This window comes from Bufo bufo, chromosome 1, assembly GCF_905171765.1.
Source record: "Bufo bufo chromosome 1, aBufBuf1.1, whole genome shotgun sequence".
Lineage (NCBI taxonomy): Eukaryota > Metazoa > Chordata > Amphibia > Anura > Bufonidae > Bufo > Bufo bufo.
Window position 1 is genome coordinate 31,931,527 of NC_053389.1, and position 144,179 is coordinate 32,075,705.

Sequence of the window (144,179 nt, forward strand, 5' to 3'; positions counted from 1 at the left end):
ATAATACAGCCAATGAAGGTTTGAGGGGAATCAGGAAATTTGATACTGTTGAGAGAAGGTTTTCAAAATGGAAGAATAACAGGGCATGACCACCACATATGGGATAAACTTCCCTTTTCCCCACAGGTCCTACAACTGTTTGAGCTATAGTTAGGATCCATGTGGACTATACGGGCTGGAGTTAAATACCATCTAAGCTATATTTTCCTATTTTGTTCTATGTGGTTAATGCACTTGGCGTTAACTATCGTCCGAAGGAAAGCATCCTTTCCACTCCTCAACCGTCCAAGAGCTCCCCAACACGTCTTCCCACTTCTCCATATAGCTTAGGTTTGTTTCTAAAGTAGGGCCAATTGCTTGGTATGCAGTCGAGAGTCCTTTCCCTTGACCTTCCTTACTGATAAAATACCTACTAAAAGGAGTACTCCTAGACAACCGACCAAGGGAAGGTCTCGCCCTGTGCAGCATATGTCTAACTTGGAGGTATTGATAAAAACAAGAGTTAGGGATACCGTAAGTTTGATGTAAGGTCTCAAATGGTTTTATGTTAGAACCCTCGTTCAACTGTTCCAGACATAGAATACCCGCTTTCTCCCATTTATCCAACGAGAGACCAAGAACTCCATACGTGAGTGCAACCAGTGGGATCTCGGATCTCGTAGGAGAAAAAAGCTTCCCTTTCTCTATACAGTGGCGCCAGGTCCAAGCGGCTGGGAGGGTGAAAGTTTAGGCACCTCTAAAGAATGGGCAGCAAGAAAGCCTGGGAGAGATCCCTGTTTTGTATAAGTGGATTCTAGCTCGTGCCATCTCTGCTGCGAGGAAGGCGCCCACCACTCTTTTGTTTGTTCAATAAGGTTCGCTTTGTAATAACGAGCAAGGTCTGGAACACCCAATCCTCCCTCCTTTAGCTTTGGGTATAAAGCACGTCGGTCCACTCTAGGCGGTTTGTTACCCCATATAAATCTTAGAAGGTCCGATTGCAATGACCTTATTGTTTTATGCGGTATTATAAGAGGTATACATCTAAGTTTATAGAGAATTTTAGGTAATATCATCATTTTGACCACATTAATTCTGGCCACCCATGACATAAAAAGCTTAGACTATTCGGCATAGTCCGCCAGTAGTTCTGTTCTCAGGGAGTTGAAGTTACTTCTCACTAAATTTAGTATTTGAGATGTTAGTGTAATGCCCAAGTTTGTTATGCCATCCTCTGCCCATTGAAATAGAGCTTTCTCTAGGAGCTCCCTTTTGAGATGGTCTTGGATCGCAAACAGAAGAACATGCGATTTCATAACATTAAGTTTATATAAAGAGGCTTGTGCATACTCCTTTAAAACTGCTATGACATTTGGAAGAGATCCTTCTGGGCAAGTGAGTGATAGCATAACATCATCTGCATATAGCCCAATTTTGTGTGATGTGTTCCCCACTTGTATACCTAAAATACCTGGGTCTGTGCAGATTCTTTCTGCCAGGGGCTCCATCACCAGCGCAAACACCAATGGTGATAAAGGGCAACCTTGTCTGGTACCGTTCGTTATATCAAAACTTTTGGAGTAAAAGCCGGATGCCAATACCCGAGCAGATGGAAGGGAGTATAGGTTTAAAATAGCTGACAGAATAGGTCCTTGGAACCCAAAATGACTCAGCACCTCTGTCAGAAACCCCCAGTGCACCCTATCAAAGGCTTTTTCTGCATCTAGAGAAACAAAGATCGTGGGTGCACCGGAGGCATTCGCCAGCTGAAGGAGGTCAATGATTCTACGGGTTCCATCTCTGCATTGACGATCTGGGATGAAACCAACCTGATCTGGGGACACCAATTTAGGAAGGAGGGGTTGTATCCTCAAGGCTAGAAATCTGGAGAATAACTTCAGGTCATTATTTAATAAAGAGATGGGGCGGAAATTTCTTTAGGTATACTGCCCGGGAGCAAAAATGCATTAAAGAGCCAAGTGAGTTATGGTAGTAGGTTTACTTTAAAGGTTTTATAATAATCTCCAGAAAATCCATCTGGGCTTGGGGCTTTATGTAGTTTCAGTGATTTTATAGCAGCATCTATTTCCAGTTCCGAGAAGGGAATATTAAGCGACCTCAAATCTTGAGGGGTGATACTCGGGAGAGATACTGATTTTAAAAAGTTCAGTATGGTATGTGAGGTGGGTTGTGGGGTGTCATTGTCATCTTTTAAATTGTAGAGGGAACTATAGTAATCCGCAAAGGCATCCGCAATATCAACCGGATGTGTAGCCATCTCTCCATTATTTTGCTTCATTGATTCTATGTGAGAGGCTACTTCCCTTTTTTTCAATCTACGAGCCAGCATAGCTCCGGCTCTATGATGATGATGATACAGCTTTGCCTTTGAGCGGGTTAGGGCCTTTTCATATTTGCAGAGCAGGAAAGAGCGAAGTTGGAAGCGGAACTCTGTAAGTTGAGCTGATAATGTATCAGTAGGGGCTGCCTTAAATTGCGTTTCCACCTCTGCTATTTGAGCTAAGATTTCTTGCATTTGTTTATCTCTTTGTTTCTTAATCTTAGACGCAGTTTGAATGAAAAGTCCTCTCATAAAGCTTTTATGAGCGCACCACAGTGTGGAGATACTGACATCTGAAGTGTCATTGAGTTCAAAGTATTAATCTAAAGCTTTAGAGAATAATTGGTATCGGTTTTCATCTCTCAGCAAATATGAGTTAAGGCGCCAAAGTGGCGGGTTAGGATTAGGGTGATTATCTGAGAGATGTAGATAGATTGGAGCGTGATCAGACCATGCAATATAGCCTATTGCAGTGTGAGTAGTTTTATGAAGGAGGTCTTTGGAGATGAGGAAGTAATCTATTCTAGACAGGGAGATATGAACCTGGGACACAAAGGTGAAATCCCTTTCCGTCGTATGCTGGTATCTCCATACATCATGTAGGGGAGTAGTTTTGAGTAGCTTACCCAGTGCAGGCCGATGACCCACCATTTTCTTGGAGCAGTCCAGAGAGGTGTCAATGGGCAAATTAAAATCTCTGCCTAAAATGATGGAACCCCTGGCAGAATTCAACAGTTTCTTGAAGAACCGTGTAAGAAAAGAGAGTTGGTGAGAGTTAGGCACATAAACATTAGCTATAGTATATTCAGCATGATTTATGGAGCAAAGGAGAATAATATATCGTCCCGCTTGATCAATAATGGTTTGATGTACTTTAAATTGGACCGAACGCCTAATCCCTATAAGAACCCCAGCTTTTTTAACCTCTGAAGATACAAAGTATAGGTGTGGATAATGCCTATTAGAACATCTACTGGTATCTTTGGCCAGTAAGTGAGTTTCTTGAGCTAGCAGTATATCACATTTACTCTTATTGGCATCATTCCATAGCGCAGAGCGCTTGTAGGGGGAGTTTAAACCCCTCACATTTATAGACATTAGGTGTAATACCATTGTGAGTCTATGGGAGTTAACAGATACTTAGCGTTATTCAGGAGAGAACGGTGGATTACAGGTGACACGTTAGACTCAATAGATTCAGGATCACATTGAAGCTGGAAAAAATAACAGTAGTTAACAAGATCACAAAGTGAAACTAGGCAAACACGCCTATATTGGTATAATAACCAATGGTGAGCGCCCATGCCATGAGTTTTCAGGAGCGCAAAGGTTTCCAAATTAGACAGTAGGACCCTGAAAGGATCACCTTAACTTATAAAAGCAATAAGATATTTGAGGATAAAGTAAGTGGATAGAAAATGGGCATAGTGAGCACATCTATGAGGGTGTTACCCTCTCTACCTCACTCTATAGACAGAAGAGCAAAGATGTTAATTAATCTAGAGAGGGATTAGTGATAGAGTAAGTACAGAGTAGAAGAACAGTGATTTCTCAACATAGAGTATATGAACTGTCCCCCAACACAAGACAGATTTTATATTGGTACAACATTCAGGTTATCTCCTCATCGGTGTGTTTGGGGGACATCCGACCATTCTTTCTTTTATTGCTTTTCCAGTGTCTACCAGCTTGTGCAGTGGACCATGAGATCGGGGCTGGTAGTACTGGAAAAGCCTGCAGATTTTGGACATTGCACCAATCTTCAATGGAGATCATGGGGTCACCCAGCGCCGATAAGAGTTCCGTAAGGTCCTCATGCCGCGGAATAATACATTTTTTCCCTGCCACCGTAGTGGTGAGTCCAAACGGGAACATCCATTGATACATTATCTTCCTACCCTGTAGCAGATCTGTAAGAGGCTTCAGTTGCTTCCTTTTGTGCAGAGTCATAGGAGCTAGGTCCTGGAATAGTATAAGCTGATGATCCTCGAAGGACCAAGTGGGATTTCCTCTGGCTTTCCCCAGCATATCTTCCTTAACTCTGAAGTCCAGGAATTTGCAGATGATGTCCCTGGGAGGATCATTAGGGTTAGGTCTCGGTCTTAGCACTCTATGTGCTCTCTCAATATCGATGGAAAGAGGATATTGATCCCCCAATAACACAATGGCAATCTGTTTTACTGTAGAGAGCAGAGATTCTGCAGCATACATTTCAGGAAGACCACAAATTCTTAAATTGTTGCGTCTGTTGCGATTGTCTTGCTCTTCTATGTGGGTGTAAAGCTGGTTCAAATGGTCTTGACAGGTTTCAAAATGAGTGACAACTTCTCTGGAATGATTACAGAGTTCTGCTGTGGTATCCTCTAAGCCATCAACACGATGACCAATATGGTGTAGATCTTGTTTAATTTCCAGCAAATTCTGTGCTAGAGGTGACAGAGCGTTGGTAAGGGTTTGTTGAAAAAAGTCCCTTGATAAAGGAAGATCCATCTACGCTGCAGCTTGTGGTTCGTCTTGCATTGTATCATTCAGAGTTAGAGGCATATTCACATGAATGGAGGGGTCTGCACATGCAGGCGTTTTTGTGACAAACTTCTCCATATAGCCTCTGACATGAGGATTTTTTTGAGGTATATTAGGATCTCTCGCTGCAGGTTGACGTATCTAACCATTGCAAGGTAGGTGATTTATGTTCCCCAAATTAAGAGTATATCACAATTCAAGAGTGCTATGCCCTTGTGAGCCGCATATCCTCATAGAGGTTAGTAAGGTGCCCAGTCAGGTTAGATCATATTTAAAGATCTGGAAACATTGAGCCTGTGGCTCTAATAAGTGGAGTAGATGGACCCCCTTTTAGAGGTAAAAGGAGGAACGTTTAAAACATTAGGACTTAGTCCTCTATATAGGTCAGGGCCACGTAGAATGCCCAACTGTGTTGTAAAATGTTAGTGCTTCTTCCTTCTGATTTGAGAATTGAGCTGGGGGGAACAGAGCACCTTATAATGGCGCCAATTAATTAAGAGGGGATGAAGGTTCACAGTACCTCAACTTGAAGAGCGGGGTTATGGAGTGGCAGGACTCCGTATGCAGCAGGGAAGCTCCACTACCGTCCGGTCCAGAGGACACAGGGATCCGACAGCTGAACGGAGGCCTCCAGACGCAGATCCTGTAGTCTGCAGTTTCCTAAGATGGCGCCCTCACTTCAGATGATTCGGGAGTGCGATCGAAGTACCGGACTACTTTACCCTTCCTTTCCTTACACCATAATTATATCACCCCCATGTGAATGGCCCTTCCCGTGACTTCTTCCCCCTCTCTGGCATCTTACTTATGGTTTTGCCCACATCCTTGCCCACACCGCACCTATAGGCAGAATGCGCATGCGCGCGCACGCTCGACGTCATGACGCACGCACCTCCTCCCGGATCACCCGGACATAGCATACACTCGCTCCCTGATGCAGTGACGTGACTACGTCATCACTGAGCGCCCCGCCAGATCACTTACTCCCGGCTCGTGCGTTCACTCAACATAGACACCAGATGCCAATGCGTCATCCCCGAGCGCCGCCCCACACGACCAGCCACTTTAAAAAGGGCGCCAGATCCATATGCAGCCCACATCCAGCGCACGCCTATGCACCCTGCCTACAGGTATGTAAGGACTCCCATCTACCTTATCCTCCATATCCAGTAAAGGAATGATTATACTATTGATGATACAGATCTATACTGAATAGCTAATTGACGTCTCTGGAATCATTCTTACCATGGTACCAAATAGATTGCATCCCCCACTCCAGTGGAAGCTGGGGTTTTCGCTTTTTAACTCTCACCCTGTGTCTTTTCACACTCTGTCTTTTTTAGAACCACTATTAGGATAAAAAAACCTCTGTAAAACGCTCTCTCATTTTTTCTTACTCTCAACAAATATGTCTGTTATGCTCAAAAACTTGTGTGATTACATTATATGCATGTTATATATCTCTTTAGAACCCGCTGAAGAAGGTCGCGCAGACCGAAACGTTCGGGAATTATCTCTCTGATATGGCATAATACTTACTATATGTAAATGAATTGCACTGGATGTACATTAATAACATTCTGTTTGTTAAGAATTAAATGCGATAAATTATCTTTCAAAAACTTTTGGAATGTCGTGGATTTAACTTATACTATCTAAACCACTCTCACAGGCACCCACACTGGATCCTAGATGTGCAGAGTACACATTTATCCAACTAGCTGGGAGTCGTCGGACTTCAGATGGGCAATTCTACTTGCCGCATTTTAGCGTTTCCCCCTTCTAGCAAGTAGGGATCCCGCTTTGTCACCTATATTATAATAAGTGGCCTTTAGGTGCCTAAGCGAGCGTTCATGATCCTATAACAGGATGGTCCTAAGATTAGCTCAAATAGTCGTTTTTGAAGTGAAGGACTAGGGTGCAGTTTATATTCTGAATCAATTTTGGAAAGCGACTCAAGCGCCTCTGAGAGGAGTTTAAGCCGTTGTTTTTTCAACTGAGAGGCAAGTTGAAGTAAAATTCCTCTCATATATGCTTTGTGCTTATTCCAGAGGGTAGATGCTGAAACTTCCGGGCCATCATTCATGTCAAAGAATTCACAAATAGATTTATCTATGTACGGTACTCAACCCTTTCCAACCGCTTCAGCAAGTAAGCATTCAGTCTCCACTGCGGAGGGGAAGAACTCGGCAAACCTGTTTGAATCTCTAGAGTTATAGGAGCATGGTCAGACCAAGTCGTGAGGCCTATACTGGAGCTAGAGGCCTTCCATAACAAATCTATAGAGATAAGAAAATAGTCTATTCTGGATTGTGATAAATGAGCTCGTGAGAAGAAAGTATAGTCACGTTCCCCTCCATAAAGATATCTCCAGATGTCATGGAACTGATAGTCAGCTATAAGGGATTTGAGATCCCGTCTATGTGTTAGGGTGCGGTTACTACAATCTATGTCCGCGTTTGCCGGTATATTAAAGTCACCTCCAACCACAATGGAGCCTGAAGCAACTGCTTTAAGTTTGCAGAAAAAACGTCGGAAGAAAGATATTTGCCTGCTATTAGGCGCATAGACGGTGGCTATCGTCACCGGTAGATTGTCCTATAGGCCCGTTGTTATTATAATATATCGACCCTTGTTGACCATCGTTAAAGAGGACAAAGTAAACGCAACATTTCTCTTTATCGCCACTAAAACTCCCGCCTTCTTTTCTTGAACGCAGGAGAGTAGAAGATATGCAGGAAATCGGGATGTGTACATCTATGGGAATCATTCGGCAATAGGTGGGTTTCTTGAGCCATTAATACATTGCACTGTGAAGTCATAGCATCAGCCCATAATAATCTCCTCTTAAATGGGGAGTTCAATCCCCTGACAGTCAGTGAGTACATCTTAAACCCCATCGGGATAATAAAACATACCAGCATTGCTCTGCTCCGTTCGGACAGAGGTATGGGAATGCATATGGGAGGGAAGTATCATCACACACCTGAACCTGAGGTAGAACCTCTGAAAACATTAGAACAGAAAGAACAAAAAAAACATAAAACGCAGATGTTAACGGAAAAGAATTAGAAGCAATACGACGATGCTTCACAGTGGTACAGTGGAAGAAAGGGCTTTCACCCCATAGAGTAGGGGGTGCAGGGGAGCAAGTCATTCTTGTACCTCAGAGCACCAAATATTATTGGGCAGTCCTGCTCAGGCTGGGTTCCAGTCCACAGGAATCTTTGCTTGTCCACGATGAGGATCACCCACTGGTGGAGTGCCAGCAGTCAGGAAGCCCCAGGCCAACAGCTTCTGCTCTGCCCCGCCCGTCGCGTCGTGCACACATGGAGTATGCCATTTTGCGCAATGATAAGTTAAACTAGAAAACCCCACCGGTAGCGAACTTGTTTCTCCCGCAGGGTTTTAGTGAAGGGGGCAAATTCCTTTCTTTTGGCCAGGGTCACCACAGATAAATCCGGGAATACCGAGATGCCATCAAAGGAGCTAATGGGTTCCGGGTCTTTTCGGAGTGCTTTCAAAAAGTCTTCCTTGACACGATAAAAATGAATCCTCGCCAAGACATCGCGAGGGACCGCAGGAGCAAGATTTGCCGGCCTGGGGATCCTGTGTATGCGGTCAATGGTAAGGTCTATCTCTCAGAGACTCGGTAGGGCCTCTTTGAGTAAAGATTGCAATAATGAGAGTAACTGTTCAGGGCCCACTGTCTCAGGCACACACCGGAGTCTGACATTGTTCCGTCATCTCCGGTTCTCCATATCTGCAATTTTACATGTTAACTTGCCTACCTCCTCCTCCAGGGCAGTGTTAGCGTCAACCAGCAGATTATGTGAGATGGTAAATTCCGTCATCTTGCCTTCTAGATGCGAGGTGCGCTCTCCCAGTTGTGTTACTTCAGCTTGCACTTGTCGGAGCATGGTGTGGAAGTCTTCTTTCAAAGAAAAACGCAGGGAGTCTAGCATGCTCCGAAGCAGCTCCTCTGTGAGCGGTGGGGAGCTGTGTGATAGCTGTCGGGAGGTGGCGCGAACCTCGCTCGGGGATCAAGCAGGGGAGCCATCACAAGATAGCGAGGAGGACGGCTTCGGGCTCCCACACAGTGGCGGAGTTTCGCCTGGCGCTTCTTAACTCGCCCCATGGGTGGACAGGATGAAGGAGGAGAGATCCTCATAGATTTAATAGCAGGGTAGGCTGAAATTAAGCCGAGTTGTAGTGCTGGAAGCGGAGGTCCTCAACTAAGTATCCAGCGCCATCAGCGTCCAGGCCACACCCCCCTATTTTAATTTTTTTTATTTTTTTGATAGTTATGGATTATCGGCCGTGAATGAAATATATCCTAGTGAATTTATGAATTTTTTATCTAAAAATTCTAAGACTACAAGGTATCAAAACAGACAAATACAGGACGCCATAACTTCGGTCTACGGGCATTACTGCATCTATATCTTACAATGTATCGCTAAAGGCGTGTCTGTTGATAATGTATTAAAAATATTAACGAGTGATTTTAGAAAAAATGACCGTGTTGTACATTCCTTTGTAACAAAGCGCATGAAACAATTATGTATACGTTGCTGTAATAACGAACAAACGTGCCTACCCTACCGCATTATTGATGAGTCGTGAATAAATACATTTTTACTTAAATCAGGTACAACGTCGATTTTAGTTATTTCCATAACACGACAAAATGTAACGTCTTAGGACATGTCTGAACATGGCTTCAACATGCTCGGACATACCCCCGACGCGCTTCGCAAAATGGACGCCGGATTTCACAAATTGGACGCTGCCGGCAAAAAATAAGGGCTTGTTTTGGATTCAGAAATGTCATGTCGACAGGGGAAAATGATTTACAGAATAAGGGGTGTTGAATGGGTGGTAATTAGGCGTGGTTTGGGGCGTGCGATAGGTGGTGCTTTGGGAGGGGTTGTGGGAGGAGTGGGTGGGGTTATGGGTGGGGAAATGGGCGTGTCAACCTGTCACTTTGAGTTTGATGAGGAATGGAGCTTCTTACTACTTGTATCAATTAAATGGCACTTGCAGGCACCTATAAATGTACAGGTGTCCACTGAGTAATAAAAGCCTAGAGCTAGACTGGCTTTGATGTTATTTAGGTGATGAGTATCAGAACTGTATTTCCCTCACCTGCAGCAGGGTCTGTTGAGCTGTGGCTTGCGGATCACTCAGCTGATTTTGTAAGCTGAAGCTTTATGGAAGGCAGTATTCTTGAATTGGACAATCTCCCTTGAGTAGAAGTCTCACAAGAGAATGGGATAAAGGTCCTTGAAGTAGGAGCTCTAGAATGTGATACCTCACTCTAGACTTGAGCTCGCCCTCCTGGCAGAAACTAGAACCAGCCTACTCCCATCAAAATGGGAGGAACAGGGTGGTGAACACTGTTCCTTTCAACCATTGCCAACCATATACCTCCCGCTGGTGTACCAATACAATATCACATTACAATGCATTACTTCACATAAACAATTGCAGATATCCTTAGGTCTGGGGTACTACAGACACAGTAAAATGCGTTGAATTACACTGGTACATTGATGCAGTACAATGTGTTGATTTAAACTCTACTGTATATTAACCCCCTAGGACCCAGACATTTTCATCTTAAGAACAAATTTGACAAATCTGACAGAGGTCACTTTATGTTTTAATAACTTTGGAATCCTTTGTTTGCCCAAGCCATTCTAAAAATGTTGTGTCAGAAGCGAAGGAACGTCATATGGTTTTTGGAGAGCATATTTTGTTGTATTGGTTTTTGATGCCAGGTCACATTTGAAGAGACCCTGAGGTACCCATAAAATGGAATCCCATCAAAAAGTGACTTAATTTTGTAAACGACACCCCCTTCCCCCAAATAATTTTCCTAGAGTTGTAGTGAATTTTATTACCCAACAGGATTTTCATAGAATTTAGAAACGCTTGACTATGAAAATGAAAATTAACATTTTTTACAACAAAATCCTGTTTTATCCCCAAATTTTTCATTTTTAGATGGAGAAAAAACACAATGTGCTACCCCTTTTCTCCTGAATATAGTAACACCCCATATGGGCTTGCAAATGGTTGCATTGGCACATCACAGGACAAGGAACGCTATATAGTTTTTGGGGGGCAGATTTTGCTGAAATGGTTTTCAGGTGCCATGTTACAATCGAAGAGACCCTGAAGTACTCCTACAGTGGAAATCCCCAAAAAATAACTGAATTTTGCAAACTACACTGCCCAAGGATTTTTTTCAAGTGATGAACTGAGCATTTTGAAAAAAAGAATATGTTGTGCCCATTATGTGTCAGTGTTAAAAGGCAGCCCTGTTATTATTATTATGCTGTGCTTCCTGGTTTAAGAAACACCATGTGTCCCTATTCTTCCCCCCGAATGTACAAGAGGGCTCAGGAGCACATTTTGAGGCCCAGTTTGGTGATTTACACCACTTGGGCTGATGACTATAAAGTCTCTTGGGTGAATAATAAATTGAACTCCTGAGAAGTTGCTCCATTTTATAAACTACACCCCACAATGTATTTAATAAGGGGTAGAGCGAGCATTTCGATGTGATTGTATTTTGCAGAAATGAATGCATAGCATACTGTGTGAAAATTGCAAGTTTTTCTGTGCATTTCAGTGCCCGATATGCTGAGTCCAGCTGGTGCCACCTGAGACATACCATTAGACATACCATATCCCTTATATTATTGGGTGGGTTATAGTGGGTATGGAAAAGCCGTAACTGTGACTGTAAACTGCTGTTTGGGTTTGCTACAAGGTTCAGAAGGGAAAGACCACCTTTTGGCTTTTGCAGAGCAGATTTTGATGGATATTACTTTTGAACATCCTATGTGGTCTAGTGCAGCCATATTTATTTTAATTTTACTCTCAGTAGAGCTGTGTGAGGGCTTATTTTTTGCAGGATGAGTGGCCATTATCATAAGGACTATTTTGCGATACTTGCGACTTTTTGATTATTATATCATGATTTTTTTTGTAGATGAGGTGACCAAACATGGCCGTTCTGGCAAAGTTTTTACTTATTTAATTATTTTTATGGCATTCACCTGGCAAATAGGTCATATGATATTTTTGTAGAACAGTTTATTATGGACGTAGCGATACCAAATATGTAAATTAGTTTCATTTTCAGTTTTACACAATAAAAAAAAAAAATATAATATATATATATATATATATATATATATATATATATATATTTAAAAAAAATGTTTTTGATGTTGCCATTTCCTGAGACCCAATGTTTTTATTTTTGTAGTGATGGTCTTTTGGGGGGAGGGGGGGGGGGGGGTGTAGGGTGGAAGGGCTCACTTTTTGCATGATGAGGTGCAGTTTTTATTGGTACCATTTTTAGGGTACATACAACTTTTTGATAGATCGATAATGTGCTTATTGTGAGGTGAGGTAACAAAAAAATGGCTGTTCTAGCACCTTTTTTATTAACTTTATTTAAAGTGTTCACCTGATGGGATGGGATGGATCAGGTCACATTTTTATAGAGCAGGTAATTATGGACGCAGTGATATCTAATATGTCTATTTTTTTTTTTTTTCAGTTTTACACAATAAAATAATTTTTGAAACAAAAGCAATCTTTTTGTTCACAGAGCTCTTTTGTATTTGTAGGACATGTTGGCCCCATTTTGTTTTGCATGTGTTTGGCTGTGGGAGGGGGGCACTTGCTCACTGGGAGCTCTGTGTTCCCTGTAAACAACTGCTCAGATGCCATGGTCACAGTTTATCTAAAGTTTTAAAAGTCTGTGATCAGAGTTGTCTCCGATCACTAAGGACGGGTTCAGATCTGTGTTCTGGATTCCGTTATAATGGAAAGTAACGGAATCCATGAGACGGATGTCAAAAACCAGGACGGATCCGTTCTGCTGCCCATAGACTTGTATTAGGACGGAAGTCAAAACGGAAGCCTTTATAAGGCCTTCCATTTTGCTTTCTGTCCTAATAGAAGTCTATGGGCAGCAGAACGGATCGTCCTAGTTTCAGTTATGCAGGACTTTGTTTTCCGTCTTGCATAACGAGAACCAGACGGATCCGTTATGTTTCCCATAGACTTCTATGGGGACGGATCAAAACGGAAAGGCTTCAGACGTCCGTCTCTTGGATTCTGTTATAACGGAAAGCGATAATGGAATCCAGAACGCAGATGTGAACCCGCCCTAACTCTGCCACTCTCTGCTGTGTAAAGGAACAGATACCTGGTAGATTTGGCACCCGCTCAGCTCCTGAGCTTGCTCTATCTTAAAAAGTCTATCTTAAAGACTGGGCATCCGTAATCCATGTATGGAAAGTGTCGGAAGGGGGTTAAACAAATAATTCTACTTTATTGCTCTACATCTAGAAATTCTTTCAGTGTTGACTATAAATAACATCCGGCTTCATTCATTAAAGGTCAACTTTATTATAACATTGTATGAGGACAGATAAGCCATAGCCGCATTTAATTGATATTGTGACCTGATAAATCCATTAATATGGAGCTTACAGAAGCCAAGCAGCAATAAACTGAACGATGAACATTTAGAAATCTAGCAGAGCTCAACATGCTAACTGCTGATGATATTGTGATGTGTTTTTTTCTATAGATTTACAGGTAAATTTGCTCCATTGGATGAAATAAACAGCATAACACGTTCAGCTCTGCTTTATCTGCTTTTCCCATTTACACATATAATTCCATTGCTTCTCATAATACTGGCTGCAGAATGGTCAGACTGAGCTCTGTGGTTAATAACATTCTGTTGGCTTTACACACGTTTCTCCAGAAAGAACATATCCCTCATCACAGACACATTTTGGAGAACACATTGTGATACAGTTTTCAGGGCCATTTGGTTCTTCACATGTCGGTGGGCAGGCGGATCCGCAGAACTCATAGTGCTGGTTGGGACCACAGGGGACTTTGCAGTCTTCTGGTTTGACGCACTGTACAGATTCCCCATAAGTCCCGGTCTGAGGCATGAGTCCTGCGTCACATTTACAGGTTAGTATTGCAATCTTAATGCAAAGTCCTTTAGGAAAATTAACTATGTTGGCGCAGTTTGTGTCACACACCCCAGTGGTTGCAGATTTGCTGTTTGGAGGACAATTCAAAGCTGCACAAGAGGGAAATAAACCTGGAGTTAGCTGGTCGCTTCATATTATGAGGTCATTGGAAAAAACAACAGATGAAAAGAAAAATGAAGGATAATACTAATAACAATTAAAATGCTTAGATTAACCAATTATAACTAATTATAAAAACAATGATAATAATAATAATAATAATAATAATAGCAAATAAAAACTAATAGCATCTATCTATCTATCTATCTATCTATTATCTATCTATCTATCTATCTATCTATCTATCTATCTTATCATCAGGCATTTTGGGGCCACATGGAGACAATCCATGGGTCCCTCGCCGGCCCTTCTTACATTCATAGCCATAGCTCCCTCCGGGCAGCCGTCTCCTGTACTTGCACAGGCTCTTCCGTCTGGGTCCCGACCAGATGTCGTTGTCTCTTTTCCTTTTCAGCTGCATTGATTTCCATGCAGCTGAAGAGGGGAAAAAAAATTTACTTTTCCTTTCCAGCTTTTCTCTTACCCTGAAGGAAAAATTGAAAAGTAAAAGTGCCTAAAAAAAAAAATACTAAATCGTATCGAGCTTCGGATCCTAGATCTGAAGTCCATTGGCTCCAAATTTCTGTTAATGCTGTACGGAAGTGGGGCTGGGGCCTGCGGTCTATGCTGCTAGAACGTAAAGGAAGAAGCAAGGTCCGCAGCACTTGCCCATACTCCATCCCTCCGTACAAGGGTAGGGATGGACTGGGACAATAAAGTGGCCCTGGACTTCAGCCAGACCGGCCCACTTTATTTTTCCCAAACACACTCAAAAAAATAATGGTATCCACAGATCCCCCCCATAAGTGTCATCCACAGACCCCCCCCCCATAAGTGTCAATGTCATCCACATGACAGACCCCCCCCCCCATAACAGTGCCATCCACGGATCCCCCTCCCTATAACAGTGCCGTCATCCATAGATCCCCCTCCCCGCCACTCACAGTAGTATACATTAATAAAATCGGTATCCTGCAGGCTGCAGACAGTAACTTTAATTTTAACACAGGCTGTGGGGATAATAAAAACTGAGCATGGTGATGGTGATCACCTTACTAGGCAAGCCACTGCCAAACAGTGCACAGTGCGTGCCATACAGAGCCCACATAGGGCACCACCTATGCATACAAAATGAAAGAAAGCAAGGGGCACATCCGTGCAGGACGTAATTTGCAGCAGCAAAATCCACAACAAAATATGTGAGTTACATGCAGATTTTACAGCAGATCTGTGCACTGCAAAGGAGGGAATCCGCAGCATAAACTGACTGCAGACTTAAAACCGCACCACAGGTCAATGTATGCTGTAAATAGTGTGGATTTAATGGATGCAAATCTACAGCATATCAGTGCACGCATCCTTGAAGGGGTTATGTCTCTTCAGCAAGTGGCATTTATCTTGTAGAGAAAGTTAATACAAGGCACTTACTAATGTATTGTGATTGTCCATATTGCTTCCTTTGCTGGCGGGAGTCATTTTTCCATCACATTATGCACTGCTCGTTTCCATGGTTTTGACCACCCTGTAATCCAGCAGCGGTGGTCATGCTTGCACACTATAGGAGTAGCCGGGATTGTGGGAGTGCACATAGTTTGGTGCTTTTTTCGACCACCAATGCTGGATTACAGGGAGGTCGTAACCATGATGACGAGCCATGTATAATGTGCTGGGAGACATTTTGTCTCTATGGCACTATCTGCCCTAATAGTGATACAGTGCCCACATAGAGCACGATAGTGCCCTCCTATTCACAGAAAAATAGCGCATTTGTACCCATATAGTACCTACCTAGGTGCATAGAAAGTGCCATACTTTGGCTCTATGTCGGCACTGTATGACTGTGGCCAAAGTACTGTAGGTTTTCACTTTAGGTAGGTACTGTATGGCACCATAAGCAAGAAATACACCATTTATCTGTGCATAACATGGCGCTATCTGAGCACTGTATGACCGTGGGAAGACCTGGGCATACTATGCTCAGATAAGTTGTGTATTTAGTGTCTACAGTGCCCACAAAGTGCCATATCATACCTACCTAGAGCTAAAACGTGGGCAGAAAGTGCCATACTTTGCCTATAATTATACTCTGTCTACACAAGTATGGCGCTTTCCGAGTATGGGTTCTATATGGCACTATGTGGGCACGACAGGCACTAAATGCGCCATTTATCTGTGGATAGTATGGCACTATCTGCCCACAATCATACAGTGCCCACATAGAACCAAATATCGCCGTACCCACACTATTATATGGCAGTGCCCAGAGCGCCATATGTTGACTATGTGGGCAGATAGTGCCCTACTATGCCCAGATAAATAGTGCCCTTAGTGACTGCAGTGCCACACTGTACCCACCTAGAGCCAATCTGTGCACAGAAAGTGCCATACTTTGTCCACAGTGACAAAGTGCCCTTTCTGTGCACAGTCTGCACTGGCTCCAGGTAGGTATTCTACTACACGTGGGGGCACAGCGCTCATCTCTTTAGTAAAGAGTCTTTACTACCTTACATTCAGCTCCCGCCTCCAGCCTCCAGTAACAAGTGCGGGCGGCAGCGCTCACTCACTGACGTCACGCGCCTGCGCCGCCTAGTGGGAGGAGCAGGCGTGTGACGTCAGTGAGTGAGTGCCGCCCCCACACTGCCTGCTGTTACTGGAGCTTTACCCCCCTGATGGCGGCCCTGGCCGGCCCATAATTCGATCGGCCCACCGGGATTCTCCCGGTACTCCCGATGGCCAGTCCATCGCTGCACAAGGGTAGAAATGGCTTCTATAATGAGGCTCCGACAAGATGGTGTGAAGACTATACAGGTTGGTGACTATACGTTTGGTTACTGTATCGAGGGGGGGAGGCTCTTTAAGTTGCTACCGCCCTATACTTTGTACAGGCAGTATCCTTGCAGCTCACTGCCAAATTGTATCCCCCCCACCCTTGTCCTAAGAGATCCTGCACTCATGGGCAGACCATAGCTGCCATAGCACTTCCTGGGGGCCCAGGAGTTTAATCAGGTGCAAGAATTTAACCTTTTTGTGGGAAATAACACTACATAAGATTTTTGCTATACTGCAGGTTTTCTATGTGGCTTTTATACATACGTTTAATTATTGCTAGGTATGCTGCTGTTTTAATTTTCTTGAACTAGGTGGTGCGGGCCTCATCTTTCTGATCCCCACCCCCTTCTCCCCTACAGAGCCCCCTCTTTCTTTGCCTCTGCCCTTCCCCGCAGAATCCTAACAAGTAATATCTCTGTAATCTTTTACACTAGACTGTGGACTGATCGGCGATATTAGTTCATTTAGCACGTGGAAGGGTTTGTCTGAGAAGAGTGGATAAAAGCAGTCTGTCTGTCTATATCATCTATCTAACTTATCTGGCAGGACGTGTCTGATCCTCACAAGGGACCAGCCAAGGTTGGGTACATAAATAGGTGGTCCAGATATAGTAGCTTAGAGGGCAGGAGTCAGGATGGGACCTAATATTCTGAGGCCTCTTGGTGCTCAGAACCAGTTTTATGTAGGCAGCCCTATTACTTAGGTGTTGTGTGACATCACAGGGAAGTCTTTAAAATCAAATTTAGTACTGCCTACTGTCCCCTAGAGGGAGTGTGGCGAAAATAACCTCACCACTGGGTTTTGGAGGGGCCTGTTTTCCAGCCCATATACTAACTTTGAAGGAGAAGACAGACCGGCCGCACAGCCTAAATCTGTGGAACTGTTTTGGGCAGGAAAGCCATGCTTGCGGTCGGCCAAATGTAACTTCCATGGAATTCGGGAACCCCTGTTCGGATCTGGGTGATTTTTGGATATGTTGTTTACCCAGATCAGAGCTTTACATTGATGTATACATTATGGGGATATGTGGGGTTTTGAGGTGTCTTCTGTGTTTTGGGGAAAAATGTGTGTTTTCTGCCTGTGAGTAAGTTAGCCCATTATGTTTGATAATTGTATCACAGGCAGAGCCCATTGTGTTTTGGTAATTGTATTTTGTTGATTGCGTCAAAGACAATGCTTATTTTGTTATTGAGTGCGTCACAGGCAATGCCATTGTGTTTGTTAATTGCGTCACAGGCAATGCCATTGTGTTTGTTAATTGCGTCACAGGCAATGCCATTGTGTTTGTGGAATGTATAGTTTTTGTGTTTAAACTGTAAAGCTGTAAATGATTAGCTGCTATGTTATCTCCTCAGTTCCCAACCAGGTCCACAGGGGGGGGGGGGGGTTCCCTTGTTGGAAAATGTGTATATAAATCATTGCGTGTGTATTCAATAAAGAGTTCCTGTTTTACCCTTCATCATGTTGAGGCTGGTGTTTGGGTAACTGATCGACACTGGGGATTGCTATACACTGAAGATTTGCTATACTCCCCTGGCTATAACTACTAGCTCTTGTAAGAGCTGTTCCTGTTCCTGGTTCCTGTGGTGGTTACGGTTTCGAGTGGAGTGCTTGGAATCCTCGGGAAGCACTAGGAGCATCCATCAACGGAGGTACCCAGTCGGGGTGCCAGGAGATCCATTACAGGGAGCTCTGGTTTGAGTTAACATGTTCTGGCCTCCATTGGGAGCTCCGGCATATACTATTACTCACTGGCCACTAGAGAGAGCTCTAGAGTTAAAAAATTCTGAAAGATGCCATATGACAAGAGAAGACAGTCTGCCCAGAAGCTATGACTAATGGACACAATAAATAGATGTTTGGCACCATTTTATTTCAATCGGTAATCACATTATTGTCATTATTTCACTCCTTTTTCCTTTTGAAGTCACATTATTAAAAATATATTTTGTTCTTCTTACGTGGTATGTCATCACCGTGGACCTTCCACTGCAAGACTATGGGAAGGAAATAATCCAAATGATTAGTCGTAATGTAACAATTTGTAAAACAGTGTACAATGTTTCTATTCAGATTGTTCTATTTGCTACATGAGGTGGAACCATATTGACAACTCATCCCCACTACCGGTGTAAGGGTTCTGGGTGACTGAGACACCGCAAAGGGAACCATTCACCATGGGAATGCAGTACAGTCTGCAGACAGCAGGTTATAGAGCAGGAGGAGCTGAGCAGATCATGTCTAATTGTGTGGAAAGAAACAGTAACTTGTTAAATTACTGCATGAGATTCCAGCTCTTTCTGTGGTCAGGAGTCCAGTCGTCAAATTGAGTGACTGACAGCCTTTCTTCTGAAAGTCATAGAAAACTAGCTGTTAATCACTGGGTAGGACCGGCCACTGGACTCCTAAGCAGAGAAAGAGCAGAGATTTCAAATAATAATGTACACATATCAATCTGCTCAGCTCCTCCTGTTCTGTAACATGTTGAGGGCAGATTGTACTGGATGTTCAGTGTCACAGGTTCTGCTCATAAACATAAACATACTTATAAGAAAGTAGTCAACCCCAAATCAAACATTTATGGCACAGCCGATCAATGGGGATGGAGCTTATTCACATGTTTACAAGTCTCATAGATCCGAATATAGTGTGAATTTGTGGACATTTCTTTGGCAGTGGAGCCACAAAGACCTATAGAGGCACCCACATTATTGGGATCGGACAGTCATGGTATATCCATCTAAATACTCATGAATGTTTTGTAAGCAGAAATTTGTTAAAAGGGATTTTCCAGTTGTTTAATATTGATGGCCTATCGTCAGGGTAGGTCATCAATATCTGATAGGTGGGGAGCCCTACTCCTGACAATCCCACTGTTCAGCTGTTTGAAGAGGCTGAGGCAATCCAGTGAGTGCTGCAGCTTCCTCACAGCTTATCAAGAAGGTCATCGTCTATATTATAGCGGATGAGCTTGGTATTAGAGCTCAGGCCGATTCACTTGAACGGGTCTCAGCTGCACCTAGGCCATGTGACTGATGATTGTGACATCACTGAGCCAGGAAGAGGCTGCAGTGATTAAAAGAGTGCCACATCTTCCTCAAACAGCTGATCTGTGGGGGTGTCAGGTTTCGGCAGTGGCGTAGCGTAGGTTGCCAGCACCCGGGGCAAGCCAAGTATTGCGCTCCCAACCTGTGACCACGCCCCTTTTTACAGATAATGTAGTAGATGTCACCTGCAGTCCTATGTAACACCACAGATAACACAGGGATAACTCTGAGTACAGATAATGTAGTAGATGGGTGTGAGGCCCCAGAATTCAGGACACGCACAGTGTGACCTGAAGTCTGGGGCCAGGCGTCAGCAGTATGGCCCAAATTCTATACCCCCCCCCCCCCCCCCAAACAGATATTTGTATGGACATAACATACATTGCTATGAAAAATAGAGGAGAAGACCGCACCATACCTGTTACATCCAGTGACCTCTCCTGTGATGTAGACTTTCCTCAGCATCTTCATTCGGAGATAGGAACGCCATGACACCTTCTTTCAGCCGCGTCTCGTCTCTGTAGAGTTTCACAGAAAATGTTTGGGATTTCTCACTTTACTATCATCCTCAGATAACAGACCTCCCCTCCCCCGTAGTTCCCATAACTATAATGCCCTCTGTATAATTATAATATATACTGGCCCCTCTGTATTATTATTATTATTATTTCCTCCTCTGTATTAATATTATTAATATTAAAATGGCCCCCTCTGTAGTATTATAGTAATAATTATGCCCCCCCTTCAGCATACAGTCCCATGTAAGATACAACCTTCCCCCTGCCTTCAGCCCCTCCAGCATACAGTCTCATGTAAAATACATCACTCCCCGCCTTCAGCCCCTCCAGCATACAGTCCCATGTAAGATACATCACACCCCTGCCTTCCAGCCCTCCTTGCACAGTCCCATGTTAGGCTACTTTCACACTAGCGTTCGGGGCTCCGCTTGTGAGTTCCGTTTGAAGGCTCTCACAAGCGGCCCCGAACTGATCCGTCCAGCCCTAATGCATTCTGAGTGGATGCGGATCCGCTCAGAATGCATCAGTTTGGCACCGTTTGTCCTCCGCTCCGCTCAGCAAGCGGGCACCTGAACGCTGCTTGCAGCGTTCGGGTGTCCGCCTGGCCGTGCGGAGTCAAATGGATCCGTCCAGACTTACAATGTAAGTCAATGGGGACGGATCCGTTTGAATTTGACACAATATGGCTCAATTTTCAAGCGGATCCGTCCCCCATTGACTTTCAATGTAAAGTCTGGAGGGATCCGTCTGAAGCTACTTTCACACTTAGAATTTTTCTACAATATAATGCAGACGGATCCGTTCTGAACGGATACAAACGTCTGCATTATAGGAGCGGATCCGTCTGGGTAGACCCCAGACGGATCCGCTCTGAACGCAAGTGTGAAAGTAGCCTAAAATGCATCACTCCCCCTGCATTCAGCCCCTCCAGCATACAGTCCCATGTAAGATACAACCCCTGTCTGCCTTCAGCCCCTCCAGCATACAGTCCCATGTAAAACACATCACTTCCCTGCCTTAGCCCCTCCAGCATACAGTCCCATGTAAAATATCACCCCCCCCCTGCCTTCAGCCTCTCCAGCATACAGTCCCATGTAAATAATCAACTACATTCTCTTACACTACGCTCGCTCTACTGCCTCATAGGCTTCAGGCCACTAGCGTGAAACCTATGAGGAAGAACGGAGGGGACGGGAGCCATAGGCTCCCATGACCCTCATTGAAGTGTTTGCCGCCTGGCGCCCCCTGCAATTTTGCGCCCGGGGCAACGGCCCCCCTGCCCCCCCCCCCACGCTACGCCCCTGGGTTTCGGACCCCCATAGATTAGATATTGATGACCTATCCTAAAGGTAGGTCATAAGTATTAAACGCCCAGAAAACCCATTTAAGGTCCAAAATATATATTAAACACAATGCAACATCCAAAAACTTAAATCAGATTTTTGGGATTTATGAATCTAGCCATGTATTTAAAATGTCCTGAAATATTTTTTTGCACTGGTCAGTAGAAGTCATACAATAGTTGAGGATTCAGCTTTGTTGTATAGACTAGGACTGAGTGAACAAAGTAATCTCATTTTCATTAGAGGGTAGTTTCAGCACAGTCATTTTATTATTATTAGAGGGCAAGGTCAGAAGAGTCATCGCATTATCACTGGAAGGTGGGGTCATCACTAGAGATGAGCGAATTTTTCAAAAAATCAATTCGCTGGTTTGCTAATGCCAAAAAAAAAACAGGAGTGGATCCAAAACAGAGATGACACGTGAATGGAATATTTGCATGTCTTCTGTGTTTTGTACCCACTCCTGCTTTTGGTTACCAAATCACAAGCCAATTCTGATGGGACCATACAGGCCTTACAGCTGCTACACAGACAATATACTTTGAGCATCTCATTTTTCCTTCCTTCTGACAGATCAGAAAAAGGGGCAAATAAATGATGATGTCAGACAGGCCAAAAGGCAAAATATTGGCCCATTCATGAAGTGGGGAGGGTGGAAACAGCATGAGAAGTCCACAGAGGGGCCCTTTGACAGTGGTGAGGTGGAAGCAGCATGAGGAGGCCACAGAGTGGCACTATGACAGTGTGGAGGTGGCAGCAGCATCAGGATGCCACAGAGTGGCACAATGACAGAGTGCAGAGGTGGCGGCAGCAGCATCATCAGAAGGAAGCCACAGAGTGGCCCAATGACAGAGTCTGGAGGTGGCAGCAGCATGAGGAGACCACAGAGTGGCACAATGACAGAGTCTAGAGGTGGCTACAGCATGAGGAGACTGCATAGTGGCCCAATGACAGAGTCTGGAGTTGGTGGCAGCATGAGGAGGCCACAGAGTGGCCCAATGACAGAGTGTGGAGGTGGCAGCAGCAGCATGAGGAGGCCACAGAGTGGCACAATGACAGTGCGGGGAGGTGCCGGCGGCATCAGGATGCCACAGAGCGGCAAGGAGACATAGAGTGGAGGTAGTAGCAGCATCAGGAGACCACAGAGTGGCAAGGTGACGTAGTGTGGAGGTGGGTGGCAATGCCAGTACCCGCTGAAGATGGTGGGTGAAAGAAGGAGCACTTGGCATCAGATGTGTGGCATCAGGCGAGTGGCAGCATCAGAATAGTAGCTGAGGCAGGTAGCCAGAAGAAACTGCTCTCTTTTCTCAAAGTGTTGGTGTGGCACCATGGATGATCTAGTCTGATGCATCGGGAATTGGTGGATGGAAATCCTAGCTGATCCATGCCCGATTCATCTTGACAAAGGTCAGTCTCTCCACATTTTGGGTGGACAGGCGAGTTCTCCTTGGGGTAACTATGGCCCCTGGCACACTAAATACTCGCTCTGATGCCACACTACTTTCCAGACAGGACAGCATTTCCAGTGCAAACTCAGCCAGTTGCTGCCACAAATCCAGTTTGGCTGCCCAGTAGTCTGGCAAATCTTCAATGACAGATGGCAGGGTGCACTCCAAGTATGCCACCACCTGCTGGTTCGGGTTCTGCTCCAGGTCTAGATGCTGCCGCTGGTGAGTGGTTACTTCACTAGGAGGGTAAAGAAAGCTGCTCATCATCGACTCTAGACTCAGGCTGCTGCTGATGGAGCCGGTACTGCTCCTGCCACCCCACTCGACCCCAGCAGTCATGGCAGTGGAACATGAGCGCAGAGGGCCCCCCTGGTCAGACCTGTGAGAGGATGGACGATGGCACAGATAGGCAGCGGCCAACCGACTACATAGGATGTCTCTATTGTAGTTCGGTTTGTCCTCCCTCTCAGTGGGTGTAAAAAAGGCCCCCATTTTGGACCAGTAGCAAGGGTTCAACAAGGTATAGAGCCAGAATCATCCCTTTCCCTAATAGTGACAATTCGGCTGTTACTACCCAAGCAAGTGGGCATGCAGCTGGCCATTTGTGCAAGTGACTGGGGAGGACTCCCTTCCTCCATCTCCACTGCATACTGCCAAATTTGGAAAAATAAAGAATAAATAAGTGCAACATTTACAAGCAGACCATACCCATTATTTCTCTTCTACAGATATCTATCGAATGAAACCAAAATTACATACAGGAGAGTTTACATTTAAACCACTTGAAATACATACGTGCAAGCAAGAAGACAGCAGATAATTTGAAGAAGCCCATGTCTCTTCTGATAAAAGCTGAAGATACCACAAGTCACTGGTAACAGAAGACAAAGACAAGACATTAAAATAATGCAGATCAATAGTAAAGTAAAGGACATAAGTCTTCTACGTTACCTGTTCGGGCTCTGGGAACAGTTCTTGTACTGACTGCTGGACAGGACCGAACTCCTGAAGCCACATTTATAAGGACCAGATTGGGTGTGTGCAACTATATTTGCTTATGTAATTTCATAGTTCATATCCTAATATTGTGAAATGTTTCCATTATGAGTTTTACTATGTAGTAATCACTGTTCTTAATAAATGTCAGGGCGTGACATTTCACCGGGGAATGGTGGTTCCTCATAAGGTTACAAGGATGTCTGGTTTATTAAAAACCTTTTCAAATATCCTTTGTTTTCTAAATCGGGGGTGTGGGGTGTTATTCTGAGGACCCTCATCTATTAGCCAGAGCAAGGAGTAGCTACAAAGAATGCCTGTTCGAGGATAGCCAACACTCTTTGATTTCAATGACAGCAGTTTAATGCTTCATTTCCCCTATGGTGGTGCTGCAGGGAAATTAAATACCTCCTTCCCTAAGATTATTGCTGATCCGTAGCGATCACAGCTGCAAGGAGTCTTGTGATTAATTTATAATTGGGAGACCTGTCTAAAAATAAGGGCTTTCACAAAGCAGACAACCCCCTTAGGGCTTAAAGTGTGTTTATCATTGTGGTCCAGGACCTTACCGTCCTGGGTCCTGCCTTGAAATCCAAGCCAGCAGAGTGTCATGTAAAGAATAAATGAAATCTTTATGATTAGTTTGTGTTGTTTGGTTCCAAGTCCATTCAGTCTTCAGATATCATGGAGAAGGTCAGGACTACCCCAAAGAGGTTAGCCCATCTACACCTATCCCTGGTGGGTTTCAGCTACAAAAAGATTACTATGGAGGTTTCATAGTGACAGAATTCCCATAATCTTCTGCAATATTTGGAATGTGGAATTCAAGATCTATCTCAGGTCCATATCTGTACTACAGTTTTTGAGGATCTAATTCCAAATAAACTGTAACAGTCTCTGCTCCTGAGGTCAGGCAAGCAGGTAGAAAAGGTTGTGTCCTGAAGAGTTTGCCTAATCTGATGCAGAAAAGCAAAAGAAAACTTGACTTCACAGCCAATCATGGAGATTAGTGTTTAGTGAAGCGAAGCATCCGAAGCGGAATTCGGTCTGAAGTTCAGAAAAGCTTCAATTCTAAATGAACCCAAATTTAATCTCGCTTTGTGGTAAGGAATCATTTTTTCTATCATGGCGGCTGCACATGTTAGAAAGTGAAAGTAAGTGTCAAGGAGGCAAGCCAAAGAATGTGAGATCACCCATAAGGCCGTGCAGCCAGCCAATCCGCAGTTAGCCATCTCCCTGTGATGTCACAGCCCTATAAAACCCTCATCCCAAGTAGTCGCCGCCATTCTCCTGTGAGCTGAGCATAGGGAGAGACGTGGCAAGATGCTAATGCGCTAGGGACAGTGTTGCTAAGTGCAAAGTGTTAACAGAGAGTCCAGGGAGAGTGCAGGGAAAATGCATCTCCATGTGCATCACTGTGAAGTGCACTGACATTTATAGCTAATCAGTTCTGTCAGAGAAACTGTTACTGTGCCTCTGTAATATATCACAGCAGGCATCACTGTCAAGTGCACCAAAATTCATAGCTAATCCGTTCTGTTAGAGAAACAGTTGTTATACACTATGGCTAACAGACAGTTGCCTGGGCCCACCAAAGCATGGGCAGTGGCAAAATAATGCTGTAGCTGGCGCAAGTAGCAGCCAAAGGAGGGGGTCTGGTAGCAGCAGCTACAGCAACAGGCCAGAGCTGCCACTGCTTTGACCAACAATCCAGCTGTACTGGAAAGGTTGACTTGCTCTTCACAATAATCTCAAGTTACAACAGATACACACAGCCAGAAATTGGTGGGTTCCTCTGACACCATGCTTAGTTGGCAAGGTCCAATGTGACGATGTGCTTTGTGAGGACAGTCAACAGTGACAGGCCAGACCAGATTTGGAGGAGAGGTCCGCTGCGAACCCCTTTAGGCATGCGACTACCCATGATGACTGTCGGCTGGGAGCACATGTTGCTAGAGGTCAGGGATGTGCACAAGAGACAGGTGAGGGTGACAAAAGTGCTGAGCAAACATATGTAGATGATGTTATAGCCGATCGCACGTGGTAGCCGGTTGAAGAGGGGCATCCTCATCATCGGGGTGAGGGTGGCAGCTAAACATAGAAGAAGTAGACAGTCTGCTACTTGGGAGACTACCTATGAGGAACACACTGGCAGTGCATACGTTAGGTTAAAAGCAACAGGTAGGCATCGCGCAGTGGTAGAGGGAAAATGCAATACTAGGCAATGTGAGAATTTTTCACAAAGTCACTGAGGGATGTTAGCGTGGAGGTATGCAGGATGTGTGGGCAGAAGATGAGGCACGGCCAGGGTGCTAATGTTGGCACGATGGCCTTGCGTCAACACATGGAGCGTCACCATAAAGTGGCATGGGAAAACTGTTCCACTCATTTTATGTTACAGCCTGATGCAGCAGTTCTGTCAGTTATCACTAACACTCTTGATGCTGCAGGTGCGACGGCGAAGGATGCTCCCTTGATGGTGGAGGAGCAGCACTCTACCACTAAATCCTTCAGGCCCGGAAGTACCCAAGGCAGTAATGGTCTCCCAGCAGAGCTGTATGTAGTGCTGTGGAACCTTATTGACCTGGACCTGTTGGAGCTGTACAAGGAGATGGGGGTGGAATTCCTCGCCAAGGTACTAGCCAACTGGCTAAAGGCCGTCATTGGATGGTCAGCCTCGACCATGAAAAGGCATTTGATCATGTTTCACACATCTTTATGGGCAAGGTCCTGCGAAAATGTTCTGCTCCTATGTTAACCTGATGTACATATTCAGCATGGTTCTGGTGAACGGCTGGAAGACTCACCCCTTCCTTGTCCTCTTTAGGGTCAAACAACGCTGACCTCTTTCTCCTCTTCTTTTTGTGTTATAGAGATCTTCGCAGAGTTAATCCGGCAAAATCCAGAAGTCAGAGGGATTACTGCACCAGGGTCAGACTGATGAATCATCAAGTGCTCGCTGTACATGGACGATGTGACCGTCTTCTGCACAGACAGGTGTTCTGTGATGGTGCTCGTCCAGACCAAAGGAATGTTGCCGGGCTTCGGAAGCAAAGGTCAACTGCAGGAAGTCTGAAGCCATGCTGTTTGAGGAGCTCCCTTTCCCTTCTCCATCCAGCAAGACTTCATCAAGATCCTGGAATTGTGGTTCGGGAAGGAAGTAGCAGCCCTGAAACCCTGATAAAATCGCTTGGCAAAGGTCAATCAAAAGATTAGACTGTGGAGCCTCAGAAAACTCACCATCGAAGGAAAGACTCTTGTACTGCAGAACTATTGGCAGACTATTACAAGGATTGGGATTCCAAAATAGACAGAGTAAAACAGACGGCCTTATCCAAAGAGTCCCGCAGCAGTGGGAAAGGAGTCCCAGACATCCTCACTCTGCTGCGGGCAGCCTTTGTGTGCGACTGTGTGCACAGGACTCTGATGTCTCAAAAGATGGCTCGGTGGGCCCATCCATGTCCCATTTCTTTCTTCTGCCTCTCAGGAGGAGGCTGGATTTGAACATGTTGAACAGCTCCTACCCCTAAAACTGGGACACCCCCTTGTACTACCATGACCTTTTCAAGTTTGTAAGTGAACACCAGCTGGAGGGAATGAAGCCCGACTTGTGGAAATGAAAGACTATCCACAAGCTAAACCGAACAAAGGACTTAATGGAGTCTACTTCTGTTTCCTTTTAGGTTGTTTGGTGCTGTGTTTCACCTGCTTATTGGTCATTCTTCTGCCTTTGCATCTCAGTACTATTTGTCTCATTTAATTTTGACTTGGCTTGTTTCTGATATTGTAGTTGATACTGTTTTGGCTTTGATGTTAGACCTCTCTGTTTCTGACCTCGGCTAGTACAGCTTATCCTGTCTGCTCTAACTGACAGCAGCTACCTGATGAACTCATGATTCCATCCATTACACCTGCAGGAAGCGCTAAGGCCTAGTCTTGCAGCGGGTGCACAGTTTGCTGGAGCGGTTACTTGTGTCTTGTGTTTTGCTGCACACTTATTATCAACAACAGAGTGCAATTATAATACAGTACATGTATATATAAACTGTGTATAACATTGCTATATTTTCCATTTTAGATAAATTGGATAAATACTAATAAAATGGATTACTCATTACTCATGGGCATCTGTCTATGTATCAATAAGGATTTAAGAGGAAGGAGTCTGACACATTTATTATCATGAAATCATTTGTTCTATAGAATGAAGGTGTTAAAAGAAATTGTGTTGTAGAAACCATAGTGTTATACAAGGAGCAGGAAGCCTCATCTTGTGCTGCTCTGCATGTGACCTAGATTGGAAATACATCAGGTAATAAGAGCTGATACAGGTACAACCTGTTCCTGCTTAGATACAACTTAAAATTTTACCTAATCACCATTGTCATTTAATAGTGTTTAACCAGAACCATCCAAAGGTTAGGCAACATGGCTCGGAGGCTTTCTCATAGAGATTGTTTTATGCTGATACATAATCATAGGTTGCAGTAAATACATGGCGGAGTACTCGCAATTAGGGTTGAGCGAACCCCAACTGTAAAGTTCGGGTTCGTACCGAACTTTAGGATTTTTGGACCTCGAACCCGAACATTTTAGTAAAAGTTCGGGTTCGGGTTCGTTGTTCGGCGATTTCTTGGCACTTTTTGAAAGGCTGCAGAGCAGCCGATCAACAAGCGTTTAACATTGTGACCTTAGAAGCCATCACACCTACTAATGGCATGGCTGTGATTGACCAGTGCATCATGTGACCCAGCCTCTCTATATAAGCTGGAGTCATGTAGCGCTGCACGTCACTCTGCTGTTCTTAGTGTAGGGAGAGGATGCTGCTGGTGTGAGGGAGAGAATAGTACAGAATCTGTGATCAGAACTGCAATTGAACTCAGCGATCTACATAGATTTAGTTGTGTGGGTGCAGTGCACTATCTTCTTACCCTGCCTTGAGCCCAGTGACAGAAAATAATAACTTTTATCTGTCTGTTAGTTAGGTGGGCGGTGGTGGCCACTTTTTGCAAGCTCAGTGCACCAGCACTGCATCTGAGCTTTTGTGACATTCAAATCCAAGCTTGAAATACTGCACTAATAATCTGGTTTTAAAAAAATACCCTTTTTGGCAATATACAAAATCTGGTGCCTTTGCAGGATTAGTCAGTGTGCAATTTAAGCTAGAAATACAGCCATAATTTTCTAGGTTTTAACAAACACCCTTTTTTGGCAAAATACACAATTTTCCAGCCCTTGCTGCATCAGCACGTGTGAAATTCAAGGGTTATATACTGCTGTCATATTCAGTTATTAAACAAACACCCATTTTGGGCAAAAAAACTTTAATTGCGGCCTATTCTGCATCTGTACGTGTGAGATACACACTTTACATACTGTGGTTCTATTCAGTTATTTGAAAAACAGCCATTTTGTGCAAGAAACCTAAATTTCGGCCTAGTCTGGATCAGTACGTGTGAGATACACACTTTAGATACTGTGGTTATATTCTTCTATTAATAAAACACCCTTTTTGGGCAAAATACACAATTTTACAGCCCTGGCTGCATCAGCACATGTGAAATTCAAGGGTTATATAATGCTGTCATATTCAAGGTTGGTCTCACACGATAAAACCAATGTAGAGAATTATTACACTAAGCTCAGGGAGACACTGGAAAAGAATGATGAAGAAATTATGATGGGTAAGAAATCCAAATTTCAACGTGACAAAACCGACTTTGAGAACAAACAGGCCTTCAAGTGGAAACATGCAGGGAACATGCGGAGTCAGGGTAGAAGTAATGTCATGAATCCATTAACAAAAAATGCTGGGGGCCACTCTGAGCATAGTGACCAAAGTTTGAGCGAGGGTGATTTTTTATCAGAGGCCAGCGACTACGGAGGTCAAGGAGGGGATTACGCAAATCCAAAAAAAGAGGACCTCAACATCGCAGGAGCAACAACTACCCACTCTTCCAGAAGAGACGACTACAACAATACTAAGTGGTATGGATGCCAACACCCTCCAAGTCATAAATCTATCTATGTATAATTTGACCCCCCATGAGAAGTCAGTATTGGAAAAGGGACTTTCCTTTTCCCCTATGCAGATTTTGGATAAGTTTGAATTTGTTAAGGACACATATTTATTTTGCAGACAACTTTGTTTCAAACTTTTATACAACCAACCATCAATATTACAAAATCTGGCTGACGATGAACGTGGTGTTTTCATGGACCTCATGGACCTTTTACGGGAAAACGAATCGGAAACAGGTAGGAGATGTTTCACCTTGAACAAACCCTCCTTACTCACCCCTTCTCTGAATCTATTCCCCAATATCCAGCTCTTTTTCCAGGCGATAGTGTATGAAATACGCAAACTTAAAACAGATTCTTTACATGGTAGAAACCTGAACAAGTTGGAATCTGACACCATACGAAAATTACAAGCAAATACCACCTTTCGTGATTAAAGAAGCAGATAAGGGTGGCAATGTGGTGCTTTGGGACATGGACCTATACATACAAGAAGCGAACCGACAGCTCAAGAATAGAACTTTTTACACACCCCTGCCCTATGACCCTACAACGGTTTTCAAGAAAAAAATTGGATCAGTTATTGAAGGCGGCCCGTGAGATGTTTGTCATCACCAAAAAGGAGCATCAATTTTTGGAGGTGAGTCAACCCATCATTCCAACTTTTTACATGCTCCCTAAGGTCCACAAGAACCTCCACAATCCCCCAGGACGCCCAATTGTGGCCGGTATTGGGGGTTTATGCGAACAGGCGTGTACTTACATCGATTTTTTTCTTCAACCCTTAGTTTTAGGGCTACCATCTTATGTACGGGACTCCCTCCATCTGATTGAGATGCTGGACCATGTGTCATTTACAGCTGACGTATTTTTGGTGACCTGTGACGTTGAGTCTTTGTACACCAGCATTGTGCATAAGGATGGCATTGGGGCCACTACCCATTTCCTGGAGAGGTCGGTTACTGCGGAGCCAGCCCACCACGCATTCCTGGTGAGCCTTCTGCATTTTATTTTACATCATAATTATTTCGTTTTTGATCGAACTTTTTACAGGCAGGAGTCTGGAACGGCGATGGGGGCGCGGTGCGCACCCTCCTACGCAAATCCATTCCTGGGTTGGTGGGAGGAGTCGTGCGTGTACCCGTCGCCGCTCTTCAATGGGTGTGTGGTGGGCTGGTTCCGTTATATCGATGACATTCCGTTTTTTTGGCAGGGTTCCAGGGAGACTTGTGTCCAATTCATCGACACATTAAATGACAATAACTTGAATATCCCCTTAACATATATCATTTCTGAGGATGCAGTCGACTTTCTGGATTTGAAATTACGCAAGGAGAATGAACGGATTGTCACTTCCCTCTTCCCAAAAAGCACTGCTACAAACAGTCTGTTACATTATCGAAGTTTTCATCCGGCACATATGAGAAATGGAATACCGAAAGGTCAATTTCTCCGATTATGACGTATTTGTACACATCTGACCGACTTCAGGGCAGCCTCAGTAGAGTTGTCATCACGGTTTCAAAACAGGGGCTACCCCAAGAAGATTGTTTCCCGTGCCTATGAGGATGCCAAGAGCTCGGATCGAACTCAGTTGTTCACTTCTAGGCCCAAGACCAGGGATGGTAAGATACATCTCATCACCCGTTACAACAACCAGTGGACAGCACTCTATAAGATCTTGGAGAATCACTGGTTACTGCTCACGTCTGATCAAAGGTTGACGCCCTATGTGGAGAACAAACCAAAGATTATTGCACGGAAGGCACCTTCTCTAAAAGATCAACTCGTACGTTGCCATTTCCAGCGCACTACACGAGGGTTGAACAGAGGTGTCAAATTAAAGGGCACACACCCGTGTGGTCAATGCAATGTTTGCCCACCTATGTTGGGCAAAGACAACTTTTTGAATGGTGAGGAATGTATACGCCTCAAACATTACGCCAATTGTCGCACTAGGAACACCGTATATGGAATCATTTGCCCATGTAAGAAGATATATGTGGGGCAAACTTCACAGGAACTGCGGAAACGGATCCAGCAACACATGTCTAACATCACTTTGGCTGCACGGGACAGGGCTGAAAAGGAGAAACCTCTCACTTCTGTGGTTACACACTTTTTGGATCATCATGGTAGTAAGTACAATGGTTTGCAGGTGGTACGCTTAGAAAAGGTCCATTAAAATATCAGGGGCACACACATGACAAATTGTTTGCTTAAAGCTGAATCCCGATGGATTTATAATTTGGACAGCTTGTCCCCAAAGGGTCTTAATGAGGAACTTTTATTCACAGGTTTTTATGCCAAATAATGGTTTATTTATACACATTTTTGTTTTCTATTTTTCTCTCTCAGATTTATATACCTTCCATTTTTTTGTTTTGCACATGTTGGGCACTGTTGGAATATCCTTTCTCCCTTCTTCAACTGGAACAGCCCGGCATGGAATATAAAGAACTTCCTGGACTGCCGTTTTGGATTCCTTATCCGGATATACAGTGAAGGACTCATTATGTTTGCTTTTTTGCATATTTTTCCTTGGTCTTTCCTTAAACTTACCGATTTAGTGCAACATGCACAATTTTTCTATATATATTTATATATTCTCTTTATGTGCAATATCCATTTCCTTTTTTCGGTTCCTATTTGGGTTCCCTGTGGGTGATGGGACAAAGCCCCCTGTTTTTCTTTTTCTTTCTTCCCTCCCTCTTCCCCCTCCCCCTCCCCCCTTTTTTTATTTTTTATATATACATATATTATTTAATGATTTAAAAATATAACAAAAAATAACAAAAGATTATTAACAATAATAATAATAATAATAAAAAAGTAAATAATGTGAAATAAAAAGATTTATACATAAAATATAAAAAATATAGAATAGAGAAAAATACAAAACATAGGATAATAAAATATAAACAATAAAAAGTAAAAAACAACAAAAAATATATATAAAAAATATAAAAAATAATAAATAAAATAATAAATATAAAAATAAAAACAAAACATAATATAAATATATATAAATATAATGGAAGAAGGGAACAAAAACATAAAATATAATAACAAAAAATATATCAAAAACATAAAATAAAAAGTAATAAACATTTGGAAAAGGATATATTAATGTAAAATGGACATATTAGTTAATCACATCAAATCACTAGTACACAATAGAAATAATTGATTAGTGCACATAAATAGGGTGACTGATTAAACCACTTGGTAAGGGGCACAACTTATGTAGCTTCATAAGCACATAATCATACATTATTTATAAATGGATTGCTATTTATATATATTTCTTGCACCCCTTATACATGTCTTTTTACTTATATATATATATCCTTCACAATTTTCTTCTTCTTATTTTTCTTCTCTTTGCTTTTTACTATATATGTAATTTGGTAGTTTTTAAGTATATTAAATCATGCAATGATATAGTGCAGGCATGGCCAACCTGCGGCTCTCCAGCTGTTGCAAAACTACAACTCCCAGCATGCTTAGACAGCCTACATCTATCAGCCTGCAGCAGGGCATGGTGGGAGTTGTAGTTTTACAACAGCTGGAGAGCCTCAGGTTGGCCATGCCTGATATAGTGTTTTGAGTCCCCTCCGGGCTCAAGGCTTTGTTCATATATGTTAGACGTCTTTATCCATTGATTGTTCCCCTTTTCTTTTCCTTGCTTTGTCCCCTCTCCACAGGGCTGGCTCTACGCGCGCACAATTGCGCTTCATTTCTGCAATATGGTTCCCGATGTGTGGCACGCAGTGTGTGCTTTCTGAGCCTGCGCGCCCTGCTGTTTCCGGTATTTGGAACGCAGGACGCGCCGGCTCAGTAATGCGCAAGCGCGGACGTCACTTCCTGTTCCAGTCTTGGCGTCATCTTACTGTTGTCATGGTGACTCTGGCCTGCGTGTCCTGTCGCTCCCGTGGGTAGGAGCCCGGGACGCGCCGGTTCTGCTAGGTGGACGTCACTTCTGGTCCCTGTCATTGGACGTTCACTGGCCGCAATATCGACCCTCTACAGAGGGTATTGAGCCTCCTTTTTCCCTCCTCCCTCTTTTCATCTCCCTCCCTCCTCCTACACTAGTGTGGGGTTGCCGCCCTCACACTCCATGGGAAAGCATTCTGACACAGGTGAAAATGATTGTTATTTAGTTACCATGTGCATATATACTAGTTTATGTGCCATTTAGGCACAGGCACCCCTGAGGAAGCCAGCAGAGCCTGGCGATACACGTTGGGCCTTTTTCCTGACCGCCACGCATACCCCCACTTTGCTACTTTGAATGATAAGTAGGGATGAGCGAACTCGAACTGTTTTGGGGTGTCCGTGACACGGACCCGAACCCGAACATTTTCGTAAAAGTCTGGGTTCGGGTTCGATGTTCGGCGCTTTCTTGGCGCTTTTTGAAAGGCTGCAAAGCAGCCAATCAACAAGCGTCATACTACTTGCCCCAAGAGGCCATCACAGCCATGCCTACTATTGGCATGGCTGTGATTGGCCAGTGCAGCATGTGACCCAGCCTCTATTTAAGCTGGAGTCACGTAGCGCCGCACGTCACTCTGCTATGATCAGTATAGGGAGAGGATGCAGCTGCTGCTGTTAGGGCGAGATTAGGCAGGGATTTATTTACTGAAGTGATCGATATACAGCTGTGTATCATACAACCTCTGCTATTTATTGGTCACTGTTTTAAGGCTGCCCAGAGCGTTTTTTTGTCACTTTTTTCTGGGGTGATCGGCGGCATTTTGTGTATTGTGGTGTGCCAGCACAAGCTGCCACCAAGTCCATTTTTAACCATCAATAGTGGCTTGGCTTGGCTGTGCTTGCTATTTTATTGAGGGGTAAAATACAATTGCCAAAATAGCAGTACCCTAAATCTGGTGTTTCAGCTGTGGCTAGCCAATTGTAATACTGTCTGCTGTCTGCCGAAGCACAGTTTTTGTTCTGGGTTGAAATACAATTCCCAACTTAGCAATTCGCTAAATTAGTGGTTTCTGCTCTATCAGGCCAAGTTTAAATCTATCCATAAAAGGGTATATTAGATTGAAGGTGCGGATAGGGTCATCCTCAATAACTTCACATGCTACCGTGCATTTCCAAGTCTAATTCTGTCCGTAAAAGGGATACCTGTCATCCAGCGCCTAAATACTAGGCCTACAATTTATATTCAGCTAAATCTGTCGTTACTGCTGTGCCTGTATTAGTGTAATACGGTACCTAAATAGATAGCCAGATAGTGTTAGGTGCCTGTAAAAAAAGGCCTGAATTTGAATTCAATACATTGGGCCAAATAATTTTTTTCTTATTGCGGTGAACGGGAACAATGAGGAAAACATCTAGTAAGGGACGCGGACGCGGACATGGTCGTGGTGGGAGAGGACGTGGCCGTTCTGCCACAGCCACACGTCCTAGTGAACCAACTACCTCAGGTCCCAGTAGCCACCAGAATTTACAGCGATATTTGGTGGGGCCCAATGCCGTTCTAAGGATGGTAAGGCCTGAGCAGGTACAGGCATTAGTCAATTGGGTGGCCGACAGTGGATACAGCACGTTCACATTATCTCCCACCCAGTCTTCTGCAGAAAGCGCACAGATGGCGCCTGAAAACCAAGCTCATCAGTCTGTCACATCACCCCCATGCATATCAGGGAAACTGTCTGAGCCTCAAGTTATGCAGCAGTCTCTTATGCTGTTTGAAGACTCTGCTGGCAGGGTTTCCCAAGGGCATCCACCTAGCCCTTCCCCAGGGGTGGAAGAGATAGAATGCACTAACGCACAACCACTTATGTTTCCTGATGAGGACATGGGAATACCACCTCAGCACGTCTCTGATGATGACGAAACACAGGTGCCAACTGCTGCGTCTTTCTGCAGTGTGCAGACTGAACAGGAGGTCAGGGATCAAGACTGGGTGGAAGACGATGCAGGGGACGATGAGGTCCTAGACCCCACATGGAATGAAGGTCGTGCCACTGACTTTCAGAATTCGGAGGAAGAGGCAGTGGTGAGACCGAGCCAACAGCGTAGCAAAAGAGGGAGCAGTGGGCAAAAGCAGAACACCTGCCGCCAAGAGAGTCCGTCTGCTACGGGCCACCGCCATCTAGGACCGAGCACCCCAAAGGCAGCTTCAAGGAGTTCCCTAGCGTGGCAGTTCTTCAAACAATGTGCTGACGACAAGACCCGAGTGGTTTGCATGCTGTGCCATCAGAGCCTGAAACGAGGCATTAACGTTCTGAACCTTAGCACAACCTGCATGACCAGGCACCTGCATGCAAAGCATGAACTGCAGTGGAGTAAACACATTAAAAACAAGGAACTCACTCAGGCTGCCCCTGCTACCTCTTCTGCTGCTGCCGCCTCGGCCTCTTCCTCCGCCTCTGGAGGAACGTTGACACCTGCCGCCCAGCAAACAGAGGATGTACCACCAACACCACCACCTCCGTCACCAAGCATCTCAACCATGTCACACGGCAGCGTTCAGCTCTCCATCTCACAAACATTTGAGAGAAAGCGTAAATTCCCACCTAGCCACCCTCGATCCCTGGCCCTGAATGCCAGCATTTCTAAACTACTGGCCTATGAAATGCTGTCATTCAGGCTGGTGGACACAGACAGCTTCAAACAGCTCATGTCACTTGCTGTCCCACAGTATGTTGTTCCCAGCCGCCACTACTTCTCCAAGAGAGCCGTGCCTTCCCTGCACAACCAAGTATCCGATAAAATCAAGTGTGCACTGCGCAAAGCCATCTGTGGCACGGTCCACCTAACCACAGATACGTGGACCAGTAAGCACGGCCAGGGACGCTATATCTCCCTAACTGCACACTGGGTAAATGTAGTGGAGGCTGGGCCCCAGGCGAATAGCTGTTTGGCGCACATCCTTCAGCCGCCAAGGATCGCAGGGCAACATTCTTTGCCTCCTGTTGCCTCCTCCTCCTACTCGGCTTCCTCCTCCTCTTCTTCCACCTGCTCTTCCAGTCAGCCACACACCTTCACCACCAACTTCAGCACAGCCCGGGGTAAACGTCAGCAGGCCATTCTGAAACTCATATGTTTGGGGGACAGGCCCCACACCGCACACTAGTTGTGGCGGGGTATAGAACAACAGACCGACGAGTGGTTGCTGCCGGTGAGCATCAAGCCCGGCCTGGTGGTGTGCGATAATGGGCGAAATCTCGTTGCAGCTCTGGGACTAGCCGGTTTGACGCACATCCCTTTCCTGGCGCATGTGCTGAATTTGGTGGTGCAGAAGTTCATTCACAACTACCCCGACATGTCAGAGCTGCTGCATAAAGTGCGGGCCGTCTTTGCACGCTTCCGGTATTCACATCCTGCCGCTGCTCGCCTGTCTGCGCTACAGCGTAACTTCGGCCTTCCCGCTCACCGCCTCATATGCGACGTGCCCACCAGGTGGAACTCCACCTTGCACATGCTGGACAGACTGTGCGAGCAGCAGCAGGCCATAGTGGAGTTTCAGCTGCAGCACGCACGGGTCAGTCGCACTTCGGAACAGCACCACTTCACCACCAATGACTGGGCCTCCATGCGAGACCTGTGTGCCCTGTTGCGCTGTTTCGAGTACTCAACCAACATGGCCAGTGGCGATGACGCCGTTATCAGCGTTACAATACCACTTCTATGTCTCCTTGAGAAAACACTTATGACGATGATGGAAGAGGAGGTGGCCCAGGAGGAGGAGGAGGAGGAGGAGGAAGAGGGGTCATTTTTAGCACTTTCAGGCCAGTCTCTTAGAAGTGACTCAGAGGGAGTTTTTTTGCAACAGCAGAGGCCAGGTACAAATGTGGCCAGACAGGGCCCACTACTGGAGGACGAGGAGGACGAGCATGAGGAGGAGGTGGAGGAGGATGAGGATGAAGCATGTTCACAGCAGGGTGGCACCCAACGCAGCTCGGGCCCATCACTGGTGCGTGGCTGGGGGGAAACACAGGACGATGACGATACGCCTCTCACAGAGGACAGCATGTCCTTACCTCTGGGCAGCCTGGCACACATGAGCGACTACATGCTGCAGTGCCTGCGCAACGACAGCAGAGTTGCCCACATTTTAACGTGTGCGGACTACTGGGTTGCCACCCTGTTGGATCCCCGGTACAAAGACAATGTGCCCACCTTACTTCCTACACTGGCGCGTGATAGGAAGATGCGCGAGTACAAGCGCACGTTGGTAGACGCGCTACTGAGAGCATTCCCAAATGTCACAGGGGAACAAGTGGAAGCCCAAGGCGAAGGCAGAGGAGGAGCAAGAGGTCGCCAACGCAGCTGTGTCACGGCCAGCTCCTCTGAGGGCAGGGTTAGCATGGCAGAGATGTGGAGAAGTTTTGTCACCACGCCACAGCTAACTGCACCACCACCTGATACGGAACGTGTTAGCAGGAGGCAACGCAACATTTCACTAACATGGTGGAACAGTACGTGTGCACACCCCTCCACGTACTGACTGATGGTTCGGCCCCATTCAACTTCTGGGTCTCCAAATTGTCCACGTGGCCAGAGCTAGCCTTTTATGCCTTGAAGGTGCTGGCCTGCCCGGCGGCCAGCGTTTTATCTGAACGTGTATTCAGCACGGCAGGGGGCGTCATTACAGACAAACGCAGCCGCCTGTCTACAGCCAATGTGGACAAGCTGACGTTCATAAAAATGAACCAAGCATGGATCCCACAGGACCTGTCCATCCCTTGTGCAGATTAGATATTAACTACCTCCCCTTAACCATATATTATTGTACTCCAGGGCACTACCTCATTCAATCCTTTTTTTATTTTTATTTTACCATTATATTGCGGGGCAACCCAAAGTTGAATGAACCTCTCCTCTGTCTGGGTGCCGGGGCCTAAAAATTTCTGACAATGGCCTGTTCCAGTGTTGGGTGACATGAAGCCTGATTCTCTGCTATGACATGAAGCCTGATTCTCTGCCGTGAGACCTCTCTCCAATTGATATTAGTTAATTTTAATTTATTTTATTTTTATTTTAATTCATTTCCCTATCCACATTTGTTTGCAGGGGATTTACCTACATTTTGCTGCCTTTTGCAGCCCTCTAGCCCTTTCCTGGGCTATTTTACAGCCTTTTTAGTGTCGAAAAGTTTGGGTCCCCATTGACTTCAATGGGGTTCGGGTTCGGGGCGAAGTTCGGGTCGAGTTCGGATCCCGAACCCGAACATTTCCGGGAAGTTCGGCCGAACTTCTCGAACCCGAACATCCAGTTGTTCGCTCAACTCTACTTATGAGATGTACTTGTCCATAGCCATTTCACTCCAGCGCCCCAACCGGGAACCTGGTTGGATAACAGACCAATTGGTAGCTTTAGATTTAGTGGCTGTATAGCCTGCACTATAGTACAGACAGGCAAAACATTCTATAACTCCAATTTAATAAGATCATGCCCTATTAGGGATTTTATCAGCTGCAGGACTGGTATCGAATATATAGGGGCATGATCTGCAAGACGAGGCGCGAAATACGAGATGACTGGGTGAGCACCTCGGAGACATTGAGAACAGAAGAGATACAGCAGTGTCCAGGCTATATCATGACTATCATAAGGGTAACCCAGGTTGTTTGAAAGCCATGGGAATTGAAAAAGTTGGAAGGCCCCTTCGTGGTGGAGATTGGGAACGTATCCTTCTCCAGCATGAAGCCCGGTGGATATTTATATTACATACTGTTTCACCAACAGGTCTTAATGAGCAGCTCAACTTTAGCTGCATTATCTGAGACTGACTGGGACCTCTTACTCCCCTTCTACCCTCCTTCTGTAATGCCTTAGATGTCAGTTCCTGCCAGAATTTGCGGTGAGCGACATCTATTAGTGTACTTATCTCTGCCCCGCCCCCTCCTCTAATGGTTAGTTTGTTTATCTAATTTGCCAAAATTCCATTTATACGATAGCGCGATCACACATCAGTGTCCACGCAGGTGATAGGGGCCGGGGAGAGGGTCCCGGTCGCCCGGCAACTAAGTCACCGTAGTCTTGTGTGATCAAACGAGACTGGACGTGGTGACGTCACTCTATTCACTCGTGTCCATCTAGCGTCTCAGCCTGTAGTCATACTATTATATTTGACTGCGCATGCGCGGACTTGACACGCTACATGACGTAGTAAGGATGGGACGTGATCCAAGCCTCGGTCTGGGGCTAGGATTTAAATGGTGGCGGGAATCGCCGCCGCGGACTACATCAGGTTCATGCGCCACTGCTGGCGCAGGAGGAACGATACCAGTATCTATAACTTCCCCCTGCTATATTGCCATCATGTCCAATTGAAGCCCTATCTTGGCTCTGGACAATTATTTGGTGTCAGGGAGGTACGGACGGCATTCATCTCTGTGCGTCCCAGTCACCAATCAGCCCGCAGCTCCCTTGCCTTTCCGCTGATGAGCTTCTTATCCATCAGAAAGCGAAAAAGTGCATGTAGGGAATAGGCAGGAGAGGGCTTATTAGGGTGCTCAATTCCAGTGTTAGGTTCCTGTAGAATCTGGCCGCTGGGATCTGTGACCAGGTGATTAAGGTTTATTGTAAGACCCAGCAGGGCATTATAAGGCAAGATAGTCAGCCATCCTAACCCTTTCCTTCCACCGTGTATAGCCTCCGATGACGTCTACCACCGTGAGGCCACTGGTGATCAAGGACCGTTTCTACTGGAGTGGTAGGACCATTGGTTTTCACTTTTTAAGTGCCGCCGAGCACTGCATTTTCTTATCATCAGTACCCTTGGCCACTAAGTGTTAAATTTACATTGGGTCTTTACCGGTACTCTATGTATGTATTTAGTCAATAGAAAATATCATATTTTGGGAGCTATTTTTCTATTATGTATTTAATAAAAGTTAAGTTTTAAACTGATCATCCCCCACATGCTGATTGAAATTGGTGGTCACGAGCATATTTTTGGTATCACAACTGTTTAATATTTAGAAAAATTTTTGGGCAATAACCTTCATCTTGTGCCTTTGCCGCATTAGTCAGTGTGCAATTTAAGCTAGAAATACAGCTATAATTTCCTGGGTTTTAAAAAACACCCTTTTTGGGCAAAATACACAATTTTACAGCCCTTGCTGCATCTGCACGTGTAAAATTCAAGCGTTATATACAGCTGTCATATTATGTTAGTAAAAAAACACCCTTTTTGGGCAAATTACTTAATATTGCAGCCTTTGCTGCATCTGTGATTGTTAAAAACAAGTTTGAAATACTTCAATAATTTTCTGGCTTTGAAAAAACACCCATTTTTGGCAATAACCTTCATCTTGGGCCTCTGCCGCATTAGTCAGTGTGCAATTTAAGCTAGAAATACAACTATAATTTGCTGGGTTTTTAAAAACACCCTTTTTGGGCAAAATATGCAATTTTACAGCCCATGCTGCATCTGCACGTGTAAAATTCAAGCGTTCTATACTGCTGTCATATTCTGTTAGTAAAAAAAACACCCTTTTTGGGCAAAATACTTAAGATTGCAGCCTTTGGTGCATATGTCATTGTGAGATACACCCTTTACATAATGTTGTTCTATTCTGCTATTTAAAAAACACCCTTTTTGGGCAAAAAACTAAATTTTGCAGCCTTTGCTGCATATGTCATTGTGAGATACACCCTGTACATACTGTGGTTCTATTCTGCTATTAAAAAAAACACCCATTTAGGGCAAGATCCTAAATTTGTGAAATATGAGGAGAGCGTCAAATAAGGGACTTGGTCGTGGTGCTGCTGGTGGAGCTCCTGTTGCAGGGAGAGGACATGGTCGAACTGTGCCAGCTACACGCACAAGTGAAACACCTTCCTCAGGTGCGATTAGGCAACAGAACCTGCAGCGGTATTTAGTCGGGCCTAATGCGGCTCTACGAATGGTGAGGCCAGAACAAGTACAGGCGATAGTAGATTAGGTTGCTGACAGTGCCTCGAGTTCCTTCACATTGTCTCCCACCCAGTCTCATGCTGAAAGATCAGAGTTGGCACCTGCAGCCGATGTCCATCAGTCTTTCACCTCACCCCCTTGCAAATCAGCCAAGCAGTCTGAGCCCCAAGTCATGAAGCAGTCTCTTCTGCTTTTTGATGACTCTGTTAGCAGGGTTTCCCAGGGCCATCCACCTACTGTAGCCCTGCCCCAGAAGTGGAAGAGATTGAGTGCACCGACCACTTATGTTTCAAGATGAGTACAAGGGAGGACCATCGCAGCAAGAATGATGGTCGAAAGTCGGATGATGACGAAAGACAGGTGCCAACTGCTGGGGCTTTCGTAAATGTGCAGACTGACAAGGAGGGCAGGGGTGAAGACTGGGTTGAAGATGATGTAGAGGATGATGAGGTCCTTAACCCCACAAGGAATCAAGGTCATGCGAGTGACCTATGTAGTTAGTTCGGAGGAAGAGACGGTGGTCGCACAGAGCCAACAGCACAGCAGAAGAGGGAGCAGGGTGCAAAAGCGGAGTGACTGTCCCCTAGACAGTACACCTGCTACCGCCCACCGCAGCAAGGGACCGAGCACACCAAAGCCAGCTCCAAGGAGTTCCCTGGTGTCGCAGTTCTTTAGACAATGTGCTGACGACAAGACACCAGTGGTTTGCACCCTGTGCAATCAGAGCCTGAAGCGAGGCATAAACGTTCTCAACCTGAGCACAACCTGCATGACCAGGCATCTAAGTGCAAAGCACGAGCTGCAGTGGAGTAGACACCTCAAAAACCAGACTTCTGCTGCAGTCTCGGCCTCTTCATCCACCTCTGGAGTGACAGTGGCACCTGCCACCCCGCAGACAGAGGATCTGCCAGCAACACCACCATCTAGGTCACCAAGCATCTCCACAATGTCCCAAGGAAGCATTCAGCTATCCATCTCCCAAACACTGGAGCGGAAGAAGAAGTAACCCCTACCCACCTGCGATCCCTGGCACTGAATGCCAGCATTTCAAATTTACTGTCCTTTGAAATGCTATCATTCCGTCTGGTGGAGACGGAGAGTTTTAAAAGCCTTATGGCGGTGGCTGTCCCACAGTACGTCGTGCCCAGCCGCCACTACTTTTCCGTGCCATCCCTTCCCTGCACAACCAAGTGAGGGACAAAATCAGGTGTGCACTGCGCAAGCCATCTGTGGAAAAGTACACCTCACTATGGATACGTGGACCAGTAAGCACGGTCAGGGACGTTATATCTCCATAACAGCACACTGGGTAAATGCAGTGGCGTCTGTGCCTGAGGCGGATAGCAGTTTGGCGCATATCCTTCCACCACCGAGGATTGCAGGGCGCTTCAGTTTGCCTCCTGTTGCTTCCTCCTCCTACTCCGCTTCCTCATCCTCTACCAGCTCCTCATCCAGTCAGAGTAACACCTTCACCACCAACTTCAGCAGAGCCAGGGGTAAACAACAGCAGGCAGTTTTAAAACGTATCTGTTTGGGGGACAAACCCCACACCGCGCAGGAGCTGTGGACGGGCTTGAACAACAGACCGATTAATGGTTGCTGCCTCAAGCCCGGCCTGGTGGTGTGCGATAATGGGCGAAATCTCGTATATGCTCTGGGCCTAGCCGGTTTGATGCACATCTCTTGCCTGGCGCATGTGCTGAATTTGGTGGTGCAGATATTCCTTAAAAATGACCCGATATGTCAGAGCTGCTGCATAAAGTGTGTGACGTCTGTGCGCACTTTCGGCGTTCTCACCCTGCTGCTGCTCGCCTGTCAGCGCTGCAGCGTTACTTCGGCCTTCCCGCTCACCGCCTCATATGCGACGTGCCCACAAGGTGGAACTCCACCTTGCACATGCTGGCCAGACTGTGCGAGCAGCAGCAGGCCATAGTGGAGTTTCAGCTGCAGCACGCACGGGTGAGTCGCTCTGCGGAACAGCACAACTTCACCACCAATGACTGGGCCTCCATGCGAGACCTGAGTTCCTTGTTGCGCTGTTTCAAGTACCCCACCAACATGGCCAGTGCCGATAATGCCATTCTCAGCGTTACAATCCCACTTCTATGGCTCCTTGAAAAAATGCTGCTGGCGATGATGGAAGAGGATGTGGCACAGGAGGAGGACCAGGAAGTGGGATCATTTCATAGGGTTTCCAGCCAGTCATTCACAAGTGGCTCCGAGGGTTGGTTCCTGCACCCACAAACGCCAGGTACACAATGGTCCAGCCAGGGCACAGTTTTGGAGGATGACGAGGTGGAGGATGAGGAGGAGGAGATTGAGGAGGAGAAACCATGTTCCCAGCAGGGTGGCACCCAGACCAGCTCATGGCAATCACTGGTGCGTGGCTGGGGGGATACAGAGGACACAGACGATACACCTCCCACAGAGGACAGCTTTTCGTTGCCTCTGGGCAGCCTGGCACACATGAGCGATTACATGCTGCAGTGTCTCTGCAACGACTGCCGAGTTGCCCACATTCTAACTTGTGCTGATTACTGGGTGGCCACGCTGCTGGATCCCTGTTACAAGGACAACATACAGTCCTTAATTCCGTCACTGGAGCGTGATCGTAAGATGCGCGAGCACAAGCGCACGCTGGTAGACGCGCTGCTGGTGGCATTCCCACCTGACAGCGGGGACACAGTGGAAGCACAAGGCGAAGGCAGAGGACGAGGAAGAGGTCGCCAACGCAGCTGGGGCACCGCCAGCACCTCAGAAGGCAGAGTTAGCATGGCCAAAATGTGGAAAAGCTTTGTCAACACGCCACAACAACCATCACCACCAGCTGATATGGAAAGTCTTTGCAGGAGGCAGCATTTCAGCAACACGGTGGAGCAGTTTTTGTGCACACGCCTACACGTACTGAATGACGGGTCTGCCCCCTTCAACTTCTGGGTCTCCAAATTGGGCACATGTCTTGTGCTTTCCCTTTACGCCTTGGAGGTGCTGGCCTGCCCTGCAGCTAATGTATTATCTGAACGTGTATTTAGCATGGCAGGGGGCGTTATCACAGACAAGCGCAGCCGCCTGTCCACAGCCAAGGTGGACAAGCTCACTTTCATTAAAATGAATCAGGCATGGATCCCTCAGGACTTATCCATACCTTGTGCAGAATAGATTATGTATACTGGCCTTAACCAGCCATTGTTATACTACAACGCAATTGCTCATTCTTGTATTTTGGATATTTCACACTCTTTTGGAGTGTACCCTAATCTAAAATAAAAAAAAAAATTTAACCAAAAATCAGTGTTGGCTACCTCGTCCTCCTCCACTGCTACGTCCACCACCTCCTCAAACTCCTACTCCATATTGACCTACACCTCAAAAATATATATTTTTTTATTTTTTATTTGTACGTATTTTATTTTATGTAATTTCACTAATTTGTCTGTTACATTTTCGGGTGAAATTCACCAATTTTTGGGTGTGATATAGCACTGCTCTACCTATTAGACAGGTAAAAAAATTCACTAATTTGTCTGTTACATTTTCGGGTGAAATTCACCAATTTTTGGGTGTTATATACCACTGCTATACCTAGTAGACAGGTAAACTAATTTGTTACATTTTCGGGTGAAATTCACCTATATTTGGTGTGATATACCACTGCTATACCTAGTAGACAGGTAAAAAAAATTCACTAATTTGTCTGTTACATTTTCAGGTGAAATTCACCAATTTTTGGGTGTGATATACCACTGCTATACATAGTAGACAAGTAAAAAAAAATTCACTAATTTGTCTGTTACATTTTTGGGTGAAATTCACCTATATTTGGGTGTGGTATACCACTGCTATACCTAGTAGACAGGTAAAGATTAATTAATAAATTTTTGGCTGTGATATATCCCTGTTTTACCCAGTTGACAGCTTAATAAATTACATTTTCAGGTGACATTCAACAATTTTTGGCTGTGATAGACCCCTGCTCTACCTAGCAGACAGATTAATAAATTTCACTAATTTTTATGTTACATTCTTGGGTTGACATTTTACAATTTTTGCCGTGAATAAACCCCTGCTCTGCATAGGTGACAGGGATCAATTTTTTTTAAAATAATCTGTTCCATTGGAGGGTGACATTAACCCATTTCTGACGATAAAAAACCCCTGCTCTGCATAGGTGACAGGGACTTAAATTTCTAAAATTCGTCTTTAATTGGCCCTTTCATTCGATCCTTCTGCTTTAATAATTTGTCTGCTTCATCCCATTGCAGCCATTCACCTCCCTTGGATGAGGTCTCCTTTTCTCACGCTCCCTCTATGACGTGGAACCCTGATTTACCGATAACCGTGATCAACATGGTAGGCTCAGAAAAGAACATAGAAAGTTTATAGAGAAGATATCCAAATGGATGGTGGACGTCACAGGGAAGTGCAATCAGGCAGAAGTTATCTAGAGTCAACAAAGTCTCTCCTGTCTAACTTTTCCAAATCCAAAATACCCCAATGACATTCCCTATAATTTTTTATTAATCATTTAAATAATAGGGCATCTTAAGAGTCCTGTATTGTTATTTATCGTCACTACCTCCCCGAGACGGGAGTGAGTAATTGCCGCGTGCCCCCTCCTTTCCTTCCATTCTTCCGTTTTAATAGCTTCTCCCATATTTCTGCTCAATCACAATTAAATTTCATCCATTGATCTCCATTGGATGTGGTCTCTTTTTCTCAGTGTCCCTCTCCGGGGTGGAACCCTGATTCGCCGCTAGCCGTGATCAACATAGTAGGCCCAGAAAAGAACATCGAAAGTTAATAGAGCAGATATCCAATTGGATCGTGAACATCACGGAGACGTGCGACATGGTGGGGCAGTATGTTTGCACACGCCTACACAAACTGACTGATGGTTCTGCCCCCTGCAACTTCTGGGTCTCCAAATTGGGCACATGGCCTGAGCTTGCCCTTTACGTCTTGGAGGTTCTGGCCTGCCCTGCAGCCAGTGTATTATCTGAACGTGTGTTTAGCATGACTGGAGGAGGTTATCACAGGTTATATTTCCCAATGTTTTGGGGTGTACCCTAATTTAAAAAAAAAAAAAAAAATTTAAAACCAAAAAGCAGTGTAGGCTACCTCCTCATCCTCCACCGCCGCTTTCACCTACACCGCCACATCCACCGCCTCCTCATCCTCCTACTCCATATGACCTCATCCTCCTAGATCAAGATTATTATTTTTTATTTTACGTATTTTATGTTATTTAAAGTCATTTCCCTATCCATATTTTTTTGCAGAGCACTTGCCATGCCTTGCCACATTTTGATGCCATTTGCAGCCCTCTAGCCCTTTCCATTAAATTTTTACAGCCATTTTAGAGCTCAAAAGTTCGGGTCCCCATTGACTTCAATGGGGTTCTGGTTCGGGGTCAAGTCCGGGTCCCGAACTCAAACTTTTTTATGAAGTTCGGCCAAACCCATCGAACCCGAACATCCAGGTGTCCGCTTAACTCTAATCTTGGTTAACGTTGTAAATTTTTCTTTGCTTGTATATAAAAATGTATTTGTATGTAATATCTCAATGTTTTACATAAAATTACTTTTTAAATAAAAAGGTAGTCCGTTTTTCTTTTTACAATAAATACACTATCTTGATTAGTTAAAATGGCATAAACCGTTAGGGTACATCGTTGATGGCAGGTACTTAAAAACGCTGCTAAAATGACCGCAAACACCGAAATATTGAGAAAACAGTACAACACCCCAAAAGCAGTCGGCTCTTACGGCGGCGTTGAACCCTTATTCAGAGAAGTACGAAAATTCTGTGTTCAATTACCTAACAAGATACAAGACCTGGTGTATAGTTATAATCGCACGTACCACAGAACCATAAGGTGTCGCGCCGTTGATGTAACAAAAGAGAACTCTTTAACCGCTTCGAAAAATATCTACGTCGATTACGCCGCTATTAAAAAAGTTAAACTGTTATTAAAATAGGTGACAATGTCAGAATTGTACGCTAAAAGGGTGCATTTGTTAAGGGTTATGAACAAACCTATACGGACAAGGTATTTACCATTTACGCCGTAAACACTAGGGGCCTCAGACCCCTTTATAAGTTGAAAAACCTGGCCGAAGAGCTCATTGAAGGATCGTTCTACGCGGAAGAAGTCCAAAAAGTACTCCTTGATAAGTGTTGCTTTTACTGGATAGAAAAAATCGTGGAAAAGAAGAAGGTTAGAGGGAAACGCTGGATTTTGTAAAGTGGGTCGCTTATCCAGAAAAGTTTAACTCTTGGGTTGCAGAAACGCAACTGAAGAGCATGTAAACTAAGGAAGATGGTTCGTTTTTATTAAGCTACCCTGCAACACCTCTGCCAAACTTTACCCCGAAAATACCATCGCTTTTTACACCACTAAATTAGCAAAAGCCGTCCATCTTCGAGGTCCTTATGAAGTGGCGTTACTGGAGATTCAGTACCCGCATACGTGGAAAACCTTTGGGCCCGGCGATGGTGTATTCTACATTGCCCGGCGTATTACTTTGGGCCCGGCGATGGTGTATTCTACATCGCCCGGCATATCACTGAGTATCATTTTGGTGCATTTTTTGCAGTGATTTGTGTATGTAAATTTTTTCATCTGCACAATGTATCATTTTGTGTAAGATGTTCTTGTTGTGCATGCGGTCCGCCCCGGCATCCTCCATTGTGCGCATTATTTTGCTGGGGATTGCCTTTGTCTGTGGACCGCATGCTGAGGAATTGCTCCCCCAGTTATAGACACGCCACAGTGTCTGGGTTTGGAGCATTTTCACCCGTTCACGTTTTTCAGTGAGTTTTTGTCTTTATGTGTATGGAATGTGCCACTTTATTTCGTTGGTAACATTCTTTTGCACCTGGTAGCTTCTGTGTCACATGGTCTGTTGTGGGTGCGGCTCACAGCTTTATCCTACCTCACAGTGCATTGGTAATACCACTATGGAGGCATGTGAGAGCCTGGCTGTGAGTTGGTTTCTAGCACTGTTCAGACCCTGTTCTCACACCACGGGCAGTTTAGTGGTAGGACCCCATGCTTGCTGAGACACCGTGACGTGGTGCATGAGGGGCTCCGATATGGTCCTGACTGGAAGATATTGGCAAAGTTCTCAGCTTTTAACATTGGCTTGAGGAATTAGCTAGTATTGTCAGTTGCATATCATTTTGGTGCATTTTTTGCAGTGATTTAAATCGGGTTATTACCCTAATATGAACGAGCTGATCAAAGCCATTAATAACTTAATAATAAACTTGATTCTATAAAAATACCTTCTGGTCAATTGCGTCTAAGATACAACGATATTGACAGAACCATTTAAATAAGGAAATCAAGCTTATACACTGCGTGCAGAATTATTAGGCAAATGAGTATTTTGACCACATCATCCTCTTTATGCATGTTGTTTTACTCCAAGCTGTATAGGCTCGAAAGCCTACTACCAATTAAGCATATTAGGTGATGTGCATCTCTGTAATGAGAAGGGGTGTGGTCTAATGACATCAACACCCTATATCAGGTGTGCATAATTATTAGGCAACTTCCTTTCCTTTGGCAAAATGGGTCAAAAGAAGGACTTGACAGGCTCAGAAAAGTCAAAAATAGTGAGATATCTTGCAGAGGGATGCAGCACTCTTAAAATTGCAAAGCTTCTGAAGCGTGATCATCGAACAATCAAGCGTTTCATTCAAAATAGTCAACAGGGTCGCAAGAAGCATGTGGAAAAACCAAGGCGCAAAATAACTGCCCATGAACTGAGAAAAGTCAAGCGTGCAGCTGCCAAGATGCCACTTGCCGCCAGTTTGGCCATATTTCAGAGCTGCAACATCACTGGAGTGCCCAAAAGCACAAGGTGTGCAATACTCAGAGACATGGCCAAGGTAAGAAAGGCTGAAAGACGACCACCACTGAACAAGACACACAAGCTGAAACGTCAAGACTGGGCCAAGAAATATCTCAAGACTGATTTTTCTAAGGTTTTATGGACTTATGAAATGAGAGTGAGTCTTGATGGGCCAGATGGATGGGCCCGTGGCTGGATTGGTAAAGGGCAGAGAGCTCCAGTCCGACTCAGACGCCAGCAAGGTGGAGGTGGAGTACTGGTTTGGGCTGGTATCATCAAAGATGAGCTTGTGGGGCCTTTTCGGGTTGAGGATGGAGTCAAGCTCAACTCCCAGTCCTACTGCCAGTTTCTGGAAGACACCTTCTTCAAGCAGTGGTACAGGAAGAAGTCTGCATCCTTCAAGAAAAACATGATTTTCATGCAGGACAATGCTCCATCACACGCGTCCAAGTACTCCACAGCGTGGCTGGCAAGAAAGGGTATAAAAGAAGAAAATCTAATGACATGGCCTCCTTGTTCACCTGATCTGAACCCCATTGAGAACCTGTGGTCCATCATCAAATGCGAGATTTACAAGGAAGGAAAACAGTACACCTCTCTGAACAGTGTCTGGGAGGCTGTGGTTGCTGCTGCATGCAATGTTGATGGTGAACAGATCAAAACACTGACAGAATCCATGGATGGCAGGCTTTTGAGTGTCCTTGCAAAGAAAGGTGGCTATATTGGTCACTGATTTGTTTTTGTTTTGTTTTTGAATGTCAGAAATGTATATTTGTGAATGTTGAGATGTTATATTGGTTTCACTTGTAAAAATAAATAATTGAAATGGGTATATATTTGTTTTTTGTTAAGTTGCCTAATAATTATGCACAGTAATAGTCACCTGCACACACAGATATCCCCCTAAAATAGCTAAAACTAAAAACAAACTAAAAACTACTTCCAAAAATATTCAGCTTTGATATTAATGAGTTTTTTGGGTTCATTGAGAACATGGTTGTTGTTCAATAATAAAATTAATCCTCAAAAATACAACTTGCCTAATAATTCTGCACTCCCTGTACAAGTTCATGCCTGGGAAAAGTTAGGCAATGTATTGGGCCTTTAGGGGTACTTGCGCGATCACTTGAAGAAGAATGTAGATCCGGGGAACATCGGTTTGTGCTACAACGAATCTGGCTTGTCTGTTTCAGAACATTTCGCGGATGAGGATTTTGTTTTAACAAAAGAGAACGATTCTTTACCTGTAAAGAGAAAAATTCACCCCGATATTAAAGCCAGATTTTATACAATGTTTTTTTGTACCGATATCATTCAGCATCAACTTGTTGGCAATAGCTACGTACAGCTTTTAAAAACTGTGGAGTTAAGCGGCAATAATGGCAAAATAGTCACGCAAAAGCATATCAGGCTGGACTATATACCTTTCTGCATGCAACACTTTGATATCATTACAATATCGATCCTCACGGATCAAGCTAAACCTGTTAAATTCAAATACAGTAAAACTATTGTGCGATTACACTTTAGACCGCGTGCGGTGACGACGCATTAAAATGTTGTCCCAGAGAGTGTACGGCGACCCGGATGCGTATACACATTATTACATAGCGCAAGCCGGTCATGATTTGGACGGCTTTCACGGCACAGAATTCATGCACGGTTCTGGGCTCGCAGGGTTATTTCGGGGTCTGTTCCGTCGAGTAGTACCCCTATTCAAGAAAGGTGTGGAACTTGTAAAACCGCACGTAAAAACAGCCACCTGGAATATCGCTAAAGATGTTGTCGCCACGGCATCGACAGCCTTTATGGATCAAATAAATTGATCTACACAAGATCAGGAGGGCTCTGGCTTTGTGCAAATTCTGAAAAAAACACTTAAAAGAAAACGCTGCCGCGTCGGTGTCATCCTACCCCCTTTTATTAATAAAGTAGCGGTGCCTAAAAGACGTCGACGCCAGAAAACAAGTAGTCAGTCAGCGAGCGACATCTTCTAATTAACAGCTATGGCTTTTGTACACGACGCATGCGCAGAGTACGCCAAATCAGAGTTGGATATCTTTTAAATACCGCCTACGCAGATGAGTTTTTTAAAATCGCTTTATGTAGAGGTACAACCGATAGCGGCTATCGCCGACAACGGGCAGCGGTGAATATTATTATGACCTAAATAACACTCTGTTACACGTCGTTTGCAGAATCGTTAGCCCGGATAACACACCCATACCCGACGGATCCCGCGTAGCCCTTATTAAATACCCTATTGCCAGCCTTTTTAATCATTTGGACATAACGCTTGGCGACACGTTGATTTCTAGAAGTGACAACCTTTATACATATAGAGCGTATATAGAGTCCCTAATAAATTATAATTCACAAAATTTAGCGGCCCAATTTACAGCCAGCTTATTCTATAAAGATACCGCTGGACGTCATGGTGACCGGGCTCTTGACGGACATAATGTCGGTTTCACCAAGAGAGCCGAGTATACGATGCGTTCTAGAAGTGTGGAATTAATGGGGCCCATTTACGCCGATATATTTAATCAGCCCAAATTAATACTGAACGGATTAGATCTAAAGATAAAGTTGACCATAAACAAAGACACCTTCTGTCTTTTGTCTGACGAGGCGACCCATTTTAAAGTCCAAATACAGCACGCGTCGTTGTTTGTCAAAAAAATTCAATCAAGTATCGCCCGCTGTGAGAATCAGACACAGTCGTGCTCCGTTAACAGCTAAAGCAAAGTACTCGATCGATCGCGCATCGCCTAAAGTGTATAGCATTCCCGCAGGTACTCGCATATCTAACCATGAGAATCTTTTTCTCGGAAACATTCCAAAAACCGTAATACTATCGTTTGTGGACAACAAATCATTTTCTGGGAATTACCAAAGAAATCCTTTGTGCTTCAACCGCTATAATGTGAATTATGCCGCCTTATATTTGGACGGCCAACAGATACCCGCAAAACCGTTTCAGCCTATTTTTCAAGACGATTCGGCTGTTCGTGAATATATGGCGCTCGTACACATTTCGGGGGAACAAAAGACTGACGACACTTTATCCGTGGATTGATCAGAATTTTTGAACGGGTACACTTTGTTTGCTTTTGATTTATCGCTGGATCAAAAACCGGGCGGACATTTCTCTCTAGTAAAAACTGGAAATCTCAGAGCTAAAAATGAGATTTGCTGAGCCAGTGGTAAACACTATTAACATGATTGTGTATTCCGTTCATGAAACTATTATTGAAATAAACAATAGAAGGGAGGTTTTATATGATTTTCAATAAAAATTTATAATTATGAAATTACCTGCGTTATCAAAGCCGACTTTCATGCCCGACGCATGATTGTGTATTTCCGTGCGATTTATTACCGGTAAATAAAATCATCGATCGTTTGGCGGCCTATATTGTAAATGCGGACAATTGTTATCAGCGGGGCAAGCACTGGATTTTAATTATATTATACCCGAATGACATATCAATTTTTTTATTTTATTTTTATGATGCAATAGATTTTTATTAAGGATTTTTATGCACAAGAATAGTACAAATGTGGTGGACGCAGCCACCTACAAGTGAAAGTTACAGTGCATACATAGTGAGTATTAGAGAGAAAACAGGTAACAAGGTAAAGTTTCTACAAGCCATAATCTTGGCATAAAAAACAGACTGTGTGACAGTATACCAAGACCATATGCAGCAGAGTGAGGGGGGATGGGGATAGTCGGGGGGGGGGAATCCAGGGAGCTAGACGTTACCATAGCGCTGCAATCATGATATAACATCTGGAAGAGGCACGGCATATGTACTTTGAGCCATGTCATACATTGATTAAGAATCCGAGTTCTAGACTGAAGATCAGGTGAGTAAAAAATTTTGTGTTGCATATGCTGATTTACCAACTGGCTAACTTCAAGAAGAGGGGGGGTAATGCTTTGTTTCCAGTGACGAGCTATCACTTTACGCGTAGCCATAAGTTATACACTGCGTGCAGAATTATTAGGCAAATGAGTATTTTGACCACATCATCCTCTTTTTGCATGTTATCTTACTCCAAGCTGTATAGGCTCGAAAGCCTACTACCAATTAAGCATATTAGGTGATGTGCATCTCTGTAATGAGAAGGGGTGTGGTCTAATGACATCAACACCCTATATCAGGTGTGCATAATTATTAGGCAACTTCTTTTCCTTTGGCAAAATGGGTCAAAAGAAGGACTTGACAGGCTCAGAAAAGTCAAAAATAGTGAGATATCTTGCAGAGGGATGCAGCACTATTAAAATTGCAAAGCTTCTGAAGCGTGATCATCGAACAATCAAGTGTTTCATTCAAAATAGTCAACAGGGTCGCAAGAAGCGTGTGGAAAAACCAAGGCGCAAAATAACTGCCCATGAACTGAGAAAAGTCAAGCGTGCAGCTGCCAAGATGCCACTTGCCACCAGTTTGGCCATATTTCAGAGCTGCAACATCACTGGAGTGCCCAAAAGCACAAGGTGTGCAATACTCAGAGACATGGCCAAGGTAAGAAAGGCTGAAAGACGACCACCACTGAACAAGACACACAAGCTGAAACGTCAAGACTGGGCCAAGAAATATCTCAAGACTGATTTTTCTAAGGTTTTATGGACTGATGAAATGAGAGTGAGTCTTGATGGGCCAGATGGATGGGCCCGTGGCTGGATTGGTAAAGGGCAGAGAGCTCCAGTCCGACTCAGACGCCAGCAAGGTGGAGGTGGAGTACTGGTTTGGGCTGGTATCATCAAAGATGAGCTTGTGGGGCCTTTTCGGGTTGAGGATGGAGTCAAGCTCAACTCCCAGTCCTACTGCCAGTTTCTGGAAGACACCTTCTTCAAGCAGTGGTACAGGAAGAAGTCTGCATCCTTCAAGAAAAACATGATTTTCATGCAGGACAATGCTCCATCACACGCGTCCAAGTACTCCACAGCGTGGCTGGCAAGAAAGGGTATAAAAGAAGAAAATCTAATGACATGGCCTCCTTGTTCACCTGATCTGAACCCATTGAGAACCTGTGGTCCATCATCAAATGTGAGATTTACAAGGAGGGAAAACAGTACACCTCTCTGAACAGTGTCTGGGAGGCTGTGGTTGCTGCTGCACGCAATGTTGATGGTGAACAGATCAAAACACTGACAGAATCCATGGATGGCAGGCTTTTGAGTGTCCTTGCAAAGAAAGGTGGCTATATTGGTCACTGATTTGTTTTTGTTTTTGAATGTCAGAAATGTATATTTGTGAATGTTGAGATGTTATATTGGTTTCACTGGTAAAAATAAATAATTGAAATGGGTATATATTTGTTTTTTGTTAAGTTGCCTAATAATTATGCACAGTAATAGTCACCTGCACACACAGATATCCCCCTAAAATAGCTAAAACTAAAAACAAACTAAAAACTACTTCCAAAAATATTCAGCTTTGATATTAATGAGTTTTTTGGGTTCATTGAGAACATGGTTGTTGTTCAATAATAAAATTAATCCTCAAAAATACAACTTGCCTAATAATTCTGCACTCCCTGTATGTGCGACCACCCATATACGGTCACAGGGAATGCCAGAAAGTCCAATACACAGAAGTTGATACATTGTGGACAACCCCTTTTTCGCAGAAGAAACTAGGGTGAGGAATTTAACAGCTGTTGTGACCGCAGATGGGGGAGAGAGCCCAGGAGGTGCCCGGACCTGGAGAAATTGATAGAAGTAAACATTAGGCAGGGCATATTGATTATGTACAGACTTAAATTGTACTACAGATTGGCCATCAAAGAGCTTCCCTATAGTATCAATACCCCTAGTTTGCCGAGGGGAAAGAGACAAAACAGGAATAAGGAATTCCAGTGATTTTAAAGGAAATTGTTTCCAATCCATAAACTGCGAAAAACTGAGATTAGATAGCAGATGTCTCCAGGCCGCAGAGGCAGCCACCATATGTCCTGTGGGCAAATTAATATGGAACTGCTAAGAGTTTGTGCAGCTAGGTAAATGCTGAGGGAATATCCTTTAATTAGCGCTTCCTCAAGTTGTAGCCACCTCTGCGGACCGGACGAACACCACCACTCCTTGGCCTGAGAGAGCAGCGAGGCCCAATAGTACGTCTTCACGTCGGGCACCCCCAGACCACCTCTACGTATGGCCGGATATAGTGTTGATTTGCAAATCCTAGGCTTGGTGCGGCCCGATATAAATTCCAGCATCTCAGTCTGGATTTGGTTGAGTATATTTACAGGTATCCGCAAGGGAATACATTGGAGTTTATACCAAATTTTTGGCAAAATTAGCATTTTAACAAGGTTTATCCTAGCTATCCAGGACAAACTGTGAGTGGACATGTTCACATAATCCTTTTGTAGTTCATTCTTTAGGGCTCAAAAATTCACCGTTACAAGCTGATGTGTCTATGGGGTCAACAAAATGCCTAGATAGGTGATATGATCAAACTCCCAATTTAACTGGAACCTTCTCTGAATGGACATTCCACACGGCCTCTAGCGACTTCTCAGGATCAGTCATGGTTAAAATCACATCATCAGCGTATAAGGTCAACTTGTGATACTGCGCGCCGACAGGGATGCCCCTTATGACACAATTCGACCTGATGGCCTCGGCGAGGGGTTCCATCACCAGTGCAAAGATTAAAGGGGGCAGGGGACATCCCTGCCGGGTGCCGTTTGTTATATAGAACGCCCTAGAGAGGAACCCCGAATCTAATACTCTGGCCGAAGGACTCGAGTATAAGCCCATAATACCTTTAACAATAGGTCCCAAGAAGCCAAATTTATGGAGTACCCCTTCCAGGTACCCCCAGTGCACCCTGTCAAATGCTTTTTCAGCATCTAGAGACAGGAACAAAGTGGGGGACCTGGAAAGCTCTGCCACATGCAAGAGATCTATAATACGTCTGGTCCCATCCCTACATTGCCTACCGGCTACAAATCCCACCTGGTCAATATCCACCAAGCTGGGAGAATCAGGTGGAGTCTGGAGGCAAATTTTTTTTTAAAAAGTTTAATATCCGTATTTAATAAGGATATGGGCCTGAAATTGCCGGGGGAGTCCACTGGTTTACCAGGTTTGGGTAGCGTGACTATCGTCGCGGTTAACATCTCAGAGGGGATGTGACCTGTATATAAGAAGGTGTTAAATAGCCGCTGTAGGAACGGGACCAGGGAAGTCCAGAAAGTTTTATAGTATTCGTTTACATAACCGTCCGGACCAGTTTAGCTGAACCTATTGCCCGCTCTGTTTCTCGCTTTTCATTTGTGGCATTTAGGGTGTTCAGATCGGACACAGAAAGGCGGGGAAGGGATAAACGGTCTAAAAACGCTGCAATTACTTCAGGCTGGGGTTGGGGAGTGGTACTGCTATTACGCACATTATATAGGTTCTCGTAATATTCTGCAAAAGTATCCAAAAATTTTTTGGGATGAGTCACTAGCTGGGAGTCATCGGACTTCAGATGGGCAATTCTACTTGCAGCATTTTTGCGTTTCACCCTTCTAGCAAGTAGGGATCCCGCTTTGTCACCTATATTATAATAAGTGGCCTTAAGGCGCCTAAGCGAGCGTTCATGATCCTATAACAGGATGGTCCTAAGATTAGCTCAAATAGTCATTTTTGAAGTGAAGGACTAGGGTGCAGTTTATATTCTGAATCAATTTTGGAAAGCGATTCAAGCGCCTCTGAGAGGAGTTTAAGCCGTTGCTTTTTTCAAACGAGATGCAAGTTAAAGTAAAATGCCTTTCATATATGCTTTGCAGGGGCGGACATACCGCATGTGCAGCCTGTTCAGTTGCATAGGGGCCCAGAGCAGGAGGGGGCCCCTTCTTAACGGCTGCAGGGGGAGGTAATCAACTCCCAGGGCCGTCTTTAAAGCGGGGCAAAGGCAGCTGCCACTGGCCCAGTTGCTCCTGGGGGCCCAAGCAGGGGCGTACAGGCCTGGCGGGGGGAGGGGGACGCTGCACTCCCATGTAATGGGAGCGCTCTGACCGGGCCCAGCATAAAGTACAGTGAGAATGCCGGGCCCAGTCAGAGCGCTCTTCAAACAGGTGACGCAGAGGCAAGGAGGAGGGGGAGGGGGGGCACACTCACCCGGCCCGGCAGTTCTCGTCACTGTCGGGCTGTTAGTTTCTATAGTGAAGCAGGGAGACCTCTCTGCTCCCTGCTTCACTGATATTCAGCGCTCAGGCGCTCCCCCTGCTGGCTGCACATTGCGCTGCTGGCTGTGGGAGGAGCAATGAATGCCCGGGAATCTGCCTCCAGCACAGCCAGCAGCACGATGTGAGTGTGGGAGCCTGTCATCAGGGAAGAAGGTAAGTATTACGTTTTGTTTTTTTTCCCATAAAGCTGCAAAAAGGGGCAACCACTAAAGTGAGGGGGCACAAAAGAGCCACTGTGAGGGGCACATATCTGGGTAAAACAACTACTGTGAGGGGCACAGATATATAGGCATAACTACTATGAGGGGCACATATCTGGCATAACTGTTATAAGGCAGCTCATATCTGGTATAACTATGGGCACATATCTGGCATAACCACTGTGAGGGGCACATATTTGGCATAACTGTTATAAGGCAGCTCATATCTGGCATTACTATGGGCACTGGGCACATATCTGGCAAAACTGCTGTAAGGGGGCTCATATCTGGCATAACTAGAGGCACATATCTGGCATAACTGCTGTGAGGGAGGCACATATCTGGCCATAACGACTGAGGGGGCACATATCTGGCTATAACCACTGTGAGGGAGGCACATATCTGGCCAGAACTACTGTGAGGGGCACATATCTGGCATAATGACTGTGAGGGGGCACATATCTGGCATAACTACTGTGAGGGAGGCACATATCTAGCATAACCACTGTGAGGGAGGCACATATCTGGGCATAACGACTGTGAGAGGGACACATATCTGGGCATAACGACTGTGATGGAGGCACATATCTGGGCATAATGACTGTGAGAGTGGCACATATCTGGGCATAACGACTGTGAGAGGGGCACATATCTCGGCTAACGACTGTGAGGGAGGCACATATCTGGGCATAACGACTGTGAGGGAGGCACATATCTGGGCATAACGACTGTGAGGGAGGCACATATCTGGGCATAACGACTGTGAGGGAGGCACATATCTGGGCATAACTAATGTGCGGGGGCACATATCTAGCATAATGACTGTGAGGGGCACATATCTGGGCATAACTACTGTGAGGGGGCACATATCTGGGTATAACTGCTGTGACGGCTTAATTACTGTGAGGGGCCACAATGTGGGCATTAGTACTCTATGGTAGCACTAGATTACCCTGCTATACATTGGCATGGATCGGTCTTACAGGACCAGCACAGCGCCCCCTGCTGGTGATTTCACAGGGGCAGTCACCATCCCTTCCTTATGTGATTATTCTTTTTCTCTATCACCACATAGACCTTGTTCTGGATCCAGCGGACATCACGCCGACGCCAGTGACATCCTGGATGAGGTAGGACCAGATTTTATTAGGACTGGGTGAGTGTAGCCATTCATTGGGCTTAGAGCTCTTTCACACGAGCGGATCCTGTGCGGGTCGTCCGCTGCGTGAAAGAGAGCCAAGCCCCGCACCAGACAGCAGAGACATGGAGCATTAACATGACTTATAATGCTCTTTGCCTCTCTGTGACCTTTTTACTACAAAATCACGGTGACACTGTATGTTTTGTATTGCTAGCCTATAAGTAATCTTAGGACGGAATTGGTTATGTTGAGAACTTGGCTTGGAGGGGAGGGGGCCCAGGCACGATCTTTGCACAGGGGCCCTCTGCTGTCTGTGTCCGCCCCTGATGCTTTGTGCGTATTCCAGAGGGTAGATGCTGAAACTTCCGGGCCATCATTCATGTCAAAGAATTCACAAATAGATTTATCTATGTACGGTACTCAACCCTTTCCAACCGCTTCAGCAAGTAAGCATTCAGTCTCCACTGCGGAGGGGAAGGACTCGGCAAACCTGTTTGAATCTCTAGAGTTGGTCAGACCAAGTCGTGAGGCCTATACTGGAGCTAGAGGCCTTCCATAACAAATCTATAGAGATAAGAAAATAGTCTATTCTGGATTGTGATAAATGGGCTAGTGAGAAGAAAGTATAGTCACGTTCCCCTCCATAAAGATATCTCCAGATGTCATGGAACTGATAGTCATCTATAAGGGATTTGAGATCCCGTCTATGTGTTAGGGTGCGGTTACTACAATCTATGTCCGCGTTTGCCGGTATATTAAAGTCACCTCCAACCACAATGGAGCCTGAAGCAACTGCTTTAAGTTTGAGGAAAGATATTTGTCTGCTATTAGGCGCATAGACGGTGGCTATCGTCACCGGTAGATTGTCCAATAGGCCCATTATTATAATATATCGACCCTTGTTGTCCGTCGTTAAAGAGGACAAAGTAAACGCTACATTTCTCTTTATCGCCACTAAAACTCCCGCCTTCTTTTTCTTGAACGCAGGAGAGTGGAAGATATGCGGGAAATCGGGATGTGTACATCTATGGGAATCATTCGGCAATTGGTGGGTTTCTTGAGCCATTAATACATTACAGTGTGAAGTCATAGCATCAGCCCATAATAATCTCCTCTTAAATGGGGAGTTCAATCCCCTGACAGTCAGTGAGTACATCTTAAACCCCATCGGGATAATAAAACATACCAGCATTGCTCTGCTCCGTTCGGACAGAGGTATGGGAATGCATATGGGAGGGAAGTATCATCACACACCTGAACCTGAGGTAGAACCTCTGAAAACATTAGAACAGAAAGAACAAAAAAAACATAAAACACAGATGTTAACGGATAAGAATTAGAAGCAATACGACGATGCTTCACAGTGGTACAGTGCCAGGGAGGGCTGGCAGCCTTAGTCCTGGGGGGCAAATCCAGTCAAGTGGCTCATTTTAGCCCCTCCTATTATTAAAAGCCCCTCCTACATATAATAGGCCACTCCCAACAAACACTGTACTGCTGAAATTCTATAGTTGAGGCCTGTCTCTACACATCATACGGAGAGGGGAGGCCTGCACTGCCTGCTTCACATCATACAATAAACAGCCGGCTACAGCCAGGAAGCTCCTCCGCTCTCCTCCCTCCCCAGATCCTTCTCAAGGCTTGTGGTTCCCCCCACCATCTGCCACCCGCCCGTGGCCTGCTGCCCTCTTTGGCCGTCCTCACCCAGCTCTGAATCCTCCTTCTGCAAATGGCGCCACATACCTCTTACATCCAGTGATGTCACCTTTGTTGTAGACGTTCTCTTTCTTTATCTTCTCCATTCAGACCAGACCGCCATGATGATTTTTCTGCCATCTCCCGTCTCTGCAGAGATTGAGAAACAGACATTAGTTTCCCACATTTCCATCATCTTCACATCTTCTGAACACCCTTTCCTGCCACCCCCAATACTATACTGCAGAAACAGTCCCCCTGGAAATACTACTACCACACAGATAGTGCCCCCTTAAACAATTATTGGCACACAGTGCTCTAAAAAATAACTGCGCCCAGACACTAATAGTATAAAGATAATGTCCCCCAAAAATAATTGTGCTAAGCTGATACTGTGCCAGGGTGCCCCCAAAGTAACAGTGCTCCCCAAAATCCCACCAATAGAAATGATTCTCTGCCAGAGCACACTTAGTAGTAATAATGCCCCTATAGTGCCCTAGTAATCATGTTCCTCATAGCCCCCCAGTAGTATTAAAGCTCCCCATAATACCCCCTAGTAGTACTAATTCTCCCTATAATATGACAGTACATGAAATACCCCTGCTTAGTGCCCGCAGTTGAGGTAATGTCCCTGTTAAGAGAAATATGGCTTTCAGCCAGAACCTCATCCTGATGACCACACAAATATGCCTAATAATTGGACCAAGTGGTATTCACCCATTCAGTATGGCCAGTAGCAGTGTGTCCCTTGTTAGCATATCTAAGGCAGGAAGGGCACATTGTGAAAGCGTTTGAACAACATCCTCTTGACCCAGAGATGGGGGAAGATATTTGGGTGGTCACAGGGTGGGGTCAATGGTGGGGGGCTGGGACACAGCAAGATATAGGTGAAAGTTGGGAGTGGGTCTGCGCTCTTCTCTTCCTGGACACCGATGGATGTAGGAGCAAGCTAAGTTATATGTGTGCTTATGTGGGTATGTATATAAGTGTAATATCCCAGTAGACTTTATATGTGTATAGATATTAGCAGTCTGCAATTGTATTACCAATAGATTATATATGCTGTTTATGCAGGAGTCTCTATATGTACATGTACTAATGGTCAGGTACTGGATGTGAGTTGGTTAGAAGAGTAGATCCAGTAGACTGTATATTGGTGGACTCTGGATATACTGTATATACATACACATTATTAGCCGCATTTGATTAGCATCCAGGGTGGACAGGAACGGAGGTGGCTGTGTGTGGTGGTGTCCTCTATGTCTTGTGTTATCTGTATCTCTATGTATATTGTCCATTGCTTTGTCATCTCTATGTTATCAGTAAACTATTTTTATATATAAGTATCTGCAAGGGTTGTGTGTTGCTCCTGGGGTATATGAAGGACTGGAAGAGGTGTAATTATACACAGGATAATCGGGTTGTATGGGAAACAAGGGCAACATGCTAGGAATAGAATAGAAGGGATGGAAAACGGAGATATACATAAATCTCAAATTTCCAAGAAGCAAAAATCCCCTCTTCAGTCCCCATAATGTATGCCAGTATAAAATACCCCTATACAGTGCCCCAGTAAATGCCCTCATAGTGCTCCTCTCCCTCTTCCCCATAGTGTCCCCATAATATGCCAGTAAAAAAATTCCCCTTCTTAGTGCCCCCAGCAGATGCCCCTATAGTGCTCCTCTCCCCCACAATGTGCCAGTAAAAAATGCCCCTTCTTAGTGCCACCATATGCCCCAATAGTGCTCCACTCCCCCATAGTGCCCCCAAATAATGCCCCATAGTGCCACTCTTCCCTATAGTGCCTCCCATAATGTGCCAGTAAAAAATGCCCCCTTAGTGCCACCAAATGCCATAGTGCCCCCCATAATGTGTCAATACAAAAGGCCCCTTTAGAGCTCCCACTTCCCCATAGTGCCCCCAAATAATGCCCCTATAGTAGCACCAGATGCCCCATAGTGCCCACAATAATGTGCTAATAATTAAAAAAAAGCCCCTTTAGAGCCCCCAGATACCCCCATAGTGCTCCTCTCCCCAATGGTGCCCCCCCCATAGTGCCAGCTCCTCCCATAGTGCCAGCTCCCCTCATAGTGCAAGCTTCCCCCCCATAGTGCCAGCCCCCCCATAGTGTCAGATCCCCCCATAGTGCCAGCCCCCCCATAGTGCCAGCCCCCATAGTGCAAGCTCCCCCATATTGCCAGCCCCCCCCCGATAGTGCCAGCTCCCCACCATAGTGCAAGCTCCCCCATAATGCCAGCTCCCCCATAGTGCCAGCCCCCCTATAATGCCAGCTCCCCCTATAGTGCCAGCTCCCCCATAGCCATAGTGCCAGCTCCCTCATAGCCATAGTGCCAGCTCCCTTATAGCCATAGTGCCAGCTCCTCCCCATAGTGCCATCTCCCCCCCATAGTGGCAGCTCCCCCATAGCCAAAGTGACAGCTCCCCCTGCAAAGAAAAACAAAACAAAATACTAATACTTACCTCCATCAGCAGCGATGCAGGCCTCTTCCAGCCTGTGTCCCTGCTGTGTGCTACCCGGCTCAGGCGGCGCGATGATAATGACGTTATAGCGCTGCCTGAGCCGGCCTCTGACAGGCTGCAGGCATTAGTGCCTGCGGCCTAATAGAAGAACAAGGGAGGGACACGCCTCTCCCTCCCCTGCTCCACAGCACAGCCATCTGTATCGCTGTCCTGAGGACCACGATACAGATGAATATGGAGATGAACGCTTCCACAATGGAAGCGCTCATCTCCTACTGCCCGCCGCAATTACATCCAGGGCCGCGCCGCCTGTGGTGATCGGCGGTGCTGCCCTGAGGAATAAAAAAATTATAATAATTTTTGTTATTCCTTTTTTAGGGCGGCCTGAGTAACAGTGGTACAGCGGAAGAAAGGCTTTCGCCCCATAGAGTAGGGGGTGCAAGGGAGCAAGTCATTCTTGTACCTCACTGCACCAAATATTATTGGGCATTCCTTCTCAGGCCGGGTTCCAGTCCACAGGAATCTTTGCTTGTCCACGATGAGGATCACCCACTGGCGGACTGCCAGCAGGCAGGAGGCCCAAGGCCAACAGCTTCTGCTCCGCCGCCCGTGGCGGCGTGCACACATGGAGTATGCCATTTTGCGCAATAAGAAGTTTAACCGGAAAGCCCCACCGGTAGCGAACTTGTTTATCCCGCAGGGTTTTAGTGAAGGGGGCAAATTCGTTCCTTTTGGCCAGGGTCACCGCAGATAAATCCAGGAATACTGAGATGCCATCAAAGGAGCTGGTGGGTTCCGGGTCTTTTTGGAGTGCTTTCAAAAAGACTTCCTTGACACGATAAAAATGAATGCACTTCTGAGGATGGTGTGGAAGTCCTCTTTCAAAGAAGAACGCAGGGAGTCTAGCATGCTCCGAAGCAGCTCCTCCGTGAGCGGTGGGGAGCTGTGTGATAGCTGTTGGGAGGTGGCGCGAATCTCGCTCGGGGAGGAAGCAGGGGAGCCATCACAAGATGGCGAGGAGGACGGCTTCGGGCTCCCACACAGTGGCAGAGTTTTGTGAAAGAACTCTAAGTTCCGCCAGAACCTGGCGCTTCTTAACTCGCCCCATGGGTGGACAGGATGAAGGAGAGAGCCTCATAGATTTGATAGCAGGGTAGGCTGGAATTAAGCCGGGTTGTAGTGCTGGAAGCAGAGCTTCTCAACTAATTAGCCAGCACCATCAGCGTCCAGGCCATGCCCCACCATTTTTATTTTTTTGATAGTTATGGATTATCGTCTGTGAATGAAATATATCCTAGTGAATTTATTAAATTTTTATCTAAAAATTCTAAGACTATAAGGTATCAAAACAGACAAATACAGGACGCCATAAGTTCGGACTGTATCTATATCTTACATTGTATCGCTAAAGGCGTGTCTGTTGATAATGTATTAAAAATATTTACAAGTGATTTTAGAAAAAATGACCGTGTTGTACGTTCCTTTGTAAGAAAGCGCATGAAACAATTATGTATACGTTGCTGTAATTACACACAAACGTGCCTACCCTACTGCGTTATTGAAAAATGTACCGTGATGAGTCGTAGACAGACATTTTTACTTAAATCCTGTACGACGTTGATTTTAGTTATTTCCATAACGTGACAAAATGTAACGTCTTAGGACATGTCTCAACATGGCTCCAACATGCTCGGACATACCCGCCGACGCGCTTCGAAAATGGACACCGTATTTCCATAGCGTGACAAAATGTAACGTCTTAGAACATGTCCGAACATGGCTTCAACATGCCCGGACATACACCGACGTACTTTGCAAAAGGGATGCCGTATTTCACAAAATAGACCCTGCTGGAAAAAATAAAAAATAAGGGCTTGTTTTGGATTCAGAAATGTCATGTCGACAGGGGAAAATGATTGACAAAATAAGGGGCGTTGAATGGGCAGTAATTAGGAGTGGTTTGGGGCGTGCGATAGGTGGTGCTTTGGGCAGGGCTTGGAGGGGTTGTGGGAAGAGTGGGTGGGGTTGTGGGCAGGGAAATGGGCGTGTCAACCTGCCACTGAGTTTGACGAGGAATGGAGCTTCTTACTACTTGTGTCAATTAAATGGCACTAGCAGGCATCTATAAATGTACAGGTGTCCACTGAGTAATAAAAGCCTAGAGCTAGACTGGCTTTGATGTTATTTAGGTGATTAGTATCAGAACTGTATTTCCCTCACCTGCAGCAGGGTCTGTTAAGCTGTGGCTTTCGGATCACTCATCTACGGAATCCATGAGATGGATGTCAAAAACCAGGACAGATCCGTTCTGCTGCCCATAGACTTGTATTAGGACGGAAGTCAAAATGGAAGCCTTTATAAGGCCTTCCATCCTAATAGAAGTCTATGGGCAGCAGAACGGATCGTCTTAGTTTCCTTTTTGCAGAATGGAGAAAAAAAAAAAAAAAAAAAGTCCTGTTAATAGGACTTTGTTTTCAGTCTTGCATAATGGGAACAAGACGGATCCGTTATGTTTCCCATAGACTTCTATGGTGACGAATCAAAACGGAAAGGCTTCAGACGTCCGTCTCATGGATTCCGTTATAACAATGTTATAACGGAAAGCGATAATGGAATCCAGAACGCAGATGTGAACCCGCCCTAACTCTGCCACTCTCTGCTGTGTAAAGGAACAGATACCTGGTAGATTTGGCACCCGCTCAGCTCCTGAGCTTGCTCTATCTTAAAAAGTCTATCTTAAAAGACTGGGCATCCGTAATCCATGTATGGAAAGTGTCGGAAGGGGGTTAAACAATAATTCTACTTTATTGCTCCACATCTAGAAATTCTTTCAGTGTTGACTATAAATAACATCCGGCTTCATTCATTAAAGGTCAACTTTATTATAACATTGTATCAGGACAGATAAGCCATAGCCGCATTTAATTGATATTGTGACCTGATAAATCCATTAATATGGAGCTTACAGAAGCCAAGCAGCAATAAACTGAACGATGAACATTTAGAAATCTAGCAGAGCTCAACATGCTAACTGCTGATGATATTGGATGAAATAAACAGCATAACACGTTCAGCTCTGCTTTATCTGCTTTTCACATTTACACATATAATTCCGTTGCTTCTCAGAATACTGGCTGCAGAATGGTCAGACTGAGCTCTGTGGTTAATAACATTCTGTTGGCTTTACACACGTTTCTCCAGAAAGAACATATCCCTCATCACAGACACATTTTGGAGAACACATTGCAATACAGCCTCGAGGGCCCTTTGGTTTTTCACATGTTGGTTGGCAGGGGGATCCGCAATCCTCATAGTGCTGGTTGGGACCACAGGGGACATTGCAGTCTTCTGGTTTGACGCACTTTACAGTTTCCCCAGAAGTCCCGGTCTGAGCCAGGAGTCCTTTATCACATTTACAGGTTAGTATTCCAATATCAATACAAGATCTTTTAGGAGGATTGACTATGTTGGAGCAGTTTGTGTCACACAATCCGATGACGTCATATGTGCTGTTTGGAGGACAATTCAAAGCTGCACAAGAGGGAAATAAACCTGGAGTTAGCTGGCTGCTTCATATTATGAGGTCATTGGAAAAAAAAAAATGGATGATAATACTAACAATTTGAATGCTTAGATTAACCAATTATAACTAATTATAAAAACAATGATTATACTATTACTACTTATAGCTAATAAAAACGAATAGTATCTATCACTTATTTCATATATATTATCCATCTATCTTATCAGGCATTTTGGGGCCACATGGAGACAATCCATGGGTCCCTCGCCGGCCCTTCTTACATCCATAGCCATAGCTCCCTCCGGGCAGCCGTCTCCTGTACTTGCACAGGCTCTTCCGTCTGGGTCCCGACCAGATGTCGTTGTCTCTTTTCCTTTTCAGCTGCATTGATTTCCATGCAGCTGAAGAGGGAAAAAAAATTACTTTTCCTTTCCAGCTTTTCTCTTACCCTGAAGGAAAAAATGAAAAGTAAAAGTGCCTAAAAAAAAAAACTACTAAATCGTATTGAGCTTTGGATCCTAGATCTGAAGTCCATTGGCTCCAAATTTCTGTTAATGCTGTACGGAAGTGGGGCTGGGGCCTGCGGTCTATGCTGCTAGAACGTAAAGGAAGAAGCAAGGTCCACAGCACTTGCCCATACTCCATCCCTCCGCACAAGGGTAGAAATGGCTTCTATAATGAGGCTCCAACAAGATGGTTTGAAGACTATACAGGTTGGTGACTATACGTTTGGTTAATGTATCGAGGGGGTGAGGCTCTTTAAGTTGCTACCGCCCTATACTTTGTACAGGCGGTATCCTTGCAGCTCACTGCCAAATTATATCCCCCTCTCCCTTGTCCTAAGAGATCCTGCACTCATGGGCATACCATAGCTGCCATAGCACTTGCTGGGGGGCCCAGAAGTTTGGGGGAGGAGTGGGAATCAGGTGCAAGAATTTTACCTTTTTGTGGGAAACACTATATAAGCTTTTTGCTTTACTATAGGTTTTCTATGTGGCTATTATACACTGCTCAAAAAAATAAAGGGAACACTTAAACAACACAATGTAACTCCAAGTCAATCACACTTCTGTGAAATCAAACTGTCCACTTAGGAAGCAACACTGAGTGACAATCAATTTCACATGCTGTTGTGCAAATGGGATAGACAACAGGTGGAAATTATAGGCAATTAGCAAGACACCCCCAATAAAGGAGTGGTTCTGCAGGTGGTGACCACAGACCATTTCTCAGTTCCTATGCTTCCTGGCTGATGTTTTGGTCACTTTTGAATGCTGGCGGTGATTTCACTCTAGTAGTAGCATGAGACGGAGTCCACAACCCACACAAGTGGCTCAGGTAGTGCAGCTTATCCAGGATGGCACATCAATGCGAGCTGTGGCAAGAAGGTTTGCTGTGTCTGTCAGCGTAGTGTCCAGAGCATGGAGGCGCTACCAGGAGACAGGCCAGTACATCAGGAGACGTGGAGGAGGCCGTAGGAGGGCAACAACCCAGCAGCAGGACCGCTACCTCCGCCTTTGTGCAAGTAGGAACAAAAGGAGCACTGCCAGAGCCCTGCAAAACGTCACGTTGCACCACAGACTGTCCAGGAGTTGGCAGATGCTTTAGTCCAGGTCTGGGAGGAGATCCCTCAGGAGACCGTCCGCCACCTCATCAGGAGCATGCACAGGCGTTGTAGGGAGGTCATACAGGCACGTGGAGGCCACACACTACTGAGCCTCATTTTGACTTGTTTTAAGGACATTACATCAAAGTTGGATCAGCCTGTAGTGTGTTTTTCCACTTTAATTTTGAGTGTGACTCCAAATCCAGACCTCCATGGGTTAAAAAATTTAATTTCCATTTTTTTATTTTTGTTTGATTTTGTTGTCAGCACATTCAACTATGTAAAGAACAAAGTATTTCAGAAGAATATTTAATTAATTCAGATCTAGGATGTGTTATTTTTGTGTTCTTTATTTTTTTGAGCAGTGTACATACGTTTTATTGCTAGGTATGCTGCCGTTTTAATTTTCTTGAACTAGGTGGTGCGGGCCTCATCTTTCTGATCCCCACCCCCTTCTCCCCTACAGAGCCCCCTCTTTCTTTGCCTCTGCCCTTCCCCGCAGAATCCTAACAAGTAATATCTCTGTAATCTTTTACACTAGACTGTGGACTGATCGGCGATATTAGTTCATTTAGCACATGGAAGGGTTTGTCTGAGAAGAGTGGATAAAAGCAGTCTGTCTGTCTATATCATCTGTCTATCTAACTTATCTGGCAGGACGTGTCTGATCCTTTGACAATTTAAGTGTAGAACTGTCACAAGGGACCAGCCAAGGTTGAGTACATAAATAGGTGATCCAGATATAGTAGCTTAGAGGGCACAATCAGGATGGGACCTAATATTCTGGCACCTCTTGGTGCCAGAACCAGTTTTATGTAGGCAGCCCTATTACTTCGCTGTTGTGTGACATCACAGGGAAGTCTTCAAAATCTAATTTAGCACTGCCCACTGTCCACTAGAGGGAGCTCTGGTTTGCGTTAACATGTTCTGGCCTCCATTGGGAGCTCCGGCATATACTATTACTCACTGGCCACTAGAGAGCTCCAGAGTTAAACATTTCTGAAAGATGCCATATGACAAGAGAAGACAGTCTGCCCAGAAGCTATGACTGATGGGCACAATAAATAGGTGCTTGGCACCATTTTATTTTAATCGGTAATCACATTGTTATTATTTCACTCATTTTTCCTTTTGAAGTTACATTCTTAAAAATATATTTTGTTCTACTTACCTGGTCTGTCATCACTGTGGACCTTCCACTGCAAGACTATGGGAAGGAAATAATCCAAATGATTAGTCACAATGTAACAATTTGTCTTTTGTAAAACAAAGTGTACAATGTTTCCATTCAGATTGTTCTATTTGCTACATGAGGTGGAACCATATTGACAACTCATCCCCACTACCGGTGTAAGGGTTCTGGGCTCTGGTTCTGGGTGACTGAGACACCGCAAAGGGAACCATTCACCATGGGAATGCAGTACAGTCTGCAGACAGCAGGTTATAGAGCAGGAGGAGCTGAGCAGATCATGTCTAGTTTTGTGTGGAAAGAATCAGTAACTTGTTAATTTACTGCATGAGATTCCACCTATTTCTGTGGTCAGGAGTCCAGTCGTCAAATTGAGTGACTGACAGCCTTTCTTCTGAAAGTCATAGAAAACTAGCTGTTAATCACTGGGTAGGACCGGCCACTGGACTCCCAAGCAGAGATTTCAAATAATAATAATGTACACATATATCAATCTGCTCAGCTCCTCCTGTTCTGTAACATGTTGAGGGCAGATTGGACTGGATGTTCAGGGTCACAGGTTCTGCTCATAAACATACTTATAAGAAAGTAGTCAACCCCAAATCAAGCATTCATGGCACAGCCGATCAATGGGGGTGGAGCTTATTCACATGTTTACAAGTCTCAGATCCAAATATAGTGTGGATTTGTGGATATTTCTTTGGCAGTGGAGCCACAAAGACCTATAGAGGCACCCACATTATTGGGATCGGTATATACATCTGATTATTCGTGAATGTTTGGCAAGCAAAAATTAGTTAAAAGGGATTTTCCAGTTGTTTAATATCGATAGCTTATCTTCAAGGTAGGTCATCAATATCTGATAGGTGGGGAGCCCTACTCCTGACAATCCCACTGTTCAGCTGTTTGAAGAGGCCGAGGCAATCCATTGAGTGCTGCGGCTTCCTCACAGCTTATCAAGAATGTCATTGTCTATATTATAGCGGATGAGCTTGGTATTAGAGCTCAGGCCGATTCACTTGAACGGGTCTCAGCTGCACCTAGGCCATGTGACTGATGATTGTGACATCACTGAGCCAGGAAGAGTCTGCAGTGATTAAAAGTGTACCACATCTTCTTCAAACAGCTGATCTGTGGGGTGTCAGGTTTCAGACCCCCCTTCCCCCATCGATCAGTTGATGACCTAAATCATGTCAGCCAGGCCGAAAGGCAAAATATTGGCCCATTCATGATGTGGGGAGGGTGGAAACAGCATGAGAAGTCCACAGAGTGGCTCTATGACATAGTGGTGAGGTGGAAGCAGCATGAGGAGGCCACAGAGTGGCCCAATAACAGAGTGTGGAGGTGGCAGCAGCAGCATCAGGAGGCAACAGAGTTGCAAGGAGACAGAGTGGAGGTGGGTGGCAATACCAGTACCCGCTGAAGATGGTGGGTGAAAGAAGGAGCACTTGGCATCAGATGTGTGGCATCAGAATAGAAGCTGAGTCAAAGTGTGGGTGTGGCACCATGGATGATCTAGTCTGATGCATCGGGAATTGGTGGGTGGAAATCATGGCTGATCCATGCCTGATTCATCTTGACAAAGGTCAGTCTCTCCACTTTTTGGGTGGACAGGCAAGTTCTCCTTTGGGTAACTATGGCCCCTGGCGCACTAAATACCCGCTCTGATGCCACACTACTTTCCAGACAGGACAGCTTTTCCAGTGCAAACTCAGCCAGTTGCGGACAAAAATCCAGTTTGGCTGGCCAGTAGTCCGGCGGATCTTCAGTGACAGCTGCCAGGGTACACTCCAAGTATGCCACCACCTGCTGGTTCAGGTTCTGCTCCAGGTCTAGATGTTGCTGCTGGTGAGTGGTTTCTTCACTAAGCGGGTGAAGAAAGCTGCTCATCATCGACTCTAGACTCAGGCTGATGCTGATTGAGCTGGTACTGCTCCTGCCACCCCAACCCTCCCCAGCAGTCATGGCAGTGGAACATGAGCGCAGAGGGCCCCCCGGTCAGACCTGTGAGAGGATGGACAATGGCGCAGATAGGCAGCGGCCAACTAACTACAAGGGATGTCTCTGTAGTAGTTCAGTTTGTCCTCACTCTCAGTGGGTGTAAAAAAGGCCCCTATTTTGGACTGGTAGCAAGGGTCCAACAAGGTAGAGCCAGAAGTCATCCCTCTGCTGAATGGTGACAATTCGGCTGTTACTACCCAAGCAAGTGGGCATGCAGCTGGCCATTTGTGCAAGTGACTCGGAGGGACTCCCTTCCTCCTTCTCCACTGCATACTGCCAAATTTGGAAAAATAAAGAATAAATAAGTGCAACATGTACAAGCAGACCATACCCATTATTTCTCTTCTACAGACATCTATCGAATGAAACCAAATTACATACAGGAGAGTTTACATTTAAACCACTTGAAATACATACGTGCAAGCAAGAAGACAGCAGATAATTTGAAGAAGCCCATATCTCTTCTGATAAAAGCTGAAGATACCACAAGTCACTGGTAACAGAAGACAAAGACAAGACATTAAAATAATGCAGATCAATAGTAAAGTAAGTAAAGGACACGAGTCTTCTACGTTACCCGTTTGGGCTCTGGGAACAGTTCTTGTACTGACTGCTGGACAGGACCGAACTCCTGGAGCCCCATTTATAGGGACCAGATTGGGTGGGTGCAACTATATTTGCTTATGTAATTTCATAGTTCATATCTTCATATTGTGAGGGCGTGACATTTCACCGGGGAATGGCGGTTCCTCATAAGGTTACAAGGATGTCCGGTTTATAAAAAATAACCTTTTCAAATATCCTTTGTTTTCTAAATCGGGGGTGTGGGGTGTTATTCTGAGGACCCTCATCTATTAGCCAGAGCAAGGAGTAGCTACAAAGAATGCCTGTTCGAGAATAATCAACAGCCCTTTGATTTCAAAGACAGCAGTTTAATGCTTCATGTCGTCTGTGGTGGTGCTGCAGGGAAATTAAATACCTCCTTCCCTAAGATTATTGCTGATCCGTAGCGATCACAGCTGCAAGGTGTCTTGTTTATAAAAAAGGGCTTTCACAAAGCAGACAACCCCCTTAGGGCTTAAAGTGTGTTTATCATTGTGGTCCAGGACCTTACCGTCCTGGGTCCTGCCTTGAAATCCAAGCCAGCAGAGTGTCATGTAAAGAACAAATGAAATCTTTATGATTAGTTTGTGGTGTTTGGTTCCAAGTCCATTCAGTCTTCAGATATCATGGAGAAGGTCAGGACTACCCTAGAGGTTAGCCCATCTACACCTATCCCTGGTGTGTTTCAGCTACAATAAGATTACTATGGAGGTTTCATAGTGACTGAATTCCCATAATCTTCTGCAATATTTGGAATTCAAGATCCATCTCCGGTCCATATCTGTACTACAGTTTTTGAGGATCTAATTCCAAATAAACTGTAACAGTCTCTGCTCCGAGGTCAGGCAAGCAGGTAGAAAAGGTTGTATCCTGAAAAGTTTGCCTAATCTGATGCAGAAAAGCAAAAGAAAACTTGACTTCACAGAAGAGATGAGCGAACTTCTGTTTAAGTTCGGCGTCTAAAGTTCGGCTTCCAGTTAGCGGAGGATCCCGATATGAATTCCGAATTCCGTTGTGGTCCATGGTAGCGGAATCAATAATGGCCATTATTGATTCCGCTACCATGGACCACAATGGAATTCGGAATCCATATCGGGATCCTCCGCTAACCGGAAGCTGAACTTTAGAAGCCGAACTTAAAACAGAAGTTTGCTCATCTCTACTTCACAGCCAATCATGGAGATTAGTGTTGAGCGAAGCATCCGAAGCAGAATTCGGTCTGAAGTTTAGAAAAACTTAAATTCTAAATGAACCCAAATTTCCTCTCGCTTCGTGGTAAGGAATCATTTTTTCTAATATGGTGGCTGCACGTGTTAGAAAGTAAGTGTCAAGGAGGCAAGCCAAAGAATGTGAGATCACCCATAAGGCCGTGCAGCCAGCCAATCCGCAGTTAGCCATCCCCCTGTGATGTCACAGCCCTACAAAACCCTCATCCCAAGTAGTCACCGCCATTTTCCTGTCAGCTGAGCATAGGGAGAGACGTGGCAAGATGCTAATGCGCTAGGGACAGTGTTGCTAAGTGCAAAGTGTTAACAGAGTCCAGGGAGAGTGCAGGGAAAATGCATCTCCATGTGCATCACTGTGAAGTGCACTGACATTCATAGCTAATCCCTTCTGTTAGAGAAACAGTTGTTATACACTATGGCTAACAGACAGTTGCCTGGGCCCTCCAAAGCATGGGCAGTGGCAAAATAATGCTGTAGCTGGCGCAAATAGCAGCCAAAGGAGGGGGTCTGGTAGCAGCAGCTACAGCAACAGGCCAGAGCTGCCACTGCATTGACCAATAATCCAGCTGTACTGGAAAGGTTGACTTGCTCTTCACAATAATCTCAAGTTACAACAGATACACACAGCCAGAAATTGGTGGGTTCCTCTGACACCATGCCTAGTTGGCATGGTCCAATGTGACAATGTGCTTTGTGAGGACAGTCAGTTACAGGCCAGACCAGACTTGAAGGTCCGCTGTGAACCCCTTTAGGCAACTACCAATGATGACAGTCGGCTGGGAGCACATGTTGCGAGAGGTCAGGGATGTGCATCAGAGACAGGCGAGGGTGACAAAAGTGCTGAGCAAACATATGTAGATGATGATATAGCCGATCGCACGTGGTAGCCGTGTAAAGAGGGGCATCCTCATCATCGGGGGTGAGGGTTCGGCATCTAAACATAGGAGAAGTACACCGTCTGCTACTTGGGAGACTACCTATGAGGAACACTGGCAGTTCATAGGTTCATAAAAGCGACATGTAGGCATCGTGCAGTGGTAGAGGAAAAATCCAATCCTCGGCAATGTGAGAATTTTTCACAAAGTCACTGATGGATGTTAGCGTGGAGGTATGCAGGATGTGTGGGCAGAAGATGAGGCACGGCCAGGGTTCTAATGTTGGCATGATGGCCTTGCGTCAACACATGGAGCGTCACCATAAAGTGGCATGGGAATACTGTTCCACTCATTTTATGTTACAGCCTGATGCAGCAGTTCTGTCAGTTATCACTAACACTCTTGATGCTTTTTGTGTTAGAGATCTTCACAGAGTTTATCTGGCAATATCCAGAAGTCAGATGTAACAGTAACATACAGAAGCAACAGGTGTTTTCTTGGCTGGTGAGACATGCGTTATGGAGTTAATGCAGAAGGTCAATGTGGTTTACGTACCACAGTTACTCGTTTGCGTTGTACTAGAGCAGTCATGTTAGGTACATTAGTGTGATGCAACAAGCATGTGTACACAATGTTCATTTAACTAACATTAAATGAACATTAGTGAACACAGCTACTTTGCATAGCAGCAATAGGGGCAAATGTCCACAAACATCCATACTCCAAAGTATACTTATTCCAGGAGACTACACTTGGGATGGTTACGCTCATAGCGTTATCGCCGCTCACCATCTGTGTTGATTCCTCAAAGTTGCTTAAAACCTCAGAGGTCAGAAAAAGTTGAGCGGACACCTGGATATTCGGGTTCGACTGAACTTCACAAAAAAGTTCGAGTTCGGGACCCGTACTTGACCCCGAAACACATTGAAGTCAATGGGGACCCGAATTTTTGAGCAATAAAATGGCTGTAAAAATGTCATGGAAAGGGCTAGAGGGCTGCAAATGACAGCAAAATGTGGTTAAGAGCATGGCAAGTGCTCTGCAAACAAAAGCGGATAGGGAAATGACTTTACATAACATAATACGTAAAAATAAAAAATAATCTTGATCTAGGAGGTCAAGGTCCATATGGAGTAGGAGGTTGAGGAGGCAGTGTAGGTGGAAGTGGAGGTAGCCTACACTGCTTTTTGGTTTTAAATGTATTTTTATTTTTTTAAATTAGGGTACACCCCAAAACATTGGGAAATATAACCTGTGATAAACCCCTCCAGTCGTGCTAAACACACATTCAGATAATACACCAGCTGCAGGGCAGGCCAGCACCTCCAAGGGGTAAAGGGCAAGCTCAGGCCATGTGCCTAATTTGGAGACCCAGTAGTTGAAGGGGGCACACTTACTGCCCCACCATGTCGCACATCCCCGTGATGTTCACGATCCAATTTGATATCTGCTTTATCAACTTTCGATGTTCGTTTATGCGCCTACCATGGTGATCACGGGTGGCGGGGAATCAGGGTTAAACGTCAGAGAGGGAGCGTGAGAAAGAGACCACATCCAAGGGAGGTCAATGGACAAAATTAAATGTAATTGAGCGGAAATGTGGGACAAACTATTGAAGCATAAGCTTCCAAGTTAAGGGGGCCCGCGGCAATTACCCACTCCCGACTCGGGGAGGTAGTGACGATAAATAACAATAGAGGACTCTTAAGATGCCCTGTTATTGGAATGATTAATAAAAAAATTACAGGGAATGTCACTGGGGTATTTAAAATTTGGAAACGTTAGCCAGGAGAGGCCCTGCTGCAGCTCTGTTGACTCTAGATAACTTCTGCCTGATGACCCCACGATCCATTTGGATATCTTCTCTATCAACTGTCAATGTTCATTTTTCTGAGCCTGCCATGTTGATTAGTGTTGATCACGAATATTCGAATTTCAAATTTTTATTACGAATATAGGTACTTTGAAAATCCGTGAATATTTCGAATATAGAGAATATATATATATTTATATATATATTCGTTATTTTGAATATTCAAATGAATTTTCGATTTTTTTTTTCTTTTTTTCGATTTTTTTTTATCAGTACACATGATCCCTCACTGCTTCTAGCTTGTGGGACAATAAGAAGGCTGCAATATACTTCACTTTAGGAGTAGTAGTGTTTGCGAATTTTGCTCTATATTCTTTTTTTTTTATATTCGCTATATTGCTAAATATTCTTGTTTTAGAATATTACGAATATTCGAAAAAACTAAGTTATAGCAATATAGAGAATATTCGAAAAAAATCGAATATCGAGCAATTTAGCTAATATAGTGCTATAATCTTCTTTGTCTAATAGTTGTAAGTTGAAAAATTCGAGTCTGAAAATTCGAATTTCAAAAATTCGCATATTAAACAATTAACTTTCCGATTTTTTGAGTAAAAAAAAAAGCAAATTTTTGAATTTTTGACAAATATTCTACAAAATATTCGCGAAATATCGTGAATTCAAATTTGACCCCTGCCGCTCATCACTAATGTTGATCATGGTTATAGGCAAATTAGTGTTAGGGCTCTTTCACACCTGCGTTCTTTTCTTCCGGCATAGAGTTCCGTCGTCGGGGCTCTATGCCGGAAGAATCCTGATCAGGATTATCCTAATGCATTCTGAATGGAGAGAAATCCGTTCAGGATGCATCAGGATGTCTTCAGTTCCGGAACGGAACGTTTTTTGGCCGGAGAAAATACCGCAGCATGTTGCGCTTTTTGCTCCGGCCAAAAATCCGGAACACTTGCCGCAATGCCGGATCCGGAATTAATGCCCATTGAAAGGCATTGATCCGGACTTAAGCTAAACGTCGTTTCGGCGCATTGCCGGAGCCGACATTTAGCTTTTTCTGAATGGTTACCATGGCTGCCGGGACGCTAAAGTCCTGGCAGCCATGGTAAAGTGGAGCGGGGAGCGGGGGAGCAGCATACTTACCGTCCGTGCGGCTCCCCGGGCGCTCCAGAGTGACGTCAGGGCGCCCCAAGCGCATGGATCATGTGATCGCATTGGACACGTCATCCATGCGCATGGGGCGCTCTGACGTCACTCTGGAGCCGCACGGACTGTAAGTATACCGCTCCCCCGCTCCTACTATGGCAACCAGGACTTTAATAGCTTCCTGGCTGCCATAGTAACACTGAAAGCATTTTGAAGACGGTTCAGTCTTCAAATGCTTTCAGTACACTTGCGTTTTTCCGGATCCGGAGTGTAATTCCGGCAAGTGGAGTACATGCCGGATCCGGACAATGCAAGTGTGAAAGAGGCCTTACACGCCGGAGAGGGAGCGTGAGAAAGGGAGACCTCATCCAAGGGAGATCAATGGCTGCAATGGGATGAAGAAATGTGGGAGAAGTTATTAAAGCAGAAGGATCAGATGAAAGGGCCAATTAAGACACATTTTAGAAAATTAAGTCCCTGTCACCTATGCAGAGCAGGGGTTTATTCACAGCAAAAATTTAAAAAAAATGTCACCCGAAAATGTAACAGGAAAATTTGTGAAATGTATTAACCCGTCTTCTAGGTATAGCATGGGTATATCACAGCCAAAAATTGGTGAATTTCACCTGAAAATGTAACAGACAAATTAGTGATTTTTTTTTGTACCTGTCTACTAGGTACTGTAGAGCAGTGTTAGCATGCACAGGTTATCATACACAAGAAAAACCCATATAAATGTTGGGCTAAATTGTCTGACCCTAAAGAAGCCAGCTCAGCATCATAAAGTAATCCTAAAAAAGCAAACTGAGACTAAAATAAGTTTTATTAAAGGGCTTCTGTCACCCCACTAAACTCATTTTATTTTTTGTGTACTTATAATCCCTATCCTGCAATATATCTATACATTATGTTATTAATCATTTTCGTTCAGTAGATGTCAAAAAACGTACTTTTATAATATGCTAATTACCTGTTTACCAGCAAGTAGGGCGTCTACTTGCTGGTAGCAGCTGCAAAAAACCGCCCCTCCTCCTGTTGATTGACAGGGCCAGCCCCCATCTCCTCCTCCGGCTGGCCCTGTCAGCATTTCAAAAATCGCGCACCTGTGTTGATTCGGCGCAGGCGCTCTGAGATAAGGAGGCTCGCCTCCTCAGCACTCCCTCAGTGCTCCTGCGCCGATGACGTCACCGAAAGAGAAGACATCATCGGCGCACTGAGGGAGTGCTGAGGAGGCGAGCCTCCTCTGAGCGCTTGCACTGAATCAGCACAGGCGCGCGATTTTTGAAATGCTGATAGGGCCAGCCAGAGGAGGAGATCGCGGCTGGCCCTGTCAATCAACAGGAGGAGGGGGCGGTTTTTTGCGGCTGCTATCAGCAAGTAGACGTCCTACTTGCTGGTAGACAGGTAATTAGCATAATATAAAAGTACATTTTTTGACATATCTACTGAACAAAAATGATTAATAACATAATGTATAGATATCGCAGGCTAGGGATTATAAGTACACAAAAAAATAAAATGAGTTTAGTGGGGTGACAGAAGCCCTTTAAATACATAAATATGACAAAAGACCCAAAAGCACATCAAAAGAGGTGGTACGAATCACTCCTGAGGAATAGTATCACAGATGCATATAAATGGAAGCTTGTAATAAAATGCTAAAACATCCCTGGAGGTGGAAGGGAAGATAAGTGATCAGGTGGGGCTGCCAGGAAAAAAAAAATAAAAACCCACAGGAGTTGTGTTGTTAGTGTTAAATCGCAAGGTAACAATACAAAGAGGTAATGCAACACAAAGGCAGAATATATATTAAACCCTAAAATAAGGGAAAATGTCAAAAAGTATATGCAACTACCTAAATTGTATATAAATGTAAAAAACAACAAACAACAAACTGGCAGTCACAGTGAATCACTATCAATGTATGCTTCCCAAACCTCCTAATGCCCTCATATTACTGACCATAGAATACCATAAACCTACCCATAAAGTTAGGGGGCAATGATTCCTCAGAGGAGCCGACCACACGTTTCCACATCTGCCGTCTTCCAGGGGCACAGCTCTCCCTGAGGCAGTGCTACCTTTTAAAGTCTCCAGCTCACCTGACATAAATCAAATGTGAAAAAGACCTGTGTGCGAACACACCTCCTGTGGGAGACGTCACCAACCAGCGTGTGAGGTGGTGAGCGACAAGCCCGATGGCCAGTCAGGCGCCGCGCACAAAAACCTCCCACTGAATGACCAGCGCGTCGGTCACGTGATGGCCAGTCACATGACCGACCGCATCATGGTCAGGTGACATCTGCCACAGGTCCTACAGAAAAGAACTGGTGCAAATACTAATGCACCATAGTAGATGCGATGGATGGATGCGGGGGTCACAATAGATGGACTTACAAGCACAATAGTTATATAGTTGGTGTAAATATATCCATGTGTGAAACAAATGAATAGAAAAAATGAGTGACAAATGGATAGTGATTGGTGATAAAGCAGTGGTTAAAACACATAAATATGCATGAGAAAATAGTGTATCACATAAATAAATTCATATAGTGAGTATATGAAATGGAGTGAACAAGTGTTTCAATTCAAAATACAATACATGATTATAATACATGAACAGTGCACAAAAAAATAAAAAAGGCATATATGTCCATCTTTAAAAGCATCCGGAAAACATCCAACGTAGTATCATAGGAAATGTCATATGGAAACAGGAAAAGCTGGAGAATCAACAAAAAATATAGAAGTGTAAGTATATAAAGAAAACACTTAAACAAGGACAAAAATTAATAAAATCACATAGCATGAATTCAAAAGTTATTAAAATAAATAAACATGAACCGCAAATTCATAGTAAAGGAGCAAAACTTAGAACATCATGGCGTCCCCTAGGTTGTATAGTATCCAGGGTCCATATCCAACGAGTCTCACGTTGTGATAGGGCCTTCATTACATTTCCTCCCCGTAAACCCAAATCAACATGATCAATGCCGCGTACTTTCAAGAGACGCGGATCGCACCCGTGATGTCGCTTAAAATTCCTAAGAATGAGTTTCAGGCTTACCATTAGAGATGGCCTTGCGGTTTGCCCAGCGGTCGGTTCGCGGCGAACTTTGCTCGTTCGCGGTTCGCCGAACGTGCGAACATATGGCGATATTCGCGCCCGCCATATTCTTTTACATTGTGAAGAACTTTGACCCATGACACATCCATCAGGTGGTACAGGACAGCCAATTGAGACATTTCAGCACATGGACACACCCCCTACCTTATAAATAGACCTGATCTGGCCGCCATTTTACATTCTGTCTTTTGCCAGTGTAGGGAGAGGTTGCTGTGTGGAGCAGGGACAGGCTTTTAGGGACACCAAACGCTAGCTAATAGGGCCACAAAAGTCATTTTAAGGACTGATATAGGTGTGCTATTAATAGGTGTGCAGTATATAGGGGTGTAATACACTTATAATATACTCTCTAATATAGAAAGCATATTATAGTGGATTTGTATAGTGCAGCAGTTGTGACTGGTGAGCGGTTCTGCAGTGACAAACGTTACATGAAAAAATGTATTATAACTGGTGTGATAGACCAGTCTGGCGACAGTACCCAGATCAGCCCAAGGAGGTTGGTCCCCGCTGTTGCTGCCTACTCCGAGATCTCTAATGTTAGTGGTAGGGAAGGTGACGTCGATGATGACGTGTCTATGGACGTCACGTGGGTGCCCACAAGAGAGGAAGAGGACGGGAGTTCAGAGGGAGAGATGGACAAGCAGATAGGGAGGAGAAGCAGGCAGAACTTAAATTGCACAGGAGGGACAAACCAGACTGCTAATGTATCAGGAGCGAGCCATCAACCATGTACGGTCACATCTGGCGCTCCCAGGACGCCGGCACATGGCTCCGCAGTGTGGGCTTTTTTTTAACGTGTCCGCTGCTGACAATAGTGTTGCCATCTGCAGCCTTTGCAGTCAACGCATAAGTCGCGGTAAGCCCAACACTCACCTAGGGACAACCGCCTTAAGAAGGCACCTGGCCTCCCATCACCGAGCCCAGTGGGAGCAACGCCGTCAGAACCCACAAAGCCACACTCCAGGCTCTCACCATCCAGACTCTTCTCCTTCTCCTTCTCCTCTCTCCTCACAATTGTCCTCCACTCCACCTTCCATCATGCCATCCTCACGTTTTTATGGAAAAAGGCAGGCTTCCGTGGCCCAAATGTTCGAGCGCAAAAAAATGATGACGCCGGATAACCCTCTTGCCCAACGGTTGACCGCTGGCTTGTCGGAACTGATAGCCCGCCAACTACTGCCATATAAACTGGTGGAAGGTCCCAGGAAGGAAATATTTCTCCCACAAGGGCATCCCAGAGCTATATGGCCACATTCAGCGGCAAGTGAATGTACTGTATCTCTGGCACACAGTGTCGGTGCCAAGATACATCTGACCACAGACACGTGGTCTAGCAAACATGGGCAGGGAAGGTATATAACTTTTACTGCCCACTGGGTGAACCTTCTGACGGCCGTCAAGCATGTGACCCGTGGCATCCGTGTAGATTTGGTTTTATCGCCACGGATTGCATGCAGGTCTACCTGTTCTTCTCCTCCTCCATCCTCTGTCTCCTCCTCAGCTGACTCCTCCTTTTCCGCTGCTACCGTCTCTTCCGCTGCGCCACCCAAGATCCCCAAAACCTATTCGACATGCCAGGTGAGACGTTGCCATGCTGTGCTGCACTCCTTTCAGCTTTGCATTCACAGGCAGATCAGTGGCTAACCCCACTCAATTTGACAGTTAGTAAAGTGGTGTGCGCCAACGGTGCCAATCTGCTGAGCGCGCTGAAAGAGGGAAAATTACACACGTGCCATACATGGCACACGTCCTAAACTTGGTCGTGCAGCAATTCGCTGTCAAATACCCTGGGGTTCAGGACGTCTTGCGGAAGGCCAGGAAAATCTCGGGCCATTTCAGAAGATCTTACACGGCCATGGTTCGCCTTGCTGACATTCAGCGGCGACACAACCTGCCCGTCAGACGTCTTATTTGTGACTGCCCGACGCGGTGGAACTCAAACTTTTATATGCTTGATAGGCTGCTCCAGCAGAAGTGTGCAGTTAACGACTACCTGTACGAACTCTGCGGCAGGACAGGTTCTAGGGAGCTTGTTTTTTTTTCACCGTGCCAGTGGCTGCTCATGCACGACGCATGCATGCTTCTGCGGCCATTTGATGAGATCACCAAACTGGTCAGTCGCAGCCAGGGCGCCATCAGTGACATCGTACCTTACGCCTTCTTTCTGGAGCGTGCATTGCATCGTGTCATTGATCAAGCCGTCGAGGAGCAGGAAGATGAGGAAGTCGCAATGCTGGATGAATTCCCAGGGGGGCTACTCCATCTGAGATAAGTCAGCAGAAGTCTGAAGAGGAGTCAAAGGAGGATGGTGCCGGGGCGGATGAGGAGCAGCATGAAGAGAATGGTTTAAACCTTTCTGGGATCCCTGGTGTTGTCCGTAGCTGGTGGTAGAAGAACGAGGACGACATTTTCCTGGATGATGAGCAGGAGCCAGGCCACTACACTGCTTCCAGTTTAGTGCAAATGGGGGCCTTCATGCTCCAGTGTTTTAAGAGGGACCCCTGTATAAAAAGCATAAAGTGCAAGGACCACTACTGGGTGGCAACGTACTTAGACCCCCGGTACAAAAAAAAAATGGCAGAAATGTTACCACCATCACAGAGGGCTGTCAGAATGCAGCACTTCCAGGCCTTGCTATGAGAAATGCTGCATTCTGCTTTTGCGTGCGCTGTCAGAGGAATTTCCACTCACAGAGAAACAGTTGCTGGTACCAATCCAACAGGGCCTGCAAGAAGAGGGCAGTTTGAAGATGTGTTGGTCACTTCTGATATGAGATCATTCTTTCAGCCGACCCATCGACAGCTGTCCTCCGGATCCAGCATCAGGGAACTTCTAGACCGACAGGTGTCCGACTACATCAGGTTAATGGCCGATGTGGACGCTCTGAAAAGTAATGAACCCCTGGACTACTGGGTGGGCAGGCTTGACCTATGGCCAGAGCTTGCACAATTTGGATCTCGGAGGAATTCAACACATGTGACCAGTAGACCATGTTTGATTCAAATTCCTCATGACAGCCCACAAATATCCACCACCACCCATAATAATTCATGGTCCCTGTCTTTTATGTCCTTTGAATGGCTAATGTACCTCCAGTCACAGAATACAAAGTTCTTTGCTGTCAGGTGAACGCCTGTTGGCAAATTTTTGGGGCCTGTAATGGCAGACACTTACTTTATCCTGTGAATGCCTAATTTTTCAGATTGGAATTGAAAACAATGGGTCTGTAAATGTTCCGCTAAATTGTGGAAAGGATGCGGACCCATTCTGGCTGGTTTAGGCCGAGCTATTACACTAAAACCGAGCAATATTACAAAAAAACTAAATACACATTATAACTGTATAAACGATTTATATAAAAAAAAAATAGAAAAAATAAATAAATGTATGGCAACTTTTCAATAGCAGGATCATCTCCTGCACCCCCTGGTGCGTTGCCTCTCCTCCATGGCCTTCATCCGCTCCTAAATGGCCCGCATATCGTAGCACTGCTCCTTCTGCATTTTGGCCAATTTGGCCTTCAATGTCTTCAGTACTGTTTGAAAAAAAAATATATGAACATTATTTGCAATTCTTATTAAACCTTTATTTTGTGGTACATCTGACTTTATGATCGCTTGCTATTACACCTTTTTGTGATTAAAGTTGTCCAAAAAAATGCCTTTTTTGAGAGTTTAAAATTTTAGTTTTGAAAGGTGTCCATACAGCCAGCCAGTCGCAGGTGAGGTGCACGGTGGACCGATGAGGGGCCAGATAATATAACACACAGTTCATCAGTTTACTCACGATTAGCAGAGAGCCTCCCTGGGCTGGACAGCACGAAATCCTCCGGGGCACGCTCTGTGTAGGGAAGCATCAGCCAAGATGGTGGTTGAGGTGCCCTTGATGTTAGGGGTGCTTGTTGCGGCTGAGTCCCTTGATGGTTTTTGTTGTGACGCCAGTACCGTTAATGGTGGTACAACCATAAGTGGTAATAAGGAGGTAGACAGTGGTAAGATGCAACTCACAACTTTTACTTTAGGTGTCTTAGGTTGGAGCAGTACAAATATGCAGTCTTTTGATGGCACAGAGTCAATTCTGCAAATCCACTGTTTCTAGGCTTTTCAGGTTTCATAGTTTTGGAGCAGTGGGTTGGGTTTAATATCAGTGCAATTTTGGTGAGGATGCCGGAGGCTATGGTATCCTTCACCTGAATATCCCAAAGGTCCTTTATGCCTGGTTTATCCTTTGGATGTATATAAGTCATTTTTCTCTTGTCCCTTTCTTGACAAAAACTTTTCCTCAGAGCTGAAGTTCTGGATCTCCACATTTACACTCTCTAAGTATCAGTCTACTTACTGATCTCCACACTGAACTCTGGTCCCACTCTATTCTCCCTCACTAGGCCTGACCTAGATATACAGTACAGACCAAAAGTTCGGACACACCTTCTCATTCAAAGAGTTTTCTTTATATTCATGACTATGAAGGCATCAAAACTATGAATTAACACATGTGGAATTATATACATAACAAACAAGTGTGAAACAACTGAAAATATGTCATATTCTAGGTTCTTCAAAGTAGCCACCTTTTGCTTTGATTACTGCTTTGCACACTCTTGATGAGCTTCAAGAGGTAGTCCCCTGACACGGTCTTCCAACAGTCTTGAAGGAGTTCCCAGAGGTGCTTAGCACTTGTTGGCCCTTTTGCCTTCACTCTGCGGTCCAGCTCACCCCAAACCATCTCGATTGGGTTCAGGTCCGGTGATTATGGTGGCCAGGTCATCTGGCGCAGCACCGCATCATTCTCCTTCATAGTCAAATAGCCCTTACTTTCAAAGTTTTCCCAATTTTTTGGCTGACTGACCTTCATTTCTTAAAGTAATGATGGCCACTCATTTTTCTTTACTTAGCTGCTTTTTTCTTGCCATAATACAAATTCTAACAGTCTATTCATTAGGACTATCAGCTGTGTATCCACCTGACTTCTCCTCAACGCAACTGATGGTCCCAACCCCATTTATAAGGCAAGAAATCCCACTTATTAAACCTGACAGGGCACACCTGTGAAGTGAAAACCATTTCAGGGGACTACCTCTTGAAGCTCATCAAGAGAATGCCAAGAGTGTGCAAAGCAGTAATCAAAGCAAAAGGTGGCTACTTTGAAGAACCTAGAATATGACATATTTTCAGTTGTTTCACACTTGTTTGTTATGTATATAATTCCACATGTGTTAATTCATAGTTTTGATGCCTTCATTGTGAATCTACAATTTTCATAGTCATGAAAATAAAGAAAACTTTGAATGAGAAGGTGTGTCCAAACTTTTGGTCTTTACTGTATATAATTATTTATATAAAAAAAAAATGTTTTTGATGTTGCCATTTCCTGAGACCCAATTTTATTTTTTATTTTTGTAGTAATGGTCTTTTTTTTTGGGGGGGGGGTTGGGGGGGTGTAGGCTGGAAGGGCTCATTTTTTGCGTGATGAGGTGCAGTTTTCATTGGTACCATTTTTAGGGTACATACAACTTTTTGATAGATCGATAATGTGCTTTTTGTGAGGTGAGGTAACAAAAAAAAATGGCTGTTCTAGCACCTTTTTTATTAACTTTTTTTAAAGTGTTCACCTGATGGGATGGATCAGGTCAGGTAATTATGGACGCAGTGATATCTAATATGTCTATTTTTTTTTTCAGTTTTACACAATAAAAGCATTTTTGAAACAAAAGCAATCTTTTTGTTCACAGAGCCCTTTTGTATTTGTAGGACAAGTTGGCACCATTTTGTTTTGCATGTGTTTGGCTGTGGGAGGGGGGCACTTGCTCACTGGGAGCTCTGTGTTCCCTGTAAACAACTGCTCAGATGCCATGGTCACTGTTTATCTAAAGTTTTAAAAGTCTGTGATCAGAGTTGTCTCCGATCACTAAGATCGGGTTCACATCTGTGTTCCGGATTCCGTTATAACGGAAAGTAACGGAATCCATGAGACGGATGTCAAAAACCAGGACGGATCTGTTCTGCTGCCCATAGACTTGTATTAGGACGGAAGTCAAAACAGAAGCCTTTATAAGGCCTTCCATTTTGCTTTCTGTCCTAATAGAAGTCTATGGGCAGCAGAACGGATCGTCCTAGTTTCAGTTATGCAGAACGGAGAAAAAGGTCCTGTCGACAGTACATTGTTTTCCGTCTTGCATAACGAGAACCAGACGGATCCGTTATGTTTCCCATAGACTTCTATGGGGACGGATCAAAACGGAAAGGCTTCAGACGTCCGTCTCTTGAACTCCATTATAACCATGTTATAACGGAAAGCGATAACGGAATCCAGAACGCAGATGTGAACCCGCCCTAACTCTGCCACTCTCTGCTGTGTAAAGGAACAGATACCTAGTAGATTTGGCACCCGCTCAGCTCCTGAGCTTGCTCCATCTTAAAAAGTCTATCTTAAAAGACTGGGCATCCGTAATCCATGTATGGAAAGTGTCGGAAGGGGGTTAAACAATAATTCTACTTTATTGCTCTACATCTAGAAATTCTTTCAGTGTTGACTATAAATAACATCCGGCTTCATTCATTAAAGGTCAACTTTATTGTAACATTGTATCAGGACAGATAAGCCATAGCCGCATTTAATTGATATTGTGACCTGATAAATCCATTAATATGGAGCTTACAGAAGCCAAGCAGCAATAAACTGAACGATGAACATTTAGAAATCTAGCAGAGCTCAACATGCTAACTGCCTTTTGATATTGTGATGTGGTTTTTTCTATAGATTTACAGGTAAATTTGCTCCATTGTTACATTGGATGAAATAAACAGCATAACACGTTCAGCTCCGCTTTATCTGCTTTTCACATTTACACATATAATTCCGTTGCTTCTCATAATACTGGCTGCAGAATGGTCAGACTGAGCTCTGTGGTTTTAACATTCTGTTGGCTTTACACACGTTTCTCCAGAAAGAACATATCCCTCATCACAGACACATTTTGGAGAACACATTGTGATACAGTTTTCAGGGCCATTTGGTTCTTCACATGTTGGTGGGCAGGCGGATGCGCAGAACTCATAGTGCTGGTTGGGACCACAGGGGACTTTGCAGTCTTCTGGTTTGACGCACTGTACATTTTCATCATAAGTCTCGGTCTGAGGCAGGAGTCCTTCGTCACATTTACAGGTTAGTATTCCAATCTCAGGACAACCTCCTTTAGGAGGATTGACTATGTTGGAGCAGTTTGTGTCACACAATCCGATGACGCCATATTTGCTGTTTGGAGGACAATTCAAAGCTGCACAAGAGGGAAATAAACCTGGAGTTAGCTGGTTGCTTCATATTATGAGGTCATTGGAAAAAAAAAAACAGATGAAAAGAAAAATGGAGGATAATACTAATAAAAATTAGAATGCTTAGATTAACCAATTATAACTAATTATAAAAACAATGATTTTACTATTACAAAAAAATGCAAAAATAAATTCCCCATTAAAAGTGTCCTGTCTGACCCAGGAAGAAGTATGTCAGCGACTTAAAAAGATTAAATTAGACAAATCGCCAGGATTGGATGGCATACACCCCCGTATCCTAAGGGAATTAAGTAATGTCATAGCCAGACCCTTATTTCTGATTTTTGCAGACTCTGTACTGACAGGGAATGTCCCACAGGATTGGCGCATGGCAAATGTGGTGCCAATATTCAAAAAGGGTCCAAAAACAGAGCCTGGAAACTATAGGCCGGTAAGTTTAACATCTGTTGTGGGTAAACAGTTTGAAGGTTTTCTGAGAGATGCCATCTTAGAGTATCCCAACGGAAATAAGCAAACAACGCCATATCAGCATGGCTTCGTGAGGGATCGGTCATGTCAAACTAATGTAATCAGTTTCTATGAGAAGGTAAGTTCTAGACTTGACAGCGGCGAATCAATGGATGTCGTGTATCTGGACTTCTCCAAAGCATTTGACACTGTACCACATAAAAGGTTAGTATATAAAATGAGAATGCTCGGACTGGGAGAAAACGTCTGTATGTGGGTAAGTAACTGGCTCAATGATAGAAAACAGAGGGTGGTTATTACCGGTACATACTCAGATTGGGTCACTGTCACTAGTGGAGTACCTCAGGGGTCAGTATTGGGCCCTATTCTCTTCAATATATTTATTAATGATCTTGTAGAAGGCTTGCATAGTAAAGTATCAATTTTCGCAGATGACACTAAACTGTGTAAAGTAATTAACACTGAAGAGGACAGTATACTACTACAGAGGGATCTGGATAGATTGGAGGCTTGGGCAGATAAATGGCAGATGAGGTTTAACACTGAGAAATGTAAAGTTAGGCACATGGGAAGGAAAAATGCAAGTCACTCGTACATACTAAATGGTAAAACACTGGGTAACACTGACATGGAAAAGGATCTAGGAATTTTAATAAACAGCAAACTAAGCTGCAAAAACCAGTGTCAGGCAGCTGCGGCCATGGCCAATAAGATAATGGGTTGCATCAGAAGGGGCATAGATGTCCGTGATGAGAACATAGTCCTATCACTTTACAAATCACTAGTCAGACCACACATGGAGTACTGTGTACAGTTCTGGGCTCCTGTGAACAAGGCAGACATAGCAGAGCTGGAGAGGGTCCAGAGGAGGGCAACTAAAGTAATAACTGGACTGGGGCAACTACAGTACCCAGAAAGATTATCAAAATTAGGGTTATTCACTTTAGAAAAAAGACGACTGAGGGGAGATCTATTTACTATGTATAAATATATCAGGGGTCACCTGCCTGAGGAGGTGGTGATGCCATATGACAAGAGAAGACAGTCTGCCCAGAAGCTATGACTGATGGGCACAATAAATAGGTGCTTGACACCATTTTATTTCAATCGGTAATCACATTATTGTTATTATTTCACTCCTTTTTCCTTTTGAAGACACATTTTTAAAAATATATTTTGTTCTACTTACGTTGTATGTCATCACCGTGGACCTTCCACTGCAAGACTATGGGAAGGAAATAATCCAAATGATTAGTGGTAATGTAACAATTTGTCTTTTGTAAAACAGTGTACAATGTTTCTATTCAGATTGTTCTATTTGCTACATGAGGTGGAACCATATGGACAACTCGTCCCTACTACCGGTGTAAGGGTTCTGGGCTCTGGTTCTGGGTGACTGAGACACCGCAAAGGGAACCATTCACCATGGGAATGCAGTACAGTCTGCAGACAGCAGGTTATAGAGCAGGAGGAGCTGAGCAGATCATGTCTAATTGTGTGGAAAGAAACAGTAACTTGTTAAATTACTGCATGAGATTCCAGCTCTTTCTGTGGTCAGGAGTCCAGTTGTCAAATTGAGTGACTGACAGCCTTTCTTCTGAAAGTCATAGAAAACTAGCTGTTAATCACTGGGTAGGACCGGCCACTGGACTCCTAAGCAGAGAAAGAGCAGAGATTTCAAATAATGTACACATATATCAATCTGCTCAGCTCCTCCTGTTCTGTAACATGTTGAGGGCAGATTGGACTGGATGTTCAGTGTGACAGGTTCTGCTCATAAACATACTTATAGGAAAGTAGTCAACCCCAAATCAAACATTTATGGCACAGCCGATCAATGGGGGTGGAGCTTATTCACATGTTTACAAGTCTCATAGATCTGATTATAGTGTGAAAGGTAGGTCATAAGTATTAAATGCCCAGAAAACCCATTTAAGGTCCAAAATATCCATTAAACGCAATGCAACATCCAAAAATTTAAATCAGATTTTTGGGATTTTTTAATGTAGCCATGTATTTAAAATGTCCTGAAATATTTTTTTGCACTGGTCAGTAGAAGTCATACAATAGCTGAGGATTCAGCTTTGTTGTATAGACTAGGACTGAGTGAACAGAGTAATCTCATTTTCATTAGAGGGTAGTTTCAGCACAGTCATTTCATTATTATTAGAGGGCAAGGTCAGAAGAGTCATCGCATTATCACTGGAAGGTGGGGTCATCACTAGAGATGAGTGAATCTTTAAAAAATTTGATTCACTGGTTTGCTAATGCCAAAAAAAAAAAAACAGTAGTGGATCCAAAACAGAGATGACACGTGAATTGAATATTTGCATGTCTTCTGTGTTTTGTACCCACTCCTGCTTTTGACTACCAAATCATAAGCCAATTCTGATGGGACCATACAGGCCTTACAGCTGCTACACAGACAATATACTTTGAGCATCTCATTTTTCCTTCCTTCTGACAGATCAGAAGAAGGGTCAAATAAATGATGATGTCAGACAGGCCAAAAGGCAAAATATTGGCCCATTTATGAAGTGGGGAAGGTGGAAACAGCATGAGAAGTCCACAGAGTGGCCCTATGACATAGTGGTGAGGTGGCAGCAGCATCAGGATGCCACAGAGTGGCACAATGATAGAGCGTAGAAGTAGCGGCAGCATCATCAGAAGGAGGCCACAGAGTGGCCCAATGACAGTCTAGAGGTGGCTACAGCATGAGGAGACAGCATAGTGGCCCAATGACAGAGTGTGGAGGTGGCAGCAGCAGCATCAGGAGGCCTCAGAGTGGCAAGGAGACATAGAGTGGAGGTAGGAGCAGCAATAAAAGACCACAGAGTGGCAAGGTGATGTAGTGTGGAGGTGGGTGGCAATACCGGTACCCACTGAAGATGGTGGGTGAAAGAAGGAGCACTTGGCATCAGATGTGTGGCTTCAGGCGAGTGGCAGCATCAGAATAGTAGCTGAGGCAGGTAGCCAGAAGAAACCGTTCTCTTTTGTCAAAGTGTTGGTGTGGCACCATGGATGATCTAGTCTGATGCATCAGGAATTAGTGGGTGGAAATCCTGGCTGATCCACGCCTGATTCATCTTGACAAAGGTCAGTTTCTCCACATTTTGGGTGGACAGGTGAGAGGATGGACGATGGCACAGATAGTAAGCGGCCAACTGACTACATAGGATGTCTCTATAGTAGTTCAGTTTGTCCTCCCTCTCAGTGGGTGTAAAAAAATGCCCCCATTTTGGACCAGTAGCAAGGGTCCAACTAGGCATAGAGCCAGAAATCATCCCTCTGCCGAATGGTGACAATTCGGCTGTTACTACCCAAGCAAGTGGGCATGCAGCTGGCCATTTGCGCAAGTGACTCGGATGGACTCCCTCCATCTCCACTACATACTGCCAAATTTGTAAAAATAAAGAATAAATAAGTGCAACATGTACAAGCAGACCATACCCATTATCTCTTCTACAGACATCTATCGATTGAATCCAAAATTACATACAGGAGAGTTTACATTTAAACCACTTGAAATACATACGTGCAAGCAAGAAGACAGCAGATAATTTGAAGAAGCCCATGTCTCTTCTGATAAAAGCTGAAGATACCACAAGTCACTGGTAACAGAAGACAAAGACAAGACATTAAAATAATGCAGATCAATAGTAAAGTAAGTAAAGGAGACAAGTCTTCTACGTTACCTGTTCGGGCTCTGGGAAGAGTTCTGTTCCTGGAGCCATATTTATAAGGACCAGATTGGGTGTGTACAAATATATTTGCTTATTTAATTTCATAGTTCATATCCTAATATTGTGAAATGTTTCCATTATGAGTTTTACTATCTATGTAGTAATCACTGTTCTTAATAAATGTCAGGGCGTGACATTTCACCTGAGAATGATGGTTCCTCATAAGGTTACAAGGATGTCCGGTTTATAAAAAACCTTTTCAAATATCCTTTGTTTTCTAAATCGGGGGTCTGGGGTGTTATTCTGAGGACCCTCATCTATTAGCCAGAGCAAGGAGTAGCTACAAAGAATGCCTGTTCGAGGATCATCAACAGCCCTTTATTTCAATGACAGCAGTTTAATGCTTCATTTCCCCTATGGTGGTGCTGCAGGGAAATGAAATAACTGCTTCCCTAAGATTACTGCTGATCCATAGTGATCACAGCTGCAAGGTGTCTTGTGATTAATTTAGAATTGGGGTCCAGGACCTTACCGTCCTGGGTCCTGCTTTGAAATACAAGCCAGCAGAGTGTCATGTAAAGAATAAATTAAATCTTCATGATTAGTTTGTGGTGTTTGGTTCCAAGTCCATTCAGTCTTCAGATATCATGGAGAAGGTCAGGACTACCCTAAAGAGGTTAGCCCATCTACACCTATCCCTGGTGTGTTTCAGCTACAATAAGATTACTATGGAGGTTTCATAGTGACTGAATTCCCATAATCTTCTGCAATATTTGGAATGTGGAATTCAAGATCCATCTCAGGTCCATATCTGTACTACAATTTTTGAGGATCTAATTCCAAATAAACTGTAACAGTCTCCGCTCCCGAGGTCAGGCAAGCAGGTAGAAAAGGTTGTGTCCTGAAGAGTTTGCCTAATCTGATGCAGAAAAGCAAAAGAAAACTTGACTTCACAGCCAATCATGGAGATTAGTGTTGAGCGAAGCGAAGCATCCGAAGCGGAATTCGGTCTGAATTTTAGGAAAACTTAAATTGAACCCAAATTTCATCTCACTTCGTGGTAAGGAATAATTTTTTCTAATATGGCGGCTGCACGTGTTAGAAAGTGAAAGTAAGTGTCAGGGAGGCAAGCCAGAGAATGTGAGATCACCCATAATGCCGTGCAGCCAGCCAATCCGCAGTTAGCCAACCACCTGTGATGTCACAGCCCTATAAAACCCTTATCCCAAGTAGTCGCCGCCATTCTCCTGTGAGCTGAGCATAGGGAGAGACGTGGCAAGATGCTAATGTGCTAGGGACAGTGTTGCGAAGTGCAAAGTGTTAACAGGGAGAGTGCAGGGAAAATGCATCTCCATGTGCATCACTGATGATATAGCCAATCGCACGTGGTAGCCGGGTGAAGAGGGGCATCCTCATCAACGGTGAGGGGGGGGGGGGGTGAGGGTTCGGCAGCTAAACATAGAAGTACACAGTCTGCTACTTGGGAGACTACCTATGAGGAACACTCTGGCAGCTCATAGGTTCATAAAAGCGACATGTAGGCATCGCGCAGTGGTAGAGGAAAAATTCAATCCTCGGCAATGTGAGAATTTTTCACAGTCACTGAGGGATGTTAGCGTGGAGGTATGCAGGATGTGTGGGCAGAAGATGAAGCACGGCCAAGGTGCTAATGTTGGCACGATGGCCTTGCGTCGACACATGGAGCGTCACCATAAAGTGGCATGGGAAAACTGTTCCACTCATTTTATGTTACAGCCTGATGCAGCAGTTCTGTCAGTTATCACTAACACTCTTGATGCTGCAGGTGCAATGGCGATGGAGGCTCCCTTGATGGTGGAGGAGCAGCACTCTGCCACTAAATCCTTCAGGCCCAGAAGTAGCCCAGGCAGTGATGGTCTCCCAGCAGAGCTGTACGTAGTGCTATGGGACATTATTGACCTGGACCTGTTGGAGCTGTACAAGGAGATGGGGGTGGAATACTGCGCTAAGGTACTAACCAACTGGCTGAAGGCAGTTATTGGACGCATCATACACCCGGGTCAGACCTGCAGCATTCCTAGCCACAGGATCACAGATAGCCTTACCCTTATTTGAGATACTGTGCAATACCTCAAAGCCCATGAAATGTCCTTTGCCCTGGTTATCCTCATCCATGAAAAGGCATTTGATCATGTTTCACACATCTTTATGGGCAAGGTCCTGCGAAAATGTTCTGCTCCTATGTTAACCTGATGTACATATTCAGCATGGTGCTGGTGAACGGCTGGAAGACTGACCCCTTCTCTGTCCTCTCTAGGGTCAGACAAAGCTGTCCTCTTTCTCCTCTTGTGTTAGAGATCTTTGCAGAGTTTATCCGGCAAAATCCAGAGGGATCACTGCACCAGGGTCAGACCGAAGAATCTTCAAGTGATTTATTTTTCGCCCCGTGGTAGGAAATAGCAGGGAAAAATAACAAATTTTTTTTATTTATGAAAAAGGCACAAGTCCGATGTAACAGTAACAACATACAGAAGCAACAAGTGTTTTCTTGGCTGGTGAGACATGCGTTATGGAGTTAATGCAGAAGGTCAATGTGGTTTACGTACCACAGTTGCTCGTTTGCGTTGTACTAGAGCTGCAGTCATGTTAGGTACATTGTGTACACATGCTTGTTGCATCAAACTAATGTTCATTTAACTACCGTATTTTTCGCCCTATAAGACGCACCTAGGTTTTTGGGGAGGAAAATAAGAAAAAAAAATATTTGTAACCAAAAGGTGTGCTGTGTGTTTGGTGGGTTTGGAACTAATGGTGGTCTGTGGATGGCACTATTACTCGTCATCTGTGGATGACGGACACTGTTATTGGGGGGGATCTGTGGATGACGAACACTGTTATGGGCGGGATCTGTGAATGACGGACACTGTTATGGGGGGGGACCTGTGAATGATGGACACTGTTACGGGGGGGGGGGGGGCTCGGTGGATGGCACTGTTACAGGGGGGGGAATCTGTGGATGGCACTATTACAGTACAGGGGGGGAGATCTGTGGATGGCACTGTTACAGGGGGGGATCTGTGAATGGCACTGTTACAGGGGGGGGGGATCTGTGGATGGCACTGTTACAGGGGGAGGATCTGTGGATGGCACTGTTACAGGGGGGGGGGATCTGTGGATGGCACTGTTACAGGGGGGGGGGAATCTGTGGATGGCACTGTTACAGGGGGGGGGATCTGTGGATGGCACTGTTTGTTACAGGGGGGGGGATCTGTGGATGACGGACACTGTTATTGGGGGGGGATCTGTGGATGGCACTGTTACAGGGGGGGGGGGATCTGTGGATGGCACTGTTACAGGGGGGGGATCTGTGGATGGCACTGTTACAGGGGGGGGGGGATCTGTGGATGGCACTGTTACAAGGGGGGGGGATCTGTGGATGGCACTGTTACAAGGGGGGGGGATCTGTGGATGGCACTGTTATATATGTGCCATCCACAGACCCCCCCACCCCATAACAGTGCCATCCACAGACCCCCCATCCAGCCCATATGGGGGACATCTGTGGATGGCACAGTTATGGGCTGGGGGGGTCTGTGGATGCAGATACTAATGCACCATAGTAGATGCGATGGATGGATGCGGGGGTCGCAATAGATGGACTTACAAGCACAATAGTTATATAGTTGGTGTAAATATATCCATGTGTGAAACAAATGAATAGAAAAAATGAGTGACAAATGGATAGTGATTGGTGATGAAGCAGTGGTTAAAACACATAAATATGCATGAGAAAATAGTGTATCACATAAATAAATTCATATAGTGAGTATATGAAATGGAGTGAACAAGTGTTTCAATTCAAAATACAATACATGATTATAATACATGAACAGTGCACAAAAAATAAATAAGGCATATATGTCCATCTTTAAAAGCATCCGGAAAACATCCAACGTAGTATCATAGGAAATGTCATATGGAAACAGGAAAAGCTGGAGAATCAACAAAAAATATATAAGTGTAAGTATATAAAGAAAACACTTAAACAAGGACAAAAATTAATAAAATCACATAGCATGAATTCAAAAGTTATTAAAATAAATAAACATGAACCGCAAATTCATAGTAAAGGAGCAAAACTTAGAACATCATTGAGTCCCCTAGACCCATGACACATCCATCAGGTGGTACAGGACAGCCAATTGAGACATTTCAGCCCATGGACACCCCCCCTACCTTATAAATAAACACGATCTGGCCGCCATTTTACATTCTGTATTTTGCCAGTGTAGGGAGAGGTTGCTGTGTGGAGGAGGGACAGGCTGTTAGGGACACCAAATGCTAGCTAATAGGGCCACAAAAGTCCTTTTAAGGACTGATATAGGGGGGCTATTAATAGGTGTGCAGTATATAGGGGTGTAATACACTTATAATATACTCTCTAATATAGAAAGCATATTATAGTGGATTTGTATTGTGTAGCATTGTGACTGGTGAGCGGTTCTGCAGTGACAAACATTACATGAAAAAATGTATTATAACTGGTGTGATAGACCAGTCTGGCGACAGTACCCAGATCAGCCCAAGGAGGTTGGTCCCCACTGTTGCTGCCTACTCCGAGATCTCTAATGTTAGTGGTGGGGAAGGTGACGTCGATGATGACGTGTCTATAGACGTCACGTGGGTGCCCACAAGAGAGGAAGAGGAGGGGAGTTCAGATGGAGAGATGGACAAGCAGATAGGGAGGAGAAGCAGGCAGAACTTACATTGCACAGGAGGGACAAACCAGACTGCTAATGTATCAGGAGCGAGCCATCAACCATGTACGGTCACATCTGGCGCTCCCAGGACGCCGGCACATGGCTCCGCAGTGTGGGCTTTTTTTTAACTTGTCAGCTGCTGATAATAGTGTTGCCATCTGCAGCCTTTGCAGTCAACGCATAAGTCGCGGTAAGCCCAACACTCACCTAGGGACGACCGCCTTAAGAAGGCACCTGACCTCCCATCACCGAGCCCAGTGAGAGCAACACCGTCGGAACCCACAAAGCCACACTCCAGGCTCTCACCATCCAGCCTCTTCTCCTTCTCCTTCTCCTCTCTCCTCAACATTGTCCTCCACTCCACCTTCCATCATGCCATCCTCACGTTTTTATGTAAAAAGTTAGGCTTCTGTGGCCCAAATGTTCGAGCGCAAAAAAATGATGACGCCGGATAACCCTCTTGCCCAATGGTTGACCGCTGGCTTGTCGGAACTGATAGCCCGCCAACTACTGCCATATAAACTGGTGGAAGGTCCCAGGAAGGAAATATTTCTCCCACAAGGGCATCCCAGAGCTATATGGCCACATTCAGCAGCAAGTGAATGTACTGTATCTCTGGCACACAGTGTTTGGCCAAGATACATCTGACCACAGACACGTGGTCTAGCAAACACGGGCAGGGAAGGTATATAACTTTTACTGCCCACAGGGTGAACCTTCTGACGGCTGTCAAGCATGTAACCCGTGGCACCCGTGTAGATTTGGTTTTATCGCCACGGATTGCATGCAGGTCTACCTCTTCTTCTCCCCCTCCTCCTCCATCCTCCCTCTCCTCCTCAGCTGACTCCTCCTTTTCCGCTGCTACCGTCTCTTCCGCTGCGCCGCCCAAGATCCCCAAAACCTATTCGACATGCCAGGTGAGACGTTGCCATGCTGTGCTGCACTCCTTTCAGCTTTGCGTTCACAGGCAGATCAGTGGCTAACCCCACTCAATTTGACAGTTAGTAAAGTGGTGTGCGCCAACGGTGCCAATCTGCTGAGCGTGCTGAAACAGGGAAAATTACACACGTGCCGTGCATGGCACACGTCCTAAACTTGGTCGTACAGCAATTCACTGTCAAATACCCTGGGGTCCAGGACGTCTTGCGGCAGGCCAGGAAAATCTCGGGTCATTTCAGAAGATCTTACACGGCCATGGTTCGCCTTGAATGACATTCAGCGGCGACACAACCTGCCCGTCAGACGTCTTATTTGTGACTGCCCGACGCGGTGGAACTCAAACTTGTATATGCTTGATAGGCTGCTCCAGCAGAAATGTGCAGTTAACGACTACCTGTACGAACTTTGCGGCAGGACAGGTTCTAGGGAGCTTGTTTTTTCACCGCGCCAGTGGCTGCTCATGCGCGACGCATGCATGCTTCTGCGGCCATTTGATGAGATCACCAAACTGGTCAGTCACAGCCAGGGTGCCATCAGTGACATCGTACCTTACACCTTCTTTCTGGAGCGTGCATTGCGTCGTGTCATTGATCAAGCCGTCGAGGAGCAGGAGCAGGAAGATGAGGAAGTCGCAATGCTGGATGAATTCACAAGGGGGCTACTCCATCTGAGACAAGTCAGCAGGAGTCTGAAGAGGAGTCAGAGGAGGATGGTGCCGGGGCGGATGAGGAGCAGCATGAAGAGAATGGTTTAAACCTTTCTGGGATCCCTGATGTTGTCCGTGGATGGGGGTAGGAGAACGAAGACAACATTATCCTGGATGATGAGCAGGATCCAGGCAACTCCACCGCTTCTAATTTAGTGCAAATGGGGGCCTTCATGCTCCAGTGTTTTAAGAGGGACCCCCGTATAAAAAGCATAAAGTGCAAGGACCACTACTGGGTGGCAACGTACTTTGACCCCCGGTACAAACAAAAAATGGCAGAAATGTTACCACCATCACAGAGGGCTGTCAGAATGCAGCACTTCCAGGCCTTGCTCCGAGACATGCTGCATTCTGCTTTTGCCGGAGCTGTCAGAGGAATTTCCACTCACAGAGAAACAGTTGCGGGTACCAATCCAACAGGGCCTGCAAGAAGAGGGCAGTTTGAAGATGTGTTGGTCACTTCTGATATGAGATCATTCTTTCAGCCGACCAATCGACAGCTGTCCTCCGGATTCAGCATCAGGGAACTACTAGACCGACAGGTGTCCGACTACATCGGGTTAATGGCTGATGTGGACGGTCTGAAAAGTAATGAACCCCTGGAATACTAGGTGGGCAGGCTTGACCTATGGCCAAAGCTTGCACAATTTGCAATGGAACTGTTGGCTTGCCCCTCGTCCAGTGTCCTGTCCGAAAGGACGTTCAGTGCAGCAGGGGGGATCGTGACCGATAAGCGCACTCGCCTACCTCACGACAGTGTTGACTACCTCACATTTCTAAAAATGAATGAGGCATGGATTTCGGAGGAATTTAACACGTGACCAGTAGACCATGTTTGATTCAAATTCCTCATGACAGCCCACAAATATCCGCCACCACCCATAACAATTCATGGTCCCTGTCTTAGGTAAATACAGCGGCATAAAAGGCCTTTTATGTCCTTTGAATGGCTAATGTACCTCCAGCCACAGAATACAAAGTTCTTTGCTGTCAGGTGAACGCCTGTTGGCTAATTTTGGCGCCTGTAATGGCAGACACTTACTTTATCCTGTGAATGCCTAATTTTTCAGATTGGAATTGAAAACAATGGGTCTGTAAATGTTCCGCTAAATTGTGGAACGGATGCGGACCCATTTTACAGACGTGTGAATGGACCCTATATGTATTTGACATGTATTTACCGGCTGCTGTCAGTTCTGTCTGATTTAGGCCGAGCTATTACACTAAAACCGAGCAATATTACAAAAAAACAAAATACACATTATAACTGTACAGGGAGTGCAGAATTATTAGGCAAGTTGTATTTTTGAGGATTAATTTTATTATTGAACAACAACCATGTTCTTAATGAACCCAAAAAACTCATTAATATCAAAGCTGAATATTTTTGGTAGTAGTTTTTAGTTTGTTTTTAGTTTTAGCTATTTTAGGGGGATATCTGTGTGTGCAGGTGACTATTACTGTGCATAATTATTAGGCAACTTAACAAAAAACAAATATATACCCATTTCAATTATTTATTTTTACCAGTGAAACCAATATAACATCTCAACATTCACAAATATACATTTCTGACATTCAAAAACAAAACAAAAACAAATCAGTGACCAATATAGCCACCTTTCTTTGCAAGGACACTCAAAAGCCTGCCATCCATGGATTCTGTCAGTGTTTTGATCTGTTCACCATCAACATTGCGTGCAGCAGCAACCACAGCCTCCCAGACACTGTTCAGAGAGGTGTACTGTTTTCCCTCCTTGTAAATCTCACATTTGATGATGGACCACAGGTTCTCAATGGGGTTCAGATCAGGTGAACAAGGAGGCCATGTCATTAGATTTTCTTCTTTTATACCCTTTCTTGCCAGCCACGCTGTGGAGTACTTGGACGCGTGTGATGGAGCATTGCCCTGCATGAAAATCATGTTTTTCTTGAAGGATGCAGACTTCTTCCTGTACCACTGCTTGAAGAAGGTGTCTTCCAGAAACTGGCAGTAGGACTGGGAGTTGAGCTTGACTCCATCCTCAACCCGAAAAGGCCCCACAAGCTCATCTTTGATGATACCAGCCCAAACCAGTACTCCACCTCCACCTTGCTGGCGTCTGAGTCGGACTGGAGCTCTCTGCCCTTTACCAATCCAGTCACGGGCCCATCCATCTGGCCCATCAAGACTCACTCTCATTTCATCAGTCCATAAAACCTTAGAAAAATCAGTCTTGAGATATTTCTTGGCCCAGTCTTGACGTTTCAGCTTGTGTGTCTTGTTCAGTGGTGGTCATCTTTCAGCTTTTCTTACCTTGGCCATGTCTCTGAGTATTGCACACCTTGTGCTTTTGGGCACTCCAGTGATGTTGCAGCTCTGAAATATGGCCAAACTGGTGGCAAGTGGCATCTTGGCAGCTGCACGCTTGACTTTTCTCAGTTCATGGGCAGTTATTTTGCGCCTTGGTTTTTCCACACGCTTCTTGCGACCCTGTTGACTATTTTGAATGAAACGCTTGATTGTTCGATGATCACGCTTCAGAAGCTTTGCAATTTTAAGAGTGCTGCATCCCTCTGCAAGATATCTCACTATTTTTGACTTTTCTGAGCCTGTCAAGTCCTTCTTTTGACCCATTTTGCCAAAGGAAAGGAAGTTGCCTAATAATTATGCACACCTGATATAGGGTGTTGATGTCATTAGACCACACCCCTTCTCATTACAGAGATGCACAACACCTAATATGCTTAATTGGTAGTAGGCTTTCAAGCCTATACAGCTTGGAGTAAGACAACATGCATAAAGAGGATGATGTGGTCAAAATACTCATTTGCCTAATAATTCTGCACGTAGTGTATAAACGATTTATAGAAAAAAAATAGAAAAAAAAATCAAAATTTATGGCAACTTTTCAATAGCAGGATCATCTCCTGCACCCCCTGGTGCGTTGCCTCTCCTCCATGGCCTTCATCCGCTCCTAAATGGCCCGCATATCGTGGCACTGCTCCTTCTGCATTTTGGCCAATTTGGCCTTCAATGTCTTCAGTACTGTTTGAAAAAAAAAAAAATGAACATTATTTGCAATTCTTATTAAACCTTTAAACCTTTATTTTGTGGTACATCTGACTTTATGATCGCTTGCTATTACACCTTTTTGTGATTAAAGTTGTCCAAAAAAATGCCTTTTTTGAGAGTTTAAAATTTTAGTTTTGAAAGGTGTCCATACAGCCAGCCAGTCGCAGGGGCAACACGTGAGGTGCACGGTGGACCGATGAGGGGCCAGGTAATATAACACACAGTTCATCAGTTTACTCACGGTTAGCAGAGAGCCTCCCTGGGCTGGACAGCACAAAATCCTCCGGGGCACGCTCTGTGTAGGGAAGCATCATCCAAGATGGTGGTTGAGGTGCCCTTGATGTTAGGGGTGCTTGTTGCGGCTGAGTCCCTTGATGGTTTTTGTTGTGACGCCAGTACCGTTAATGGTGGTACAACCATAAGTGGTAATAAGGAGCTAGACAGTGGTAAGATGCAACTCACAACTTTTACTTTAGGTGTCTTAGGTTGCAGCAGTACAAATATGCAGTCTTTTGATGGTACAGAGTCAATTCTGCAAATCCACTGTTTCTAGGCTTTTCAGGTTTCTTAGTTTTGGAGCAGTGGGTTAGGTTTAATATCAGTGCAATTTTGGTGAGGTTGCCGGAGGCTATGGTATCCTTCACCTGAATATCCCAAAGGTCCTTTATGCCTGGTTTATCCTTTGGATGTATATAAGTCCTTTTTCTCTTGTCCCTTTCTGGGCTAAAACTTTTCCTCAGAGCTGAAGTGCTGGATCTGCACCTTTACGTTCTCTAAGTATCAGTCTACTTACTGATCTCCACACTGAACTCTATTCTCCCTCACTAGGCCTGACCTAGATATACAGTACAGACCAAAAGTTTGGACACACCTTCTCATTCAAAGAGTTTTCTTTATTTTCATGACTATAAAGGCATCAAAACTATGAATTAACACATGTGGAATTATATACATAACAAACAAGTGTGAAACAACTGAAAATATGTCATATTCTAGGTTCTTCAAAGTAGACACTTTTTGCTTTGATTACTGCTTTGTACACTCTTGGCATTCGCTTGATGAGCTTCAAGAGGTAGTCACCTGAAATGGTCTTCCAACTGTCTTGAAGGAGTTCCCAGAGATGCTTAGCACTTGTTGGCCCTTTTGCCTTCACTCTGCGGTCCAGCTCACCCCAAACCATCTCGATTGGGTTCAGGTCCGGTGACTATGGAGGCCAGGTCATCTGGCGCAGCACCCCATCACTCTCCTTCATGGTCAAATAGCCCTTACTTTCAAAGTTTTCCCAATTTTTCGGCTGACTGACTGACCTTCATTTCTTAAAGTAAAGATGGCCACTCGTTTTTCTTTACTTAGCTGCCTTTTTCTTGCCATAATACAAATTCTAACAGTCTATTCAGTAGGACTATCAGCTGTGTATCCACCTGACTTCTCCTCAACACAACTGATGGTCCCAACCCCATTTATAAGGCAAGAAATCCCACTTATTAAACCTGACAGGGCACACCTGTGAAGTGAAAACCATCTCAGGGGACTACCTCTTGAAGCTCATCAAGAAAATGCCAAGAGTGTGCAAAGCAGTAATCAAAGCAAAAGGTGGCTACTTTGAAGAACCTAGAATATGACATATTTTCAGTTGTTTCACACTTGTTTGTTATGTATATAATTCCACACGTGTTAATTCATAATTTTGATGCCTTTAGTGTGAATCTACAATTTTCATAGTCATGAAAATAAAGAAAACTCTTTGAATGAGAAGGTGTCCAAACTTTTGGTCTGTACTGTATATATTTATTTATATAAAAAAAACTGTTTTTGATGTTGCCATTTCCTGAGACCCAATGTTTTTATTTTTGTAGTGATGGTCTTTTTTTTTTTTTTGGGGGGGGGGGGGGGGGTGGGGGGGGTGTAGGGTGGAAGGGCTCATTTTTTGCATGATGAGGTGCAGTTTTCATTGGTACCATTTTTAGGGTACATACAACTTTTTGATAGATCGATAATGTGCTTTTTGTGAGGTGAGGTAACAAAAAAAATGGCTGTTATTGCACTTTTTTATTAACTTTTTTTAAAGTGTTCACCTGATGGGATGGATCAGGTCAGGTAATTATGGACGCAGTGATATCTAATATGTCTATTTTTTTTTTTCAGTTTTACACAATAAAAGCATTTTTTAAACAAAAGCAATTTTTTTTTGTTCACAGAGCCCTTTTTTATTTGTAGGACAAGTTGGCACCATTTTGTATTGCATGTGTTGTTTGGCTGTGGGAGGGGGGCACTTGCTCACTGGGAGCTCTGTGTAACCTGTAAACAACTGCTCAGATGCCATGGTCACAGTTTATCTAAAGTTTTAAAAGTCTGTGATCAGAGTTGTCTCCGATCACTAAGGACGGGTTCAGATCTGTGTTCTGGATTCCGTTATGGCTTTCCGTTATAACATGGTTATAACGGAAAGTAACGGAATGCATGAGACGGATGTCAAAAACCAGGACGGATCCGTTCTGCTGCCCATAGACTTGTATTAGGACGGAAGTCAAAATCGAAGCCTTTATAAGGCCATACATTTTGCTTTCTGTCCTAATAGAAGTCTATGGGCAGCAGAACGGATCGTCCTAGTTTCCGTTATGCAGGACATTGTTTTCCGTCTTGCATAACGAGAACCAGACGGATCCGTTATGTTTCCCATAGACTTCTATGGGGACGGATCAAAATGGAAAGGCTTCAGACGTCCGTCTCTTGAACTCCGTTATAACCATGTTATAACGGAAAGCCATAATGGAATCCAGAACGCAGATGTGAACCCGCCCTAACTCTGCCACTCTCTGCTGTGTAAAAGAACAGATACCTCGTAGATTTGGCCCCCGCTCAGCTCCTGAGCTTGCTCTATCTTAAAAGACTGGGCATCCGTAATCCATGTATGGAAAGTGTCGGAAGGGGGTTAAACAATAATTCTACTTTATTGCTCTACATCTAGAAATTCTTTCAGTGCTGACTATAAATAACATCCGGCTTCATTCATTAAAGGTCAACTTTATTATAACATTGTATCAGGACAGATAAGCCATAGCCGCATTTAATTGATATTGTGACCTAATAAATCCATTAATATGGAGCTTACACAAGAAGGTTTTTTCTATAGATTTACAGGAAAATTTGCTCCATTGTTACATTGGATGAAATAAACAGCATAACACGTTCAGCTCTGCTTTATCTGCTTTTCACATTTACACATATAATTCCATTGCTTCTCATAATACTGGCTGCAGAATGGTCAGACTGAGCTCTGTGGTTAATAACATTCTGTTGGCTTTACACATGTTTCTCCAGAAAGAACATATCCCTCATCACAGACACATTTTGGAGAACACACTGCAATACAGTTTTCAGGGCCATTTGGTTCTTCACATGTTGGTGGGCAGGCGGATCCGCAGAACTCATAGTGCTGGTTGGGACCACAGGGGACTTTGCAGTCTTCTGGTTTGACGCACTGTACAGATTCCCCATAAGTCTCGGTCTGAGCCAGGAGTCCTGCGTCACATTTACAGGTTAGTATTCCAATATCAAAACAAGGTCCTTTAGAAGGTTTAACTATGTTGGAGCAGTTTGTGTCACACAATCCGATGACGTCATATGTGCTGTTTGGAGGACAATTCAAAGCTGCACAAGAGGGAAATAAACCTGCAGTTAGCTGGCTGCTTCATATTATGAGGTCATTGGAAAAAACAACAGATGAAAAGAAAAATGGAGGATAATACTAATAACAATTAGAATGCTTAGATTAACCAATTATAACTAATTATAAAAACAATGATTATACTATTACTACTAATAATAATAATAAGAGCAAATAAAAACTAATAGTATCTATCTCTTATCTATCATTTATTTCATATCTATTATCTATCTTATCAGCAGGGATTTTGGGGCCACATGGAGACAAACCATGGGTCCCTCGCCGGCCCTTCTTACATCCATAGCCATAGCTCCCTCCGGGCAGCCGTCTCCTGTACTTGCACAGGCTCTTCCGTCTGGGTCCCGACCAGATGTCGTTGTCTCTTTTCCTTTTCAGCTGCATTGATTTCCATGCAGCTGAAGAGGGAAAAAAAAATTACTTTTCCTTTCCAGCTTTTCTCTTACCCTGAAGGAAAAATTGAAAAGTAAAAGTGCCTAAAAAAAAAAATACTAAATCGTATCGAGCTTCGGATCCTAGATCTGAAGTCCATTGGCTCCAAATTTCTGTTAATGCTGTACGGAAGTGGGGCTGGGGCCTGCAGTCTATGCTGCTAGAACGTAAAGGAAGAAGCAAGGTCCACAGCACTTGCCCATACTCCATCCCTCCGCACAAGGGTAGAAATGGCTTCTATAATGAGGCTCCGACAAGATGGTGTGAAGACTATACAGGTTGGTGACTATACGTTTGGTTACTGTATCGAGGGGGTGAGGCTCTTTAAGTTGCTATCGCCCTATACTTTGTACAGGCGGTATCCTTGCAGCTCACTGCCAAATTATATCCCCCCCTCCCTTGTCCTAAGAGATCCTGCACTCATGGGCATACCATAGCTGCCATAGCACTTCGTGGGGGGCCAGGAGTTTGGGGGAGGAGCAAGAATTTAACCTTTTTGTGGGAAATAACACTATATAAGATTTTTGCTATACTGCAGGTTTTCTATGTGGCTTTTATACATACGTTTAATTATTGCTAGGTATGCTGCTGTTTTAATTTTCTTGAACTAGGTGGTGCGGGCCTCATCTTTCTGATCCCCACCCCCTTCTCCCCTACAGAGCCCCCTCTTTCTTTGCCTCTGCCCTTCCCCGCAGAATCCTAACAAGTAATATCTCTGTAATCTTTTACACTAGACTGTGGACTGATCGGCGATATTAGTTCATTTAGCACATGGAAGGGTTTGTCTGAGAAGAGTGGATAAAAGCAGTCTGTCTGTCTATATCATCTGTCTATCTAACTTATCTGGCAGGACGTGTCTGATCCTTTGACAATTTAAGGGTAGAACTGTCAATACTCACAAGGGACCAGCCAAGGTTGAGTACATAAATAGGTGGTCCAGATATAGTAGCTTAGAGGGCAGGAGTCAGGATGGGACCTAATATTCTGAGGCCTCTTGGTGCTCAGAACCAGTTTTAGGTAGGCAGCCCTATTACTTAGGTGTTGTGTGACATCACAGTCTTCAAAATCAAATTTAGTACTGCCTACTGTCCACTAGAGGGAGCTCTGGTCTGCGTTAACATGTTCTGGCCTCCATTGGGAGCTCTGGCATATACTATCACTCACTGGCCACTAGAGGGAGCTCTAGAGTTAAAAAAAAATTCTAAAAGATGCCATATGACAAGAGAAGACAGTCTGCCCAGAAGCTATGACTGATGGGCACAATAAACTTGGCACCATTTTATTTCAGTCCGTAATTACATTATTGTTATTATTTCACTCCTTTTTCCTTTCGAAGTCACATTCTTAAAAATATATTTTGTTCTACTTACGTGGACTGTCATCACCGTGGACCTTCCACTGCAAGACTATGGGAAGGAAATAATCCAAATGATTAGTCGTAATGTAACAATTTGTAAAACAGTGTACAATGATTCTATTCAGATTGTTCTATTTGCTACATGAGGTGGAACCATATGGACAACTCATCCCCACTACCGGTGTAAGGGTTCTGGGCTCTGGTTCTGGGTGACTGAGACACCGCAAAGGGAACCATTCACCATGGGAATGCAGTACAGTCTGCAGACAGCAGGTTATAGAGCAGGAGGAGCTGAGCAGATCATGTCGAATTTTGTGTGGAAAGAATCAGTAACTTGTTAATTTACTGCATGAGATTCCAGCTCTTTCTGTGGTCAGGAGTCCAGTCGTCAAATTGAGTGACTGACAGCCTTCCTTCTGAAAGTCATAGAAAACTAGCTGTTAATCACTGGGTAGGACCGGCCACTGAACTCCTAAGATGAGAAAGAGCAGAGATTTCAAATAATAATGTACACATATCAATCTGCTCAGCTCCTCCTGTTCTGTAACATGTTGAGGCAGATTGGACTGGATGTTCAGTGTCACAGGTTCTGCTCATAAACATAAACATACTTATAAGAAAGTAGTCAACCCCAAATCAAGCATTCATGGCACAGCCGATCAATGGGGGTGGAGCTTATTCACATGTTTACAAGTCTCATAGATCCGAATATAGTGTGAATTTGTGGACATTTCTTTGGCAGTGGAGCCACAAAGACCTATAAAGGCACCCACATTATTGGGATCGGACAGTCATGGTATATCCATCTGATTACTCATGAATGTTTTGTAAGCAGAAATTAGTTAAAAGGGATTTTCCAGTTGTTTAATATTGATGGCCTATCCTCAGGGTAGGTCATCAATATCTGATAGGTTGGGGAGTCCTACTCCTGACACCCCCACTTTCCAGCAGTTTGAAGAGGCTGAGGCAATCCAGTGAGTGCTGCGGCTTCCTCACAGCTTATCAAGAACGTCATCGTCTATATTCTAGCAGATGAGCTTGGTATTAGAGCTCAGGCCGATTCACTTGAACGGGTCTCAGCTGCACCTAGGCCATGTGACTGATGATTGTGACATCACTGAGCCAGGAAGAGGCTGCAGTGATTAAAAGAGTGCCACATCTTCCTCAAACAGCTGATCTGTGGGGATGTCAGGTTTTGGACCCCCATCGATAAGATATTGATGACCTGTCCTAAAGGTAGGTCATAAGTATTAAATCCCCAGAAAACCCATTTAAGGTCCAAAATATCCATTAAACGCAATGCAACATCCAAAAACTTAAATCAGATTTTTAGGATTTTTGAATGTAGCCATGTATTTAAAATGTCCTGAAATATTTTTTTGTACTGGTCAGTAGAAGTCATACAATAGCTGAGGATTCAGCTTTGTTGTATAGGCTAGGACTGAGTGAACAGAGTAATCTCATTTTCATTAGAGGGTAGTTTCAGCACAGTCATTTCATTATTATTAAAGGGCAAGTTCAGAAGAGTCATCGCATTATCACTGGAAGTGGCCCAATGACAGATTAACCTACAAAAAACCTCTCTGTCTAGACTCGACAGCAAACATTCCACCTATACGGCACCCAATATAGTAACAAAAAAGCAAGTGGAGATAGTATACCAAAATATAAATTTATTATCAAATATAAAATATGGGGAAAAGACGGGATGGTAGACAGAATAGAGAGAAGCGAAGGGCAGTATACACAACTGCATATACATGAGTATCCGTGCAACATTAAGCATAGGTGGCAAACAGGTAAAGGTGGTTGTAAATCAGGGATAACCTAATCTGCATAGCAAATATAAGAATCACCCCCTAAGGGCTATATAATATAGCAGAAAACATGAATAACTGGTTATCCGTGAATTGCACCACAACGTCCAAGGATCGTAAGCAACCAAGACTGACAAGTATATTACTGACAGGTAAATGACAGATATATTACAAAAATAACTCAAGTTTAGTCGGTCGCTGAGTCCCAGGGTATAGCAATGATCTAAAAAGGTATGTAAGGCCCAATATGGATGGAGAGAAACACCATAATGAGTGTAAAGCAATACTATACACAGGATGTACCTGAAGCCATGATACACACAGGAGGATACTGAACCCTAAGCGCAAGATCTCAAAGAGGTCCTGTGTATAGTATTGCTTTACACTCATTATAGTCTTTCTCTCCATCCATATTGGGCCTTAGATACCTTTTTAGATCATTGCTATACCCTGGGACTTAGCGACCGACTAAACTTGAGTTATTTTTGTAATATATCTGTCATTTACCTGTCAGTAATATACTTGTCAGTCTTGGTTGCTTACGATCCTTGGACGTTGTGGTGCAATTCACGGATAACCAGTTATTCATGTTTTCTGCTATATTATATAGCCCTTAGGGGGTGATTCTTATATTTGCTATGCAGATTAGGTTATCCCTGATTTACAACCACCTTTACCTGTTTGCCACCTATGCTTAATGTTGCACGTATACTCATGTATATGCAGTTGTATACTGCCCTTCGCTTCTCTGTATTCTGTCTACCATCCCGTCTTTTCCCCATATTTTATATTTGATAATACATTTATATTTTGGTATACTGGCCCAATGACAGAGTCTGGAGGTGGCGGGCAGCATCAGGAAGCCTCAGAGTGGCCCAATGACATAGTGTGGAGGTGGCAGCATCAGGAGGCCACAGAGTGGCAAGGAGACATAGAGTGGAGGTAGGAGCAGCAATAAAAGACCACAGAGTGGCAAGGTGATGTAGTGTGGAGGTGGGTGGCAATACCGGTACCCACTGAAGATGGTGGGTGAAAGAAGGAGCACTTGGCATCAGATGTGTGGCTTCAGGCGAGTGGCAGCATCAGAATAGTAGCTGAGGCAGGCAGCCAGAAGAAACCGTTCTCTTTTGTCAAAGTGTTGGTGTGGCACCATGGATGATGTAGTCTGATGCATCAGGAATTAGTGGGTGGAAATCCTGGCTGATCCACGCCTGATTCATCTTGACAAAGGTCAGTCTCTCCAAATTTTGGGTGGACAGGTGAGAGGATGAACGATGGCACAGATAGTCAGCGGCCAACTGACTACATAGAATGTCTCTATAGTAGTTCAGTTTGTCCTCCCTCTCAGTGGGTGTAAAAAAGGCCCCCATTTTGGACCGGTAGCAAGGGTCCAACAAGGTATAGAGCCAGAAATCATCCCTCTGCCGAATGGTGATAATTCGGCTGTTACTACCCAAGCAAGTGGGCATGCAGCTGGCCATTTGCGCAAGTGACTCGGAGGGACTCCCTCCCTCCATCTCCACTGCATACTGCCAAATTTGTAAAAATAAAGAATAAATAAGTGCAACATGTATAAGCAGACCATACCCATTATTTCTCTTCTACAGACATCTATCGAATGAAACCAAAATTACATACAGGAGAGTTTGCATTTAAACCACTTGAAATACATACGTGCAAGCAAGAAGACAGCAGATAATTTGAAGAAGCCCATGTCTCTTCTGATAAAAGTTGAAGATACCACAAGTCACTGATAACAGAAGACAAAGACAAGACATTAAAATAATGCAGATCAATAGTAAAGTAAGTAAAGGAGACAAGTCTTCTACGTTACCTGTTCGGGCTCTGGGAAGAGTTCTGTTCCTGGAGCCACATTTATAAGGACCAGATTGGGTGTGTACAAATATATTTGCTTATTTAATTTAATAGTTCATATCCTAATATTGTGAAATGTTTCCATTATGAGTTTTACTATCTATGTAGTAATCACTGTTCTTAATAAATGTCAGGGCGTGACATTTCACCGGGGAATGGTGGTTCCTCATAAGGTTACAAGGATGTCTGGTTTATAAAAAAACTTTTCAAATATCCTTTGTTTTCTAAATCGGGGGTGTGGGGTGTTATTCTGAGGACCCTCATCTATTAGCCAGAGCAAGGAGTAGCTACAAAGAATGCCTGTTCGAGGATCATCAACAGCCCTTTATTTCAATGACAGCAGTTTAATGCTTCATTTCCCCTATGGTGGTGCTGCAGGGAAATTAAATACCTCCTTCCCTAAGATTATTGCTGATTCGTAGCGATCACAGCTGCAAGGTGTCTTGTGATTAATTTATAATTGGGAGACCCTTCTAAAAAAAAATGGGCTTTCACAAAGCAGACAACCCCCTTAGGGCTTAAAGTGTGTTTATCATTGTGGTCCAGGACCTTACCGTCCTGGGTCCTGCCTTGAAATCCAAGCCAGCAGAGTGTCATGTAAAGAATAAATGAAATCTTTATGATTAGTTTGTGGTGTTTGGTTCCAAGTCCATTTAGTCGTCAGATATCATGGAGAAGGTCAGGACTACCCTAAAGAGGTTAGCCCATCTACACCTTTCCCTGGTGTTTTTCAGCTACAATAAGATTTCTATGGAGGTTTCATAGTGACAGAATTCCCATAATCTTCTGCAATATTTGGAATGTGGAATTCAAGATCTATCTCAGGTCCATATCTATACTACAGTTTTTGAGGCTCTAATTCCAAATAAACTGTAACAGTCTCCGCTCCCGAGGTCAGGCAAGCAGGTAGAAAAGATTGTGTCCTGAAGAGTTTGCCTAATCTGATGCAGAAAAGCAAAAGAAAACTTGACTTCACAGCCAATCATGGAGATTAGTGTTGAGCGAAGTGAAGCATCCGAATTCGGTCTGAAGTTTAGGAAAACTTCAATTCTAAATGAACCCAAATTTCCTCTCGCTTTGTGGTAAGGAATCATTTTTTCTAATATGGCGGCTGCACGTGTTAGAAAGTCAAAGTAAGTGTCAGGGAGGCAAGCCAGAGAATGTGAGATCACCCATAATGCCGTGCAGCCAGCCAATCCGCAGTTAGCCATCCCCCTGTGATGTCACAGCCCTATAAAACCCTCATCCCAAGTAGTCGCCGCCATTCTCCTGTGAGCTGAGCATAGGGAGAGACGTGGCAAGATGCTAATGCGCTAGGGACAGTGTTGCTAAGTGCAAAGTGTTAACAGAGAGTCCAGGGAGAGTGCAGGGAAAATGCATCTCCATGTGCATCACTGTGAAGTGCACTGACATTTATAGCTAATCCCTTCTGTTAGAGAAACAGTTGTTATACACTATGGCTAGCAGACAGTTGCCTGGGCCCTCCAAAGCATGGGCAGTGGCAAAATAATGCTGTAGCTGGCGCAAGTAGCAGCCAAAGGAGGGGGTCTGGTAGCAGCAGCTACAGCAACAGGCCAGAGCTGCCACTGCTTTGACCAACAATCCAGCTGTACTGGAAAGGTTGACTTGCTCTTCACAATAATCTCAAGTTACAACAGATACACACAGCCAGAAATTGGTGGGTTCCTCTGACACCATGCTTAGTTGGCATGGTCCAATGTGACGATGTGCTTTGTGAGGACAGTCAACAGTTACAGGCCAGACCAGACTTGGAGGAGAGGTCCGCTGTGAACCCCTTTAGGCATGCAAATACCGATGATGACAGTCGGCTGGGAGCACATGTTGCGAGAGGTCAGGGATGTGCACCAGAGACAGGTGAGGTTGACAAAAGTGCTGAGCAAACATATGTAGATAATGATATAGCCGATCGCACGTGGTAGCCGGATGAAAAGGGGCATCCTCATCATCGGGGGGTGAGGGTGGCAGCTAAACATAGGAGAAGTACACCGTCTGCTACTTGGGAGACTACCTATGAGGAACACACTGGAAGTGCATGGGTTCATAAAAGCGACAGGTAGGCATCGCGCAGTGGTAGAGGGAAAATCGAATACTTGGCAATGTGAGAATGTTTCACAGTCACTGAGGGATGTTAGCGTGGAGGTATGCAGGATGTGTGGGCAGAAAATGAGGCATGTCCAGGGTGCTAATGTTGGCACGATGGCCTTGTGTCAACACATGGAGAGTCACCATAAAGTGGCATGGGAAAACTGTTCCACTCATTTTATGTTACAGCCTGATGCAGCAGTTCTGTCAGTTATCACTAACACTCTTGATGCTGCAGGTGCAATGGCGATGGAGGCTCCCTTGTTGGTGGAGGAGCAGCACTCTACCACTAAATCCTTCAGGCTCGGAAGTACCCCAGGCAGTGACGGTCTCCCAGCAGAGCTGTACGTAGTGGTGTGGAACCTCATTGACCTGAACCTGTTGGAGCTGTACAAGGAGATGGTGGTGGACTATCTCGCCAAGGTACTAGCCAACTGGATGAAGGCCGTCATTGGATGGATCATCCACCCGGGTCAGACCTGCAGCATTTCTAGCCGCAGGATCGCAGATAGCCTTGCCCTTATTTGAGACACTGTGCAATACCTCAAAGCCTATCACATGGCTGTTGCCCTGGTCAGCCTCGACCATGAAAAGGCATTTGATCATGTTTCACACATCTTTATGGGCAAGGTCCTGCAAAAATGTTCGGCTGCTATGTTAACCTGATGTACATATTCAGCATGGTGCGGGTTAACGGCTTGAAGACTGACCCCTTCCCTGTCCTCTCTAGGGTCAAACAAAGCTGCCAACTTTCGCCTCTTTTTTTTGTGTTATAGAGATCTTCACAGAGTTTATCTGGCAAAATCCAGAAGTCAGAGGGATTACTGCACTAGGGTCAGACCGATGAATCATCAAGTGCTCGCTGTACATGGACGATGTGACTTTCTTCTGCACAGACAGGTGTTCTGTGATGGTGCTCATCCAGACCAAAGGAATATTGCCGGGCTTTGGAAGCAAATGTAAACTGCAGGAAGTCTGAAGCCATGCTGTTCGAGACACTCCCTTCCCCTTCTCCATCCAGCAAGACTTCATCAAGATCCTGGAAGTCTGGTTCGGGAAGGAAGTAGCAGCCCTGAAGCACTGGCAAGATCGCTTGGCAAAGGTCAATCAAAAGATCGGACTGTGGAGTCTCAGACAACTCACCATCGAAGGAAAGACTCTTGTACTGCAGAACAAGATTCTACTGTTACTTCAGTACACGGCGCAAGCCTGGCCTCCTCACATCACCATGTGGAACACTATTACAAGGACTGGGACTCAAAAATGGACAGCGTAAAACGGACGGCCATATCCAAAGAGCCCTGCAGTGGTGGGAAAGGAGTTCCAGACATCCTCACTCTGCTGCGGGCAGCCTTTGTGTGCAACTGTGTGCAAAGGACTCCTAAAACTGGGACACCCCCTTGTACTACCATTATCTTCTCAAGTTTGTAAGGGAACACTAGCTGGAGGGACTGAAGCCCGACTTGTGGAAACAAAATACTATCCACAAGCTAATCCAAACAAAGGACTTAATGGAGTCTACTCCAGGGCTCTCTGCTGCCACCACTGAGACCATTTGGAAGAATGTGGCTTCTGGCATATGGTTGTTTATCCAACTTCTGTTTCGTTTCAGGTTGTTTGGTGCTGTGTTTAACCTGTTTATTGGCCATTCTTCTGCATTTGCATCTCAGTACCATTTGTCTCTCTTGGTTTTGACTTGGCTTGTTTCTGATATTGTAGTTGATACTGTTTTGGCTTTTATGTTAGACCTCTCTGTTTCTGACCTCGGCTAGTACAGCTCATCCTGTCTGCTCTAACTGACAGCAGCTACCTGGTGAACTCATGATTCCATCCATTCCACCTGCAGGAAGCGCTAAGGCCTAGTCTTGCAGCGGGTGCACAGTTTGCTGGACCGGTTACTTGTATCTTGTGTTTTGATGCACACATATTATCAACAACAGAGTGCAATTATAATACAGTACATGTACAGTACAGACCAAAAGTTTGGACACACCTTCTCATTCAAAGAGTTTTCTTTATTTTCATGACTATGAAAATTGTAGATTCACACTGAAGGCATCAAAACTATGAATTAACACATGTGGAATTATACACATAACAAACAAGTGTGAAACAACTGAAAATATGTCATATTCTAGGTTCTTCAAAGTAGCCACCTTTTGCTTTGATTACTGCTTTGCACACTCTTGGCATTCACTTGATGAGCTTCAAGAGGTAGTCCCCTGAAATGGTTTTCACTTCACAGGTGTGCCCTGTCAGGTTTAATAAGTGGGATTTCTTGCCTTATAAATGGGGTTGGGACCATCAGTTGGTTGGGGAGAAGTCAGGTGGATACACAGCTGATAGTCCTACTGAATAGACTGTTAGAATTTGTATTATGGCAAGAAAAAAGCAGATAAGTAAAGAAAAACGAGTGGCCATCATTACTTTACGAAATGAAGGTCAGTCAGTGAGCCGAAAAATTGGGAAAACTTTGAAAGTAAGGGCTATTTGACCATTAAGGAGAGTGATGGGGTGCTGCGCCAGATGACCTGGCCTCCACAGTCACTGGACCTGAACCCAATCGAGATGGTTTGGGGTGAGCTGGACCGCAGAGTGGAGGCAAAAGGGCCAACAAGTGCTAAGCATCTCTGGGAACTCCTTCAAGACTGTTGGAAGACCATTTCAGGGGACTACCTCTTGAAGCTCATCAAGAGAATGCCAAGAGTGTGCAAAGCAGTAATCAAAGCAAAAGGTGGCTACTTTGAAGAATCTAGAATATGACATATTTTCAGTTGTTTCACACTTCTTTGTTATGTATATAATTCCACATGTGTTAATTCATAGTTTTGATGCCTTCATAGTCATGAAAATAAAGAAAACTCTTTGAATGAGAAGGTGTGTCCAAACTTTTGGTCTGTACTGTATATATAAACTGTGTATAACATTGCTATATTTTGCATTTTAGATATATTGGATAAATACTAATAAAATGGATTACTCATGGCTATGGGCATCTGTCTATGTATCAATAAGGATTTAAGAGGAAGGAGTCTGACACATTTATTATCATGAAATCATTTGTTCTATAGAATGAAGGTGTTAAAAGCAATTATATGGGGGGCGCATGCGCGCGGCTTGCGGATAGGTCATGCTTCCGTGAGCTCCGCTCCGCTCATCGACTTCACCCTGATATTAGCGCCTGTCACCGGGCTCCAACACGCCTCAAAACCGATGCAGGGAACCCCGAAGATGACCCGTACCAAAGGAAGGTCGAGAATTCCGGGTACCCCCGTCCCATCGCAGACTCTGCCGGAGATCTTCCGGCAGACCAGACAGACTGTCATGGCGGACGCAACTTCAATTCCCGCCAGCCCCGAATCCTCAGACGGAGGGGCGCCTTCACCAGACAGAAATGTCCAAAGCTCCGGTCAGGAAGACCTTTACAAAAATATTGCAGCTTTATTCAAGGCAGAACTATCACAAGCCATTTCTGAGTTCTCCCGCCAAATACAAGACCTGGGCAACAGGGTCTCGGATCTGGAGACGAGGGCGGACGACATGTCTGACGCCTTGGGTCAAGATAAGGAGGATCTTAACAGCCATTCTGCCCAGCTTGCTGAGTTGGAACTAAAAATAGAGGACCTTGAGAACAGGTCCAGGAGAGGGAATCTACGTATCAGAGGCCTCCCCGAGACGTACACTGATTTACAGCCCACCCTCGCTGCCCTGTTTGCAGCTCTGCTGCCTCAAGAGGACTCAGCCCTCCTAAAGATGGATAGATTCCACAGAGCTCTGGGAAGACCGCGTGCTGCGGATCTCCCGAGGGATATTGTACTCAAATTCCATCACCCGGAGACAAGAGATAAGATTCTGGCGGCTGCAAGGGAATTATCTACCCTACCTGGCCTCCCGGACTCAGTCCATCTCTATGCTGATCTTGCGCCATCTACTCTCCGCAGATGACACGAAATGAGACCAGTCACACAGGCCTTACAAAAGGCTCAGATTCGATACCGGTGGGGCTTTCCTTTCAACTTGTCATTCCAGCTGAACTCTCGCATGCATACAGTTCACTCTCCGGTTGAAGGATTGGATGCACTTCAGCGGGCAGGGATTCCCTGCGAACTTCAAACTCCACCGTCCTCCTCGCCAAAACCGCAAAGACTGGCAAGAGTCTGGACCACAGTTCCCCCTGCCTCAGGTGGCTCGAGCAGGGCAAGAAATTCAGGAACTCTCCATCCTACCTGATCTATTGTCGGTAATAACCGTTTTTTCATTCACAGGTCACTTCGGGGACTTTACCTCTGAAATGCATGAGGCCAGTTTTGTTATTGCAGGGTCTCGATGATACGGTTTATCATGCTCTCCCTATTTTTGAGGTTCTGTGAGCTAGTTAGACAGGCCTACATGAGGCAGTCTTTCTATTCGCATATCCCTTCGACTACTACCTTTTGTTCTGGGCTACTTGGCTCAGCTTTTTACCTTTGTTTTTTTTGTTTTAGGATAAGGCGCAAGGTCACTGGGGTGCGACATCCTTTGGGAGCGGATGACGTCGGACACTTTTCCTTACAAAAAAGCTCACCTCATTTACTGTTAGTATGTGTAAATTACTCTCTCATAATGTGAGGGGTTTGAATTCCCCTCGTAAGAGAAAAACGGCCTTCTCCCTATATCTTAAACATGCGCCCAATGTCATCTGCCCACAGGAGACGCACTTTACCCCCACGTCCCATCCGAAATATTTTCACCCACAATATACAGGGTTTTATTCATCTACATTCACCTCCAAGTGCCGAGGGGTAATTACATTGATAAAAAACTCCTTCCCTTTCACTGTATCTAAGACTTGTATTGACCCAGATGGGAGGTATGTAATTGTTATTGGGACATGTGGGGAGGAATCTCTTTGTCTGATTAATACTTATGCTCCCACAGATGACCCTATTGCATTTTTTGTGAAAATGAGCAAAGTGATTGAAACCCTTACATTTCACAAGTTGGTTTGGTGTGGGGATTTAAATTTTACTATGCACCCCGTATTGGATCGTACCAACCCGCCGGCAACACCCCGATCAGCAACACTAACTAACAGAATTAGTCAGGTCCTCCATTCTCTCTATCCATAGCGGACACATGGAGGGAACATAATGGTCCCCAGAGAAGTTACACTTACTTTTCGCCTGCTCACCAGAGGTATTCGCGGATTGACATGATACTAGCTTCCACCTCCCTCCTCCCCCTGCTGTCTTACTCTAGACACGTCGTCTCATCATGGTCGGACCATGATATGGTTATTTCAGAGTTCTCGACCCTTCAGCAAGGTCGTGGCTCGTTTCAGTGGAGATTAAATGAGTCTCTCCTGACTAATCCAACTCTGTACACTCAATTACAGGAAGAACTCTCAAACTTCTTTACAGATAACTCCTCCGCTGAAGTCGATCCTATGACCCTGTGGCTAACCCACAAAGCTTACATGAGAGGCTGCCTGATAAGTAAAGCCAGCAAGAGAAAGAGGGAACGCAATAAAGTTCAGGCTGACCTGGAAGCCAAACTGTGCAGGTTAGTCGGGGCCCATCAAAGGTCACCTTCGATGTACCTACTCAAAGCGATAAAGGACGTCAAACAGCAACTCAATTTGATCCTGACAAATAGCACTGAAAAGGCCCTTAGATGGACAAACTCCTTCTATTATAAATATGCTAATAAGCCGGACAAACTTTTAGCCACCCAACTTAAGGCCAAACAACGGATTAACCATATTTTTAAAATAAATACGAGAACAGGCCAAACCACTTCTAACCCTGACACCATATACGCCACGTTCCAAAAATTTTATGCCCAACTCTATTCTCCCACTGCAGCGAGGTCTGATTCACGAATGAATGATTTTATATCATCTGCGCAGCTACCTGTCCTATCCCCTGAGTCCCAGTTAAGTTTAAACAACCCTGTCTCCACCGAAGAAGTGGAACATGCCATCAAATCCCTAAAGTTAGGTAAAGCCCCTGGCCCAGATGGCTATTCCGCTCTATATTACAAAAAGTTTACCTCTTTACTTGTTCCCCATATAGTTAATTACTGTAACCATTTAATGAAGGGAGCTTTTCCACAGGAGGAATTCCTAAAAGCCTCGATCACGGTCATTCCTAAACCTAATAGAGACCCATTGGTTCCTTCCAATTACAGACCGATTTCACTTCTAAATATTGACAATAAACTTTTCACATCCATTTTGGCCAACAGACTTAACAGGTTCCTACCCAAACTCATCCACAAAGATCAGGTTGGCTTTATTCCGAGCAGGGAAGCCCCTGACAATATCAGAAAAATCCTTAACGTCATTCATGCGTCTAATAAAATAAGGTCCCTCTAGCCCTATTGGCCCTTGACATCGAGAAGGCCTTTGACACCGTCACCTGGCCATATCTATACGGAGTTCTTTCAGCTGTGGGAATTAGAGGCCCCTTTCTGGCGGCAGTTCAGGCTCTTTATTCTAAACCTGAGGCCTCCCTGAAATTACCCACTATGAAGGTTTCTCACATTCCAATCAGGCGAGGTACGAGACAGGGGTGCCCACTTTCCCCGGCATTATTTGCTTTAGCCATAGAACCCCTAGCAGCTCATATAAGGTCTCATCCGGATATAAATGGGCTGACGATTGGGGGGTCGGAATATAAATTAAGCCTCTTCGCAGACGATTTGCTTTTATCCATTACCAATCCCATTATCTCCTTCCCCTCCCTCTTGAAACTCTTAGATGCCTTTACTGAAGCATCCGGACTCTCAATCAATCACTCCAAATCCGAGTTACTCCTGTGTAACACCCCGGCCCCTACTAAAACACTGTTACAACATAACTTCACGGAGGAGCAGGAAGCCTCATCTTGTGATGCTCTGCATGTGACCTAGATTGGAAATACATCAGGTAATAAGAGCTGATACAGGTACAACCTGTTCCTGCTTTGATGCTAATTAAACTTTTACCTAATCACCATTGTCATTTAATAGTGTTTTTCCAAGAACCATCCAAAGGTTAGGAAACATGGCCCAGGGGCTTCCTCATAGAGATTGTTTTATGCTAATACATACTCATAGGTTGTAAAAAATACATGGCGGAGCACTCGCAATGCAAAGAGAAATATTGTCCATCATGGCTGGTCAGATCGCTGATTTATTTTTCGCCCTGTGGTAGGAAATAGCAGGGAAAAATTACATCTATTTTTTTATATATGATAAAGGCACAAGTCTGATGTAACAGTAACAACATACAGAAGCAACAGGTGTTTTCTTTGCTGGTGAGACATGCGTTATGGAGTTAATGCAGAACGTCAATGTGGTTTACGTACCACAGTTCTTAGTTTGCGTTGTGTACAGTCGTGGCCAAAAGTTTTGAGAATTACATAAATATTGGAAATTGGAAAAGTTGCTGCTTAAGTTTTTATAATAGCAATTGCATATACTCCATGAAGAGTGATCAGATGAATTGCATAGTCCTTCTTTGCCATGAAAATTAACTTAATCCCAAAAAAAACTTTCCACTGCATTTCATTGCTGTCATTAAAGGCCCTGCTGAGATCATTTCAGTAATCGTCTTGTTAACTCAGGTGAAAATGTTGACGAGCACAAGGCTGGAGATCATTATGTCAGGCTGATTGGGTTAAAATGGCAGACTTGACATGTTAAAAGGAGGGTGATGCTTGAAATCATTGTTCTTCCATTGTTAACCATGGTGACCTGCAAAGAAACGCGTGCAGCCATCATTGCGTTGCATAGAAATGGCTTCACAGGCAAGGATATTGTGGCTACTAAGATTGCACCTCAATCAACAATTTATAGGATCATCAAGAACTTCAAGGAAAGAGGTTCAATTCTTGTTAAGAAGGCTTCAGGGTGTCCAAGAAAGTCCAGCAAGTGCCAGGATCGTCTCCTAAAGAGGATTCAGCTGCGGGATCGGAGTGCCACCAGTGCAGAGTTTGCTCAGGAATGGCAGCAGGCAGGTGTTAGCGCATCTGCACGCACAGTGAGGCGAAGACTTTTGGAAAATGGCCTGGTGTCAAGAAGGGAAGCAAAGAAGCCACTTATCTCCAAAAAAAACATCAGGGACAGATTGAGCTTCTGCAGAAAGTATGGTGAATGGACTGCTGAGGACTGGGGCAAAGTCATATTCTCTGATGAAGCCTCTTTCCGATTGTTTGGGGCATCTGGAAAAAGGCTTGTCTGGAGAAGAAAAGGTGAGCGCTACCATCAGTCCTGTGTCATGCCAACAGTAAAGCATCCTGAGACCATTCATGTGTGGGGTTGCTTCTCATCCAAGGGAGTGGGCTCACTCACAATTTTGCCCAAAAACACAGCCATAAATAAAGAATGGTACGACTTCCGGTTCCGGCGCCGCCATGTGAAGTCGCTTGGAAAGTGAGCTCCCAGCTACCTACCACAAAACGAGTCATTCTGCTAGTGCGCCTTCTTCTCTGGAGTAGCAGGAGGGAACACAGGGTCCGACAACACTGCATGGATCGGTACCTTGTAAGCATGGGCAAAAAACTAAAGAGCAGAGTGCTTTCATCGCAGCTGCAAAAAGACGTAATGCCTTCCAATATGGCGCCGAACTCAGACGCAGCGGAATATGCCGCGGCCCAAAACCCGCTGGAGCAGTTAATGGATGGGACGGAGGTACAGAACATCAAGCCAGACTCCCTGATAAAGTATATCGACTACAAAGCGCTTGCAGTGGAAGTCGCCGCTCACCTGGCTCCAGACCTGCGGGAAACCCTGGCCTCCTCCGTCACCCATGTTATGCAGCAGCTGCAGGAAGCTGTGCAACAACACGATGCCAGATTGGATGCTACCGAGTCCAGAATACAGGTGATGGAGGATACTGCAGAATCTATCCTCTACAAATTACAAAAAGTCCTTACGGAAAATAAGAGACTATGCGAGAAGATGGAGGATTTAGAAAACCGCTCCAGGAGCAATAATTTGAGATTGGTAGGGCTACAGGAGGCGATCCCGGCGGGAGAATTGTTGGCCATATGTGAAAAAGAACTACCTGGTGTCCTGGGAGTTTCGCGCCATTGCAAAATAGAGCGCGCACATAGAGTGGGCCCAAACCGAGGTGAAGAACGCCAATCTGCCAGACTTAGACAGGTCATTATGCGCTTCCTGGACTACTCTGATAAGGAGGCCATCCTCAGAGCTTTCAAAGCGCGCAAAGGCCCTGTTATGCTGCGAGGGGCGAAAATATTACTATTTGGGGACTATTCTGCAGAAGTCTCCAAGAGGCGCAAAGCATTCTCTCCGATTTGTACGCAGCTACACAACAGAAATGTCAGGTTTGCCCTGATATACCCGGCTTCTCTCCGAATTTACCGCCCAGATGGCTCTTCCACGCTGTACCACTCACCGGACGAAGCGTCTAACTCCATGGAGAGAAATACGTCGCCTTCTCGAGGGCCGTCGAGGTCGCCGCGACATCGTGATTGGAGACCCAGTGATCCTACGGACGGGCAGCTGATCTCGGGAGCCCAGGAACGATCCTTTGTGGACCGGGTCGATTCAAGTCAGCACCGTGGGGCCCGATGAACTTTCTGCTGTGGCTGTTTGACATGCCTAACCGAGTGGGCCCAAGAGACACCACGAATTGCAGAGCGCTAGAGTCGGTATGTTGTGGGGTTGACCTTTTGGGTAAGGGAGGCCGGGGGCGATTTCGCTCCTGCGGGGATGTTAGCTGTTCCTCTAATCCCTGGGGCCCCGGTTTCTCAGACCCGGGAGGTGGATCCATCGACATATTATTCAGGGACACATTTTTGTTCATTTGTTCATAAGTTATGTTGTGTAGTTCGGGTCAGCCTTTCGGGCAAGGGAAGCTGGGGGCGACTTCGCTCCTGCAGGGATGGGAGTTTTTTATCTAATCCCTGGGGCCCCGGTTTTCTGGGTCCGAAAGGTAGCTCTGCTGACATGACGTGATGTGCCACATCATTAGCTATATACTCTGCTTGTTTTCAATTGAAACTATAGTCCAAATTGTATGGTAGTTGGGGGGCGTAGCGATCTTAATACCTTGATCGCTCGCTTCCACATGGAGAAAAAAGTGAAACCTCAAAAAAACCAACAATGGCCTTTAAGGTCGCTTACAGGGCTCAGAACCTAATGTTTTTTGTTAGTTGCTGTTTTATTTGTTACTTTAAAGGGATTAAGGGAAATATTATTAGTGCACTTAATTATAGGATGTCTGCCTCTCCCCGCTCTCACCTGCGATCTATCGTCCAGTGGAAACCTCCATGAGAATAGTTTCATGGAACGTTAAAGGGTTGCGCTCTCCTCAAAAGCGCAATAAAATACTTCGGCACCTAAGAAATCTTCGGGCTGATATAGCCCTCTTACAGGAGACCCATTTGACAGAGGAGGACTATGTCAGAATGAAGAAAGCATGGGTGGGTAATGTAGTGGGTTATGCTGCGGTCAACCGTAAAGCTGGGGTGATGATTTTACTGCATAAGAATCTGTCTTCTACTGTCCTGGATTGGTCAGGTGATGGCGAGGGGAGAAGGTGCTCAGCGAGAATATCGTTAGGGATAGAAGAGTTCATGATCTATAATGTCTACGCCCCCAACTGAGATAATAGGCCCTTCTTTGCTGAATTAGCTGGGGTGTTAGCCAATGACGCGTCAGCCAACAAGCTGATAGGGGGAGACCTCAATGCCGTTCCCTCCTCGAGGGAGGACAGGAAATCCTCACGGAAAGCTGTTGAGCGACTTTCCTCAACCGAGGGGGCCTTGACGAAATTCATGGAGGATACGGCACTGACCGACTCCTGGCGACTTATGAACCCAGATAGCAAGGAATACACGTTCTACTCACACCCCCATGACTCGTGGTCGCGAATTGATTACATTTTGACTTCAGGTAATTTAACTAATAGAATCTTAGAAACCAGAATCCATGATCTAATCATATCCGACCACGCCCCCATCTCTATAATTATAACGGAGCAGCAGCCCAGAGGCTCTGACATTATTTGGCGTTATCCTTCATTCCTGTATCATGATGAGAATTTTGCTGACCTTCTTAGGGGTTGGTATTGGGAATATAAGGGAGACAATAGCTCATATCAGGATTCACCGTCCATATACTGGGACGCAGCAAAAGCGGTGTTGAGAGGACGCATAATGGCTTACACGCAGGGAATTAAGAAGAAGGTAGTGCTTGAACTGAAAAATCATAGTCAATTACTCCGTTCAGCTTACACTGAGAATCTGACAAAGCCTTCAGACCAGACTAGACTAAAATGGCGGGAAGCTAGGGAAAATTATGAGCTATGGTACGAGAGGAAGGCAAAGATAGACATGTCGAGATCCACGGCTAAATTCTTTAGAGAGCGTAACAAGGCAGGTAGGCTTTTAGCGTCATTAGTGAATAACTCTAGGCGACAACACCACATAACATCCATCGCTGATCCTCGGGGTGAGGTACATAAAAAAACAGAGAAGATAGTATCCATCCTGCGAGACTTCTATGCCAAGCTATATGAGAGCCCCGGCCCTGTTGACCCCATGTCTGAGTTTTTACTGAGATGTACCAGTCTTCCATCACCATCGCAGGCCCAGCTGGAAAATTTAAACACACCGATCACTGACTCGGAAGTTCTGAAGGCTATAAAAAACTCAAAATTGCACAAAGCACCAGGCCCGGATGGGTACTCAATAGAGTTCTCTAAGCTGCTGAGTGGGGAAATAGTGGAACCTCTTACGAAGGTTTTCAATGGTATCCTCACGGGCTCTCCCTTATCATTGTCGGATAATGTAGCGTATGTTAAATTAATTCCCAAGCCCGGAAGGGACATCATGCTTCCTTCTTCATACCGTCCCATCTCACTTATCAATGTCGACTTGAAATTGGCAGCAAAAATCATGGCAGATAGGCTTTCATTTGTAATGCCTGATCTGGTGTCTCCATCTCAGTCAGGATTCATTAAAAATAGAGTGGCAGTTACCAACATACGCAAAGTCCTCACAGTACTAGATGCAGTGCGATGGAAATTGGACAGATCTATGGCACCTTCTTTGGTTGCATTTGATGCGGAGAAAGCATTTGATAACGTGAGATGGGATTGGTTGGATAGGGTACTAGATGGGATGCAGATCCTTGGTCCTTTTAGAGTTTTCATTTCAGCATTATACAATGATCCCAAAGCTAGAATTTCGACACCCGGTTTTTTATCAGCACCCTTTAATTTGGCCAAGGGGACGCGTCAGGGTTGTCCCCTTTCACCGTTATTATTTAATCTAGCCCTGGAGCCTCTGATTAGGTTGCTAGAGGAGGGAGATATTTTTCAAGGTATAAAAATAGGGAACCAAGAGGTGAGGACGTCGCTTTTTGCCGACGATCTGCTTATATTTCTGGCAGACCCATTGGTGGACCTCGAGAAAGTGCTGCAACTCTTAGCCTCATTCGGCCCAGTCTCAGGCTTTAAAATAAACCTGGATAAATGTATGCTACTCACGTTAGGAGCTTCCCCGTCAAAGATTAAACTGCCGGAGTCCTGCAGCCAGATTATAATAGCGGATACGTATATTAAGTACTTAAAATAGGGAGGACCCCTGAATCACTTTACGCCCTGAAGTACATCCCTTTATTTAAAGCAATCAAAAAAGATCTAGAGAGATGGAAAAATTTGCCACTGTCCCTAACGGGCAGAGGTCATCTTATCAAGATGATATGTTTCCCGAAGCTCTTATACCCCATGCAAACTTTGCCACTACTCTTAAAACATTCTGACACCAAAGATATCCAGTCACTGTTCATATCATTTCTGTGGGCGGGGAAAAAACCCAGAGTGGCCCTATCCAAACTAATGTTGCCCAAGTACCGGGGAGGTTTGAACATCCCAAACATACGGCTTTATAACCTTGCTTGTCTATTTAGGCATTGCCTGGACTGGACACATAAGACTCACTTTTGCTCAGACCCTATTTTGGAGCAACAGTTGTAAGCCAAATGGCCGTTGGTAAATTGACTCCACACTAGGAGACACACACTCCCACCCCATCTAAAACATTCATTGATATTGAGAGATACCATAATTGCATGGAAAGAGGTACGTAAATTAGCCAAGAAACCATTCCTAGCTTCCAGGAACATGGAACTCTGGAAACACCCAGAATTTCCCCTGGGAGCACAAAGCCAAATGTTCAAGATCTGGAAGATCTCAGGAATACACACATTTCTGGATATGCTCCATGTTTCTGATAAGAGATATCTGACATTCCCAGAGTTATGTGATAGATTTGGCCTTGAGAGTTCCCAGTTTTTGGCTTATCAACAAGTTATCTATTTTTGTAGGCAAAGATTGCTAGATGTATCCAGTGAGTGCATAAATCAATCTTTGGCATTCTCTTTAGTACACAGGGATACTAGATACTCTATTTCACAAATATATCACATAATGAGAGAGTCAGTTGATAAGAAAATAGAAGCCGGTCTTTTTAAAAAATGGGAGAAAAAGCTACAGATGTCATTGCCAGTGGATGAGGTTTTGTCGGGGTGGGCGAGAGTCTGTAATGCAGTGCCCTGCGAGAAATGGAGGGAATCACACTTCCACCTCATGCACTCAGCGATATATGCATTCAATGTCTCAAGACAGCCACCTAGAAATGATTACCTGACAGCTTGCCCGAAATGTGGCACCGATAAGGCGGATTTACTGCACTGTGTATGGGAATGTGCGTCTGTCCAGAACTTCTGGAAGGCAGTGTCAAGTTGGGTTAAAGGCACATGGGGAGAATCTCTAGCCCATAGCCCTAAGACGTTACTTTTTCATGTATTTGATAATACCTCCAAGCCCAGGTTAATAGTTGATGTAGCCTTGTTGATATCTCTTCGTGGCCTTCTGAATAATTGGCTAAAACCGGATACCCCTCAAATTGGTGAACTAATTTCCCAAATGTCTCATTTTATGTACATAGACAAACTTGATACGGAGCACCAGAAAGAGAAAAAAACGAAGGGATTTTTCTGCAAATGGCAAATCTTTATTGAAAAACATATCCCACGGAGAGATATCAGGGAGCTAATGGCATCTTTCAGATATACGGAGTGGTACTCGAAGGCGTTATTGACTGGAAGCTTGGGGAAACTTAGTGTGGAAACTCAGGGGTCCTATCCAAAGTCATCAACCATGTAAAACATACATGTTTTGCTTTGATTTTATAATATGTGGGAGGGGGAGTAGGAGCAGAAATCCTTTGGAGAGGGGGGGGGGACTAGGGAAAGAGAGTTGGAAGGGCTAGGGAGGGAGGGAAGGTTTGCTTTTACCTTATGTTTCTTATACATGTACTGCACTGACTAAGCTACCTCAATGTATTTGCACTGAAATCAATTTTTCTTATTTTCTTATTTTTCGTTTTCTATACTCAAAATATGTAATGGATCTTTTCTTCACCTTTATGTGACGTGTAAGATAACTGACATGTAAGATGATGCATTACAAATAAAAATATGTTTAAAAAAAAAAAAAAAAGAATGGTACCAAAACACCCTCCAACAGCAACTTCTTCCAACAATCCAACAACAGTTTGGTGAAGAACAATGCATTTTCCAGCACGATGGAGCACCGTGCCATAAGGCAAAAGTGATAACTAAGTGGCTCGGGGACCAAAACGTTGACATTTTGGGTCCATGGCCTGGAAACTCCATAGATCTTAATCCCATTGAGAACTTGTGGTCAATCCTCAAGAGGCGGGTGGACAAACAAAAACCCGCTAATTCTGACAAACTCCAAGAAGTTATTATGAAAGAATGGGTTGCTATTAGTCAGGAATTGGCCCAGAAGTTGATTGAGAGCATGCCCAGTCGGATTGCAGAGGTCCGGAAAAAGAAGGGCCAACACTGCAAATACTGACTCTTTGCATAAATGTCATGTAATTGTCGATAAAAGCCTTTGAAACGTATGAAGTGCGTGTAATTATATTTCACTACATCACAGAAACAACTGAAATAAAGATCTAAAAGCAGTTTATAACATAGAACCAAACAAGAAAAAGGCCTCATCTATATGTTCATAGTCGAGGGCAAACAAGAAAACCAACTATATAAACCTAAAAAGTCGTTCCACAAACAACAATTGAATGCCCAGTATATTAAAAGTATATTTTATTTCATAATAGTAAATAATGCATAATAATAAAAATATATAACGAATAGCAAAAAAGTGATGGATATTAGAGAGTCAGCGGAAAAACTCTGGATGCCGCAGTCCCCCGGGCCTGTGTCTCTATGACCCACCACAAGATGGAACACATGTAGGGCCTGTATTGGATACACAATGTGGTGACGGGACAGAACAATAGGGAATATAAATATACACCCGATGCGGTAGTCTAGTCTGTAATCATCACCTAGATGTGTAGCTGCAGGATGAGACGTATGGATCCTAATCTGTCACAGATATAGACATGGACAAAAAATATATATGTAAATCATAAATTGCCCATATAGGGTACTGCAGGTAAATGAGACCCCATAAAGAAGATCAACTAAAGAGCTGTAAACAGACGGACTCGACCTGAAGTATGAGATGAAAAATCACGGATCACAACATACCCTGAGACATGGTGGAGGGCAGAGACAGCAGGCACAGGACAGGCAAAGGACCCCGACGCGCGTTTCGCCTCAGCTTCGTCAGGAGGTAATGTGAGTGTGGCCATGAGCTCCTATTTATACCCCCCATGTAGCCTCAGGCGTGATATAATAAAAATGCAGCAGCTGATACCTACTATTGAGCGCTATTGCCCGATGATGCACGCCGAGTCAAACATGGCGGCGCCGCATTCATCAGGAGGAGGGGTGGAACGCAAGCCATGCGTTCCAGCCCGCCTCCCAAGGAAACGTAGCGGCGTCCCCACGTGACCCCGCGCACAGCGCATCAAGGCACAGCGTTGTATCAGCCATACAGAAAAAAATAAGATCAAAAAGAAGGACTAAGGCTACATAGGGGGTATCACATTGACGACTCAAATGCATCTGAGTACATATATATATATATATATTACATTACTCTCATTATCCGGAGAGAGACATGATCACATAAAACAATATATTGGAAAAGCCATAAATGCAAATACAAAAGTGGATATCATAAATAGGCAGTACCTCAACCAGTGCACAGCTAGATATATAAATACAGTACACATCGGAGATATGCCTAATAGTATACATCATTGTCATTCATATCAAAACATACATCAATCATAATCATCCATATCAATACCATGCATCATCCTTCGCGTGGTGGAGGACAACATACACCACCCACCTCATAACCAGCCAAAATCTTACAATATTCCCACCACATATGTTCCATAAATAAATGAAAAACAAACTCATGACACAAAATATCGTATAGGGTCATGAAAGTATCGATAGTATAAGGGTACAGAGGTGATGTATATATGCAATAGTACAGAGGTACAACAATGATATATGTATGCCCCCACCACGTGACGACACTATCAACATCCACACCAAAAGTAAATAAAAAACGAAAAAATATAATATAAAAAAAAAAAAAAAAAAAAAAAAGTGTCCCACAGCAAGAATACCAAAAAATTGCGGCATTCCACAATAGGGTCATCAAACATACATATGGAAGAGGTATCGAACATGATCACACAAGTTAATAACACATGTATTACATCTGGAACATGACTGTGTCAAAACATATATACCACATATGGAACATGATTATATAATTATTCAAAAACTAAATAAAGTGCAAAGTGTATATTGTGCAATATATATAATAATTGTTATAAACCCTGATGGTATCAAACTATTCACTATTTGGACAGGGTAATAGATGTGAATAATATAATGATAATACCATCACGATAGCTAAATCCCTAGCCTCATCGCAATAGCTCTACAACACCTGAAATATTGGCACCGGCAATCGTCAGTGTCATAGTGCTCACCCACCGTTAGGGTGGAGTTATTATACACCTAATATAAACAAGATCCCTCAACTCCTATATAATAGCTCAGGCCGGATCATTAATAGCTGCAAAACCATGAGCACCTACAACCCATATATAGCAAAAAACCCATAAATAAATAAAAAAAAATATATATATATATAAATAGATGAAAACAAATAATAAATAAAAAATCAAGAATATATAAGTCCCATATGTGGAAGTCCATTCCAATGCAAGTAAGATGGTCCATCTTCCATGCCCATAATGTGTCTTATATCCAGTTCCTTGTTGAAAACTTGTATCCACACCATCTCTCTCCACTCTTATAGTACTTCAGACATCGTCATGGCCACACGAAAAACTAGATAGATACAAGAACTGTTAAAATCACTGAAAAAATTCAGTACATGCGCTAACCTAAATAAAGGACTTGAAACTCAAGGCCTCATTTAATCCATGAGGAGTCACAGTATTGAGCAAGACCATCCATTTCGTTTCCTTATGGAGGAGACATCGTTTAACATTGCCCCCCCTAATTCCCAATCGTACCCGGTCTATCCCTTTAAAAGAGATGCCCCTAGGATTGCAGTTATGAACCTCCCTGAAATGTTTCGCCACTGGTTTTAGTTTTCTAATTTTATCAGGTTCAACCATCTCGGCAGCCGTTTTGATATCCTGAATGTGCTCAAGGACTCTCGTCCTGAGTGCCCTCGTAGTCATCCCGACGTAGATCAGGCCACAGGGGCACTCAGCACGATAAACCACGGCCTCAGTTTTACATGAGATGTGGTGCACAATTTTGTACTCCCTCTCCCCACCTGTGTTGGTAAATTTGTCTGTTCTTAACATATATTTGCACGCAGTGCAATCCCCGCATGGGAAGAAACCCCACTGTGGGCCTTTTGCCCCAAAAATGCCAACTATCTTGGGGGCTACATAGTGGCTCCGAGTTACAATATCTCTCAAATTTTGTGATCTCTTCCAAGTGACCAAAGGTCTCTCGGAAATAACCTTCTTGAGGTCCCTATCCGTTCTAAGGACTTGCCAATGCCTGTGAAGAATGTCCTGCAGCTGTCTCCATTGGGCATTGAAATTCGTGATGAATCTAGGGAAACCATAGTTTTTTTCTTTCTTACGAGGGGGAGGATTTAATAAGTCAGTCCTAAGAGAGTTTTTGGCCCTGGCATAGCCTTTCCTAATCAATTTTCCGTTATAGCCCCTCTCCCGAAATCTCCTAGATAGGTCTTCTGCCTCTCGTTCGAAGCTAGCTTCGCTGGAACATATACGCCTGGCCCTGCAGAATTGGCCAATGGGTATCGCCCTAGACACCTGTGGATGGTGCGAGGACGAGGAGAATAGTAGTGAATTGGTGGCCGTGGGCTTCCTGTATATATCGAAGCCCAACAGGCCATCTCTCTCCACGGTTAAAGCCAAATCAAGAAATTCAACACGTTCCTCACTATAGGTCCATGTTAACTTGATATTTTGGTCATTCAGGTTAAGGTCCCGTAAGAACCTTTCCAGGTGCGACGTCGAGCCCTGCCAGATGAATAAAACGTCGTCTATATATCTTGACCACGAGACCACGGCGTCATGACCCTCCACATTCATAACAATCTCCCTCTCCCACAGCCCCAGGAACAAATTGGCGTAAGAGGGCGCACAAGTCGCCCCCATCGCCGTTCCCCGGAGCTGCAGGAAATAGCGATCCCTGAATGTGAATGCATTGTGTGTCAACGCAAATTCTAAAAGTATCATGACCAATTCAACCAGGTCATCATCCAAATTGATGGTATTGAGGTAGAATCGGGACGCCCGCAGCCCGTGGTCGTGACAGATAGAGGTATACAGGGACTCGACGTCGCACGTGACCAAAAGCATACCACTATCCAAGTGCATTTCACCAAGTCTCTTCAGCACATCAGTAGTATCACGTACAAAAGAGGGCAAGGTCTCAACACATTTCTGCAAGTAAAAGTCTACGAAACGGCAGATGGTTTCACACAGACCCCCAATCCCCGATACAATGGGTCTCCCTGGTGGTGTTTTGGCATTTTTGTGCACTTTAGGGAGGAGGTAAAACGTGGGAAGTACCGGGAACTCGGTAACCAGGCCCTCCCACATTTTACCACTAATAATGCTGTTCTCATATGCATTCTTTAAGATCCCATCTAGTTCTATTTTGTATTGTATCATGGGATTGGAGTCCAGCCTCCGATAGCAGGACACATCCCCCAATTGGCGGAATGCCTCCTTCTCATACATTCGCACCGGCCAGATCACAACATTGCCCCCCTTGTCCGCAGGTTTGATAACGACATTCTTCATATTTTTGAGTTCTTTAAGTGCCAATCGTAGCTCTTTACCCAAATTGTCATTAGATTTAGCATCACATAATTTTTCCAGGTCCTGTTTGACTAATTTAACAAAAATGTCAACTGCTGGACATGATGTAGTAGGGGGCCAATGTTGCGACCGGCGGTGCAAATGCATGGGAAATTTTGACGTGTCTGGCTCCTGTTCGTCGAGCAATGATTGGAGATCATCCAGAGTCTGCATCTCCAAAGGAGAGAGATCAGAATGATCTCCACCCCTACTGAAATATTTTTTGAAACACAGTTTTCTTGCGAAGAGTTCCAAGTCCTTCACCGACAGGAAAAAATCAAATTTGCCCGTCGGTGAAAAAGTCAGACCTCTCCGCAAGACTGATAATTGCGGCTGTGTAAGTGTAATATCTGATAAATTAATTACCTTTAATATTTCTTTACTCGTTTCCCCAGGGAGTAGTTCTGCCTTGTTTTTCGCTTTATAGATGGGGTTCTTAGGCGGGTTTGGTATTCTTGCTGTGGGACACCTTTTTTTTTTTTTTTTTTTTATATTATATTTTTTCGTTTTTTATTTACTTTTGGTGTGGATGTTGATAGTGTCGTCACGTGGTGGGGGCATACATATATCATTGTTGTACCTCTGTACTATTGCATATATACATCACCTCTGTACCCTTATACTATCGATACTTTCATGACCCTATACGATATTTTGTGTCATGAGTTTGTTTTTCATTTATTTATGGAACATATGTGGTGGGAATATTGTAAGATTTTGGCTGGTTATGAGGTGGGTGGTGTATGTTGTCCTCCACCACGCGAAGGATGATGCATGGTATTGATATGGATGATTATGATTGATGTATGTTTTGATATGAATGACAATGATGTATACTATTAGGCATATCTCCGATGTGTACTGTATTTATATATCTAGCTGTGCACTGGTTGAGGTACTGCCTATTTATGATATCCACTTTTGTATTTGCATTTATGGCTTTTCCAATATATTGTTTTATGTGATCATGTCTCTCTCCGGATAATGAGAGTAATGTAATATATATATATATATGTACTCAGATGCATTTGAGTCGTCAATGTGATACCCCCTATGTAGCCTTAGTCCTTCTTTTTGATCTTATTTTTTTCTGTATGGCTGATACAACGCTGTGCCTTGATGCGCTGTGCGCGGGGTCACGTGGGGACGCCGCTACGTTTCCTTGGGAGGCGGGCTGGAACGCATGGCTTGCGTTCCACCCCTCCTCCTGATGAATGCGGCGCCGCCATGTTTGACTCGGCGTGCATCATCGGGCAATAGCGCTCAATAGTAGGTATCAGCTGCTGCATTTTTATTATATCACGCCTGAGGCTACATGGGGGGTATAAATAGGAGCTCATGGCCACACTCACATTACCTCCTGACGAAGCTGAGGCGAAACGCGCGTCGGGGTCCTTTGCCTGTCCTGTGCCTGCTGTCTCTGCCCTCCACCATGTCTCAGGGTATGTTGTGATCCGTGATTTTTCATCTCATACTTCAGGTCAAGTCCGTCTGTTTACAGCTCTTTAGTTGATCTTCTTTATGGGGTCTCATTTACCTGCAGTACCCTATATGGGCAATTTATGATTTACATATATATTTTTTGTCCATGTCTATATCTGTGACAGATTAGGATCCATACGTCTCATCCTGCAGCTACACATCTAGGTGATGATTACAGACTAGACTACCGCATCGGGTGTATATTTATATTCCCTATTGTTCTGTCCCGTCACCACATTGTGTATCCAATACAGGCCCTACATGTGTTCCATCTTGTGGTGGGTCATAGAGACACAGGCCCGGGGGACTGCGGCATCCAGAGTTTTTCCGCTGACTCTCTAATATCCATCACTTTTTTGCTATTCGTTATATATTTTTATTATTATGCATTATTTACTATTATGAAATAAAATATACTTTTAATATACTGGGCATTCAATTGTTGTTTGTGGAACGACTTTTTAGGTTTATATAAAAGCAGTTTAGCAGCAAACTTTGTGAAAACTAATATTTTTGTCATTCTCAAAACTTTTGGCCACGACTGTACACATGCTTGTTGCATCAAACTAATGTTCATTTAACTAACATTAAATAAACATTAGTGAACACAGCTACTTTTCATAGCAGCAATAGGGGCAAATGTCCACAAACATCCCTACTCCAAAGTATACTTATTCCAGGAGACTACACTTGGGATGGTTACGATGATAATAGCGTTATCGCCACTCACCATCTGTGTTGATTCCTCAAAGTTGCATAAAACTTCACAGAGGTCAGACATCAATGCCCACTTGTCACTTGTGAAGAGCGGAAGCTGACTGGAAAGTGGAGTTTCAGCGTGTGCTCACGTCGCACAACAGTCGGTAAACTGGCAATTGCAAGCGCTGCTGCAGCGTAGCCAGAACGGCGGAAGCTGTCGATGACTTGCGGAAATGGGCACTAGAGATGGCCTTGCGGTTCGTCCGGCGGTCATTTCGCGGTGAACTTTGGTCGTTCGCGGTTTGCTGAACAGGCGAACATATGGCGATGTCTGCCGGTGCTATATTCTTTTGCATTGTGCAGATCTTAGACCCATGACACATCCATCAGGTGGGACAGGACAGCCAATTGAGATGTTTCAGCACATGGACACACCCCCTACCTTATAAATAAACCCGATCTGGTCGCCATTTTACATTTAGTCTTTTGCCAGTGTAGGGAGAGGTTGCTGTGTGGAGCAGGGACAGACTGATAGGGACACAAAATGCTAGCTAATAGGGCCACAAAAGTCCTTTTAAGGACTGGTATTGGTGTGCTATCGATAGGTGTGACTTACTGAAGGGTGTAATATACTTATAATATACTTTCTAACATAGAAAGTATATTATAGTGCATTTGTATCGTGCAGCAGTTGTGTGCGGTTCTGCTGCAATACTGCAGCTATATAGCAGGATAAACGCTATTGGAATAACTAATTGCAACTGGTGTGATATACCAGTTGCCCCCCAAAAAAACTGATTGAGGCAGGGGTGTGATATACCTATATTATATAGAGTTCATTTGTATCGTGCAGCAGTTGTGTGCAGTTCTGCTGATATACCGCAGCTATATAGAGGGACAAACGCAATTGGAATAACTAATTGCAACTGGTGTGATATACCTGTTGCCCCCCCCCAAAAAAAAAACTGATTGAGGCAGGGGTGTGATATAACTATAATATACCTTCTAACATAGAAATTATATTATAGTGCATTTGTATTGTGCAGCAGTTGTGTGCGGTTCTGCTGAGATGTCGCAGCTATATAGAGGGAAAAACAATATTGGAATAACTAATTGCACCTGGTGTGATATACCTGTTGCCCCCCAAAAAACGGATTAAGTGGTGCGATATATCGGCTTCCAGCAAATACTCATTAAGGGGTTCTATATACCTGTTTCCACAAAATACTGAGGTAAGTGATATACTTGCTTACACCACATATTGATTGACGCCTACGATAGACCGGTTTCCACCAAATATTGATTAAGGGGTTTGATATACCATCTTCCAGCAAATACTCATTAAGAGGTTCTATATACCTGTTTTCACAAAATCTTGATAGAGGGGATTGATATACCGACTTCCAACAAATATAGATTGAGGCCTCCAATACACCGGCTTCCACCAAATATTGATTAAGGGGTTTGATATAACCGCTTCCAGCAAATACTCATTAAGGGGTTCTATATACCTGTTTCCACAAAATACTGATAGAGGGGATTGATATACCGGCTTCCACCAAATATAGTTTGAGGCCTCCGATACACCGGCTTCCACCAAATATTGATTAAGGGGTTTGATATACCAGATTCCAGCAAATACTCACTAAGGAGTTCTATATACCTGTTTCCACAAAATACTGATAGAGGGGATTGATATACCAGCGTCCAACAAATAATGATTGAGGCCTACGATACAACGGCTTCAACCAAATATTGATTAAGGGGTTTGATATACCAGATTCCAGCAAATACTCATTTAGAGTAGTGTTGATCACGAATATTCAAATTTTTATCGCGAATATAGGTACTTCGAAAATTCGCGAATATTTTGAATATACACTGCGTGCAGAATTATTAGGCAAATGAGTATTTTGACCACATCATCCTCTTTATGCATGTTGTCTTACTTCAAGCTGTATAGGCTCGAAAGCCTACTACCAATTAAGCATATTAGGTGATGTGCATCTCTGTAATGAGAAGGGGTGTGGTCTAATGACATCAACACCCTATATCAGGTGTGCATAATTATTAGGCAACTTCCTTTCCTTTGGCAAAATGGGTCAAAAGAAGGACTTGACAGGCTCAGAAAAGTCAAAAATAGTGAGATATCTTGCAGAGGGATGCAGCACTCTTAAAATTGCAAAGCTTCTGAATCGTGATCATCGAACAATCAAGCGTTTCATTCAAAATAGTCAACAGGGTCGCAAGAAGCGTGTGGAAAAACCAAGGCGCAAAATAACTGCCCATGAACTGAGAAAAGTCAAGCGTGCAGATGCCAAGATGCCACTTGCCACCAGTTTGGCCATATTTCAGAGCTGCAACATCACTGGAGTGCCCAAAAGCACAAGGTGTGCAATACTCAGAGACATGGCCAAGGTAAGAAAGGCTGAAAGACGACCACCACTGAACAAGACACACAAGCTGAAACGTCAAGACTGGGCCAAGAAATATCTCAAGACTGATTTTTCTAAGGTTTTATGGACTGATGAAATGAGAGTGAGTCTTGATGGGCCAGATGGATGGGCCCGTGGCTGGATTGGTAAAGGGCAGAGAGCTCCAGTCCGACTCAGACGCCAGCAAGGTGGAGGTGGAGTACTGGTTTGGGCTGGTATCATCAAAGATAAGCTTGTGGGGCCTTTTCGGGTTGAGGATGGAGTCAAGCTCAACTCCCAGTCCTACTGCCAGTTTCTGGAAGACACCTTCTTCAAGCAGTGGTACAGGAAGAAGTCTGCATCCTTCAAGAAAAACATGATTTTCATGCAGGACAATGCTCCATCACACGCGTCCAAGTACTCCACAGCGTGGCTGGCAAGAAAGGGTATAAAAGAAGAAAATCTAATGACATGGCCTCCTTGTTCACCTGATCTGAACCCCATTGAGAACCTGTGGTCCATCATCAAATGTGATATTTACAAGGAGGGAAAACAGTACACCTCTCTGAACAGTGTCTGGGAGGCTGTGGTTGCTGCTGCACGCAATGTTGATGGTGAACAGATCAAAACACTGACAGAATCCATGGATGGCAGGCTTTTGAGTGTCCTTGCAAAGAAAGGTGGCTATATTGGTCACTGATTTGTTTTTGTTTTGTTTTTGAATGTCAGAAATGTATATTTGTGAATGTTGAGATGTTATATTGGTTTCACTGGTAAAAATAAATAATTGAAATGGGTATATATTTGTTTTTTGTTAAGTTGCCTAATAATTATGCACAGTAATAGTCACCTGCACACACAGATATCCCCCTAAAATAGCTAAAACTAAAAACAAACTAAAAACTACTTCCAAAAATATTCAGCTTTGATATTAATGAGTTTTTTGGGTTCATTGAGAACATGGTTGTTGTTCAATAATAAAATTAATCCTCAAAAATACAACTTGCCTAATAATTCTGCACTCCCTGTAGGGATATATATTCGTAATTTCGAATATTCAATGTTTTTTTATCAGTACACATGATCCCTCCCTGCTTCTAGCTTGTGGACCAATGAGAAGGCTGCAGTATATTTGACTTTAGGAATAGTGTTGTTCGCGAATTTTCAAATTTTTATAGCGATTTTTTTCAACTTACAACTATTAAACAAAGAAGATTATAGCACTATATTAGCTAAATTGCTCTATATTCGTTTTTTTTCTAATATTTGCTATATTGCTATAACTTCGTTTTTTCGAATATTCGTAATATTCTAAAACAAGAATATACACTCACCTAAAGAATTATTAGGAACACCATACTAATAGGGTGTTGGACCCCTTTTTGCCTTCAGAACTGCCTTAATTCTACGTGGCATTGATTTAACAAGGTGCTGATAGCATTCTTTAGAAATGTTGGCCCATATTTATAGGATAGCATCTTGCAATTGATAGAGATTTGAGGGATGCACATCCAGGGCACGAAGCTCCCGTTCCACCACATCCCAAAGATGCTCTATTGGGTTGAGATCTGGTGACTGTGGGGGCCATTTTAGTACAGTGAACTCATTGTCATGTTCAAGAAACCAATTTGAAATGATTCAAGCTTTGTGACATGGTGCATTATCCTGCTGGAAGTAGCCATCAGAGGATGGATACATGTTCTCATTCTGTTTACGCCAAATTCGGACTCTACCATTTGAATGTCTCAACAGAAATCGAGACTCATCAGACCAGGCAACATTTTTCCAGTCTTCAACAGTCCAATTTTGGTGAGCTTGTGCAAATTGTAGCCTCTTTTTCCTATTTGTAGTGGAGATGAGTGGTACCCGATGGGGTCTTCTGCTGTTGTAGCCCATCCGCCTCAAGGTTGTGCGTGTTGTGGCTTCACAAATGCTTTGCTGCATACCTCGGTTGTAACGAGTGGTTATTTCAGTCAACGTTGCTCTTCTATCAGCTTGAATCAGTCGGCCCATTCTCCTCTGACCTCTAGCATCCACCAGGCATTTTTGCCCACAGGACTGCCGCATACTGGATGTTTTTCCCTTTTCACACCATTCTTTGTAAACCCTAGAAATGGTTGTGCGTGAAAATCCCAGTAACTGAGCATATTGTGAAATACTCAGACTGGCCCGTCTGGCACCAACAACAATGCCACGCTCAAAATTGCTTAAATCACCTTTCTTTCCCATTCTGACATTCAGTTTGGAGTTCAGGAGATTGTCTTGACCAGGACCAGGACCACCCCCCTAAATGCATTGAAGCAACTGCCATGTGATTAGTTGACTAGATAATTGCATTAATGAGAAATAGAACAGGTGTTCCTAATAATTCTTTAGGTGAGTGTATAGCAATATAGTGAATATTCGGAAAAAAAAAAACGAATATAGAGCAATTTAGCTAATATAGTGCTATAATCTTCTTTGTCTAATAGTTGTAATTTTTTTCTCATCTGAAGTTCAGATTGGAAAAAAATTACAACTATAAAAAAAAAGATTATAGCACTATATTAGCTAAATTGCTCTAAATATTCTTGTTTTAGAATATTACGAATATTTGAAAAAACAAAGTTATAGCAATATAGCAAATATTCGGAAAAAAAACTAATATAGAGCAATTTAGCTAATATAGTGCTATAATCTTCTTTGTCTAATAGTTGTAAGTTGATAAAAAACCGCAATAAAAATTCGCATGACGAAAATTCGCTTATTACACGATCATTACCTTGCCGATTTATTGAGTAAAAAAAAACGTAGACTATAATGAATATTCGAATTTGCGAATATTCAACGAATATTCTACAAAATATTCGCAAAATATTGCGAATTCGAATATGACCCCTGCCGCTCATCACTACTCCCTTGCATGTGGTATCCTTTTCTCAGGCTCCCTCTCCGGTCTAGAACCCTGATTCCCCGCCAGCCATGATCACCATGGTAGGCGCATAAAAGAACATCGAAAGTTGATAGAGCAGATATCAAATTGGATCGTTAACATCACAGGGACGTGCGACATGGTGGGGCAGTAAGTGTGCACACGCCTACACGAACTGACTGACAGGGGTCAGCCCCTGCAACTTCTGGGTCTCCAAATTGGGCACATGGCCTGAGCTTGCCCTTTACCCCTTGGAGGTGCTGGCCTGCCCTGCAGCCAGTGTATTGTCTGAACGTGTGTTTAGCCTGGCAGGGGGCATTATCACAGGTTATATTTCCCAATGTTTTGGGATGTACCCCAATTTAAAAAATAAAAATAAATTTAAAACCAAAAAGCAGTGTAGGCTACCTCCTCCACAGTCGCTTCCACATACACCGCCACATACACCGCCTCCTCAACCTTCTACTCCATATGGACCTCGTCCTCCTAGATTAAGATTATTATTTTTTATTTTTACGTATTTTATGTTATTTAAAGTCATTTCCCTATCCACATTTGTTTGCAGAGCACTTGCCATGCTCTTAACCACATTTTGATGCCATTTGCAGCCCATCGCGTTTACAACGCTCTCTAGACTGATCTCGTATATGTCACAATATTATGAGTTAATATAATAAAAGGGGGAAGAAAGGAATAAACAAAAATATAGGTAGAAAAAGAAGAATAAGTAGAGGAAGAGAGAGGGTGGGGGAGGGGAGGGGGGGAAGGTGTGCGTACATATATCTAAGTCTCAAGTTTAGGCATCATTGCTATTATTTAGCTAGGATCCATCTATGCCAGAGATCTCCAGGGGGACCATATCTTGATGAATTTATCATGAGTCCTATCAATCCAGCTAGTCATTTCTTCAAACCTGCAAATTTGTGTCGTCTTAGCTTTCACTTCTTGTACAGTAGGGGGGTTAACATCTAGCCAATGTAAAGGAATTAATGCTTTAGCTGAAGCTATGATATGTGAAATCAAGTTCTTTTTTGAAGGGGAGTATTGAGGGGTTGGAAGCGCAAGTGCCACCATCTCTAGTGTTAATTTAAAGTCGGGGATTGTTAGTTTTTGAATCAACTCTTCAATTTCCTTCCAATAGGACTTAATCTGAGAGCAATGCCACCAGATATGTGATAAGGAACCCACGCCAATTCCACATCTCCAGCATTCCCTCGTAGATGCTAGACCTCTCTTGTAGAGAAAGCCTGGAGTTTTATACCACCTTGTCAGCAGTTTGTAATGATTCTCCTGTAGACGAATGCAGCGGGAGTAGCCATGTGAACTTCTCAGTATTTGCTTCACTTCAGTATCAGTTATAGTCCTATCCAACTCTTTTTCCCACTCCCTGATGTACACCGGCTTCAGAGATTCACCCTCGCCTCCCACCACTGGGTAGAGCTTCGACACTTTTTTAGCAGCGATGAGTGGCGATAGGATTAATTTCTCAAAATCAGTCAAGGACCTCTGGAGAGGATACTTCATCTTCAACTCCCCACACACAGCTCTAATATGAGGTTTTGCAAGGAAAAACCCTGGAGATTCTGTGATTGAGCTTGGGAGTGCCTCTATAATGGAGGACTCCATATTAGGGGTGATTTCACAGAGTTTTACAGATGTTAAGGAGTTCCACAAATGTGGTTTGACAAAAGTATCATGGTTTAGGAGGTCTGGTAGTAGGCTCACTGGCAGCAGAGGGGATGGTTCAGGTGCTAACGTTTTCCGCATTTCCCTCCATACCTCTCCTAAGCCACACAATAATGGGTCTATAACTATGTCCCTATGTATGTATCTGCCGGGGAGCCATAAGTGTTTCTGGAAGTGTTTTCCTATACTGTGACGGCAGATGGCCTGAACATCTGGGCGTCTTTTTGGATCTACCATTTCAAGCCACCTATTAAGCTGTATTGCTCTGTATTATCTAGATACGTCCAGTAGGCCTAGTCCTCCCTTCTCTTTACCTCTAATTAAAGTTTCATGAGATATCCTGGGTTTCTTGCTATTCCACAAGTATCTAGAGAACATACTCTTGACGCTCTTGAAAAAAGGTTTAGGGAGCCATATCGGGACTAACTGCATAACATAGAGAACTTTTGGCATTACATAGGCCTTCAAAATATTTTTAAGTCCCATCCAAGACAGATAGGGGAGATTGTATGTTTGTAATATGCGTTGTAAATCTCCTAAAAGGGGGATGTAATTGTGCTGGTATAAGTCATTAGTATTACTAGAAATTGAGATTCCTAGGTATTTGATAGGTCCTTTAGCCCAATGAAATGGAAATCGGGCTCGTAAGGGGGCAACCTTGGGTTCCGGTAGGGAAATATTCAATATCTCCGATTTGGTGTGATTGACTTTGAAGTCTGATAAAGAACTATATTCGCCTATGCTTTTTACTAGTGGGTCTAGTCCCTTCTCCGGGTCCACCACCAAGAACAATAAGTCATCTGCAAACGCAGTACATTTTAGTTCTTTTCCGTCATACTGAACCCCTGGTATATCTGGGGATTGCCTAATTAGTTGTAATAGCGTCTCTATTACTAAAATAAAGAGTGAGGGGGACAGGGGGCATCCCTGTCTGGTTCCGTTTGTTATATTGAAAGATGGTGATAGCGTACCATTAACTTTTAGTCTTGCGTATGGGTTCTGGTAAAGAGTAAATATCGCCCTCGTGAAATTGTCTGGGAAGGCGAAGCGTTGCAGAGTCAACTTCATGAATAGCCAGTTGACTCTGTCAAACGCCTTTTCAGCGTCTATACTTAGTAGAGCTAGAGGTATCTTTTTCCTATGTGCTATGTGGATAGCATGAAATATCCTGTGGGAATTGTCTTTTCCCTCTCGGCCCTGGACAAACCCTGATTGTTCCTGGCCTATCAGGTCTGGTAGGAACTTGCCTAGTCTACAAGCTAAAATCTTAGCCCACCATTTTAAGTCCAGCTTCAATCACTGTGATTAATGGATGTCCAGGAATGACAAGGCGTGGAAAAGTGGTTCCTCAGAAGATTACAGGGATGTCACAAGGATTATGGGGTTTCTGTTGAGAACCCTCATCTATTAGCCAATGTAAAGCCGAATGCACACGGCTGTGTTTCACGGCCGTGAGCGGTCCGTGGTAACCCGGCCTGGATTCCTGCTGAAAGCAGGAGCGCACAGCGTCTTTGGTTGCTATGATGCCGTGCGCTTCATGCCGCCGCTGCACTACAGTAATAAACTCGATACGGGTGTATTACTGTAGTGCAGCGGCGGCATGAAGGCACGGCGTCATAGCAACCAATGACGCCGCGCGCTCCTGCTCTCAGCAGGAATCCAGGCCGGGTTACCACGGACCGCTCACGTGCATTCGGCTTTACATTGGCTAATAGATGAGGGTTCTCAACAGAAACCACATAATCCTTGTGACATCACTGTGATCTTCTGAGGAACCACTTTTCCACGCCTTGTCATTCCTGGACATCCATTAATCACAGTGATTACCACATAGATTGTAAAACAAATGAAGGAAATGTTACGAAATATCAAATTAAATAAGCAAATATTTGTGCACCCGCCCAACCTGACTCTTATAAATGTGGATCCAGGAGATTGATCCAGTCCAACAGTCATCACAGGAGCTTTTCCCAGAGCTCAAACAGGTAACGTAGAAGACTCGTGTCCTTTACTTACTTTACCATTGATCTGCATTATTTTAATGTCTTGTCTGTGTCTTCTGTTACCAGTGACTTGTGGTGTCCTCAGCTTTTATCAGAAGAGACATGGGCTTCTTCAAATTATCTGCTGTCTTCTTGCTCGCATGTATGTATTTCAAGTAATTGAACTGTCATCGATGTGATTTTATTTTCAATCGTTAGATGTCTATAGAAGGTAATGTTCTGCTTGTAAATGCTGTAGTCATTTATTTTTAATTTTTCACAAAAATTCTATATTAAAGGCCCAGTACTTCAGAGGGTGTGTGCTTTCTGGCAGCTGTAAAGAGTGGGAATTTATAGAGAAATATGCCCATAGACAGTCTCAAGAAATAGTGTAAGTGTATGACAGTGGCTTCCTCGGACACCAGGGAGTTACCGAGGGGCCGTATACATTGTACAGTGCTACTGTCATGCGTTATCTTGACTTCCAGGGCTGTCATTAAACCCCTTCTTTCAATACTATATATATATATATTTCTAACCAGAGTTCAGCACATCAGAATCAGCAGAATCAGCATTCAACTAAACATGAGTGAATCAATTAGTTAGAAACGGAATTTGACCAAAATTTTTTGAAAAATATCTGATTTGGTAAAATTTGAATTTCTGTAGATTCGTATGGGTAGAATATTTATGGGAGGAGAGAGCTTTATGCAAATTAACTTTCTAACACAAAGCTAAGGTTGCCTTCACATAGT

General features: G+C 44.3%; 4 protein-coding genes and 1 long non-coding RNA gene across 5 annotated transcripts in view; 1 reads left to right on the forward strand and 4 right to left on the reverse strand.

Annotated features, from left to right (window-relative positions):
• Nucleotides 1–13,259: 13,259 nt before the first annotated feature.
• On the reverse strand, nt 13,260–24,237 carry LOC120992801 (zonadhesin-like). The gene is made up of 4 exons (XM_040421692.1): nt 24,120–24,237; nt 23,964–24,039; nt 18,774–18,809; nt 13,260–13,973 (listed from the first exon to the last, which is right to left on the reverse strand). The coding sequence occupies exons 2-4, from the start codon at nt 24,001–24,003 to the stop codon at nt 13,606–13,608; spliced, it is 444 nt and encodes a 147-aa protein (XP_040277626.1). The 5' UTR covers nt 24,004–24,039; nt 24,120–24,237; the 3' UTR covers nt 13,260–13,605.
• A 42,260-nt stretch (nt 24,238–66,497) lies between these two features.
• On the reverse strand, nt 66,498–72,453 carry LOC120992865 (serine protease inhibitor swm-1-like). Its single transcript, XM_040421696.1, has 3 exons — nt 72,372–72,453; nt 69,936–69,971; nt 66,498–67,166 (listed from the first exon to the last, which is right to left on the reverse strand). The coding sequence occupies exons 1-3, from the start codon at nt 72,409–72,411 to the stop codon at nt 66,799–66,801; spliced, it is 444 nt and encodes a 147-aa protein (XP_040277630.1). The 5' UTR covers nt 72,412–72,453; the 3' UTR covers nt 66,498–66,798.
• A 14,863-nt stretch (nt 72,454–87,316) lies between these two features.
• On the reverse strand, nt 87,317–92,295 carry LOC120992881 (IgGFc-binding protein-like). Its single transcript, XM_040421697.1, has 4 exons — nt 92,218–92,295; nt 92,058–92,133; nt 89,712–89,747; nt 87,317–88,038 (listed from the first exon to the last, which is right to left on the reverse strand). The coding sequence occupies exons 2-4, from the start codon at nt 92,095–92,097 to the stop codon at nt 87,674–87,676; spliced, it is 441 nt and encodes a 146-aa protein (XP_040277631.1). The 5' UTR covers nt 92,098–92,133; nt 92,218–92,295; the 3' UTR covers nt 87,317–87,673.
• A 12,357-nt stretch (nt 92,296–104,652) lies between these two features.
• LOC120992817 (IgGFc-binding protein-like) lies at nt 104,653–110,797 on the reverse strand. Its single transcript, XM_040421693.1, has 4 exons — nt 110,770–110,797; nt 110,610–110,685; nt 107,132–107,167; nt 104,653–105,295 (listed from the first exon to the last, which is right to left on the reverse strand). The coding sequence occupies exons 2-4, from the start codon at nt 110,647–110,649 to the stop codon at nt 104,928–104,930; spliced, it is 444 nt and encodes a 147-aa protein (XP_040277627.1). The 5' UTR covers nt 110,650–110,685; nt 110,770–110,797; the 3' UTR covers nt 104,653–104,927.
• Nucleotides 110,798–143,356: 32,559 nt separating this feature from the next.
• The window catches only part of LOC120992897, a 3,675-nt gene continuing 2,852 nt past the window's right edge, over nt 143,357–144,179 (forward strand). The window contains exons 1-2 of the long non-coding RNA XR_005777095.1: nt 143,357–143,427; nt 143,512–143,587. This is a non-coding gene — a long non-coding RNA (uncharacterized LOC120992897). The remainder of the gene's footprint in view (nt 143,428–143,511; nt 143,588–144,179) is intronic.

Excerpts from the sequence above, each read along its gene's own strand:
- LOC120992801 (XM_040421692.1), bottom strand. The coding sequence starts at position 24,003 with ATGGGCTTCTTCAAATTATCTGCTGTCTTCTTGCTTGCAC. Across the intron at positions 18,810-23,963 it reads TGCTGTCTTCTTGCTTGCAC|TCTTGCAGTGGAAGGTCCAC; the intron begins GTATGTATTTCA and ends TCCTTCCCATAG. Across the intron at positions 13,974-18,773 it reads CCACGGTGATGACATACCAC|CTTTGAATTGTCCTCCAAAC; the intron begins GTAAGAAGAACA and ends CCTCTTGTGCAG.
- LOC120992865 (XM_040421696.1), bottom strand. The coding sequence starts at position 72,411 with ATGGGCTTCTTCAAATTATCTGCTGTCTTCTTGCTTGCAC. Across the intron at positions 69,972-72,371 it reads TGCTGTCTTCTTGCTTGCAC|TCTTGCAGTGGAAGGTCCAC; the intron begins GTATGTATTTCA and ends TCCTTCCCATAG. Across the intron at positions 67,167-69,935 it reads CCACAGTGATGACAGACCAG|CTTTGAATTGTCCTCCAAAC; the intron begins GTAAGTAGAACA and ends CCTCTTGTGCAG.
- LOC120992881 (XM_040421697.1), bottom strand. The coding sequence starts at position 92,097 with ATGGGCTTCTTCAAATTATCTGCTGTCTTCTTGCTTGCAC. Across the intron at positions 89,748-92,057 it reads TGCTGTCTTCTTGCTTGCAC|TCTTGCAGTGGAAGGTCCAC; the intron begins GTATGTATTTCA and ends TCCTTCCCATAG. Across the intron at positions 88,039-89,711 it reads CCACGGTGATGACATACAAC|CTTTGAATTGTCCTCCAAAC; the intron begins GTAAGTAGAACA and ends CCTCTTGTGCAG.
- LOC120992817 (XM_040421693.1), bottom strand. The coding sequence starts at position 110,649 with ATGGGCTTCTTCAAATTATCTGCTGTCTTCTTGCTTGCAC. Across the intron at positions 107,168-110,609 it reads TGCTGTCTTCTTGCTTGCAC|TCTTGCAGTGGAAGGTCCAC; the intron begins GTATGTATTTCA and ends TCCTTCCCATAG. Across the intron at positions 105,296-107,131 it reads CCACGGTGATGACAGTCCAC|CTTTGAATTGTCCTCCAAAC; the intron begins GTAAGTAGAACA and ends CCTCTTGTGCAG.